General features: G+C 41.7%; 4 protein-coding genes across 9 annotated transcripts; 2 read left to right on the top strand and 2 right to left on the bottom strand.

The window, feature by feature from the left end:
* The first annotated feature begins 15,530 nt into the window (after nucleotides 1-15,530).
* Nucleotides 15,531-43,880, top strand: OCLN (occludin). Its single transcript, XM_048851407.2, has 9 exons — nucleotides 15,531-15,809; nucleotides 17,700-17,792; nucleotides 18,577-19,261; nucleotides 22,242-22,403; nucleotides 30,407-30,540; nucleotides 36,746-36,946; nucleotides 39,781-39,952; nucleotides 40,707-40,748; nucleotides 42,462-43,880. Exons 2-9 carry the CDS (start codon nucleotides 17,743-17,745, stop codon nucleotides 42,561-42,563), a joined length of 1,548 nt encoding a protein of 515 aa, XP_048707364.1. The 5' UTR covers nucleotides 15,531-15,809; nucleotides 17,700-17,742; the 3' UTR covers nucleotides 42,564-43,880.
* A 7,237-nt stretch (nucleotides 43,881-51,117) lies between these two features.
* On the top strand, nucleotides 51,118-75,751 carry GTF2H2 (general transcription factor IIH subunit 2). Of its 4 annotated transcripts, none has more exons than XR_007356561.2 (16): nucleotides 51,118-51,755; nucleotides 52,378-52,469; nucleotides 52,550-52,627; nucleotides 54,096-54,132; nucleotides 54,884-54,970; nucleotides 57,318-57,368; nucleotides 57,943-57,997; nucleotides 58,928-59,033; nucleotides 60,985-61,075; nucleotides 61,226-61,313; nucleotides 61,988-62,095; nucleotides 63,368-63,431; nucleotides 66,706-66,809; nucleotides 74,298-74,400; nucleotides 74,760-74,863; nucleotides 75,351-75,483. XR_007356561.2 is itself a non-coding variant. In XM_048849261.2 (16 exons), the coding sequence occupies exons 2-16, from the start codon at nucleotides 52,414-52,416 to the stop codon at nucleotides 75,468-75,470; spliced, it is 1,188 nt and encodes a 395-aa protein (XP_048705218.1). In that variant the 5' UTR covers nucleotides 51,120-51,755; nucleotides 52,378-52,413; the 3' UTR covers nucleotides 75,471-75,751. The 4 variants fall into 4 exon arrangements, 3 of the variants coding, with proteins under 3 accessions (XP_048705218.1, XP_048705219.1, XP_048705220.1); XM_048849261.2 differs by lacking the exon at nucleotides 74,760-74,863 and adding an exon at nucleotides 74,656-74,695 and having other exon boundaries at nucleotides 51,120-51,755; nucleotides 75,351-75,751; XM_048849262.2 differs by lacking the exons at nucleotides 51,118-51,755; nucleotides 74,760-74,863 and adding exons at nucleotides 51,780-51,928; nucleotides 74,656-74,695 and having other exon boundaries at nucleotides 75,351-75,751.
* A 2,191-nt stretch (nucleotides 75,752-77,942) lies between these two features.
* Nucleotides 77,943-90,809, bottom strand: LOC125636345 (survival of motor neuron protein). 3 transcript variants are annotated; one of them, XM_048849266.2, is made up of 9 exons: nucleotides 90,621-90,799; nucleotides 90,208-90,279; nucleotides 87,988-88,113; nucleotides 87,400-87,600; nucleotides 83,301-83,441; nucleotides 82,346-82,417; nucleotides 80,468-80,578; nucleotides 79,390-79,475; nucleotides 77,943-78,566 (listed from the first exon to the last, which is right to left on the bottom strand). In XM_048849266.2, exons 1-8 carry the CDS (start codon nucleotides 90,672-90,674, stop codon nucleotides 79,419-79,421), a joined length of 834 nt encoding a protein of 277 aa, XP_048705223.1. In that variant the 5' UTR covers nucleotides 90,675-90,799; the 3' UTR covers nucleotides 77,943-78,566; nucleotides 79,390-79,418. The 3 variants fall into 3 exon arrangements, with proteins under 3 accessions (XP_048705223.1, XP_048705222.1, XP_048705225.1); XM_048849265.2 differs by having other exon boundaries at nucleotides 77,943-78,570; nucleotides 90,621-90,796; XM_048849268.2 differs by lacking the exon at nucleotides 90,208-90,279 and having other exon boundaries at nucleotides 77,943-78,570; nucleotides 90,621-90,809.
* A 3,197-nt stretch (nucleotides 90,810-94,006) lies between these two features.
* SERF1B (small EDRK-rich factor 1B) lies at nucleotides 94,007-100,141 on the bottom strand. The gene is made up of 3 exons (XM_048849270.2): nucleotides 99,995-100,141; nucleotides 97,895-98,003; nucleotides 94,007-94,189 (listed from the first exon to the last, which is right to left on the bottom strand). Exons 1-3 carry the CDS (start codon nucleotides 99,999-100,001, stop codon nucleotides 94,117-94,119), a joined length of 189 nt encoding a protein of 62 aa, XP_048705227.1. The 5' UTR covers nucleotides 100,002-100,141; the 3' UTR covers nucleotides 94,007-94,116.
* Nucleotides 100,142-104,648: the final 4,507 nt, after the last annotated feature.

The following is a 104,648-nucleotide window of genomic DNA, read 5'->3' as shown; positions in this document are numbered from 1 at the left end:
CAAAGCAATACTCTGTAACAACAGAAACAGCACCCAGAGACTCCCCGCCCTTTTGTTGTATTAACAATTGTGATTAAAATAGAGATAGAGGATGTATGTGGATGGATGCTTGGTGTGGATAATAACTGAATGATCAGGGAGGTGCCAGCCTAAGAATCCAATGTCCCTCCGCTGAAGAAGGCGTCAAGTGGAAATAACCAGAGGACCCTCGGAGGGCAGACTGGAATCCACCCAACAGCCTCAAGAATGGGAGAACCAAAGAACAAGATAACATCTAGCAGCACGGAGCCGTCAGGAATGTGCTATCTGCTGATTGATTCAGCAACAGCATGATGAAGCAATTCCCATAGACTGACATAGGAAAAAACTCCTATAAAAATGGACTCTAGAAAGTGAGAACTTTGGGGTCTGATTCTGCAAACCAACTTCCAGGAGCATCAGATGAGCATTTGACAAGCCCCTGCTCCCTCCTCATGTCCAGGCCACCTGGCCAGTGGCTTGGCATGAGCAACTCTAAGGCTGGTAACTATGATAACAACCTTGCAGAACCTGTGTGTGTGTGTCTGTATGAATGAATGTGTGAATAAATATGAGATTGAATGGAATGTTATAGCTATAACTAACTGCTTACTATGATTCTTTCTGTATTCACAATAAATGTGGTATTTTGCCTTTTCCCCTTTAATAAGATCCTGATCCTGCTGGTTTTTATTTTATTGGTATAACACCACTGTGTTAATATCAGGATGAAAAAGCTGCATTTCATAAATGATTCTTACCACTTTCTGGACCATACAGTCCAGTACAATTCTAATTTCAGTATTTACAGAATGTACTTAAGGTTTGTGTCATGGGGCAATTATTCTGATGTTAGTTTTAAATTACAGATAAATCTGCTGCATGAGCAGTTTTGCACACCTGATATGCTGCTTTTCATATAATTACTCTTGGGGAAAAAGATCTAGGAATTACCTGAGTTCTTTATCAAAACATGATATGAGAAAGAAAGAAAGGCCTGAGATATAGGAGAAATTCTTTAGGACAATGGTGCAACTACACTACAGTGATAAACTAGAACTGAGGCCGCACTATATGTAATTGCTCATACTGTTAGACGTATCATGTGTTAGTTCCCATTCATTTTAATAATCTGCTCTTTTACTATGATTCATGGCTTGGGTGAAAGAACTCTGCTCATAACTAATTGTTAAGTAGACACATGTAAAGAAAGCATGCCCTTCCATAATTTAGTGGAAACTTATGTGTTTTACTCCTCTTAGCAGCTATTTATTTAGAAGCCTGTGTTGTTTTACAAAATGGTCTTTATGGTAGATGGTGAAAATAACTGAAGTCTATTCCTTTAACGAATGCTTAAGTATGAACTCTCATGTGAAGTAGTTATGAAAATTTTATTTTTGTTTAATCTGAATGTGGGCCTTATGTCAGCTTTACAGGTTTGAAGTTCTTTACCCATGCATGAGATATAGCTTAGCAGTAGCAATTTGTGCTATCAGTGTGTTTTGGCAGGGTTTACTGCTAGGATGTGAAGGTAGCAGAGTCTCTTTGTTCACTCAGGGCTTGTCTACACTTAAAACAGTGCAGTGGGGCAGCTAGGGTGGCCAGATGTCCTGATTTTATAGGGACAGTCCCAATATTTTGGCCTTTTTCTTATATAGGCTCCTATTATACCCCACTCCCGTCCCGATTTTTCACACTTGCTGTCTGGTCACCGTAGGTGCAGCTCCCCCGACCCCTCTGTTTAAGTATTCCACCCCCATGCAATGTAGTAGCTAGGTCAACAGGAGAATCACTGGGGGGGTGGATTTTTGTACTTATACTGACTTAATTTCCTAGTGTAGACCAGGCCTCAGTCTCTGCTGGATTTGCCAACTATTTACTCTTAGGGCACATCTACACTTGCAAAGTTACAGCGCTGCTCAGCGCGTGCTAAAGGAAAACCGCTGTTGTGTGTTCACATTGACAGCTGTCTGCGCAATAGCGTGTTCACGCTTGTGGCGCTATTTGGAGTGATGTACTCTGGGCAGCTATCCCACAGAGTACCTCTTTCTCTTTTGCTGCTAAGACCTGTGGGAAGGCAGAAGGGGAACGGGGCTTCCTGGGTGCTGTCCCAATGCCCCGTGATGCATTGCTTTGAATCCTAGCAATCCCTGTGCTTCAGTCCGCATTTGGCGCCATCTTTCAATGGTTTGTGTACTGCGTGCCCTGCCCTGCCTCTTTCGGGCTGCAGGAATGGATCCCGAGCTGCTGACCAGTATGCTGCTCGTCATGAATGGCAGTGGAGTTATTCCTTAAATTACGAAGGCAAGAGGAGTGCGACATTGATCTTGCCACGCATACTAGCTAGGACACAAGATTGCTTGTGGCATTCACAGAGGTGCTGAACACTGTGGAACGCCGCTTTTGGGCTCAGGAAACAAGCACTGAGTGGCGGAATCACATTGTGATGCCCATCTGGGATGACAAGCAGTGGCTGCAGAACTTTTGAATGAGGAAAGCCACATTCATGGGACTGTGTGATGAGCTCGCCCCAGCCCTGCGGATACAAGAATGAACTGCCCTGTCGCTGGAGAAGCATGTGGCGATTGCACTGTGGAAGTTGGCCACTCCAGAGTGCTACCAATTGGTCGCTAACCAGTTCAGAGTGGGAAAGTCGACCACTGGAGTCGTGTTGATGGAAGTGTGCAGCGCCATTAATCGCATCCTGCTCCGAAAGACTGTGACTCTCGGCAACATGCGTGACATTGTGGATGGCTTTGCACAAATGGGTTGCCCTAACTGTGGAGGAGTGCTCAATGGCATGTATGTTCCAATTCTGGCACCAGACCACCTAGCCACTGAGTACATTAATTGCAAGGGGTATTTCTCAATGGTTCTCCAGGCGCTTGTGGATCACCGTGGGCATTTCACAGACACTAACATAGACTGATCCAGAAAGGTCTTGAACTGGCCTGTTCAAGAAGCTGCAAGCAGGGACTTTCTTCCCTGACCAGAAGATTAGGGGAGTCCGTAGGGGAAGTCGAAATGCCCATCGTGATCCTGGGAGACCCTGCCTACCCCTTAATGCCGTGGCTCATGAAGCCATACATGGGGCAACTTGACAGCAGCAAGGAGTGGTTCAACAACAGGCTGAGCAGAATGACTGCGGAGTGTGCTTTTGGCCATTTGAAAGCTCACTGGCAATACCTGTATGGGAAGCTGGACATGGACGATGACAGTATTCCTGTGCTTATAGCCGCGTGCTGTATGCTCCATAATATTTGTGAAGGGTCAGGTGAAAGCTTCACTCAGGGCTGGACTGCAGAGGCTGAGCACCTGGAGGCTAAGTTTGAACCACCAGAGACCAGGGCTATTAGAGGGGCACAGCGCAGGGCCATAAGGATCAGGATGCTTGCAGCAGCAATTTGAAGCGAAAAGCCACTAATATCTGCTGTTATGCTCGGGATTGCAGTGCTTGTAATGCTAAGAGGTGATAGATGCACGTGATGCAAGAAGGGGCCTTAACATAATTGTATGTTGCTTTGCAGTGCTCTTTTTGCGTTCACTTAATAAAATATTGCTTTCAAACAAACATAATTCTTTTATTGAAAGACAATCACTAGAGGAGAGAGTAAATTAAAAAAAACATCAGCAGGGAGGGGCATGGGGGATGGGAAGGTCTCAAGAGGAGGAGGGGTCCCGGGACGGCTACAGCTTTGTGTATGTTGACGGATCATAGCCAACCCTCTCCACTGGAGTACAATGCAGTGGGTGCTGTACTTCAACATTGCCAAACTGCAGAGGGATGGGTGTTGAGTTCAGTGGGTAGTGGGAGTCCACAGTGCTGGACTGTGAGGAGGGAGGAGTGGAATGCTGCGGGTACAGACTGGAGCCAGGAGGTTGATAACAGTGTGTTGGCGCTATGGGGGAGGGGGGTCACATGGGGAAGAGTTTTGCAACAGCGGCTGCAGGGGAGGGTAGGCGCGGGGCTGCTCAGTTTGAAGAGCTAGTCTCGCCTGGCGTGTGTCTGCTTGGTGCTCCGTAACTGTTAAGAGCCGCTCTGTGGCTTCTTTCTGGTGTGCTGCTTTCTCCTTTCGGTCCCTCTTCTCGCTGTCCCGCCACTCCTTCAGTTCTTTTTTCTCGGCGGCTGAGTGCATCATAACCTCACGCATGAAGTCCTCTTTAGTTCTTCTTGGACACTTTCTAATTCTGCACAGCCATTCTACCATCGATAATAAAGAGGGAGGCTGGGCTCCCAAGGTCATCTCTGTGAAGTTTAAATGCAACATTTTATAGAAGCAGTATTGTTTGCAACACAGACAACACTGTTTCAGTGCTTTAAAACACAGCCAGTACTCACACACCTGTCACTAACTGGCTGGCCCCAGGCAAGCACACATGAGCCACAAGACCCCCAAAATGGTGAGTAGCCACAGGGTAAATCTCTGCTCCTGGACCCTGCTGTACACTGGGCATGTGGCACTTGGGGAGAGCCAGCACTGTAGGGTGGGCCTGATAATCATTCCTGTCCCCACACTTTCCACAGGAGGTGATCATTATGGAAGATATCTCGCTGCTGAGGGTGAGCAGGGAATCAAAGGAGGGTCTTCTCCAAGCCTGTGGCTTCCACCCTGGCCCCTATGCGGCTCGCCTGTGTGCAGCAATGGTCCCCCGGCGCCTGTGACCACAAAGTGGTGTAGGAAAGTTATCATTAATGGGGCAAGAAACAAAGTAGCTCTGCCAAGGAACCTGCAGCAGCAGATTGCTCAGTATCTCCACAAAAGTTTCCTGGAGATCTAAGGGAGGGAGATTCCTGTGAAGTGAGGGAGTCTATCAACAGCCTGTTCCCGCCGCTCCGACTAGGCATGCAGTCGGAAACAAGCCTGCTTTCTGCAACCCTCCTGCCCCCAACAACTCGCTAGCACAATTCTCAAAATCAGATCCGCTTACCAGGAGCCTCCTCTCCTGTTTGCACTTTGCCAAGATCCGACTGCTGTGACTGACTAGGCTCCTCTGGGGTAGAAAAGAGCTCCTGACTGCATGCATCTTTGGCCTCCGAGTCATCTTCTGCCTCTGAGTCCCACCCCCCTCTTCGTCCAAGACTGATGCCTCCTAGCTCGGTCCACTCTCAACTGGCACGCAAGCCAACAAAGTATCCACAGGGGCCTTTGCCTTGGAGTTGGGGTTGCCACTGAGTATCGCATCCAGCTCTTTGTAGAACCGGCAGCTCATGGGCACAGCACCAGAGCAGCAGTTCGCCTCACATGCCTTGTTGTAGGCATTCTGCAGCTCCTTCACTTTGACCCTGCACTGCAGTGTGTCCCGGTCTTAGCCCCTTTCTATCGTGCATCTAGAAATCTGTCCATAGGTATCATAATTCTGAGGGCTGGAGTGCAGCTGTGACTGCACAGCCTCCTCTCCCCAAATGCTGGTGAGGTCCAGCAGCTCGGCATTGCTCCAAGTCGGGGATCGCCTGGTGTGTGGAGCAGGCATGGCATGGAAAGATGCGCTGAGACCACTGCATGTTAGGATATAGATATTCAGGCCTGTCTGTAAAGGCCTATACTCGAAGAATTTAGGTGTATTCTTACCACTTAGCTAGTTATAGAGGTATAAAAGAAAGAATCAAAATCACTGTCTGCCAGCGTAAAGGCCTTCTCTTACTGTGACAGTCTGAGGCCCTGTTCTTATGCGAAGATGTTTGGCTAAGTAGCAGAGGCAGCCATAAGCTGGGAAGCGAGCAGTCACACCCTTACATTCCAAACAAGTCACATTGAAATAAGGTGCTCTTGGGCTGTTAGGAATACAGTTCTGTCCTGATAATACCTATCACCTCCAGAGAAAGGGAAGTGCCTAGAAAATGTAAAGGGAAACTTAGTTTGATAGCATCCTGTCTGGCAATGCTGGGCATGTGGCACTTGGGAATCTTATAACTTATCAATAGCTGGGATGTGAAATCCTCATTTCTGTGTTGTTCTACCATTGTAGTCCCCATTTCCCTATTGTTTGTCGTATAATCTCTGTCTGGTTCTGTGATCGTTTCTGTCTGGTGTATAATTAATTTTGCTGGGTGTAAACTAATTAAGGTGGTGGGATATAATTGGTTACATAATCATGTTACAATATGTTAGGATTGGTTAGTTAAATTTCAGGAAAATGATAGGTTAAGGTATAGCGAAGCAGAACTCAAGTTTTACTATATAGTCTACAGTCAATCAGGAAGTAAGGGGGGAAATGGGAACAGGGAATGGGGGTGGGGAAATTGGAATCATATTTTGTTAAGGGGGGGAATGGGAACAGGGACACAGGTAAGGCTCTGTGGTGTCAGAGCTGGGAAGGGGGACACTAAGGAAGGAAACTAGAATCATGCTTGCTGGAAGTTCACCCCAATAAACATCAAATTGTTTGCACCTTTGGACGTCAGGTATTGTTGCTCTCTGTTCATGCAAGGACGACCAGGGAAATAAGCGGGTGAAGGAATAAGCCCCCTACCACTGCACACATCACTGAGCAAACAGGAAGGAGACTTTCAAATTTGCAAAGGAATGTATCTGGTGGGGCTGACGATTGGTCACCTAAGATCAGGGCAGTAGAGTTCAAACTGATGACCAGAGAGGTGAGAACAGGCATTGTGGGACACCTCCTGGAGGCCAATCATAATGCTATAATCAGCAAGGTGTCTACACTGGCACTGCAGTGCTGTAGCCCCAGCGCAGAAAGCTGTACGCCTCTCAGCGGGGTGGTATTTTTAGAGCGCTGTATCCGCGCACTACGTGGCTTCGCAGTGTGAACACCTTGGGAGTTACTGCACTCAAAGCTGCTTTATTGCGCAGAAACTTGCCAGGGTAAATGGGCCTTATTTATTATTTTGGTTGCTGGGAGGTGGCAAGTATGACTGCTATTGCTGTAGGACAACATACATAACTTAGTACAAAATCTGTTCTAATTGTGATGAGGCAGATACCTAATCACCTGGAACTATTTGATGATTAAGTGTAAAACAAGATAGTAACATCTTTTCATTATTACTGTGACCTGGATCTGAAACAATGATCAAGAAGATAAAAGCTCCATCTCCTCTTCATCAGTTAATTTAAACTACAAATGCCATTTAGATAGATCAGACTGTAATTACTGGAGTAGGAACTTACTTAGGACAGTGTGACTAACACTCCCACTCTTGTTTTAAAAGATTAATTAAATAGTCTCTTGGGCTATTCAGTAATAGGTGTGTCAGTGCATTGGTTTTGACTCTCTTCTATGAAACACCTCTAACACCACAGTGGTTCAGTTCTGACTGAGGAGTATGTCATTGACTGTTAACACCATTTTCTCTAACACCATTTATTACATTGCTATTGATATAATTGGGGATATCTTTGATTGCTGATGGCCCAAGTTTGGCTGACGGAGGTCAAACTTTGAGTTATCTACGGGCATGTCTTCACTAGCAACGTTAAATCATTGCCGTGGCCGTGATTTAACATGGCTGTGTGGTCGCTGCACCAGTGCTGGGAGAGAGCTCTCCCACCACTGTAAAAAACCACCCCCATGAGGGGAATAGCTCCCAGCACTGGTGCACTGTCTACACTGGCACTTTACAATGCTGAAACTTACAGTGCTCAGGGATGTGTTTTTTCACACCCCTGAGCAAGGAAGTTGCAGTGCTGTCAAGTGCCAGTGTAGACAAGCCCTACTTCTCTAGTTCCCCTGCCAGAAAATGGTAGAATATGGTAGAAATTTTTTTCTCTCTCTCCCCTACTTGCTGCCAGGGTGGGAAATTAGCCTAGCTCTGATTTGCCAAGTCTGTACAGAATCCCAAAGAATTTGCTTGCTCTTTAGCCCAGCCCTGTTTTATGGAGGTAACCTTTTGTAAAACTGGGATGGATTGTTTGCCCACCTTGAGCTACCTCTGATGAATGACCCCTTTGAAATATTGTGTACAGTACTATAGTTTGCTTACTAGGTTCATTTTCCACTGTGCTCCTAAATGCACTATTAAGGACCTGATCTGGAAAAGACTCAAACTTAACTTTCCATATGGAAATAATCCCACTGAAATCAATGCAGACTATTCATGCAGAAAGTTAAGCATGTACGTGAGTCTTTGCAGCGTTATAATCCAAGTTTACTATTCAGAGTAGACCTGAAAGAAGTATTAAAATATACCACCAAGCAATTAAAATTTGTAAAGCTGCCAGAGCTATCTGAACTACCTTAGCTGTGTAACTGAACAATTACTCAATGTGTGAACATCTACATTAGTTTAAAGAATGATTTTATTTTACAGTACTTATATTGTAGGTCCATGGTCCAGCAGATTTTGTACTTTTAACTAGTGCCTAAGTACTGGTATAGGCTGATACTTGAAAAATTCCATAACAGAAGTGGGAGGCTATTCTTATGTTGTGTGCAGTACTGTATTATCTGCTCTGCAAAGCTCTATTTTGAATCATATGAGTAAGTTCTGAATTTTAAACAGGAAATATCTGCTGGGAGTTTTAGACAAAAGAACCTTCATTCTGAGGAAACTAGATTAGAAGTTAGGACCTGACAGTTATAGTCACAGAAAAATATTAACCTATCTCTATATCAATGAAGAATATTAGACTTGACTACTTAGTTTTTGACTGAACTACTCCAAGGTAATCTACTCCCATGAGAAGTGAGAAATCAAGTTACATCAGGGAAATAAAACAGGTGCTGCTCTTGCAACTTTCTATAAAAAATATATATACTTAAGCCTTGATCCTGCAAGTAAAAGCATATGGATGTATCCCTGTCCCGCTCAAAGCCCAATGCAGAAAATGGGGCTCTGTCCATGCATTGTAATTTGTAGGATCAGCCCTGTGATTATGTCCTAGGGCCAAGATTTTCAAAAACAGGAGCCTAAAATTAGGGTCCTAAACCCATATTTTGGCACCTACATTAGTGACCTGATTTTCAAAAGTGTGGCGTGCCCAACAACTCCCATTTGAGGGTTTACTTGCAGTGAAATTAGAAGCCACTTTAAGTCCCCCCCCCTTTTTTTTCTGTTAATTTACTTTGAAGGGGGGTCTTTGTTAAACAACACTTAGTTTTATAGGTCCTAGAAATATGGTAGGTGCTTAACAGGAATAAATGCTGTTCTCAGAGTGGGTTTTTTTAGGCATTTTAGAGTATTTGGTACTGGGGTGATTCACTACTGAACCAATACCCCATTTGTGGGGTTAGCTGTGTTAGGGGCACTGTGCCATTGCAGATACTGTTTTTCAGCCAAAGCATAAAATCATTTTGATCATTGATAAATCTGTGGTAACTTTCTAAGAAGCCAACTGTCCTGGCTAAATTCCCATTTGGATAATTACATTCTATCTGCTTAGGTTCTTAAGACACCCATCACTATGCTATCTAAATACCTGTTCTGCTTAGCTACGTTCCCCTTGCAGTTTCAATGGCACAGGGTATATTATATTGAAATCCTAGAGAATGAAAGGCACTGTCTACTTCTAGATACTGTTTATTTGTAACCCATTGCTAGTGTTAATATGCACACTTACCCTGTGATAAGACATTTTAGACCCTTAAAAAAGTGTTGTCTCCATACAAACAAAAGTTCCATTCAGATATGTCCACCCTCTAATAATCAAGTGTACCATTTTTGTTCTCTGTTTTGTCTACTTTGAATATAAGGTCATAGAAGACACTTCTCTAATCTTCCTTCTCTATAATGCTGATTACATTGTTGACACTCAGTACATAATATTAATTACCAGGATATGCCTTGCTCAAGTTGCTATATCAATATGCAAATGTGTGTAATAAATAATAATAAAGATGGGTGATGTTTTTCCATCTTGGTATGTTAGAGCAACGGAATCAACTCCTGCTGACTAATTCAAACAATTAGATTGTCTAATCGCCAAACATTCTATTCACTTCATAATACTAGGCCTCAAAGTTAACAGCATTACTTATGTGCATTGAGTGGACATAGAAACTGATTATTTTCTTCCTCTAAGAGGCCATTACTCTAGGTATGTGTACACAAATGAGGCACATTGCCAAGGTCCTGTGTGGAAGTCTATTCTTCTACTGGTTATGTTGTACCTGTTATGAAAGAAAAAGGAGTTTTTAGCATTCATGAGTGTCAGTCTGGTTCTTCTCACCTTTGCTGTGTTTAATTTTAGAAAGATTAGAAGTTGTTAGTGAAAAGTTGTAAGAAAAGCACCACCAAGAAGTTAATATCTAGTAGGCTCCTGCTCTAGGACAGTGGTTTCAAACTGTAGGTCATGACCCAGTACTGGGTCACGGAATATAAGGCACTGAGTCGCAACAGCTCTGGTCAGCACTGCTGACCAGGCAATTAGAAGTCCTGTCAGCGGTGCTGCCCGGCTAAGGCAGGCTAGTCCCTACCTGTTCTGACACCGTGCTGCGCCCCAGAAGCAAGTCTGGCTACCTAGGCGCGGGGGCCATGGGGCTCTGTGCACTGCCCCCACCCCGAGAACCAGCTCCGCACTCCCATTGGGAACCAGCCAATGGGAGCTGGGGGGTTGTGTCTGCGGGTGAGAGCTGTGTGGAGCCGCTTGCACGCCTCTGCCTAGGAGCTGGAACTGCTGCTGGCCGCTTCTAGGGTGCAGCACAGTCCGCGGTGCCAGGACATGCAGGAAACCTGCTTTAGTACCCCCGTTGCGCCACTGACTGAGAGCTGCCCAAGGTAAGCCTGTGCCCCAATCCCCTGCCCCAGCCTGGAGCCCCTTCCTGCACCCCAAGCCCCTCATCCCCGGCACCTCAACCCCAACCCTGAACCCCTCCCACACCCCAAATCCCTCATCCCCAGCTCTGTTGGGTTGCGGGCATCAACAATTTTCTTCAACTGGATTGCCAGAAAAAAGTTTGAAAACCACTGCTCTAGGACAATAGCAGGTAACCTTGACTAGTATCTTTGGATGATCCATCCCTAGTGATCTGGCTTTTTTGTCTACTGATGTGACAAAAGAAGGAGAAGGGACAAGGTAAATCTGTAAGCATATCTAATAAATACTGAGTACCTAAGTCCTGATTAAGGTAAACAGCAGTTTAGATGCATCCAACACACATCTGTACCCCACTGTTCACTCTACCACCATGTTAAAAGTACATTAAGGGCCCAGTCCAAAGCCTACTAAAATAAATGGGAAACTCCCACTGACTTCAGTGGGCTTTGCATCATGCCCCAAAAAGGCCGTTGCACTTTTCAACAAAGGCCATCCAGCCAAACAAATCCAGTTGGCTTGTTAATGGATGGAAGTGTTACTGATGGTGGTGGTGTCCTTGATAAATCCTATGAGGTCTGGAGGATTGTGGCAATGGCCAATAAAGGATACTCCATAGACAACAAGTGTAGTTTTAGTTCACTTTGAGTATGGCTACACTGGAAACTTCAAAGTGCTGTTGCAGGAACGCTTCCGCGGCACTGCTTTGAAGTGCGAGTGTGGTCACATGTGAGCGCTGGGAGACAGCTCTCCTAACGCTCCTGGTAATCCACCTCCATGAGAGGATTAGCTCCCAGCGCTTGGAGCCTGTCTACACTAGCACTTTAAAGCGCTCAGACTTGCTGCGCTCAGCGGGGTGATTTTTCACACCCCTGAGCCAGCAAGTTAGAGCACTATAAAATGTAAGTGTAGACAAGCCCTTTGTGTTCCCCGGATATAGTTCTGAATTCCCACCCAGATGACATCAGAGCCAAGCTCCTTCCCAGTTGCTGTCTCCAAAAGAGGCAAAAACTGGGAATTCCAAATATGATTTTTAAAGAGGCTTTTTAAAAAAAGACTTAAAACAATTGGGTTTTACAGTAAAAGAGCTAACAAAGTCTGAAAAATTGTGGCGGAGAACCACCCTTTAAAAGAGCCTAATAGACACAGTAAAGATTCCATATTCAAGATTGTAAATAGAAAGCTATTTAAAATGTAACTTTGACCCCCGCCCCCTGGCAATTCCTCAGTATTGAAATAGTCCTTGTTAGACTTTGGAATTAATTTTTTTCTGTTTTGTTTTTGTTAAGAGTGAAAAGAGGTGGAGGAGGAAGAATTCAGACTTTTTATGTGACTACTGTTTGAGGAAAGTTTCCGGTAACAAGCTTTTAACAAGGGAACAGTGTGTCAGTGTGCATTGTATATTGTAAAAGACAAAACTATGTTTTTTAATGAAAATTTTAAATGAAGTCTGAATAAACAAAACATAGAATTACCCAAAACAACAGACTATAATTTACGTGCATTTTTTTATTTTACCAGAGTCCTTGTTTAGAACCTTCTCTGGATGTATGTGCAGTTGATCTATCATTTTGTAATACAACAGAACATTAAACCATATGTAATTACTGAGGTCATGTCTACACTATGGGTGCTATGCTCTTGTAGTATAGACACTCTGCTCCCTGCATCCATAGAAGGGGTTTTTGGTCAGTCAGTCTGTAATCCACTTCCCCAGCAACTGCAGCTAAGACCTAGCCGTGTCTACGCATGGTGGTTTAGGTTGGCTTAACTATGGTGCTCACACTCCTGACCAACGCTGATAGGTTGACCAGGATCTACACAGTGCAACTTCATAGAAATAAAAGAAGACAAGGTCCCTGTCCTGATGAGCTTAATTTACATACAGATAATACAAGGTTAACGTTATCCAAATGAAATGGGACTACACAAGCCCTCTCCACTACTTGTCTTAATGCATGCAATAAGGGACAAACCCTGGAACTACAAAGAGACCAGGATTTCACCCTCAGCTTTTCAGTGGGGTTAAGGTAACAGGCAAGAATTTCACCCACAATACTGAAGATAATATCAACATTATGGGTGGAGAGGAAGTTTAGTGGGCTAACAAAACAATGGACAGTACTTAGGGGAGTATTAGGGTTAAGTTATGGGTACTTTTGGTTGTCACAATTGTTTCATGTATCCTCTCTCAATGCATCAATATTTATAATGCACCTATCATTATTAGCTGGAGGCTGATGGTTTTACAGGGCTGGAGATTGGCATAACTATTCTGTGCTTGTGTACTTAGTAACTTTTTTAATGTTTCCTCTCAAATAATGATAGTAAATTTATCAATTATTTTGTCAGTTAATCTTTTCAGGCTCAGGATACCAACCAATTTTCTGTATGTATAATCTAATAAACCTTAGGTTGAGGATGCATAAATCCTAGACCAGATATGTAATGTCTTTCCACAACCCCTGCAATATTTAAGCTGCCCAGGAGGGAGGAGGGGAAAGAGAGAAACAACCCTCCTGTTTAGACCCATGAGTACAGTTAGAATGTTTAAAATAAAGAAAACAAATAATCAGGCCAGTGATTAAATTAATTATTTTTCAACAGATTTAGTATTACTCTGTCAAGACTATTGGAATTTGCAAATAACTTCCCCACTGGTACTAATAATGCAATCACAAGTTTAACCCACCGCTTTATGGCATTAGTAAGAAGATATCCTTAGGCTATTAGTACCAGCTGGAGGTCAGCTGTATCATGTCCAGGGAGTTAGATTAACTTGCTCCTTATTGACAGGTTTCAGAGTAACAGCCGTGTTAGTCTGTATTCACAAAAAGAAAAGGAGTACTTGTGGCACCTCAGAGACTAACCAATTTATTTGAGCATAAGCTTTCGTGAGCTACAGCTCACTTCATCGGATGCATACTGTGGAAAGTGTAGAAGATCTTATCTGATCAGATAAGCTATTACCAGCAGGAGAGTGGGGTGGGGGGAGGTATTTTTTCATGCTTTGTGTGTGTAAAAAGATCTTCTACACTTTCCACAGTATCCTTTTCTTTTTGCTCCTTATTGTTATTATCTCTGATAAATGAAACTAGCGCTTACTTTTTAAATTTAGATTAGACAAAGTAGAAGGGAAAGGGTAAAGACGCTAGTGCCTATCCACTGAAAAGTGTCTTAATTGCTACCAAAGAGGTGGAATCACACTAGTTAATGTGTAAAAATAATTCCAGCTCTCATACTAGTGCTTCCAATATAATTACATCAAGGATAAATAGTCCAATCTCCAATACCAGATGTTTCTACTGTTGTTAAAACTAATCCCATTCACGCTTTACAAAAGCTTTTGTTATAGTAGCAAGGGGCCTTTCTTATGTAGCTGCCTCTGGGATCAGCTAGCCTTAGGATATCAATGTGAGAGTTAAATGTCCATCTCCACAGGTGATGGACACACCAATACAGCTCTTGGGACTGAGATCATCTAATTTATCAGGGCTTCAGGAGGTAGGTACAGCACCCAAGGAAGCTGAAGCACTGTCTCCATTCAATTTTATTTTGCTCCTGACTAAAATGCATTCTATTTTGAGCTTTGCTTATAGGGGAAAGTTATGTATATGGACACTCTCAAGTTATGTTTACACTATGGGTGCTAAGGTGCCATAATTATGCTGTTTAAGCACCATAGTGTAGACTCAGAAACCCAGCAGACTGGGTTTTTCTGTTGCTCTAGGAACTTCACCTTCCCAAACAACAGGAACTGGGTCAAGAACAGCATTCTTCCCTCAACCTACCTGCCTCTATACTGGGGGTGAGATGGGCATAGTTATGATATAGTGCTCAGGAGAGTGGACCTTTTACGCCTCTGACTACTATAGATAGCTATGTCAACCTAAGTTTTAAGAGTAGACCAGGCCGTATGCAGATATTTTTTGGGTTTAGTTTATGGTACTTAGGAAGGGGTTTAAGTTAAGCTGAAAAAGGTACTCCTACACTAGTGTGTCCAGACAGAGGATTGTACCAGTCCAACAATTTTAGTTGAAATTCAAACCTTAGTTTATACCACCAAAAAGCCCCCCAAAAGCGCATGTTAATATATTGTAAGGGCTCTGTTCTTATTTCCTTCTAGTGCATGCAGTTGAGGAAGGGGAAAGGTGCACAGAAACAGCGCCACCCCACTCCTAGTACTGCTGATTTAAAGGGTGGCACTGGCAGCGGGAGAACGGTAGGGATTATCACCTTTGCCCTAATGCTTTCCCCTCAGTTGGAACCAGTTTATTTCTACCCAACATTGTAAAAGGTCTTTCTTTTTTCCTGGGGCTAACACTCACAGGCCGGGGAGCGTGCCCATTCCTGTTTTATTGCTACAGCACAACAGGCATTTTACAAACAACGTCAAGACGGGTGCCTGGGCTGAGCAGCTGCAATCTCAGGGCTTCGTCACTGAGCCCCCCAATCGCCCACTGATCTCAGGGGGGCAGTTCTGGACAGCAGGGAAGGGGCGACACAGTAATCCCAGCTGAAGGGTTAAAGTGTCTGTGAAGTGGCGTCAGGGAAGGGCTGAGAGTGAGAGGCTCCCCCGCTGCCCCTCATCCCCCCACCCGCACTTCGGAGTTTCTCGGGCACGGCTCCAGCCCGCCCGCTCTTTATTTACACTCGAAGCTCAGGGCTTGGCCATCCTCACTCGAAACTGGTTCCCGGCTCCTTCCACGCGCTCGCCAGCGGCGCTGCCGGAACAACCTGTTCGCCGCCTGGTCCCGGGCCTGAGTTTCAGGTGACGGGGTCACGCGCCGCGAGCGCCCCGCCCGCTGCCGGAGGGGAAGAGAGCAGCCAATGGGCGGCTCCCACCCCGCATTCCAGGCGGGGCAGCGGGAGCGCGGGGCGGGAGGAATGGGGGATGATCGCTCCCGTCCTTTAGCCCCAGGTGTGCAGACAGGGCGCATGCACCGCGGCTGGGTGTGGCTGCTTGGCAGGGAGGGGGAGAGGCAGGCTGGCTGGCTGGCAGCGCCTCGTTGTACAGCACAGAGGTTAAAGAGCGGCGTTCTGGCGAGTCCAGCTGGTGCGTGGGCTGCTGGCATTAAGGTAAATGGTCTTCTGGAGCGGAGTGCCTGAGTGGGTTACAAACCTCCGAAGGGGAAATCGAAGTGGGATGGGGGTGAGAGTAGAGTGTGTGTGTGTAGTTAATAGTGTTGTTTGCTTTGTGTAGTGGTCGCGGGGAGGAGTCTCCCCCTCGCCCCGCGCTCATCGACGCGGAAATGTAGGGGACTTTAGTTTCTCATTAAAAGTTTTCGTATATATTTATACTTATGGCTTGTAATTTGAAATATCGAAATAAGACAGAAGGCTGATACTTCCAGTCTCTAGAGTACTAGTATGCGTTGTTCATTACTATAGTGAGATCATGCGGAGATCTCATTTATTAAATGCTCAGTTGCATATTTAAACTCCGCTCTGTGTTAATTGGGCGTTTTTTTCCCTGACACCATGATGGCTCTTTAGTTACATCTTTTGCAAGTTATGGTTCTGGGGCTCTTTTGGCACCTTAGAGACTAACAAATTTATTTGAGCATAAGCTTTCGTGAGCTACAGCTCACTTCATCTGGGGCTGTGCACTGTAATAAGGTTTTAGTCTCAATTGCTCTCTGATGTGAGTGTTCTCTAAAAAAGAGTAATACAGGGAGGGAAGAATCAATCATATGATTTTAATATGTATTTTCCACAGAAGTTGTAAACACCACATCCTTTGGGAGCAGTCAATAAGTATTTCCTGGGTGTCCTGTTCAAAGTTGAGTCTTTTCTAACAAGTTGCTTCCTTAAGATTTTCTTCCTCAGGAGTGACCATTCCACCAGGGCATTCAGTCTGTTATGAATGCTTTCTTTTCTGTAAAGAGATTTTTCAGTATGCACCAGAAAACATGCATTAAATTCTTCTTTGCCTCTCAAAGAAACTCTGTATTATTCAGCAACTAATGTCTTCTATTCTTTCCTTTATCTTCACCTCAAGTAGTATCACCTCAAGGCTGCACTGAAACAAATTACATTTTGGTTGAAATAGCTGTACTCCGCATAACTAAGTTTGTGAAATGTTTTGGTAATGTTTATTGAACTGATTTTCCTACCCCAGCAATTAATGAGGACAACCACTTCGGGGACTGAAATCATTGTTTGAAACCATAATTTTAAAAGGCTAATTTTAAAGAGAGTTCTTGGTACTCCACTCTACACATAATGACTCTAAAACCAAGAACCTCCACCATCAAAAACCGATTAGCTATATACACTACTTGCTGTCACTGTGGGTGTGGTGGAGATAAAATTTTCACTCTCTTAAATGCGTGAATAACAAAAGTTTCCCAGCCAGTATTGCCAAGTCCTTTCTTTTGCTGTAGTTCATGGGGCAATCTGATTGACCAAGGTCTTTTCTCACTCTTGTTTAGAAAAACATCCAATTTATCCCCAAATGTTGAATTAATTTACTAGATGCACTCTACCAATGGTCATCTGAAATGATGTACTGCTTTGTATCAGTACGTAAACAAACTGGGTAAAGGCAAAACTAAAGCACCCCTCCAAAAAGGAAAATTGTAGATGGTCATGAAGAATTATCCATGGTGTCACTACTTGAGAGATCTAGCAAGCTGTTAAATAATTAAAGATATTTTGGGGAGAAATCGTAGTGTTAAGATCAACCACTGTATACTTTTTTTTAAAAAAAGTGTAGGATGAAGGGGAAGTCTCTGGATATTTTGGGGGAATAGAAGGGATTGTTTGTTTGCAGTTGGTGAATGGAAAGCTCTAATTGTTGAAAGCCTTGAGAGAAAAACTAACTGATTTGTCTACTTGTCTTTTCATTATTATTAGAGATTGAATAGCTAGCTGTACTGCTTAATAGCAAGGTGATCAGATTAGCTATTATGTCATTAAGATGTTTAGATGGCTTTGTTACTAAGCCTGTCACTTTTTTTTTTCTAGTTGCCAAAAATAAGTCTGAATTTAGCGGACCAGCACTTCAGCTATGTCATCCAGACCTTTTGAGAGTCCTCCACCTTATCGACCAGATGAATTGTAAATATTCTCTTTTCTGCTTTGGTTACCAATTTAATTTACCCCAGATAAGCAGTGTACATAGTTGGAGTTCGTATCTTTAACAGCTCATTTTATACAACTGTTAACAGTAGCTGTGTCAACTATCATCAGGTTGCTGCTGTTGGACTGTACCTTGCTGCTTATTTAATGAAAAAGCAAACATCTGTCTAATAGCTTGTTTACCACTTTACAAGATGCTTTTACAGATCTAAGTGACAAAACTAATCAAACATAAAATTTAAACTGTCAATTAGGCTTTGCTAGGCTCAGTGTTGCAACTGACTATCAATGGGGTTTAGGCTCCTATGTGCCTAAATTCCTTTTGAAAATGAGATTTAGGCTTCTAAATCAATTAGGCATTGTTGAGTGCTATTCAATCTAAATACCTTTGCAAACGTGGGCCCTACTGTTGTGTATAATAAATACTGCACATTATCACTGTTAAACATTCTCTCCAAGTTTTCCAGAGCACCTGTTATAGTAATCTCTAAATGCCAATGGTCAGAGTTGATTGATTTCAACCTTCTAATATTTATAGCCAATCATTGTAAAAGCTATCTTTTTGGAGGAATATATGCATTCCGTTTAAATTTAGGGGGTCTTCTTTAAGAACTGGTTAATTCTGATCACTTCCTGAATTAGTCTGTTCCTGATAACTTCATAATCTCATTGCATACGTGTCATGCACTATGATTTTTTTGTACAATAGTTTTTCAGAGATGGCTTAAAAACTTCAGTTGATAATGTTTTCATCTTATTGCAGCAAACCTTCTCACTATGCACCAAGCAACATTACATATGCTGAGGAGATGCACTCTCAGCCCATGTATTCTCAACCAGCCTATTCCTACTACCCAGAGGATGAAGTGCAACACTTCTACAGATGGACTTCCCCTCCAGGAATAATAAAGATCATGTCAATTCTCATTGTAGTGATGTGTGTAGGCATCTTTGCTTGTGTTGCTTCCACGTTGCCTTGGGATCTAGAATTTTATGGAAGTTCCTCTTTGGGATCTGGTATAGGATATCCTGGATATGGTGGTTTTGGAGGCAGTTACAGTTATGGCTCTGGATATGGATATGGTGGAGCCTATGGCATTGGAGGAAATTACATTGAGCCCCGAGCTGCTAAAGGCTTCATACTTGCAATGTCAGCTTTTTGCTTTATTGCTGGAATGGCGATTTTTATAACAAGTGTTACCAACTCAAACATGTCTAGAACAAGAAGATATTATCTAATTCTGATAATAGTAAGTGCTGTCCTTGGCTTCTTGGTATTCATCGCATCTATAGTGTATGTAATGGCAGTAAACCCAACTGCACAAGCTTCAGGATCTGTGTTCTACAGTCAACTTATTGCTCTGTGCAGCCAATATTCTGCATCTACAAATACAGGAATCTTTGTGAATCAATACTTGTATCACTACTGTGTGGTAGAGCCTCAAGAGGTATGTATGCACTAATGGTTTGTTTGTTTGTTTGTTTCCCTTTAGCTGACTAAATCATACATCTAACAATTCTGAGTACAAAAAGTCATGTACAAAATCCATAGCTAATCTAGCTAAACTTTCTCTGCTCATTAAACCAACTCCTTTTAAATTCTACCTTACCCACTGCATGGAGTGTTTCTAAACCAAATGAAGAGCCTGAAGAACTTTTAAATTCTTCCAGGAATATAGTAAACTCCAGGAGTAGGGCCCTACTAAATTCATGGTCCATTTTGGTCAATTGCACAGTCATATGATTTAAAAAATCATAAATTAATGATTTCAAAAATCATAAATTAATGATTTCATCTATCTAAATCTGAAATTTCATGGTGTTGTAATTGTAGGGGGTCCTGACCCAGAAAGGAGTTGTGGGGCATTTGCAAGGTTACTCTGTGTGTGTGTGGGTGTGGGGGGGAGGGGGGGTTTGCAGTACTGCTACCCTTACGTCTGTGCTGCTGGTGCATTCAGAGCTGGGCAGCGGGAGGGCGGCAGCGGCTGGCTGGGAGCCCAGATCTGAAGGCAGAGCCACCGCCAGCAGCAGTACAGAAGGAAGGATGGCCTGGTGTGGTATTGCCACCCTTACTTCTGCGCTGCTACTGGCGAGATGTTGCCTTTAGAGCTGGGCGCCCAGCTAACAACCGCCGCTCTCTGGCCGCCCACAGAAGTAAGGGTGGCAATATCGCACTCCCCCTACAATAACCTTGCAAACACCCAACACCGTAACCCACCCCACCTCCCCCGGCAACTCCCTTTTGGGTCAGAGCTCCCAATTTAAGAAACACTGGTCTCCCTGTGTGAAATCTGGTCTTGTGTGTGCTTTTAACCTAATCTATACAGATTTCACAGGGGAACAACACCAGATTTCATGTCCATAATGCATTTTTCATGGCTGTGAATTTTGTAGGGCCACATCCATGCTCATGGATAGAATTAAAATAAATACAAATAAGAGGTCAAAATAAAGTCCTTTCCTTTTCAACTGGTGGTGATCTGTTTAGTGTGTCAACCCTTTTTTCTCATTTCCCATTGCCCCACTACATCCCTACCCTGTCACAGTAAAAGGAGCTAATTACTCTGGATGTTTTTACATGTGGATTTTCAGAATAGCAGCCGTGTTAGTCTGTATCCGCAAAAAGAAAAGGAGTACTTGTGGCCACTTAGCGACTAACACAAATTTATTTGAGCATAACCTTTCGTGAGCTAACAGTAGCTCACGAAAGGTTATGCTCAAATAAATTTGTGTTAGTCGCTAAGTGGCCACAAGTACTCCTTTCTTTATATATGAATGTGAGTCTTGTTTCTTTGTCGGTGTTTTTAACCTAGTTTCTTGTATCACATTTATGTGCACTAATTGCAGCCACGCAAGAAAAAAGTCACTATGATAAGCCATAACCACTTCTTGGTGTCCAATATGACCTCGTGGTGATACATTTAATACCTTTTTAAATAAATCTTCAGCTATTGCAGTCACTAATACGTCGGGGTAATGGAATTTTATAAAATACTAAATTTCAAAACCTATATTTGATGATTAAAAGAGCCTGAGATAAATACAACCGTGGCACTTGTGGGTAGGCCTTTTTTTAGAATGCTGCAGTTACCATATTATTGACTAATCTCCACATTTCTAAAAAGTAGATTTAATTTTAATTGAATTCATGTACAGAAAAGATCTGAGCTGGTGAAGTTTAATGGCAGAATACCGTAGACTTCTGGACTCCTGTCCTAATTAGTGAACACAGTTTTCCCTGGTCTCTTGTCTTCTCGTGTGTGTGTGTGGTGTTTTTTTTTTTTTTTTTCCCTAGATATAGGTAGAGAATGTTTTGAAACACATGTGGGCACTCTGTTTAAGGTCCCAGAAAAGGAAGGGGTATTTTTAACTTGAGGTAAAATCTTAGTGAAGAGGTGATTTGTAGTTTTTGTATAGGTTATCAAGTCTAAGATTAGGCTCCTCAGTAGGCTTTGACTCAACCTGCTTCAGGGGAAATCTAATCTGACCTGATACCTTCTGTGAAAACTACAAACTGCCTTGCCTTCACTAGGGTTTTTTCCTCAAATTAGTTAACTCCAGTTAAGAACACACTTTTTTTTTTTTTCTTTTCCCTCCCTCTGCTCAGTGAAGACAAGACCTCAGGGTGATGTCAGATGAGCTATGTGAGTGAAAATTTACCTCTCAAGTCACTTTTAGTTACCATTCACTTTTTTCTTTATAAATCTATATTAAGTGAAATTCATATTTGGGATCAAGGGGGCCTTTGCTAACGATATAACATCCTTGACTCCTATTCAATAAAGGTATTAAAGCTCTTAGTAAACATGCTTGAAACCTCCTGAAAGGTCCTTTCTCGTTTTTACTGGGAGAAAAAACTTGTTTCCTAATGTTTCTGGTTTAAAACTTATAAAAAAAAAAAAAAAAAAAAAGAAAGAAAAGTCTAAAGTTTCAAAAAATAAAAAAGCAAAAAAGGAGAAGGTCAATTTAAAAAAAATCCTTTTCATGTCACCTTTGAGGAGTTACTTGAAAAGAAAAGAAAAAGAAAGTTGACTAGGTGGTGGTCCTGCAGCAGTTCTCTTCATGTTTCATACAGGCACCGTTGAAATCAGTGCAGGTGCCCAAGATCCATCCTCCTTGGTAAAAAGCGTGGGGGGAGGGGGGTTTCCAGCAGGATATACTCCTCTGCTAGTCTTAAATAGCTTCAATTTGGACTGCTCAGTATGCTCTAAAGCCCATATTATTGGTCTGGAAATTGGGGATGTTCATCTGATGGGAAGATGTCAGAATTTTAATTTGGATTAGGATGCTGATTTATGTGGAGAGGGAGGAAAGGGCAGCTGTTTGTGGGTGTTCTGGAGGGGAGCACTGAACTGATTTTTGGCACCTTGAATGGATGGTTTTGTCTTTAACTAATAAATATCTGCTACAATTTTTTTTCTTTTTTAGGCTATTGCCATTGTGTTGGGATTCTTGGTTATTGTGGCTCTTGCCATAATCATATACTTTTCTGTAAAGACCCGAAATCAGATGAATTATTATGGTAAAATGAACATTCTCTGGGATAAAGCAAAGGTTTATGAAGAAGATCCCCCCAATGTAGAAGAATGGGTAAGTTTTTCATATTGGATGCTTATTCTAAACAGGTATAAACCCTCCAATTTCTTTTCAAATTCAAGGTTTCTATGCCCCAAATTTGACTCGCCTCTATTATAAGTGCCATGATTATGTAAAATTCTCATTTTAAAAAAACTCAACCCCATATCTTTAAAAATCTGGGGGGAGAAAATATTACCAAGAGCATAGTACTAAGAGCAACTCCACAATAACAAGTCAGTTTGCACATGGAATAGAGCAAAAGCACTGTTAAACTAAGTGTCGGTTTTCAGCTTCTACGATGGGTTGTCTCCAACAGTAAAATTATTGTAAAATTTACTATCATATTTTAATAAAAATATTTAGGGCTTGTGTGTATTGTTATACGAAATACTCTGTAAACAGATGGTCTGAGGTGATTAAATCAATCTATACAGTGATACTAAGAACATAATCGGAAGAGGAAGCACATAAAACTGTAACGGTACTTTGATGTAGTCTCCCAGTTAAACGCTCTGGAAACCTAGCAACTGGGCTGTGAGATCTGTTATCCAACTTTGAGAAACATCCTTATTAGCTTTTACTTGTAGCTGCTTTTCAAAAAGCCCAGATAGGTATCACGCAATCTAAAGTAAATCAAACACAGAATTTCAGGGGTACTTGATTTCTTAATGCTTGTAACTGCGTTCACAGTATTCATTGTGTACCTCTGTAAGTGTGTTTATGACTCATGTGATTCTGCCTGTGCTCATTGGGTAAAGGTCATGAGCCAGGACTGTACTGGGAACTGCTATAAAGATTCATTTGAAGTAAATGTTTCGGTGAGACAGTTTCTGGGTGTGTCTTTTCATTACTTGCTTACTTGTGTTTCAAGATGGCAGAAAACGGAATATACAGGAAACTATCAGTAAAACTTAAAACCCTGATGATTGATTATCTGATGTCTTGGGGTTTTTTGTTTGTGTTTTTATTTTTGTCAGTATAAAGAGGTGGTAGCCTCTCCACAGTTAAGGTTTCGGCGAGTTTCTGTTGCAAAGGTCTCTTTGAGTCTCTTAGAATTTATGGTTTGGAAGATTGTTTTGGCCAGAAAACTGCCAGATATATTCTGAAAGTGAAGGATAATAAACTTATAAACAACTTGTTTGAATTACAGTTACGATTACATTTTAGAGACTTCTGCTCTTCTGTTTCTTTTGTCTTCTCCTCATAGGTCTGTAATAGCTTGTTTTTACACCTTCACATTTTCTAGGTAGTTGAGTCTCCTTCAATTCATGTCCTAGCTTTATCTGAAAAAATGAGTTTAACTTATTGTTCTGAGACCCAGTCCTGCTCTAAGTGATGATGGTTGTAGTTCTTTGCCCCTGCAGTGGAAGAATTGGGTACTATACATGTGAACATGTAGTTCTCTAATGGCTGGCAGTGTCTTAGAAATAATTAGGGTGGTGGTTTGGTTTATTTTATTTTTTTCTGTATATGTTGGTCTCCTTTTAGTTTAAGGAGTAGATGTTTGGTTTTGGATACCAGGCTAAGGTTCCAGTACTGACTGTGTTGGGGAATGTGGTGGTAGCCTCTTAACAGTTGTCACAATAGTCCATGATTATTTTGAAAATGGTGGGTTGTTTTTGTTTTTATCAATCTTACCACTCCATACAAACCACCCCCCACCCCCCGGAGCTCTTAAGAAACTTCTAGGGTTAGGTCTTCTTGAGAACTAGAACACTCTCTGAACATTTATATGAAACTAAGGTTTCAGAGTAGCAGCCGTGTTAGTCTGTATTCGCAAAAAGAAAAGGAGTGCTTGTGGCACCTTAGAGATTTAAATTGGTTAGTCTCTAAGGTGCCACAAGTCCTCCTTTTCTTTATATGAAACTAAGTGAGTACTACTTGAGGTGAAAAGATTTTGTTTTCTGTGTGAAGTTTTTGCTAAGTGTCTTACCTTTCAGAGACCCTCTCTGTCTGCCCAGAAAAATCACATTATAGCATGAAATGAAACATAGGGAGCTCTGGAAATTGCTTTGTTAAAAGATTGTTCTGTTCCTGATTTTGAAGAAATGGTCATTGATTGAAAAGTTAATCATGCTTCACAGTCAATGAGACTGAGGAAGGAGAGAATATAGTGACAAAGACTATTTTTGCCTCTGACTTCCAAACTGAACAGGACTAACTTTCAAAAGTGAAGAAAGATTGACAACTACCCCTTTTATTCAGGTTCTGATAGTGCACCCATCACTGTGGTACCTGGGTTCATGCCTCACCAAAATTATCCCTTAATTTAGGATATGCACAGATGGAGGTGACTGAGGAGCTGAGAGTTCAGCTTACTAAAAGTTACACAACTTGTGGCACAACTGGGCACAGAACTCTCTTAAATTGTGACACATTTTGGCTGCAAAGGAAGGCAAAGTCTAGTTCAAGACCCTAAAATGAATTTAAACTTAAGCGCTGCCCAGTCATTTCTCCGGCGTAACAGCTGGGCTTGAAGGGAAGTGCGGTGCTTTCCCTTTGAAGTTTCACTGCCTGTCGTCTCATCTGGTGTTAAGACATCAAGGGGAAGCACACTTCCTTCGCAACACACCTGGGACTTGCCTATTGTATCCTGACATTTTGAAATGACCCAAATCTTGTATCTGTTCTTAGGACAGCACTACTAGTGCAGCACTTTTCTCAAACTTCATTGCATCGTGACCCCCTTCTGACAACAAACATTACAACATGACCTCAGGAGGGGAGACTGAAGACTGAGCTGGCCCGAATCCCATCGCCTGAGTCCCATCACCCTGGGCAATGGGGGGGTCAAAGCTGAAGCCCAAGGGCTTTTGCCCAGGGGGGGCGCCATGTAACTAGCCCTGGGCAGTGGGGTTTGGGTTTCGGCTTCAGACTTGCTGGGGCCCAACACCAGCCTTGGCAACTCCATTAAAATGGTGTCACAACCTAGGTTCCCTGTAAGCTGTTCAGCTGCCATGCAGGTCGCCCGGCCCAGGCCCGCCGGAGTTGCCATGGCCGGTGAGTGTCCTCTCTCTCTCTCGCCCCAGCCCTGAGCCCCCTCCCACACTCCGAACCCCTCGGGCCCCACCCCACCACATGAAGTTTTATGTGCACCAATATGGAGGTGATGTGTCACACAGCACCTCCATATTAGTGCACTTAAAAAATTAAGTCCACACACGCTGGGAAAAATTAGAGGGAACACTGGTCATGACCCACAGTTTGAGAACCCGTGAACTAGTATGATATTAAGTGACTGTAAAGGGGGGAGATTTTGTTTTTAAAGTTCAGGGTTTCTTGGGGGTGGGGTTTGTGGTTTTGTTTTTTTTGGCTGCTTTATAAAGATGATGTAAAGTTTTTTTTTAAAAAAAAAAAAGTAGAAATATCAGACAAGTACAAGTAAAGTCTATTTTCCTGGTCCACTGAAAGACTTGTTGTGGGAATGGGGTCCGGTGATAGAGCTGGTTCTGAACTTTCTGATGAAAGTGGTTTTAGTCGGAAAATGCCACTTGGTTGAAAACAAACATGGAACATAGTAGTTTTTTATGAACTTCTGGCAAAAGTCAGGCAGGGTTCCAATGGAGAGCTTCTGGGGTCTGCAGCTCTGAGAGAGCCTGGCCGTGCTTCACAGCAGGGAGCCTGTATACCAGGGGTGGGCAAACTTTTTGGCCCGAGGGCCACATCGGGTGCAAAACTGTATGGAGAGCCAGATAGGGAAGGCTGTGCAGCCCCAATGGCCTGGCCCCGCCCCCTTTCCAACCCATCCCACTTCCTGCCCCCTGACTGCCCCCCTCAGAATCCTTCCACCCATCCAACAACTTCCTGCCCCTTATCCAACCCCCCAGCCCCCTTACCATGCAGCTCAGAGTAGCATGTCTGGCCGCCCGGCTGGAGCCAGACACACTGCCCTGCATGAGCGCGCGGGTGTGCTGCCCACGTGGAGGCGTGGCTGCAGGGATGGGGGAACAGCGGGCTAGCCTCCTGGGCCAGGAGCTCAGGGGCCGAGCAGGACTGTCCCCATGTGGCCCGCAGGCCATAGATTGCCCACCTCTGCTATATACACTGAGAGCATGGGTAAGACATCTGGTCTAAGGAACCTCCTCCGTTCTTTCCTGTTGCTCTACCAGCCAAGTTCTGCCAAAATATCTCTGTTCTGATTGCCATTTCTAGATCTCTACTTCTCCATCCTAAGTAGATAACTTCCATTGTTCCAATTATGTGCTGTTTTTCCATGTGTCAAAAGTCAACACACTTTTTCTGACGTCTTCGTTCCAACCTCTAAACTTTCGTGTGTGACCTGATCAGGATTTGAACTCTTCCTAGCTGTTAACGATTCATGCATTCGTGAAAACACTGTCAAAACAGACTTTTAACGTGGGAATAACTAAACAGTAATGTGGATTTAAAATGCATGAATTTTTTCCTAAATTGGACAACTAAATGTTTCCTCTGCTGATAAACCTTGTTGAATGTACATCCTAACTTTATGCTCTAATTTGCAATTGTTCATATGTGTTTGAAGAGGAAAACACATTGATGCTTTATCTACATGCAAGCTGTGTTTGTGTCCTGTCCTTTAAAGCTCATGTTGTCCAGAATAAGTTACATTCCTCTCTTAGGCTGTGTCTACACTACAGACCTTACAGCAGTACTGCAACAGCTGTACCACAGCAGCTGCCCCGCTGTAAGGTCTCCTGTGTAGCCACTGTATGCCAACATAGTGCTGTCACAACGGTGCGTCTGTCGGTGAAACTTATGTCAGTCAGGGGTGTGTGTTACTGACAAAAAGTTTTACCAACCAACAAAAGTTTCACCAACAAAGGTGCTAGTGTAGACATAACCTGAGACTGAAGGACAGTTGCTAAAGGGTGGATATCTAAATGTGTTTGTTTCCTTGTCATATTTTCCTCCAGCCTAAATTCTGGTCTAATTAGAGTTGCACTAATGTTGCATAATGTAAGGGGTGTGACTTTTAAACCAATTTGGTTACATTGATGTGACTTTGTGGACACTCCCACATTGATTTAAACCTGGCTTATGTTGGTTTGAATTTACAGGAGCAAACTACGTTGCCAGGCTTAAACAGATGGGAATGTGCCCACATAGGTTTTCACTAGTTCAGCTAAATGTAATTAAATTGGCGCAAGTTTGTGAAGCCATACCCTTATTCTTCAAAGATTTTATGTTGAAAAAGAATTGAGCACTTATGAACAACCTTATTTGGACTTTGATTTAAGGAAATATGTCTATTTACTAGCTTGGGTGGTTTTTTAAATTGTGCCTCCCTCTCCTCAGGTTGTTTTTCCTCCCGCATCTCCCCCCCCCCCTTTTTTTTTTCTCCCTGTAAGCAGTGTAGTGTAATCTCCAAGTATATTTTTCTACGGCAAAAAGTGAAGGGTTTTGTGTGCACTTGAACATTCTATCGGCTAACAGAGCTGACTCCCACAGCTAGGAAGGGGGAGGGAGATAAAAATAGGTTTCAGAGTAACAGCCGTGTTAGTCTGTACTCGCAAAAAGAAAAGGAGTACTTGTGGCACCTTAGAGACTAACCAATTTATTTGAGCATGAGCTTTCATGAGCTACAGCTCACTTCATCGGATGCATACTGTGGAAACTGGTCCTGTCATCCAGAGTGCACAAACTTTGTACATGGTTCATAAGTAACACTCATTCTTTACGGCAATATAGGTTTTTAGAAGTTGATGCTGCTTTTTCCCTTGTCTGTAGTGTGTGGGGGAAAGTAAGAGTTGAGATCCTACCAGTGCAGCATTCTGAGAGCTTTTGTTTGTCTCTTGCCCGCTGCCATTCTAAATTAAGTAGCTTCTTTCTCTTTTTGATCTACCTTTCCGGAGCCTTGTCCATGCCAGCAAACTTTGTAGCAGCAATTGACTACTGATGAGAGTAAGGGTGAAAACTGCAGTGAAGCCATGGCTTGGGCATCTTTACCATAGTATCACATGGTAAAGATGACATGATGGGTACAGCATGAACCTTGGCTATGCTACAACTTCTATCGGTGGTGAATTATATGTATACCTTTTACTAGTGGAGATGCACTTAGGTCTCCTATTTGTTCCTGTGTGTGTGAGCTGTAGCTCACGAAAGCTTATGCTCAAATAAATTGGTTAGTCTCTAAGGTGCCACAAGTACTCCTTTTCTCTTTACTATTGAGTGTCTGTGTGGTATGTCTCCTTGCTCCAGGCCATGCTGGTGCTGCCTCTTCTTCATCAGCAGAAGCACAATTAGACTGAAGCTGATCTGGTATGATAAGCACTTTTCTCCTGGCTTAGCAGTTACAGAATGGCACTGACTAGGCCTTCATGTCTGCTTTTAGGGTGGCTCCATCTGCTACAATTAGTGGGAACAAGAACATTGGCGTAATAGTCCCACAATAGAATTTGAAAAACTGGTATTGATGAGGAGATGCAGGATATTGACCTCTTGTGCCAACCCTAAACCCTTCTCTATTCATAGAGATCTCTAGTTATTAAAAAAGCAGGGAAAAATCAGTTAAGTGATATTTTGGAGTTAAAAAATACTTCTGATGCCATATCAAATAAAATCTGGAAGAATATTGAATGTTTTGAGACTCTTCCTTGGAAAACACTTCGGATGTAAAACACCTGTAGAACTGGAAAAACTAGTTGAGCCAACCTTTTGTCCAAAGAAACCCTAAAGGGATTTCATGCCTGCATATTTTCACAACATTAAAATCTCTAGATTAGACACAGCTTTGAGAGTAAAGCCCTCTTCTGTCTGAATTGTGAAGAGTAGGCAGTCTTGCAAACAATCAATAGTGTCATGTACACAATACCCAAATATAAATTTAAGACTCTAAAATGCTTAATGCTGGAGGACACTACAGAGAGGTAAATTACAAACATACCTGTTGTATTTAGATCCATTGAGCACAATCTAGTTAATTCGGGGCCCAGTTAAGAAAGGTTCTTAAACTCGTGCCAGACTTCAAGCACGTGAATAGTTCCCTTGACTTTAGTGGGTCTACTTGTGTTTAAATAACTTGTTGAACTGGGGCTACAAATAAAGCTGATCACCCAGTTGCTCTGAAAGTCCTATTGTTTCTCAGCCAACTACATTAATCTACTCCTTCTACTCTAATCTTCACACTTTGAAAGCCTGCCCCTTTCAATTTTCAGGTTACTCTTAATGGCATCTTTTTAAGAAATATAAATAAAAGTTACGCTTCAAATAAAACAATCTTCTCCTTCTCTCTTCTCCCCCCCCCCATACTATTTCTACTTCCAATTCCAAAATTGCTCCACTTCCTTCAAACTGACCCCCCCCAAAAGACAGTAGTAATGGGCTGGGGAAGACTAATGTAGTCAACCCTCATTCATTAATCTGGTGCTGATATGAAGCAGCTGCTGAGGCTTACCTGAATGTGATTAAAACTATTCCATGGGACTGCAAGTGTGAGACCCTTTTTTCATATACTTGTAAGCTATCTTGTTTCAGAAATACCCATAGCACAAATACCTCATGTAACAATGGGCAGCAGAATCAAATTTCTTTATAAATACAAACACAGGACTCTCACGCTTTGGGCCTAGAGCTTCCTGTGCCAAAAAGGGTGAAATTGCTGTGGTGCTAAAGGATTTATTTATTTATGGTCCTCTGTGGTCCTCAGTGATGTCTAGCATGTGAGGGATCTTCAGACAACAATCCCCCATGCGCACACGAGCTCAGCCCTCAGAAGCATTCAGTCACGCTTCTTTCAATCCGAGTCTCCACGTCTCTGTGGTCAGTGCTACCCTAGTATTAAAATAGAGCCTCATGACTTCATCATAGGGGTGCTAATGTCTCAGTCAGCTGCTGTACATATAGGAACATTTTTGAATAATTTGTGTAATTCTAGTTCTGAAAACGCTTAATTTATTTTAAAAATCAAGCAAAACTGAGAGTGAACTGCTACAGGTCTTTGCTTTAAAAAAAAGAAAAAAGCTTTCAGCCACAAAACTGAGATGTTATGTATTTTAATGTTTCTCTTTTTTGGATGGGGATTATTTTACTAGGTAAAAAATGTAAATGCAGAACCAGCAGAAGTAGCGGACTACCCAGATCAAGTTGCCAGTTCCATGGTTTACTCTGTTTCTGAGAAAGTTAATGAAAATCAAGTTTATACAGACACAGCCTACAGAGCTATGCCGTAAGTAAACTGTTCCTGCCTTGTTAATGGATACAGAACACTAGAAGGGTCATAGAAATGCATTTAGACTCTTGCTCTAAAGAGAGGATCAAATCTTTATTCTTACTCAGGATTTCCTATGGAAGAACTTGGTGGGATTCTTACCTGAACAGTTATTGCAGATGTTATCCTGTCTGTAGGGTGTTGATTAACTTGTGAATGTTGACTTGTTGTTGTGTGTCAATTTAATATTATAGTTTTATAAGGTTATGGAAGATTAATGTGAAACTTTTACCTTTTAGTTTGTAAAAATCAAGCAAACTTTTACACACAAGCCTCAGCTCAAAGTGTAGTTGAAAGGGGTGGTCTCCAGGTTATGTTGTTCTTACTTATTCATAACATGTTTTTGATATGAAATAGTTGCTAGTCAATTTGTTTTAAGACAATCTAGGAATTGACTGTATTTTGTAGTATTTATCCATATTCGTCCCTTTCTGGTGCAGAGATATTTAGTTGCTGTCTGTTGCTTGCATTATGCACTTTTATCCTTGTTTTGACTTGCAGGCTGGTCTGCAGAGATTACTTACATTGAAACTAGTACTGTGCAGAGTACGAAGAGCCTAGGATAGATTCTTCTAAGGCATTTATCATTTTGGTGTCCAAGCACCAGAGTGTGTAAATATTTAAAGGAGAAAAGGGAAATACTCCTTACCATAAACCATAGTGGAGGTAGGGGGAATTAAACAGAGTATGCTGATGAAGGAAAAATTGCACCTGTGTTTGAAGAATAGAAGGGAACTGTCAGAGCTGTGGAGGTGGGGTGTGTGTGTGGGGGGGGGGGGGGGAGAGTAAATTTAAATGCATGAAATTCAAAGATGGGGTGCTGAAGAGAAACACTGACTGGGTGGATAAATACATTCACTTCCAAACAAGCAATCAATAATGGTAGTCTAACCAGGTTCCTTCTAAAAAGAAAGTACTAAAATCAACTCATTCTAACCCACCCCTATATCTCTTTATCCTTGGAAAAATTAATTATCAGTCTCTCATATGAGTGAGAAATATCAAGTCTCCTTAAGGTCATATTGATCTTTGAACTCCTCTCCCCCACCCTGGGGGAGTTAGGGCATGCTACAGAGTTTGTTGGCTTTGTGTCCGGACTAGAAGGTGTGTTCTTCAACTTTTAATTGCCCATCCGTATCTCTCTTGGGCTCATCTGTGGCACATGATGGCTGCTCTCCAGACTGGAAATCATGTAGCAAATCCACAATACTGGACTGCTGCTAAAACACATATGCTGTTCCTTTTTCTATGTTATAGAGCAGGCAGAGGACTTGGACTGTGCAGAAATTCCGCTTCTAAGCAGGACTCCTGTTCTCTGCTTGCTCATGATAATGGAAGAGACCCACTGCCAAAAGTGAGGGGGGGTGGCTGGGTGTATGTGTGTACACCTGAAAAACAAACCCATGGCTGGGTCTAATTTGAGGTCTACAACCTGTCTGTTTAAATATAATTGTGGTTCTTTCCTGAATGCTTTAAATCAGAACATGTCTCTAAAGACTTTGGATATTCTTCATTGATTGTTACTCTCACATTTTGTGAAAAGAAAATTCGTTACAATTTGAAGATCTCCAGCAACTGCTTATAACTTTAGTTATTGACACAAATTCAAATACTACAGACATTTCCTTCTCTTTCCTGCAGATCACTTGTCATACAGGCATTGATCTTTCAAGAAACTGTTAAATAGTGAACACACTGAAGTGTGAATCAGGCTCTGTACTTATGAAACACATTAAAATTTTGAAAACTAATTCAGAGCAACTGAACCCTGATTCTGGAATTAAATGCCAAATGTGCAGTATCTTAACTTTGCCACTCACAACAATTAGGAGGGGAGTTACGCCTCTCCTCCCAGTAGATGCATCTTCTGTTCCAGGAAGTGCCAGAGATGATTTTCTAGATTAGTGGTCCCTGAACTTTTCAGGGTTGTGCACCCCCCCCCGTTACTTCTGTCTGTGCCCCCTCCTGGCACGCCAGGGCTTCTGGGGTGGGAGGGACATGGATGGGGTAAGGGGCTGAGGCCACAGTTGGGGCAGGGCCAGAGCTGAGGCTGGGAGTGGAGCCAGTGGGGCTGCAGCTAGGGGTGGGGTCAGAGCAGAGCTGGGGACGGAGTGGGGCTGGATGGTGCTCCCTTCCCGTCCCCTGTGGGGGCTGGCCCAGGCCTGTCACACCCCTAAAGCGGTGTGCCCCACAATTTGGGAACCCCTGCTCCTAGATACCCTTTAGCTGCATAGGGAAAGGAAAACACTTCAAATTCAGTAGGAATTTTGAAATTAAATTTATAATAGGATGAAGTCTTATGGCAAGTCTGAATGGAGTCCACTATATCTGTTTCTCTCAATGACAGGTGCATGGGCCAGCGCCAGTCCCTGAGATCTCCCTGACACAGTTTAGGAAGGCAGCAAGCCTGTCCCTGATATCAAAAAGGTTGAGAAATACTGTACTAATCACTCTGTGGTACCTCTTAACCCTCTTTCTGACAGCTTTGGACTGGGGTGATCTTTCCTCCGTCTGAGGCATGCTGGATATAGTTTCCTTCAGAAGAATGCCTTGAAGTCAAGGCACAGAGAATATATTGCTAGTTCTAGGTGACGGTACTGTTTCATCCCACCCGGCACTGGACCCTGGTTCTGGTACTGACCCTGGTACTGGGGTCCCAGAAGTGGTGCCAACCAAAGTGGTGCAGGTGGAGGAAGAAGAGGCAGCCTATCCTCCAGGGCTGGCCTCTTCCTCCTCATCCCTGAATGAGGCGGTTGCAGGCCCCAGTAACCTGCTCCCTCTGGATGACTTCAGAGCCCATCAAGAGCTCCTGAAATGGGTCACCATAAACTTGGGGCTGGAAGCTGAGGAGCTGAAGGAGCCTGTGCACAATTTAATTGATATCCTGGCTGCAGTGACTCCCCCCAGAGTGGCCCTGCCAGTTAATGAGGTAGTATTGGGGCCTGTCAGGGTGCTATGGCAGACCCATTCGTGTCTGCCCCCATCTCAAAAAGGGCAGAGAAGTAGTACTATGTACCTGCCAGTGGGTTTGAGTACCTGTACTCACATCTCTTCTCCCCCGCCCTGGTCCCTGGTGGTGTCGGCTGCAAACAAGTAGGACAGACAGGACAGTTGAACTCTACTCCCGAAAATAAGGAGGCTAAGAGACTGGACCTGTTTGGACATACCACTTATTTGACGGGGGGAGGGATAGCTCAGTGGTTTGAGCATTGGCCTGCTAAACCCAAGGTTGTGAGTTCAATCCTTGAGGGGGTCATTTAGGTATCTGGGGCAAAAATTGGGGATTGGCCCTGCTTTGAGCAGGGGGTTGGACTAGATGACCTCCTGAGGTCCCTTCCAACCCTGATATTCTATGACAGGCAGCCTCAAGTTACATATCTCTAACCAGCCGGCTCTAAGTCAGTATGATTTGAATCTGTGTGACTCAGTGGTCCAATTTAAGGACTCTCTGTCGCAGGAGTCGAGGCAGGAATTCATGGCCATCCTGGAGTAAGGCAAGATGCGGGGCCAGGGACCTCCCTCCTGGCCGCTCTGGATGCGGCCGACTCAGCAGCCAGAACGATGGCATCCGTCACCATGAGGCGCTGTTCGTGGCTCCAGTCATCAGGTGCCTCTCACAAAGTGCTGCAGTCCATCCAGGACCTCCCCTTCAAGGGTACCTCCCTGTTCTTGGAACAGACAAACGTCAAGCTTCACCGCCTCTAAGACTCGAGGCCTATGCTTTGCTCCCTGGGCCTTTACACTCCCCCAGCCTCAAGAAAGCATTTTAGGCCCCAGCAGCCTCCCAGATTTCTGGTGCCTCCCAGGCAAGAGCCCTACAAAAGAAAGGGAGAGGGCTATAAATGTTGTCAGCCCTTACCTTCTGCCTCAGCTTTCCAGTTGGGCTGACACGGATAGCCTGGTGAGGCCAGGCAGGCCTTTTGAAGGTATGCCTAAGGATGGCATACCCATCTCGACGGCAGATCCATCCCCCTATTTGGTTTTGGACCGCCTGTCGCCCTTCCACCTGGCATGGTCTTAATAACATTGGACCATTTGGGTGCTCAGCACTATAACAGTTGGTTACATCCTCCAGTAACCCTTTGTGTCCCGTCTCCGTCCCCGCTACCTCCTTCCCCCATCCCTCTTCAAGGACCCTTCTCACAAGCAGCTTCTCATCCAGGAGGTGCAAGCCCTCCTTTGTGTGGGGGCTGTAGAGGAAGTTCCTCAGACATGAGAGGGAAGGGGTCTTATTCCCAATTTCCTAATCCTGAAGGCCAAAGGGGGTCTAATGGCCCTTCCTGGACCTGTGTCGCCTCAACAAATATCACAAGAAACTGAGGTTCCACATGGTCTCCCTGGCCTCCATCATTCCCTCCCTGGATCCAGAGGACTGGTATGTCAACCTCAATTTGAAGAACTCTTATTTCCATATCTCCACTTTCCATTGACACAGGAGATTCCTCAGGTTTGTGGTGGGCCAATGCCACTAATAATTCACTGTGCTTCTGTTTAGCCTGTCGGCAGCCCTGCAGGTTTTCACTAAGTAGTGGTTCCAGCCTTCCTCAGGCATTGAGGTGTACAAGTCTGCCCATACCTTGCCGACTGACTAATCAAAGGCCACTCACAGGCTCAAATCCAGCAAACACTGGCATAATATGGGCCACCTTTCAGGCGGTGGGCCTCATAATAAACAAGCAAAAGTCAACTTTGATCCCAGCTCACAGAATAGAGTTCATTGGCGTGGTACTTGACTCCAGCTCAGGCCTATTTACTGGAGACCATATTCTGAGCTCTGTCAGACTGGATCTCCCAGCTTGCAACCTACCCTCTTACAACTGCCTGGGTTTGCCTCAAATTGTTGGGTCACATGGCAGCATGTACCTATTTGGTGCAGTAGGCGCAGCTATGCCTCAGACCTCTACAGATGTGGCTGGTGTCAGTCTACTCCCTGAGCAGACACCAAGTCCAAGTGGCGTTTTGGATTTTGCTGCCAAGTCCTAGCTTCACTGGCTTGGTGGAGAGACCTGGGTTCCATACCTTTTGCTGCCATGTATCTGTCGGTAACCTTGGTTTTGGATGCATCAGACCTGGGGTGGGGAGCCCACCATAACAGTCTCATGACTCAGGGCATCTGGTCCCAGGAAGAACTCTTCCTGCAAATAAATGTCAGGGAACTCAGGGTGGTACACTTGGCTTGCCCAGATCTAAGGCAAGGTGGTGCAGGTCTTGACAGACAACACAACTTCCATGTTTTACATTAACAAGCAGGGAGGAGCTCAGTTTTCAGCCCTGTGCTCTAGAAAATCCAGGAAGAGAGCCTATATGTTAACAACGATAGATCATGTAAATAGGAAATTTATATACAAAACATGATTATTTGCAGGTACTATCACCATCCTGTGAAATTACTTGTTGGTGCAAATGCCATATTTTTCCTAACCTTTTGCTCACCATAACTCTCTATTTCTGTCGCCCACTTCTTAATCTTCAGTGTCCATCCTAAAATGTGATACTCAGGATTGCGTCCAGGTAGTCAGTGTGGTCTCTCGATTCTTGCTATAAGCAAAATGTAGTTGAGTTTCTAAAATCTTAGGGGCATTCGTACAGCAGAAATGCTAATCGTGTAAGAAATTTCATACTCCATGGTTAGGTAACGCACAGATTTCTATCCATTTGAAGGACAGCCTTTGACAGACCTACCTTTGACAGCCCTCTGGGCGACTGCCATTCTTTGAGCTATTATTTCTTTTTTAAATGGAGTGCAATTCCGTAACACACACTTTTAAAAATTCACAAGTAGCTTTCCTTGTATAGGGATATCTTCTAATTCTTTAAAAGGTTAGTTGATTACACTGGGCTGAAAGTGTATGTTTCTCAACTCACCAGTTCTAGGTGAAAATGGGAGCATGAAATCAGAGGTGGAGTGTTTTAAAAATCTTGGAAACTTGTTCCATTTGATTTTGGAACAAATGCATTCATATTTTATATTCATTTTGTTAGCCAAAGTTAGTGAATTAAAATGAGTGACTTTTGTTTTCCAAATACATGTTGAATTTTTTATAGAATAAAAATCCAGATTATTTTGTCTTTAATTGATCCTGTTAATACTTACCCTGCATGGTTAATGTTGATAATTCAGCCTGTAAATGGCAACTAATGAGATCTTTACTGCTTTTGGTAGGGAGTCTGAAGTTATTGTTCCATTAATGAAGGATCTCACGCAGTCAAATTATACTGGTAACAGTAGTTATGATGGATCGGCTAAGGAACCACCACAAAAGAGAAGAGCAGGAAGACGGAAAAGAACCAACTCTGATAACTATGATGCAGATTACACTACTGGAGGGGAGTCTTGTGATGAGCTGGAGGAGGACTGGGACAGGTACTGACAAGAACTTCATCAGGCATTGAAATAATACTAACTCCCCTGCTTGTGATGCTCTAGATGAACTAACCCAGTTAATAAGTGTGGTGTCTGCTGAATGTGGTAGTGGTTGGAAGCTTGTTATTAATATAGCTGCAGTGCCACTTCTGTACTGTGAATAGTGGCAGCGTAAGGACTATTGGAATAGGAAGGAGGGCCTAGAAAGGTGGTGGGGAAAAGAGTTTCCTTTTATACTTGGAAACATTGCCGTTGAAAGGAGTATTTGCAGCAGTAGCATTATTAGCAGCAGTATCTGCTGTTACTTGTCTGAAGTAGCCTCTTCCACTGATGCTACTACCTAGAATGATTTCATAACGTGGTCACTGAACAAGACTTTGGGTGTCTTGGGACATCTGTATTCACCAGGATGCACCAAGTACATTTGAAGTGTCCCATTTATATTTTAATATTGAGACTGAAACAGTTAACCAATATAACAGATGCTTCAAAATTTGTTTTAGTGAGTTCCTAACACTGCTCACCAGAGCAAGTCAAGTTGAATGCATACATGCTGCAAGCTCTTCCACAAGGCGGGTAATAAAACTCTCCCCTCCTCTGCAACACTCCTGTTACTTCAATATTGAAACGCACTGACTTCCTCCCAAGCACACGCAGCAAATCTGTGCTAAACCCGCTTCCATAGTCTTTAATGTTCTCTCACAGTAAGTACTGCCCCTCTTCTCACCCCTCCCCCTCAAAAAAAAGTTTATTCTGCCCTGCATATAGACAAAAACTGACATGCTTTGGGTGATGAAGAAACTGAAATATTTGTTATGGACAGCTAGGATTTCATGCCACTATGAAGCGGATAGTGCTTTTTGAGTGAAATTAGCCGTATTTAATAATAAATACAAGTGGTCTTTAGACAATAATCAAGTTAATCTGTGGAACACTTGCTAAAAACTGATGGCTATTCCAAAATGAGCTGGTGAGAGGGCAGTAGTGGAATAATATAGCTGAATCCTAACCTGCAGAGGTGTAAGATTTATAAACCTACAAGAAAGAAGGATTAAACCATTCAAACCACTATAGAGTTTGGTAAGGTTAGCAATTTGCATTTAGGAAAAGCACTTGGGTATTTTTGCGTTGTATATAATGTGAATTGGGGAAGTTGGTTCCCGGGAAAATCCAGAAGATGGGAAGAGTACTAATGTTGTGCCAGTATTCAAAAAGGAAAAGTAGGATGACTTGGGTAATTATAGGCCAATTAGCCTGACATCAATCCTGGGCAAAATAATTGAAAAGCTATATGGGATTCAATTAATAATGAATGAAAGGATAGGATTATAATAAGGCTTGGAAAGATTAGATTTTTATCAATTAAATGTCAATTTCACTGTTCACATGCAAAGCAACAAAAAAATATTTCCATCAGTAATCATCAAAATTTACAGATGGGTGAAGAAATAAAAATGCTGCTTTGAATATTTGGACACTTGATGACAGTTTTTGTGTTTTAACAGTTGTAAAACTAACTTTTTGAATCTCAATATCTGTAATTAATCACCTCACCCCTGCCTGATTTCCCGCAATTGTGAAAATGTAATCAGTAAAAAAAATTAAAAATGCCTAACAATAAACATTGATATTATCTTGAAATTATTTTAAAAAAATGAAGCCTAAATATAATTAATGCCAGTTAAATGTGATTTTATGGAATACAGGTCTTGTCATACAATGGTAAGATTACAAGTTTGATAATAAAAGTAACTGTGTAGATGTAATATACTTTGATTTTAATACTGCATGCTATTCTGATTTAAAAAATTTGGCTCTATACAATGGCTTAAGAACTAGTTAACTGACAGATCTCAGCAAGTAGATATCAGTAGGGAATCATCCTTGCATGGGCGTGTTTCTAGTGGTGGCCTCAAGGGATTGGTACTAGATCCAATGCTATTCAACCTTTTTTTTATCTATGATCTGGAAGCAATATAAAATCACTGTGGACAAAATTTGCAGATGACACATTGTTGGAATGGTAAGTCATGATGACTGGGAATCATGTGGAACAATCTGGTTTGCTTGATAATCTGGGCCCATTCAAACAGAATGCGTGTTAATAATGTCAAAAGCAAAGTTGCACATCTAGGAACAAGGAATGCAGGCAATGCTTACAGAATGGGGGGATGTATCCAGGAAAGCAGTGACTCTGAAAAGGATTTAGGAATCAGTGAACAAGTAACTCGACATGAGCTCCCAGTGTGCTGCTCTGGCAGAAAGGCTAAGACCATTCACAGGGAATATTCAGTAGGAGTAGGAGGTTATTTTACTTCTATATATGGCATTGATGAGACTGACACTTGATTATTCCATACAGTTCTGGGGTCCACATTTTAAGAAAGATATTGAAACATTGGAGAAGGTACAGAAGAGGGTCACAAAAATGCATAAAGGGATGGAGAAAAGGTCTTGCAGTAAGAGATTTGAAGTGATTAGTCTGTTTAATTTATCAAAAAGGAGATTGAGGGGTGACGTGATTACAGAATACCTTCACAGGGAGAAAATCGCAAGTACTAAAGGGCTCTTTTAACTTAAAGGAGAAAGACATAACAAGAACTGAGTAGTTTGCTATGTGGCCCTACCAGAGCCATTAGTTTCTCTGTCAAGAGCAGTAACTTTCATCCAAAACTTAACATGCTCACTCTCACCCTCCATCAAATGGATAAACAAATGTTTTTTCTGTTTATACAGCTGAAGATAGCCCATACCATATGTAACAAATGGGTTTTTCTCTCTCTCTTTCTCTTTCTCTTTTCCTTCCCCTCCGTCCCCGCCAAATCTTCCCCTAGGGAATACCCACCAGTAACAACAGATCAACAAAGGCAAGCATATAAGCGAGACTTTGACTCTGGATTACAAGAATACAAGAGTTTGCAAGCTGAGCTTGATGAAGTCAGTAAAACACTCTCTCGACTGGATAAAGAGTTGGATGGCTATAGTGAAGACAGTGAGGAATATAAGGTATTTCCATGGATAAGTTGAATGTTTATGCAGGATATCTTGGGGGGGGGGGGGGGCGGAAGTTGTGTTTGTTTAATGTATGCAAAAATAGGTGCCATGTACCAGTGAATGCTAGCTTTGTCATACAAATTACTGTATAGCAAGTAAAAACTTAGACTTAGTGAACTGATCATGCGAAACTTACTGGATTTGAATTTGAAAAAGGAGCTTTTCAGAATTTAGAGGTTTTATTAAAATGTTGATGGGATACTGAAGATCTTAGTAAATGGAAAACTCTCCTACAAATAGGATGAAAAAACTTCCTGATCTTTTGATCGTAAGATGATCATATATTTTTAGACTCTGCTCCAGAGTTCTAGATCTTGGCCTGGGATTAAAAACTATCCACGTACTGGAAGAAATACTGATGGTGGTGATCTCTTCTGTCAATATCAGGATTTTTGTCCAGCCTTAATATCATTCCCCACCTCCTGTAGATTTTTATTAAATGGGCCTTTCTCCTCTGAGAGGATGGCATGCACCATATATCCTAACACAAACAGATTTCTAGCTCTAAATCCGTCACTGTCTACCAGGCTGACTCCAAAGACTATTTTTATATCCTCTGTAGATCAACTGCCTTTCTTTGTAACTTTAGATTTTTTTCCAAATGTAGGTTAACCACTCAAAACCGTGTAACAGAATGTTAAACCTGTGTTGTTCATAGCACTGACATGAACTGTCCTACTTAATTTAATTTTCTCCCTAATTATAGATCGCTGCTGAACAGTACAATAGGATGAAGGCTATAAAAGCAGTAAGTATCATAACGTTCTCTTATTCTTGTTTGCTATTTCTAAGGACTTTTTTGTTTTTGTTTTAAAAAAGGGTGTTTTTTTTCCTTCCTTCTTTTCTCCCTGTCTGACTCGCATGCAGAGTGGCACCTGTTGGAAGCAGGTGCCAAGTACTTTTTCTTTTAGCAGATCTCTAATTGGGGCTTGCGCAGTAAATTCAAGAAGTCAAACTTGGCCCATCTCCAATGTAGTCAGGCAGTCTAGTTGTGACTGCTTATACCAGGACTGAAATTGGCCTAAACTACAGCGAAACCTGTTAAGAGGCTTCTCAGTATGACCAAAATATAATGGGTGTTTATGGTGAGATGACTCCATCTATTGCAGTACTGAATTAATGGCAACTGAGTAAAGACTTCAATGTGCTTAAAGCATTTTCTAGGCAGGCAGAATGCCCATTAAATAGCAGGACTAATAAAGCACTGGCAAAGGTTAAGTATGGGGCAAGATTCCCTTGTCCTTCAATCCTAATATACAACATTCCTGATTTTCAAGCATTGGGCTTCTCTTGATTTAGTCTGTCAAATTATATGGGTTTGTAGGCAAACTTGAGTAAGGGAGTAAGATTGCATTGGCAGGGAGATACTGAATGGATAAACAAGTCCTTTCCTATCTCTGCTGGTTTTATCTTCGTAGAAATTAAACAAGTTACCTTACCTAATCTGAAACTTCTGCATACATGAGAACAGTATCTTCTGACTGCAATTTTTGAAAACTTTGAAACAATAGATGAAATGTTGCCACCTCTCACAATTTCATAGCAAGTCTCACGATACTTAGTGTCAGTCCTAATACTCCAGGTGATTGTCAGCTTTTTAGTAAAATAGTTTTTAGCTCTCATGGCTGCAGAACAAAGCTTTCAAAATGAGCTCTGAATGCTCAAAGAAAGAACACAAGGTCAATAGTTCTCCCCCACCCCAAAAAGAGACTAACTCATGATTTTTGAACTCTTGAGATTGGCAGTACTGGAGTTGAAACGATGTATTTCCTAGGTATTGGCAATATTTTTGCTACTGGTACTGGGAAGCTGCTTTGGACCTTGCATAGGAGGGTTGGTTGCAACTCCTGTCTCTTGATCAGACTGTCTGTGCTTATTTACATATGATTCCCTACTTGCTGGTCACCAATACTCATTTGATTTTTTTTCCAAAGCTTAGAAGTTCCTATTCGAATGGATTCTTCTTACAGCAGGCTAGTGCAGTTGCTTTACCAGTTTAAGTACTTTTTTACAGTATAAAAGTAACTTAAGAGTCTAAGTGTTTTATCATTATACGAATTGCCAGAATTATATGTAACCAGATGAGCTGCTTAGATTCCTGGAAAAAGAAAAGGAGTACTTGTGGCACCTTAGAGACTAACCAATTTATTTGAGCATGAGCTTTCGTGAGCTACAGCTCACTTCATCGGATGCATCAAGTACTCCTTTTCTTTTTGTGAATACAGACTAACACGGCTGTTACTCTGAAACCTGAGATTCCTGGGTACCCTTTTCAGATAGGACTCAAGCTGAAGTTTACTGACTGACTTTTTATAACTCTGAAATTTATAATTTTATTTCAAATGCATTTTTATATTAATGTGCAGCCCTAGAGCACTTTTCATATGAAAAAAATACTTTTAGATACTTCTAGAGAATTCTGGTTGGTCTAACGCCACACTTGGTCTGTTTTTCTTTTTAGTCAGCAGACTACAAGAACAAAAAGGCACAGTGCAAGAAGCTGAAGAGTAAACTGTCCCACATAAAAAGGATGGTCAGCGACTATGACAATCGGAGATCGTAGAGAAGGAAAAGAAGGAAACAAATTAGAATCACTGAATAGGTTATGTCCAGTTTTGTAACAATGGGATATAAAATGGTTTTGGTGGCAGCTGAGAACCAAAACCCCTTTTGTCTTACTGGTAAACAAACAAACAACCCACCACCACCACCAACCTCCGTTTTAGTTACCTCAATGTAACAAATTTTGATACCTTGTTTACTATGGAGTATGGCTAACAAACCAGACAAGGAATCTGTTCTCTTTGAAGCCTGGCATTTTTGCCTGGGAACAATTCAGGTCCAAGGCTTGTTATCTAAAAGTTTGACTTATTTAGAATTAAGTTGTTGAGGACTTTAAATATCATTGCCCTTGTCTGCATATTGACTCATTCCCCAGCTTTGTTCTCTACTCCATATGGTGTGCCCTAATTTTGAAAAGCAGTTTCCAGATAATACTGCATCTCTTGTGGCTCCTAGTTGCAACACATTTGGATCTGTGTTGCTGACATAAACAGTAAGCTCTGTGACCTTCAAAATTTCACTCCTCCAGTGTGCATTATATCCCACTGTAACCACCCCATTCGTAGGGTCATGATTAACCATTTGTTTAGGAATGTGTTAAGTTGCATAAGTAAGTGTATTAATGAGACCAATGTAGTGTGTAACTAATGAAAAAGTGAAACTAAATGTGAATATATTCGCTTTTTTAAAAACAATCTACATTTGTATTTTAGATTTGTTTTATTGTACAGGCGTGTATTTAGAATAACCAGTTAATCTTTTTATGGCTTACGTATGATTTGTAACTGTGTGACTATGTGCAGAATCTGGAAGTTCCTGTGAGCAGTTGTCTTCTGCTAAATATTATCTATTATTTGACAACTAAGTCAATGCATTGTCTGATGCAATTAACTTTGACCATTGTTTTTTTTAAAACAGCCAAAATGTTTTGACCACTGTAATTAAAATAGTTTGGTGGGGGCCTAAATGAACTAAAACCAAAGTGAAGTTCAGTGATTTTAATAAAGTTCTGAATCTTCCTTTTTTAGGCTTAAATTTCCGTGCTAGCTGCTATTTTTTTTTTAAATGGTCTCTTAAGAGGAAAAAGAAGTGACTCTTCGTGGAAATTCCAGAACACTTTATACATAATAAAACAATCTTTTCTGAAAGTTGCACTCTTAAATTTTTAATAAAAAGAAAAGGAGTACTTGTGGCACCTTAGAGACTAACCAATTTATTTGAGCATAAGCTTTCGTGAGCTACAACTCACTTCATCGGATGCATACTGTGGAAACTGCAGAATCTTCTGCAGTTTCCACAGTATGCATCCGATGAAGTGAGCTGTAGCTCACGAAAGCTGATGCTCAAATAAATTGGTTAGTCTCTAAGGTGCCACAAGTACTCCTTTTCTTTTTGCGAATACAGACTAACATGGCTGTTACTCTGAAACCTAAATTTTTAATGTAATACTTAAATTGTCTGCAGTATATAGCTTATTTAAAGTAAATCATTTTTCATATTAACTGCTCTTAAAGAGTAAGCAAGTTTGTGCTTCTAAAAATATTTTAGCCTGCATTACTGAATACCTTCAATAAAACCATTTACAAAAAATCTGATTTTACTTTTTTTTTCCTATGCATTTCATACTGTTTCATTTCACCCATGAAAGCTCATGCTTCAATACGTCTGTTAGTCTATAAGGTGCCACAGGACTCTTTGCCGCTTTTACAGATCCAGACTAACACGGCTACCCCTCTGATGCATAAATAGATTAGTCCTTCTAGTCAATTTGACTCTGATTCTCATGTGCTGGACCAATGCTAAAATATGTGGGTTGCAAATAGCTGTAGGAATCACAATCTAACATGGCAGAAAACCTCGAGCTAGAGAACCCCCTTATCCCCTCCCTTCATATCCCCACAGTTTGATAACTCTTGGACCCACTAGATTGCCAGTAAAGGGGATCCATATGGATTTAAAAAAGAAAGTGGGGAGACATGGACTGGCATATGTAGAGTGATGGTAGAGACCGAGGCACTCAAGAATAATGAAAGTTTAAAAAGCTAGAGTTTTGCAATTAATGTCTATGGCAGTAAGATGGCTTAAACAGCACACCACAAAATTGTCAGGGCAAGTAACAGTAACAAAGAAAGAATTAGAAGAATCAAAAGAAGCTGCACAGCCCTGGAATGCTCCCAGCTCCCCCCGCCCTTGCAGGGTGCCAAGCAGCCCAGAGACAACCAGCACAGGAACAGAATAAAACACTGGAAACAGCTGCAAGGAACCTACAAAAAAGAGATGTGCCGTCCTCTGTTATAAATATTGGTGGTAAACAGCAGACTCCAAGTAGCTCCCTCGTGCTTGAAGAATGGGAACAGAAGTGGAAAAAGATAGCCCTAGTAAAACTAAAAGATGAAACAGGGTCCACTACAGTGCAACCACTAGCTTATGATAAAAGCTAGGTTCTGGTAAAACCTAAACTGGAACCTAGACTGGTGCCTGTCAGAATGGGACAAGTAAACGCACAGATGGAAAAAGTAGCACACAATACTTTCACTGAATTGGTAAATCAAATGAGGGGAAAAAATGGAACAATTCACAGAGCACATTAGGAGACAGGAGCTGCGACTCAATTGCAGGGGAATGAATAAAAAGGAATTTCAAAGTCAAAAACTAAAATTGAGCAGATTAACACCCAGAATTGATGCATTAACACATGGAGTTGCCCAAAAACAGTTAACTGCAGCAAAAAAAAAAAAAGGCACTCCCGCCATCCATTTGGCATGCACACAAAAGCAACAGACACTGGGCAAACAAATTCACGTTTTACAAGAGCAGGTAACGACCCCCACTCTCTTCTCAGAGCCAGGATAAAAACCAAGGGTGCGGTTCCCAACTGTGCTGGTTCCCAACTGCTTTGACCCAGGGAACCACACTCATATCTAAAAATACAACCTTGTTTCTCAAATATTTTTACATACCCGTTAAGTTTTTCCATTATATGCTTTCTCAGTTTGCTGAATTTGCTGCTGCTGCTGCCTGTACTTTCAAATACCTTGATAGAGTTATTCTCTCTTGGCTCAGGTCTTGCTACCTTTCTAGGTTGCTCTTGACCAGCCCTTTCCCCTGCCTCTCCTCACTTTCGCTCACTCTCTTTGTTTTAAAAATTATAGTTTTTTAACAGAAACCTCCAAAAGATAAAGCAATTGAAAACAGAACAAAACAACAAACAAGGAAAACAAGTTAAAAACTTTACCTTAAATAAATCCAGTAAATTACTTATTTTAACCCTTCAGGAATGCAACAGCTGGAATTATTCCTAACTTTCTCGAAGATATGGTTGCCAAGCAACAGAAATGCAGACTCTGCTTCTAATCCTAACCATGCACTAATATTTGAAACATGGGCTTTTCTAATTTCATATAGCAGAGTTTTAAAATAATGTTAAATATAAAGTAATGCAAAATTCCTTGTTACCAAATTAATTCAATAAATTTAGCATATATTAATATATTTTTGTCAATTTATATTAAACATTTTAATTAAAGTAATAACTTGCTTAATCAAATGTTTAACCCTTTTTATTTTTGTTTGCTGTATTTTGTAGTTATGAATAGAATTCTGGCGCCATTCCTTTCTAACTGTAAGTGTGTCCTGTATGTCATGTGTTGTCCTGTATTGTATGTTGTGTGTGTCATGTAACTATTTTTATTTATTTATTTATTGGTTGCAATGAAAGTAAATTTTATACCCTTTTAAAAATATATGTGGTACCACACTATTTTAAGATCATGGTTGGGGTATAATCATAGTATTATGATCATCAATTTTTTTTTGCAAAGTTCAAAAAGGTTTCAGTTACAAATATCTGTACATCTATTTCTGCCTCAACAAATGATGCAATTGCAAACAAGAATTCTTTTATCAGTTTTTGTTGTTCAAAGAAAAAAGGTAAGGGGAAATCTCAACATTAAGGTAAAGATAATATTAACAAAATGTCAATTTCTTGTTTGGGCTTTTATAAACTTGTTTGGATTTTTAAATATAGTTATAGCAAAAATGTTTTAAAAACAACAGTTTATGTATAAAACGAACCAAACAATTTCAACAGGTTTCCACGTTTTCAACAGGTTTCCACCTTTGGCTCCCAAACACCAAAAAAAGCACCATAAAAGTTTAATACCCTTAAAGTATTTGCATGAACCTGTATTTAAAATGTATTTTGGGTTTAATTTTAGAGTTGGTTTAATTAGTTATGCTTTTCCTTTGGTGTTATGTTACATTATGTTAACAGGAAGCAGTGGTTATTAAAGCTTGTGCTTCTAAACAGTTAACAAGAATGAAATTGGTATCTCAAGCAAATTAACTCTGAAAGCTTGGTAAAAATGATGTTAACTCTTTTGCTAACATGGAATGTTTTTTTTTTTAAATCATATGTAACTTTGTAGTTAAGCATTACATTTAGAATAAAATATTAGTAATCCAGTTCAAATGAAAATGAATATCTATACAACAATTGGAAAAAGTATAGCTTGCATTATAAAAGACGTGGTCCCTATTACATTGTCAACAAACTAAGTTAAACTTTGTATTAAGTTTTTGGTTTACTGAAAACAAGAAAGGAAAAACAAACAAAGTTACTATGTTAACTAACAAAAGTTGTTTAAGTTGCTTCCCACAAACCAAAGACTCCAGAAAGTATCACACCCTGAAGACACCAGAAAATATTGGTATACAGTGACAAAACCCCCAAGGATCAAGAAAAGAAAAATGAAGTGCTTCATATAGGAGAGAGACCCATCAAATACACCTATCTACCATATATGAACAATTAAACAAACAGCCAGCTGAAAACCACTAGCTGAACCAGGATGAACTGTCATTTAATTTCAACTTGGTTGCTGTGGAAAAACAATTGTATTATCGCTGTACTGTTGTATTATTGCTGTACAACATTTACAACGTGCGTAACCTTGCTAAACTGTTTAACCAACACACGGGTAACAATCAAAAAACGAATGGCAGCAAACAACATAAAGGCAAGGAAAAAACAAATTGCTATAAACTTAAGTTACACAGTAACTGCAAATTGGATAAACAAATTCCCTGTTAGTACCAGTCATAATTTGGGTTACTGACACTGCATCCTAATCCACATGTTATTCAGAACAATCTTATTCGGTGTCTGGATACCAATACTAAATCCTGACACAGCAATATTTAATAACTTGGTTACTTTCCATTCAGTAGGTTATCTGGAAGACAGCATTCATGGAAAAACAACTGAATCTCCCTCAACTACTGGTGTATCACAGAGAAGTTCAATCAATGGAATAGAGAAGCTAGCCCGTTCAGTTTTCTGCCCAGTGAAGCTTACCAGAGCGTGACAACCAGCATTAAGGATAGTCTATAACATGGAGGGACAGTACTGTGTAGTAATTAATTACAATATATTTATAAATAAAGGCCTCAGGGGTAGTGTCACTACTCCAAATTTCTGTTTTACTTCTCACATACATAACACTATGGGACACATCGTCACAATCCCTATCCTAGTATTTCAAAACCCTGAGCCTGCTGCTAATAATGATACAGATGGTAACTTTAATTGCCCTAATAAAAGTGAGTTGCTATCTGCAGTACCACAAGGGCCAAGCTACACTGTCACATTGAAAAAGAATTGGTATGCTTGTATATAAAGTGCTGACATATGTACACATAAAGATTATATCAATATGCCTGTATACACTACAAATATATATATTATTTGGGAGTGCCTCTAAGACTCAATTATAAAATGACATTTCTCAGGCAAGTTCCCAGGCTTAACATTCCCAAGCCCACCCTAAGGGACTAAAAATAATTGGATAATAAAATCTATCAGTCATATGAGGGAATGTGCAGACTTAAAGACAGATGGGGCATGAGTGTATGGATGGTAAAATAAGGTAACCACATCACAGTGTTTAGCCCACTGGGGTTATCTTTCGTCCATGCATTATGCTTTTCCAGGACAAACGGTAAACATTCTCCCTGTAAAAAGACAAAAAGTGGGGGAATGTAGTAAGATGAGGCCCTGAAACATAAACCCTTGGTATCAGAGGCCCGGTATGAGACCTAAGGCCTGAGCTAAAGCAATGGTCAAGACTTTGCTAACATAAACAAAGTTAAGCTGTGAGCTAGAGGCAGGCCCTGCTCACAGAAGCTGGCAAGGAAAGGGCTGATGTTGTATAAAGATATGCTCTTGCATAAACATGTATCTAAAGTGTATTAGATACCAGAGTCATACATAAATGGTACAAGAACATTCTTATACTGTCCACACAGATAACAAGGACAGGGGCAAAAGGCTAGTATGATGGATAGAGTTGTTTTGTTCGAACCAACATGTACAAGGTGAGAGGTGGCACCTTACTGTGTAGAAGGGTGGTGCATTATTACGTAAAGGGATTGCACCTCAATACATCAGGAGTGTTATGTAACTTGTTTGTACCTGTGTACAAGAATACATCCCTGGGGCACTGTATTTGTCCAGCCTAGGGGGCAGTGGAAAGTCCCGCCACTGACTGAGCTGAGTCCATTGTCAGGGAGCACATAGGGACTAGCAACAAACCGTATATAAGTTATATGAATTGGGGAGCTAGAGATTGTGTTTCTCTTCGACAATAAACCTGGCTGACATGCCTTCATACCTTACTAGAGTTTGTGGTCATTGGGGGTTCTCTTGGGGTCTGCTGTGTTAGCTATCTGCGCAAAGCTGGGGTAGCACACAGAGGGAACACGCACGCAGCCAACTGTTATCATCGAACAAGAGCAGAGCACCACACCGGTAGCTACTGACAACACTTTTCAGAAGTTTGAATCTTTAAATAATTTTTTTAAGGGTTCCCATATAGAGTAGAATAGTTTCATGCAAACTCATTGCATAGACACTTAAAAAATAGAAACTACTAGATACTTAGAAAAAATGCTGTTTCTCTTCCCCATAGCAATTACCACCCCGCCTCATGATAATCATAGATGTTGTTCCATGTAATAAATATTCAGAGATTTAATGTATGAGTCAAGTAACTGTCCATAGGTTTGTACTGATGTTTTGTTAGAAAAAATCCTAAACAAAGTAAAATATCCCAAGGAAACAGGTTCCTAGCCCCAGGGAAAGCATTCTGAGGTCAAAGTTTGAGATTCTATTTGATTTGTAAAAACTATTAACTTTTTTTTGTTCAAATTTTTTCTATTAGTTGATTAGTCATAGAGCCATATAAAATATATTACACTACTGTGTAGAAGTAAAACAATTCCAGACTCTGTGTCTTACAAGAGTGTTACTCCCACATTTGGGGCCATTGGTGTAGACTACAATAGTATTATTAGGGAACATTCAACAAATAGAAAAAATAGATGTACAATAACTTACACATAATACTGCATTTTAATGTATAAATCCTACTTCTCAGATACTTCAGTTAATAGCTAAAATAAAGATGATTTACACAGGTGTTTTTAGAATGTAGTGCTTTAATCTGGTGCAAAATCATACTTCCTTGACAACAGATTCCCCATGAAACAAATTTATTTATGAACATGGCATGATACCTCCACAGTCTGGCACTATGTGAATAACAGCAAATGACCAAGAGAAACAGTATTATTATATGGGAAACAAGATTAATTTATATCTACGTGGAAGGGAATTTTGCCCCAATCCTACAGATTTATGAACCCCCAGAACTCTACACCCTGTGAGTAATCCCACTGACTTTGGGGGTATTCACAGTATGTAAACAGTCTTTGGAGGACTGGGATCTTTGTCAAGTAACTAGAGTAGGGGACTAACAGTTGTGTGATTCATGATTTGACCTAGGGTAAGCCTACTTCTGGATCTGAACTAGATCAGTCTGTCTTAGGTATAGATGCTGTGCTAACCACCACAGTCAATATTGGAGTGCTTTACAAACTATAAATCAAGAGAATATTCAAGATATAAATACCTCCTTGCCCAGCACATGGATTTTTTTATTAAATATTTTTAATGTTGTAAGTTATGGCAGAGAGATGTCTTGTATTTTATTCTGACAGTGGCAAAGTTTGTCCCAATCTTATCTTCTAAGGAAGTTTCATGGCTAACTATCAGGTGGTCTATCAGCTCCCACTAGTCTCACTTTTGTTCTTGCAGAGCACAGCTTAATGGCAATATTGAAGACCACTTGTCCAATCCTTTTGACAGCTTTGACGGTGAAGACCAGGACATTAAATTTAATCTGGTATTTCCCTGGAAGCTAATGTAGTTACCAAAGCACCAAGGTGATGTGCTTATATGTATGGTGCCTAATAAGAGAGTTTCACATGTCCCAGAGGCTTTTTCACTGTCTCTTAATTCCTAGCTATATTGTGTTTTGTACTCATCAAGTCTGCCATGGTGGTGGTGACAAATAATTTGAAACGATTCCCTCTTCTTCACAGCAGCTCTGACTTGTCTGGGTTTAGTTTCACCCAGTTTACCAACCAGGTGCTGAGTTATTTCCGGGGTCGGGGATAACCACTTAACTCCTCGTCTCTTCACAGACAGATTTTGAATTTAATGGGTGAAAGAGCAAAGGTTCAGAGGCCACAAGAGCGGCCAGCTCTGGCTGGGGAGAGTTTCCCCTCGCAGGAACCAAGGAAGTGCGAGGCTGGACGCGCCTTAAGGGCCATTTCATCCCGAGTCCCGTCTCTGACTGACGGCGGCCGCGCAGTGGAGGCTGCAGCGCCTAGCACAATACCCCTGCCAGAGCCAGTGGCAAGCGTCCAGCCCCGTGGGGTCTGGGGCCAGGTTCAGAGCCGCCTCCTCCCGAGCCGGGCCCGCGGAGGTTCGAGGGCGGACGCTCCATGGGCCGCAGCGCAGCCAGGAGCGTGCTGGGGTCCCGGGTAACTCGGGCCCCGAGCCACGGCAGCCTCGCACAGGAGCGCGCGGGGCCAGGCGCGAGGAAGAAGCGTTGGTCCACAGCGCCGCGTGCCTGCCGGGGGTGGGGGACGACGGCACGTCTTACCCCCGTGTAGCTCCCCCCGGGGGCCGGGCACCACTCCCCGCCCCGTTCCAGGCCGGCCCTTCCTGAAGCCGGAACGTTCCTGCTGCGGCCCGGCGCGCCGGTCGGACGAGTTGCAACAGCGCCGAGCGGCTGAGGTTGGGGGTTCCGGGAGTTCGCCGCGGGGAGCTCGAGCCCGGTCCCGGCAGGTCAGCGCCGTGCGCTGGGATCCGCGCGTCCCCCCGACACCCCTCCGCCCCCGGCCGGCCTGGGAGAGCGGGGCGCACGGGCGGCAGGAGCAGGTCGGGGTGGAGGGGAAAGTAGAGCCGCGCACAGGCCCCCGGGCCAGCAGCCTCAGCCCTGCCTCTCCCGGGGGCCCCGGGTAATGGCTCCTCGCCGACTGGCCCCGCCTCAAGTTCTCGGGACTCCCTTTAGCTCTCTAGGAAAGTTAATTTGCTTTAAAAAACAGCCCTGCCCTCCCCTCTGTGGGGCGTGGGAATGAGCGTCATTGGCTTAAAAACGAACCGGTCACAATAAACGCGCGGAACGCGTTCCCCGGCGCGGCGTCATTTTGCCCGTTTACACTCAGCCCCCCCCCCCCCCCCCCCGCTCAGGAGCGCGCCCATGCGCAGGGCAAAGGTCTACCTGCGTGTTAGTATTATTGGGGGGACCTAGTTTTGACAAAAGTAATTCAGCATCTTAAGTCACATTTTTATTGTCAGCCCAGAGACTGGTACGTTGCATTAGTTCCCGATGTGCTATCGCACGTAGTCAGACAGAATTTATCAAAATGCCTTTGCTTACAAGGATGTAATCATTTATCCTTAACAGTATCGTAAGCAAGCAGATTTGGACAGACAGACAGACATGGATGACGAGCCTGAAAGAACTAAACGCTGGGAAGGGGGTTATGAAAGAACATGGTAAGCTTTGTTTTATTAATTATTTTATTTTAAGAGAGAAAATTTAATCTAATTTGTATGTAATAAATTGTTCATTGTAGGGAGGTTCTCAAAGAAGACGAATCTGGGTCACTGAAAGCAACTATAGAGGACATTCTTTTTAAGGCAAAGAGAAAAAGGTAAGTAGTCAGTTCTGAAGTACAGGGAACACATTAGGAAAAGCTCATCTCTGATGTAACTATGTTGAAGTCAGAGGCATTACACTGAGAAAAAATTGTCCCCATCAGGTAGATTAAACATACTGCAATATTTATAAGTAAACATACTTTCTCCTTTTCCCCCTTTTTTCCTCATTCTATGTCTTAGATTCAGCCTCCCGTTCCGTAATTCCATCTATACTTAATTGTGCCAGAAAGAGTAACTTGAGATTTCTCTGCAGCAGGGGTGGACAAACTTTTTGGCCTGAGGGCCACATCAGGGTTGCAAAACTTTTATGGGGGGCTGGGTAGGGAAGGCCGTGCCTCCCCAAACAGCCTGGACCCTGCCCCCAAACAGCCTGGACCCTGCCCCCTATCTGCCCCATCCCACTTTCCGCCCCCTAATTGCCCCCCTCAAAACCCCCGACCCATCCAGCCTGTCCCTGTTCCTTGTCCCCTGACCACCCCCGCCTGGGACGTCACCCCTTATCCACACCCCTGCCCCTAACCGACCCCTGACTGCTCCTCCACCCCATCCAACTGCCCCCTGTCCCCTGACTGCCCCCCGGGACTCCCTGCCCCTAATCCAACCCCTCCCTGCCCCCTTACCACGCCGCTCAGAGCGGCAGGAGCTTGCAGCCACGCTGCTGTCCTGCCTGGCAGGAGCAGCGGGCCAGAGCGCTGGTGTCGCAGCGCGCTGAGGCTGCAAGAGAGGAGGGACAGCAGGGGAGGAGCCAGGGGCGAGCCTCCCTGGCTGGGAGCTCAGGGGCCAGGCAGGATGGTCCCGGGGGCCGGGCCGTAGTTTGCCCACGTCTGCTCTACAGCCTATTTAAGGGCATTGATACTGGGTGGTTCATATCTCTGCTCCCAAAGAAGTTAGGTCCTAAACTTATATATGTGGAGTGCAGTGTGCTGCAACTAGACTACTGAATGTAAATAGCAGAATCCATCTTTGTATGTCCTCTAACAAAATATTGATATACAGATTATTTTAATCTGTTCATTATTGGACTGGCTGGATATTTACCTAGTGCTGTGTGACTTGCACCAAATTATAAATTGATGTTGTTTAAAATTCTGTGTCTAAAAACATTCTAGGCAAAGGCTAGTTTTAATTCACAGATTGATGTTAAGGCATAAAACCCCAAACTTTCAAATATATTATGTTTTTGTAAATAGTTCAGAGTGACAAAGAAGTTCAAAACAAATAACTCCATTAAAATTTGATAAGACTCACTGCACTGTTTTTTTACTGAGCGTCTGCCCTCCACAGTTTTTCATAGCCCTAGTTGTATGGCTATTTAGAACCTAATCTTTCATCCTTTTTAAATGCATTGATGTTAAGGGTAATTTAGCATGTAATGTAACTGTAGGATTGGCCTTAGTTATTGATGCTGTTTTAGAATCCCATGTTATAGTCTTAGCTCAAATTCTTCTGTATTTTTACCAGAATCTTTGAACACCATGGGCAAGTTAGACTTGGAATGGTATGTTTATATAATCCCCTTGACTCTTATATCTAGTTTTGTTGTGTCTGAGATTATTTGTACTGAAGTGGTTTTCCCTCTTCAGAAAACATAGTGGCTTCAAATCTAAGAAATGTTTTTACTGACTTGATGTGCATGAGTTTGAGGTTTCTTTCTGTCCCAACAGACAATTTTTTTTTTTACTTTCGTGAATTGGTGTGTAGTATGCTAAATGTTGAAAGTGTCTGATATTCAAGAGACATGGGTTCTATTTCCCCTGCTTTGTGATACAGTTGAATCACACAGCCTCTTGGAGTCTGTTTCCCAATGTGTAAAATGGGCATAATGGTACTAGCTTAATTCAAAACAGTTGTGAGAACTGATTGATTTGTAAAACACTGACTTCCTCAGTTGAAGTGACGATATAAATACAAAATATTATTATTCCATAATCCTTTTGAGAGAGGATGAGAACAGTGATAATTTATCAGGAGAAGATCTCTGCTCACATTGTAAAAGGAGGATGGAGAGGAACTTAACCTCTTTAATCAGCAGCAATTAAAGAATCCTTAAAGGCCATTATGCTGTTCCATACTCTAAATATTGCCAATGTGACAGAGAAGGCTGTACATATTTTCTATGTAATGTACTTGAAATAAACAGTAATTTTAAATTACTGTCTTATAAATTTGTTTCACGTGAGTTTTAAAAGTTTATCTTAGTTTCAAACCAAGAATTTGTGGAATTAATATCCTTTATGATTATGATTCAGATGCGTCACCTTTATGTGGTGGTAGATGGATCAAGGACTATGGAGGACCAAGATTTAAAACCTAACAGGCTTACTTGTACCTTAAAGGTATTTATTTTATCAAAAGTATGTTAACCTACCTTTGTTGTGATGTCTGCAGATCACATCCATCTGGGCTCGAACAGGATTGCAACTACCTTTGACTAATACTTATGTTAATGCTCCCATCTGCCTCTTTCCTCTTTGTCTGTTGTTTGTCTTACATATTTTGCAAACTGTAGATCAGTGATTCCCCAATTTTGTAGTAAGGCGACTCACCAACAATGTTTGGTTGGTTGGTTGTTGTTGCAACCCACCATTACATATTTGCACCCTCTGTTCTGGCACTGCAACCCTAATCCCGGCCCATTGCGAGGACTAGGAGAGGAAGGGCATGTTTGGAGAGTGAATATACCCTTTACTGATCCTGCAGTGGCAGCTCCTATCCAGGGTGTGTCCCCCTCCAGATGTTGTGACCTGGTGCACAGGAGCGCAGCACCTCTCTCTCAAATTTGGCCTTGCTTCCCCTCCATGGTGACCAAATTTGAGTGGGTGGCACTGCAATACCATATACCAGGTAGCAACACCTGGAATAGGGAGCTGGGCTCAGCCCCACGGGAGAGGAGCTGCCACTGTGGAATGAGTATGGGGTGAGCTTGCTCTCCAACCCCCAACTTTCACCAGGCTGGGAGAAGTGTATGCTTGGCTAGGCTGTGCAGTGATGGGTTAGTCTGGCCCTGGTTGTGGTGATCCGTCTAGAATATTCCTGTAATCCACTGGTGGGTAGGGACCACTGATTTGGGAAACACTGTTGCAAACTCTGTGAGGTAAAGGCTGTCTTTGTGTGTGTTTTGTACAGTAACTAGTACAATGGGACTGTTTGGCATCATTAGACACAACAGAAGTAAGAGTAATAATAATAACGTTAGGAGGGCTTTGGAGACGTTTAAACAACAGAAAGTGCCATACAAAGAATGTGGGAATTAGCAGACGGGGGGTATCACCCATAGCATGAAGTGGAAAGAGAACAAATACACTTTACACTTCTTAAAAATAAATTTTAATACTTTGTACTGAAAATATGCTTCAGGTCCTGATTGAGTCTGTGATAGTGACTTATTCCAATTTAGATAGGTATGACTGACTACAGTGGACTGAACTTGATGGAGATAAAATGTTGCCCTGATAATAACTAAGCATTAAAATTATGTTTTAAAATGTGTATCATTCTGATTTCCTATACAATTCATTTTATTATGTGCCGTATTTATGGCAACAATTTTAGCTAACATAGGCAAAACTTTCGTATTTAGCTGAATCAAATACTCTGTTTTCCTCTTTTCCCTGTAATACAGTGGTGGACCCCCTGCAGCCCATCAGGGTAATCTGATTGCGGGCCACAGGACATTTTGCTGATGTTGACTGTCCGCAGGCACAGCCCCCCCCAGCTCCCAGTGGCCGCAGTTCTCTGTTCCTGGCCAATGGGAGCTGCGGGAAGCGGCAGCCAGCATGTCCCTGCAGCCCGCTGCTTCCTGCAGCTCCCATTGTCTGGGAACAGCGAACCGCAGCCACTGGCAGCTGTGGGGGGCCGTGCCTGCAAACAGTCAACGTCAGCTAAATGTCCTGTGGCATGCAATCAGATTACCCTGATGGGCCGCATGTGGGCTGCAGGTTGCCCACCACTGCTGTAATATCTTCCATGTGTTCAGAAGTATCGATAATGTAGAGTCCTTGGTGTGAATTAGGGGAACACACTTTGTTTAAACTTCAGAGCTTTTTTTAAAAAAATTAAGTAATTATCAGTATTTCTTTTGTGTGAATGGGGAAGACCCTCTGTTCAAAATAACGCTAATCTTCCATGTGTTAACCAAAATACTGCTTAGTTTTGGTTAGTGAATTTGAGTCATATGGAAGGTGGAATAAGTTTGGCTGAATATGACTTAGTCCCGGATCTATTCCTGCAAACAGTTACATGTGTTTAACTTTACGGATGTGAATAATGCCAGTGACTTAATTGGTATACACACATGCTTAAAGTTTGTACAACCGTTTGCAGCATTGGGACCTTAATTTTTGCTAACTAGATTATTGGTCACAGAAAATAACTCAATAATCATTACCACTGATCTGTATTACAGATTAAAATTTCAGCTGTTGTCTTAATTCTAACTAATACTGTTAAATCTATTTTAAATTTGCTGCAGAAATAACACTAGTATAGTTACCATGTACTTAATGTAAACTGAGATTTTTTTCTAAAGTTTCTGAAGGGTACTATGCACCCAAGGAGTGTAGAGGTGGAGGATTAGGGTGTTTAAAAGTTCTAAATGGTTTTATTAGTACTGTACTATCATTTTAACAGATATGAAATGACTGATGTATTGAATTATCTAATACTCAGAACTTTTTCTTATAGTTATTGGAATATTTTGTTGAAGAATACTTTGACCAAAATCCTATTAGTCAGGTAGGTATGTACACCTGTGTTGGAAACGAGATTCATTGTTACTGATTAAGAAGTTGTCTGAAAACAAAGTTGGAAGAACTATTTTGAAGTTTTCATTTAATTTTAATAATTTTCCAACAGATTATTTTAAATTAGTAGTAGTCTTTTCCTCTTTGTCTCCTGATCTTGTGTAAATTTTTTTTCCTATTAAATGGTGAGAATGAGAAATCAATTGGATACTGATTTACAGTTTTTCTGAAGTACAAATGCTAACACAATTAGGATTTGGAATTGCATTCTTAAAGACAGGAAGAAGATGTAAAGAGACATTTTAGTCTTTAAGGGCTTGAGGTACCAATAGGGTGAAGAATTAAGAATATATTTTCATCTTAATACAAAGGGAGTTGTGCTAGTAATTTCCTGTATCTCAAGGTGAGAGCTGGTTTCAAATTACTGTGCTTGGAAAGAAAGCCTGCAGAGAAAGATGTGGGTATTGTAAGCACTGATCCAAAAAGATCTATCTAACAATACACCGGGTATACGAAGAATGTAGATCAAATTGTTTGTAACTCACTAATAGAACTATTTCTTGCAGATTGGTATAATTGTAACTAAGAGTAAAAGAGCTGAAAAGCTGACAGAACTTTCAGGTAGGAAAGAAGTATCCTTTTGTATTAGAGAATCATTGTCATCATAACTGTTGCACTCTACAGCTCTGATCTTGCAACTTATTCCATACAGGCAGACCCTAATAAAGTTAGTAGAGCACCAGAACGATGTAGGGGTCCATGTTAGTGGATCTAATTGCAGGATAGTAGTCTGTTTTGAGATAAGTTTCTTGATTGGTCAGGGAGTCTACTTATGCTTAGAAATATAAATATATGTATGTTTAAGAGCAGCAATCAAATTTCAGTATTGATTTTTCTCTTGATAACTTTGTGCATGTAATTTGTATTGACTGCCAACACATGAATTTCTCTATTGCCTCCCTTTCTGCTCTTTTTTTCCTCTCACCAACTTCCTCTTTTATATACATTTTCATGACTTGGTGCGAGAGCCGTCTTCTCGGAGCACTTCCTGTTTGGAACAGCCTTCCTGTATTTCTCCCTCATCAATATTTCAAATATCCTATGAAAAACATACCTTTTTTCCGATACTGGTTATTTTCTTTCTCTCCTTGTTATCTGTTTTAACTTTGCAATTGTAGTTAATGGAGGCCTTATGATCTAGTGGATTAGAGGTGAGGCTGAGAAACAGGAACACTTGATTTTTGATTTAAGTTCTACCACTAACTGTGTGGCTTCAGGCAAGTCATTTAACTTCTCTTTGTCTACTTAGCCAATCTACTACCTTGTTTAGGTGCTTTGAGGGTGATTTAATGTTTGTACAGTGCTTTGAGGATGTAAAGGACAATGTAAGTACTAAATATTATTGTTACTAAAACAATTTGTGATACAGTTCACACAAGGATATTTTCGGTTTATGTATATCATACTGTATCAGTATAAATTTAAAAAAAACTTAGTTGTACATTCTTCTGTTATCTTACCATTTCAGGTGAGTTTTGTTTTTTGTTATAGGAAACCCAAGAAAGCATACAACTGCTCTGAAGAAAGCTGTAGATCTGACCTGCCATGGAGAACCATCTCTGTATAACTCTTTAAATTTGGCCATGCAGACTTTAAAGTTAGTATATGCAGGTTATTATAGGTTTTATTCTTTTTGGAACAACAGAAACTGATAAAACGCTGATTGGGAGTAATGCCTTGCATAGTGCTGCACTGATCCTTCTGAGATACTTTAAGGTGTTATTGCAATACAAATAACTAACTTCTGCTTTGTACACGCACAATCAACGTAATTGTCATTTAAAAATAAAAAAAAGCATTTAATATTCCCAGACAAAAACCTGTTTATGCTGCTGTTCAGATGGGAGTATGTAATTGTTAGGAAAAATTGGAAGCATTATTTAATATTAGTAAGAAGTGGGAAACTTTGGTTTTCTGTCTCTATAAGAGCACAAAGTATTTATCAAAACATATAAACAAAACATAACTGTTAGATATCTATAACATAAATATCAAATGTCGCCTTGTCTTTTGGTTCACTCTTCAGTTTCAACACCTTGGAGAAACAATTACTGCCAAAATTAACACTTTGAGTATCTGTGTATATGATTTCATTCTCTTCTTTGAAGAGGTAGGCAAGACCACAGCTGTTACATGTAAAGAGCTGAAAAGTGCAGATTTTGAACTTTTAACTGCATGTTCATTAAAGCAAAGTACATATTAATATTTTTCTGCATAGTAAGTGGTTCAGCTCTTCAGATATGAACAGACTTTCCATGGTGCACTCCAAAGCTGTAAAGTCAAATGGAAAAGTGGTGTAAGTAATAGTCTGTAGGAAAGGTTTTAATGAAATTGACTATGAGGCTAGGACAAATGGAACCTGGGTTACTGTAGCAAAAGGAGCAATTGATGAATTATTTTTTTAATTATGATAGTGTGTAAAGGCCCCACTCAGGATCCAAGCCCCTTTGTGCTGGGTATTGTACAAACACAGCTGAAGACAACATAGTCCCTGTCCTAGAAAGATTAAAATCTAATAACAGATGAAAGTTTGGAAATGGGGATATAGCAGACAGGTAAATGAACAGGATGATGAAATACCATCAATTTTGTTAGTTTTCTATTTTTATTTTTAACTATTTCTTTTTAATTTGGCTGTAGAGGTAGGGTCTGGGGGAATGGCAGGAGTGGGGCTAGTTAAAGGTATGAGAAAAGGAAGGAGGGGGAAGAGGAACAGTCATGGCTTACCACTTGCGCCAAGGTCATCTGGCTGAGTTTTGTATGTATCACATGAAAAGTGAGCAGCTTTTTAGATTTTTGCTGGGAGGGAGCTCGCATGGTAAATAAGTGGCATGAGAGAAAGAATGGATGTTTGAGGGAGAGTCTGACTGGTGAGCAAGAAAGGCCAGGAACAATGACAGAGTAAAGGTGGTGGTGGATATTGCAGTAGGTTACTAGGACAGCTAGTTAATGTGGTTCTAAATTAAGAGCCTGAAAAGGAAAGACAAGAAGCTTGTTGTCTGAGTTGATGGTGATTTCTTTTTCCTATAGGGAATTGAAAATGAAATAAAATAGATTATCTTAAAGCATTTGCTGTATTCTGATATGTGCAAGTGAGAGAGAAATAGAAAGACACAATAAACTTTGAGAACCCTGCTCTCTGTGAAAGATGTCATAAATTTGCATCTCTGAATTGACCACAGAATAAAGTTTAAAAAAAGTGCTCGGAGATTTGTTGTGGTGGTTTCAGACTGAATCTAATTTATCCCTGGAGGACTGTGGTGGGATAACTTCAAGAACTATAACAAGCCATCAACTGAAAGGGACATTTCAGTAGGTTAGATTTTGGAAAAGTATGACTTTATTGTGGGAGCAATTCTGTGAGGGATTTACGTTATCCTTTGGTGTTTGTGGGCATTAGCCATGTGTTTTTCTGAATTTTGTACAACTGAGTACTAGGAAATGTTACTCTTGGGGACACACAGCATCAAACTTCAACGTACGTGTATGTAATTGTTATATTCTTAGTTTATAGCTAATTTAAATATACCTCTTTTTACCTTCTATAGGCACATGCCAGGACATACAAGCAGGGAGGTTTTGATTATCTTCAGTAGCCTGACAACCTGTGATCCATCTAATATCTATGATCTAATTAAGGTATAGAAGTGAAGAATTAGTATCACTTAAAAAAAAAATGTTGTTGAAGCATCATTTTTTGTCATTACTTTTTAATTGAAAATGTATGCACTTTTTACAGTTTTCAGTTCTGCTGATGCATTTGGGTGTTTTTTGTTTTTGTATGTGAAGTGCTTAAAGGCAGTTAAGATCAGAGTATCTGTCATCGGCCTATCTGCTGAAGTTCGAGTTTGTACTGTACTTGCCCGAGAAACGGGTGGTAAGTATATAGACTGATTCTGAATATACGTCAGTAATAGTCATTTAAGTCTGAAAGTAAAGTAACTGTTTTGACAATTTTTTAAAAATAAATTTTGATGTTTAAAGAGGATGTATTTTTTTGACCATACTGTTGTGTTAGGAGAATATTTCATAATTGCTCCCTCCGTTTAAAGAAGTCATACAAATTCAGTAGATTTGATACGTAACTGTAGCTACTGATTTGGAAGAGAGATGATTAAAGAAATAAAGATACCTGAAAAAGTCTGTAGGTAAACTGTATCATATTAAAGTTAATAAACATGTATTACCATTAGTGACCACAATGGTTAGTGGGAAAAAAATTGCATTGTGTAAGTTAGTGTGGAGAGGGAAAGGTAGGCTCTCTCTATCTAACATTTTAGAGGTACACAGTCATACTTGTATATTTAAAAAAAATATGTAGTAACTATAGGTAACATCCCATATATTTTGCACTATTAACACTATACATTTTTACTTAAACTGTTTTCAAGTTTTCCCTAAACTTGATATTCCAGGTTTTTTTCTTGTTCATGGTTCTGATCTCAGTAAAACTATCCATACGTTATTTGAACAGGTATTATGATTGTGGTGTTTTCGTATTCTTAATACATGACTCTCCGCCAACTCATTTATTTTCTTCCTCCATGATAGGAACATACCATGTAATTTTAGATGAAAGCCACTATAAGGAGCTGCTGATGCATCATATTAGCCCTCCACCTGCCAGTTCAAGTTCTGAATGCTCCCTTATTCGAATGGGTAGGATTGTATTTTATTAAATTTTAAGTGCAAGATTTAAGAATCTTTGGTGTAACATCCTCTTTTGTGTCTTCTGTATTAAAATAATATGAACAAACAAGCTGTTTGGAATCTGAAAAACATATCGATACATAATTGTTTTCATTTTAAGTTTTCAGTTTTAGCAAACTGAATTCTAATATATTTAACAATATACCTACAAACCATTTAGCTATTTAAATTAAAAATGGAAAATTAAAACAAAAAAGAGACAAAACTCCATTTTAAGTGGGTAGTAGCAAATTTTACACAATATTTCTTTGTGCGGTAGTGGAAAAATGTGATATGTAAAATATTAAGAAGATAAACCTGAAAAGTGTGCCTCTCCATATGTATTTCTGTTTGCCATCTTATCATGATGACTGCCTTCTGTACCTTGGCCAAAACCCATGAGCCTTTTAAATGCATGCCAGTATTGCTATGTGATTAACAAATTGGGCATATATTAACAGAAATCTTGTCAGCATGTTCCTTTCTAACAACTGGAATCAGCTCCTTGGCTTCCTCCTGATGGAAAAAGAAAGAGTGTGAGCCTGAAGTTAAACCAAAGTAGCAGCACAATGTTCTGCTGCTGTGCCACTGTGCAGGCTTGTTCCCCATTTTAAAACAACTTTCCTTTCATTTCTCAAAGTGAATAAATATATAAAAAGTAGACACTTGTGTGTAATCCTTATAATTAAATGATTTAAGTTTTTGTTTTTTCAGTCTAATCAGGGGAACAGAAATAAAAAAACTATTTCCTTGGTTGAGATGAGCTATAAAAATAATAACCAGAGGAGGACTCGAAGCTACCTAGGACCTCCAGAAAATATTGTATTAACCATCACACTGCACTCAGAGGGATCGTGTCTCTGAAGTCTGAACATTAAATTATTTCCCTTAATTTCTGACTTGAACCATAATTCCCTTTAATACATTGTTCTTTCTCCTTCTGTACTATCTCCTCTAATTTTCTGTGTAATTGCCAAAAAATTGGGGTTTGTCAGTTTCACTCTAAGTGGGGGAAAAAAATTGTTTTTGTAAGGAGATGCAATACAAGATTTGGAGGTAGAAGTAGGAAGAGAACAATCATGATGGATTTAATATCTAGGAAAAGGTGCATTGATTTCTGTAATAACATGAAATATTCTAAACAGTAACCCCTAACTTTTTAACTTCTCCACTCAAATAGGAAATTGTTTGTTGTATGTTACCAATTCATATAGTGATGTAATATTTTTCTTGGCTCCTAAGGGTTTCCTCAGCATACCATTGCGTCTCTCTCTGATCAGGATGCTAAACCATCATTTAGCATGGCGTAAGTAAAATATGGTTACTTTTAGGCATTATTAGAACTCTGTGGTATCTAGATAAACTTAGAAAATGCTGTATTTGCACTGAAAGGTACAAAACATCATGAAAATGGGTAGGCAGCAGGTGTGCTGTGACCACTGCTTATGACATTGTTCATGAGAGACAAGGTGGGTGAGGTAATATCTTTTATTGGACCAACTTCTTTTGGTGTGAGAGACAAGCTTTTGTGCTTATACAGAGGTCCTCTTCAGGCCACTGCATACAACTGTTCATAATAGTCTCATTTTATCTTGTACTGCTAACATCTGTTTGTATGCAGCTGTTGTCTCTTATCTTATACTTTTAGATTTTAAGATCTTTAGGTAGCGTCATCTTTTGGTTGGTTGTATAGTGCCTAACACAATGGAACCCTGATCCCTGACTGGAGCCCTTAGGAGCCACTGCAATACATATACACTTTTTACTATACTATAGCAAATAATATAAATCAGCATCCTTAAACATGGTGTTGATAAAGAAAGAATACCTGGAACTGAGTCTTCCATTCATTTCATTGTTAATGTATAGTGAAATTGAAAGCTTGATGAGCAAGAGAATGCCCTTCTTTGTGAGAAAAGACAATAGAGGATTTTTTTTTAAGTTTCAGAAGGAAAAAAATGGTTACTCACCTTCTCATAACTGTTGTTCTTCGAGATGTGTTGCTCATATCCATTCCAATTAGGGGTGTGCGCACTGCGTGCACAGTTGTCGGAAAGTTCCCCCCCCCCCCCCCCCCAGCAGCGCCTGGAGTGGCGCCTCCATGGCGCTCAATATATGACCCTTCTGACCTCAGTTCCTTCTTGCCAGTTACTCTGACAGAGGGAAAGGAGGACTTGTGGCACCTTAGAGACTAACCAATTTATTTGAGCATGAGCTTTCGTGAGCTACAGCTCACTTCATCGGATGCATACCGTGGAAACTGCAGCAGATATTATATACACACAGAGATCATAAAACAATACCTCCTCCCACCCCACTGTCCTGCTGGTAATAGCTTATCTAAAGTGATCGTCAAGTTGGGCCATTTCCAGCACAAATCCAGGTTTTCTCACCCTCCACCCCCCCCCCCACACACAAACTCACTCTCCTGCTGGTAATAGCCCATCCAAAGCGACAGCTCTCTTCACAATGTACATGATAATCAAGGTGGGCCATTTCCTGCACAAATCCAGGTTCTCTCACCCCCTCACCCCCCTCCAAAAACCACACACACAAACTCACTCTCCTGCTGGTAATAGCTCATCCAAAGTGACCACTCTCCCTACAATGTGCATGATAATCAAGGTGGGCCATTTCCAGCACAAATCCAGGTTGGAAATGGCCCACCTTGATTATCATGCACATTGTAGGGAGAGTGGTCACTTTGGATGAGCTATTACCAGCAGGAGAGTGAGTTTGTGTGTGGGGGGGTGGAGGGTGAGAGAACCTGGATTTGTGCTGGAAATGGCCCAACTTGATGATCACTTTAGATAAGCTATTACCAGCAGGACAGTGGGGTGGGAGGAGGTATTGTTTCATGATCTCTGTGCGTATATAATATCTGCTGCAGTTTCCACGGTATGCATCCGATGAAGTGAGCTGTAGCTCACGAAAGCTCATGCTCAAATAAATTGGTTAGTCTCTAAGGTGCCACAAGTACTCCTTTTCTTTTTGCGAATACAGACTAACATGGCTGTTACTCTGAAATCTGACAGAGGGGAAGGTGGCCGGGTTTGGAATGGATGTGAACAACACCTCTCGAAGAAAACAGTTACAAGAAGGTAACTGTTTTTCTTCTTTGAGTGATTGCTCATATTGATTCCAATTAGGTGACTCCCAAGCCTTACCTAGGTGGTGGGGTCAGAGTTATGGAATCACAGACTGGAGTGCTGCCCTGCTGAAGGCTGCATCGTCTCTCATGCTGGGTGATGGCATAGTGAGCCATTTCCGCTACAGCTGCCGGAGCGCTCCACACCAATGAAGTTGGTGCCGGGTCTTGCTCCGCTGGGGTGGGGTGTGGTCTCAGCACCTCCTCCATAAGGAGCTGCTTTAGGCGGCAGTCTCTTGCCTTTTTTTGTTCTGGGGCGAAACCCTTTACAAACCCTGCACATGTCCGCTTGGTGCGCTTCCCCCAGACGCTTTAAGCAAGCGTCGTGGGGGTTGCCTGCTGGGATTGGCTTATTGCAAGGTTTGAACCCTTGGGACTTAGGCATGCCCTGAGTCCCCAAGGGGAGAATGCAGTTGGGGTGGAGGGGAAATCCCCACTCCCAACAGCTATTGATCATAACTGCAGTAAACTAAACTAAACTAGAAATAACTCTAAAACTACACTACACAGAAAGGCTAGGGAAAACGAGGAGAGCTTGCTAAGCAAGTCACCACAGTTCCAACAACTGTCACTGGCGGTAAAAAGAAACTGAGGAGGTGCTGGGTTGGGGGGTCATATATTGAGTGCCATGGAGGCGCCACTCCAGGAGGCTCCACAGCCAAACCGGGTGCTGCTAGGGGAAAAACTTTCCAATGACTGTGCACGTGGCATGCGCACACCCTAATTGGAATCGATATGAGCAATCACTCGAAGAAGAACAGTGTATACTCCATGAGAGAATTAAAATGCATATCTTTTGTTTTTAAGTCCAAATGAGAGTTTCTCTGTGTGTGGAAAAATTATGACTATAATATAGTGGATGCCTTTTATAAAGTCACTTTCTAGAGGTAAAGGAAATTTCAGTTGTGGGGGGAAAATTAATCTTCTGTTATGGAGGGAAAGCAAGGTTCTGGCTTCTGAGGTGGCTAAATCAAGCATAAATTTCCTCTCTTGGAAAAAGATTTCTTTAAACCATTAGATCTTGGATCACATTTCAAAAAGCTTATTGAACTCCTCATGACATTTCCCTATTCTTGGATGTTATTGAGACACAGGGTTAGAAACTCCATTATCAGTGGAAATTGAGCTACTAGGTAACACTTAATAAATTTCTGAATATTTTGCTACTTAAGAAATGGGAAGGTTAATCCCAAGATTTAATTAAAGACCCTGGTAAAGTGTTGGTGTTTTCTTATAACACTTCATTAAGTGGCCATGTCATTTAAGGAAATGTGTATTTAATAGTGAATTTTCTGGTTGATTTGCAACTTTGCATCACACCAAACTCTATGTGACAAACTCTATGCGTGTTCTCCAATTCTGTCCAAAAGTTTCACATTTGTCCAAGAGATTTCAACAATATTGATTTCTTCTCTTCCCGCCCCACCCCCAGGCACTTGGAAAACAACAGTGATCCAGGTCTCACGCTGGGTGGATATTTCTGTCCCCAGTGTAGAGCCAAATACTGTGAACTCCCTGTGGAATGCAAAATCTGTGGTGAGTATGAAAAAACAAGACAAAGTATATAGACTTGGTGAAAAGAAGAGGAGGGAAAACAGAGAGATGATGTAATGGGAGGGGGTCTACTAGACCAGCAAATCCGGAGAAGGAGGTGAATGAAGCATTTCTAGAACAAATTATAGAAATAACGAAAACATCAGACTTGGTAGGAATGGGGGACTTTAATTACCCAGGCATCTCTTGGAAAAGCAATATGGCAAAACACAAAATGTCACAAAAATTCTTGTAATGTATTGGGGACAACATTTTGTTTCAGAAGATGGTGGAAGTAACCAGGGGAACACCATTTTAGACTTGCTTCTAACTATCAGGGAGGAATTGATTGCAAATCTGAAGGTTGATGGCAATGTGGGTGAACTGATCATGAAACAATAGATTTTATGATTCTAAGGAAAGGGAGGAGAGCAGCAGAATAAGGACTTAGACAAACTCAGAGAACTGGAAGGTAAGGTCCCATGGGAGGAAAATGTAAGGGATAAATGAGTTCAGGAGAACTAGCAGCTTCTCCGAGACCATATTAAAAGCATAACAGCAAACTATCCTGATGTGATGGAAAGATAGGAAGGATAATAAGAGGCCACTTTGGCTGCACTTGAAAATCAAAAGGGAATCCTACAAAAAATGGTAACATGGACAAATTGCTAAGGAAAGTACAAAAGAATAGCACACGCACAAAATCAGAAAGACTAAGGCACAAAATGAATTGTACCTAGCAAGGGACAATAAAGGGCAACAAGAAGAGGTTTTATAAAGACATTAGGAGCAAGAGAAAGACGAAGTGTAAATCCTGTACTTAGCAGGGAAGGAGAGCTAATAATGGATCACATTGAGATGGTTGAGGTGTTTAATGCCTATTTTTTCCGTCTTCACTGAAAAGATAAGTTGTGACCAGATACTTAACACAATTAATATTAACAACAAGGAAGAAGGATTGCAGACCAAAATAGGGAAAGAACTGGTTAAAGAATATTTATATGTATTCATATTGGCATTGCCTGATGAAATGCACCCTAGGGTACCTTAAGGAATTACCTGAAACAATATTGCAACCATTAGTAATTATCTTTGAGAACTCATGGAGGATGGAGGAGGAATAGAGAAGGGTGAAGATAGTACCTGTTTTTTAAAAAGGGGGCCCAGGGAATTATAGACCAGTCAGAGGTGAAAGTAAGCCAGTACGGTGTACCAGTAAGAAAGTGGCCGCTGGTATGGGCTGGTACATAGCTGAAATTAAAGTGCTGCCGTGGCAGTGCTTTAAGGACCATATCGGCAGGGCTGCCGTCAGGGGGGGTAAAAGGGGCAGCTGCCCTGGGGCTCGGCTATTTAAAAGAACACAGGGCTCCTGGCCACCACTACTGCAGCAGTGGCTGGAGCCCCAGGCAGTGCTGCAGGAGGCTGGCCCCCAGTCTGGCCCATAGGTGTGGGAAGTAGGAGTGTGGGAGGTGCCACAGCACCCCCAGGCTTTGTGCCCAGAGTGACCCCGTGTTGGGGTCCCAGCCGTCAGCCTCCCAGCCGGGGGCCCCACTGCAGGTCTCAGCCGTCGGCCCCTCATCCAGGGTTCCAGGCGCTGGCCCTGGGGGCTCTGCTGCTACTTGGGGTCCTGGCCATGGGGCTCCGGTCCTGGCTCTGGCCTTCACAGCCGCCCCTAGCTGTGGTCCCAGCCTGGGGCAGTGAGGGGCGTGGACAGGGCAGGGGTGAGGGGGTGCAGCTCAGCACCCCCACCCTAAAAATTGTTCCAGTGTCACTGGCTATGCCCCTTCTGCCCGAGGCCCCGTCCCTTCCAGGGGCCCAGAGCTGCCCCCCACCTTGCTCAGGGACCCAGCAGCCCTGTGTAGCAGTAAGAGATTTAAGCTACTTTCACCCTTGAGACCAGTCAGCCTAACTTTGATACCTGGAAAAATATTGGAACAAATTTTTAAACAATCAATTTTAAAGACCTAGAGTATAATAGGTTTATCAGTAATAGCCAGTGTGGATTTGCTAAGAACAATTCATGCCAAACCAATGTAATTTCCTTCTTTGACAAGGGTACTGGCCTAATGAGTGGGGGCGGGAGGGTGGCAGGGCAGCGAAGAAGTAGGCATGATTTATCTTGATTTTTAGTAAGGTTTTTGACACAGTCCCACATGACATTCTCATAAGCAAACTAGGGAAATGTGGCCTTGATGAAATTACTATAAGGTGCATAACTGGTTGAAAGACTATACTCAAATAATAGTTATCAATGGTTTACTGTCAAGCTGGGAGGACATATCTAGTGGGGTCTTCCAGGGTTGTGTCCTGGGATCAGTTCTGGTCAGTATTTTCATTAATGACTTGGATATGGAGTGAAGGGTATGCTTATAAAATGTGTGGATGACACTTAAGTACGGGAGGTTGCTTGCACTTTGAAAGACAGGATTAGCGTTCAAAACCACCTTGACAAATTGGCCTGAAATCAACATGATGAAATTCAGTAAAGACAAGTGCAAAGTACTGCACTTAGGAATACAAAATCAAATGCCCAACTATAAAATGGGGAATAACTGGCTAAGTGATAATATTGCTGAAAAGGATCAGGGGTTACTGTGGATCACAAATTGAATATGAGTCAACAATATGATACAGTTGCAAAAAAGGGCTAATGTAGTTCTGCGGTGAATGAACAAGTGTAAGACTTGGGGGGTAATTGTCCTGTCTGGTGCTGATGAGGCCTCAGCTGGAGTCCGGTTCTGAGTGCCACACTTTAAGAAAGATATTAACAAATTGCAGAGGCTCTGGTGGAGAGTAACAAAAATGATAAATGGTTAGAAAACCTGACCTATGAGTATTTCGTGTTTTCAGTTTTTATTTGTTTAAAAAAAAAAAACTGGGAATTTTTCAGCGTTTATTTTCCAAACCTTAAAAACGGGATGAAATCAGGTTAAAAAATTTGGGGAAAAATTGGATGGGCGGGAGGAGGAGAAAGGGGGGAGGGGAGGAAATACCCAAAAACTTTTGTAATATACACATTTTACTACCGTATAATTTAAACTTTTTTTTAAATGTACAAAGGTATATTTTGTGTCTCTCAGAGCTTGTAGTTTTTCCCAGAAATCCTGGTTTGCGTACGCTTGTATAATTTTCTTCAAAGTATCTTCACTCATGTTGAGCCTCTTGCAGTCATGGAATTAGTCCAATTTTGAAAATATGCACTCTGCATCAGTAGATCCAGGGGATACACTCATAACTTGCTGTGCCACTTTGCTGAAGTTGGGAAGTGTATTTTGATGTTGTTGTTCTAAAAAGCCAGAACATCCAGTTACGTATTGTCAGGGTTAGGCAAGTTCATGGAATTAGTAAATGCCCCTTTCAGATTTGAAATTTTATCTTTAGTGGCCAGTGGATGAAATACTCTGGCATAACTGTCATATTCTGCTGCAAAATTCACCTTGAGGAAGGGGTGCAATACCGGACGACATTCCAAAAAGAATCTTTTGCACCAAACACTTTGGGGGTTCAGATTATAGGCCACAGTCGTCTCCTATTTCTGGCTGTGTTGTGCTGAAGGTTTTGAGTGCTTGTTTGATTTTTCTTGTGTTCCAGGGTGGGAAGGATTTCCAGAAATAGATGGTTTTCTTGCCATATGTTTCTCCTGCGGCTTTTATGCTCAGTTCAGCTGAGATTTTGGTTCTCAGGATCGGGTCAATATCTTTATTGGCAAACGGCAGTAGTTGGAGAAAATTCGAGTGTTTTCTGTGTGTCACACAGTGACTCTAAGTTTTCAACAATGAATATTACCTTGGTGTGCAGAATCTAGCACTTATTTTGGTTATTTGTCAGTCTCTTCAGAGTTTCTGCTTTAGAACCAACAAACTCAGGATGATCTAGGAGATACATTAGCACAGTCCACGTGTTATTTACATAACAAGCAGCGAAATACGAGCTCATCCACCAATGTGGCACAACACAGGGGTAGTTAATTGGCAATTGGCTCTGCACTCAATTCGCACTGTGTTAAACAAAGCCTTCAGTTTGTTTGCAAGCTTGAAAATGGCCCTGAATCCAGTGATACAAAATTTCACATCTTTCATTTCTTCTGTAGCAGTAGCTGCTGACAGCACAGTATTACTCAGATGAGCTGGACTGGTAATACACAGCAGCTCCGGTTTCTGATTGAGTTTAATCTCCTGTGCAAACGTAGTCATGTAGGAAGCAGAATCTGTATTAGTTGTGGCCACGTTTTCCCTAGTTGGTACATATCAAACATGTCAGTTATTGTTGTGTCAACAAAACCGCTGTCAGCAGAGGGATGAATGTCACATCAGCACAAAACAATGTGGGTTTATTTGCTTTGAAATAAAAAAATGAGAACAAAAAGCCAAGAATTGGATGGTCCAAAGTGTCAGGAGACTCATCACAAATCAGACTAGACTCCACATTTCCGTCAATCTGTTCCATCAGTGTAGGTGCTAAAGCATTGTCGTTTTCTTTCAGATGCTTACGAGTGAGGTTGTCTGCATTAGGAAGGGTTTTTGCAGCTGGACAGTATTGTTGCACAAAGTCATCAATAGGCCCCTCTGCTATTAACAGCAGTTGTCCAGCAAAAGAAAGAGCACGCACAAATTAATTGACACAATCATGCTGTGCCTTCTCTTTCATTAAAGCCCTGGTAAAAGCTCCTGGTATTGACTGTTTATCCCGAAGCTCGCTTTCCTTCTTTAAGCTTCTTGTGTCACTTGCTTTCAACATGTCCCTTTATTCTGTCAGCATGAGCACTGACCTCTATTCTGCAGTACTTGCAGCACAATGCATCCTCCTCAATCCCATCTTTACCTTTCTTGAAAATGTCTAAGCACTGATTTGCTTATTGGTATTCCGCATAGGTTTGCGTTTTCATCCCATGTTTACCTTTTTAGCTTATCTATCTATAACCCCCAAGGAGCTTACCTAAGTTTCTGGGACTCTATGTGCTGGTAGTTCAGGGAGAGGCATACCCTTCCCCTGGGAAGGGAGAGCCAAGGGCAGACTTGAGTCTGCTAGGCAACCAAGTGGGAGAGAGGAGAGATACTGTGTAGAACAACAGGTTTCAGAGTAACAGCCGTGTTAGTCTGTATTCGCAAAAAGAAAAGGAGTACTTGTAGCACCTTAGAGACTAACCAATTTATTTGAGCATAAGCTTTCGTGAGCTACAGCTCACTTCATCGGATGCATACTGTGGAAAGTGTAGAAGATCTTTTATGCACACAAAGCACCTCCCCCCACCCCACTCTCCTGCTGGCAAAAGCTATCTAAACCCACTCTCCTGCTGGTAATAGCTTATCTAAAGTGACCACTCTCCTTACAATGTGTGTGATAATCAAGGTGGGCCATTTCCAGCACAAATCCAGGGTTTAACAAGAACGTTGGGGGGGAGGTAGGAAAAAACAAGGGGAAATAGGTTACCTTGAAGGTAAAAAAAACATTTCCCCTTGTTTTTTCCTACCCCCCCCACCCCCCCAGCCGTTCTTGTTAAATCCTGGATTTGTGCTGGAAATGGCCCACCTTGATTATCATACACGTTGTAAGGAGAGTGATCACTTTAGATAAGCTATTGCCAGCAGGAGAGTGGGGTGGGGGGAGGTATTTTTTCATGCTTTGTGTGTATAAAAGATCTTCTACACTTTCCACAGTATGCATCCGATGAAGTGAGCTGTAGCTCATGAAAGCTTATGCTCAAATAAATTGGTTAGTCTCTAAGGTGCCACAAGTACTCCTTTTCTTTTTGTGTAGAACAACAGGGGCCCCTGTTGGTTTGGGGAAGGATTGCAGGCATGTCTGCTCAGAGGAAGAGGCAGTCAAATGATTGACAAGGGAAAGCCTGGGAAGAAGAGCGAGCTTGATCAGTAGGGAATGAGATGCCCATTCCTGGGAGCCTTGGAGTGGGGAGAATCCATTTTGGGGGTAGTCTGGAACCAGCCACAGAAAGGGTAAGACTGGCTGTGTGGGGATCCTGAAGAACCCAGACCCGTCTATCCAAACCCATAAGGAGATTGGTAGTAACGGAGATAACCAGGTACATAGGGACCATTACATATCTTTATCTGTGGAGGATTGATTGTTTAAATTCAGTGCCACACTAAATGAACACGAAGAAGTGGACAGGTAGTGTTTCCTTGTGAGCCAATCGTAGCACGATATTAATGTTTAATTTTCCAACCTCTACCGTGTGTGCACTGTGTTTTACACTGTGGAACTGCTTCAGTTTCAGAGCTGCAGGACACAACAATCGCATAAAGCGTTGGTGTTTAACAAAAATAAGTACCTGAAAAAATACTGAGTGGATTGATAATACTGAGTGGAGTGTAAATCAGTAAAAACTGAACACCTTCAATAAACCTGGTAATTTATCAGTGAAAATTAGTAAAAACTGAAAACGTGGAACACTATGAGGAAAGGTTAAAAAAAACTGGGCATTTCTAATCCTAAGAAAAGAAGACTTGGGGGGAGGGAACCTGATAGTCTTCAGATACGTTAAGGGTTGTTATAAAGAGGATGATGATCAATTGTTCTCCATATCCACTGAAAATAGGACAAGAAGTAATGGACTTAAACTGCAGCAAGGGAGATTTAAGTTAGATATTAGGAAGAACTATCCTTCTAGTTAGACAGTACTGGAATAGGCTTCCAAGGGAGTTTGTAGAATCCCTGTTGAAGGTTTTTAAGAACAGGTTAAACAAAATAAATGTTAGGTATGGTTTTAGGTATATTTGATCGTGCTTCAATGTAGGGTGTTGGACTAGGTGACCTCTCAAGGTCCTTCCAGCCTTATATTCCTATGATTCTTTACATATAATGGTAAGCAACAACAAAACAAATCCTTAAGCTATTGGGATGTAGAAAAACTCAATTGTGCCTGTTGCAGAACTTGTCCTTAATTCTATAGTCTTGGGTATCAAATAAGTTTGAGGCTCTCCGGGCTACAGTGTGTAGAAAGCAATACCATAACACAGACTGTTGTGTCATAGACTGGATGCTGAATTCCTTGTGTGCTTGAAACTTTCATTGAGGACAGTGGGAATTTGGGATGAATCAGAATTTGATCAGACTCCATTTCTTTTGTATTCCAGTATCTTTTATATTCACTTGATTGGCATACATACATATCCAAAAAGGGATTCCTTTAGCAACCAATATAGTTAGATAGTATAGTGGAAATATCACTTGTGCTGGAGGAAAGGTGTAATTTGCCTTCATTGAAGGGCTTGGGCATAGTTATATTTTTATTATAGAATTAAAATAATAATTCACCAACCCTCAAAAGAAGTCATTAGTATACTTTTGTAAACCTCTGCAATCACTAACCTAGATGGAACAGAATGGAATTGTATAACTTCTAATTCTTAAGAGATTTTTAAATTTTATGTGGACTAAGGCAGAAATTCTCCTGTATTCATGAAATCAAATATTTTGCTTTATCTTGACAGATGATTTTTTTTGGTCTTTTTTTTTATTTTGACATTCAAGGTCTTACATTAGTCTCTGCACCCCATCTGGCTCGGTCTTACCATCACCTGTTTCCTTTGGATGCCTTTCAAGAAATTACATTGGAAGAATATAAAGGAGAACGGTATGTAAATCATGCCTGTTATAAAGAATCAACTTGAGCCCTTACAGATTTCATCTTTTGTTTTGAAAATAAGATAAGTTGGCAATGATTTCTTTAGTAGTGGTAGAACTAGTGCATGTTAAGTTAAATGGCTGTGATTTGTCCTCTAAATTACAGAAATGGATATCAAATAATTGTATAAGAAATGACTGTGTAAAATGGTGTTAACAATTTTTTTCTCTGCTTTCAATAAAAATATTGACTTCTGTTTCATAGCTATTGTCAAGGCTGCCAAGGGGAGATTAAAGATCAACATGTAAGTTATTAAAATGTAATGTAATTTGCACACTGCTTCTTAATGTAATTTAATCTTTGTGAAGGTCATTATGATGACAAAAAACCTGTATGGAGACCATCATGTTGGCTAGATTGAATTCTCAGTCCTGGCTTCTCACTTTTTCGACTGCAAATCAGCACACTTGAGGTAAGGGAATGTCCAGAGACTCAGGTGTGCTGCTGCTCTTGCTCAAAAAGTTGACAGGGCTAAGAATGAGTCCTGTTCCCACCTCTGGGCATAAGGATGGTGGGAGTCTCTAACGAGTAGAGTAAAATTAGAGAAAAATGAGCTTTGTCAGACACAATGCTTATAGTTGTAGAACTCTTTAATGTAACCCGTACTTATTTTTTTAAACATATGTTAGCTGTAGTACTCCCAAGTGATTAGTGATGGGTTTGTTAAGGGTGAGAATTTGGGCAACTCTTAGTTTAATAAGAAACACAATTTATAGTTTATTCGGATTGAATTTAGGCTATATTTAGCCTGAAAGATACTGTCTTTTCATATTGGAAACTTTAATTTGATGTAAATATGCAACATAGTTTTTTGTTTACAGTACTCTATTGCATTACTGTAATAAACAGGAATATTTGTATTTGAAAATTTAACTTAATTTTTTAATCTTTTCACTCAGGTTTACATTTGTAAAGTCTGCCAGAATGTATTTTGTATGGAATGTGACTTATTCGTTCATGATTCTCTGCACTGCTGTCCTGGCTGCATTCACAAGGATCCTGCTCCTCTGGGTGTATGATACCAGGTGTTTGTAGAGATTGTCCTACCTGTTTCATTCTTGCACAGAGTCAAATTAGACTATTCAACCACAGACTTCAGTAAGGCAACTCAAAACCAAGAAGAAATACCTAGATGAATGCGGTAACAAACCCACTTTTTAGTTAATGTATAGAATTGGAATATTTAAATTCTTCTGGTTAATGTTTATAAAAATATCTGCATCATCTGATTCATTTCCCTAACTTGTTTTGAAAGCCTTTGACTTACTTGAGTCATGCTAAATAAAGTGTAAATCTGTAAGTGTGTGGAAAAGTGATAAAAATTGATTTGTATGCTAAAAGTTTTTTTTAAAAGTTATGAAACAAACATGAACCAATCAAATATATTATACTTAAACATGGTTTTTCTACCCTTGGGATAGAATTTTTTAAATTATAATAGAAACAAATCTTTTATTATAAGAACTTATCCAAGTACTTTGTGACAGACTCGCAGGATAAACTTTCTGAATCATAAACATAGAAATGCAGGGCTGGAAGGGACCTCAAATAGTCATCTAGTCCATCCTCCCATGTTGAGGCAGGGTTAAGTATACCTAGGCCATCCCTGACACGTTTGTCTAACCTGTTCTTAAAAACCGCTGAGGATAGGTATTCCACAACCTTCCTAGGTAACCTGTGCCAGAGTTTAACTATTATAGTTAAAGTTTTTCTTAATATCTAACCTAAATCTCCTTTGCTGCAAACTAAGCTGATTACTACTATTACCTGTGGTAGAATAACTGATCTTACATATAAGAAAAACTCTTCAAATATGTAAAAGGTTATCCAGTCTCTATTCAGTTTAGACTAAATGTGCCCAGTTCTTTCAACCTTTTCTCATAAATCATGTTTTCTAAACCTGAACTTCTGTTGTTCTCTGGATTCTCCAATTTGATCACATCTTGTGGTGCCAAAAATTGTGTGTGGTACATTAGCTGAGGTCTTACAGAGAACTCTCTTGTTAACAGATTGCAGAATGACTTTTGCCACAGTGCACGCTGCTGACTCATACTCTTGTGAGCCATTATAACCACCCAGTATTTCTGACTAGCCAGTTATTCCCCATTTAGCAGTTGAGCATTTGATTTTTCATTCGTCAGTTATTTGCACTTAACTTCACTGAATTTCTTATTCTCCAATTTATCAAGGTAATTTGGAATTTTTAATACTCTCCTTCAAAGCTTGCAACCATTCCCAGTTTGGCATCAGCCACAAATTTTATAAGCATACTCTCTACTCCATCAACCCATTCATTAATGAAAATAGTGAGATGGACCAGACTACTCAGGGATCCCCCTTAACATATCCTCCCAGGTTGAAATCTAACCATGAAAAATGAGTAATTTTGAATTAATCCAAGGACAAATCATTTTGATGTTTCAATGTATGTATTATAGCCACTATGGACTGTAAAAGTTTGAGTCTTATAAACAAGTTTTAAAAGTAGTGGGGGAAAGATATGTGATGTGAAAAAAATAATAAGCAGTGCATTTTAATTAAGTGACCCACCCTCATTCTCAGAAATGGGAGCTGCAGGCTTTTTGTCAGGGTGTGAGACATTACATCTAACCTAAAGGAAATGAAAATGGGGGTTAAAAGTCTTATTCTAAATGATTACCCAAAGAGCACTCTTTGCAATGCTAACAAATGAAAAGCACTAAAAACAGAATTGCTATGTTACAATATTTTGAAAGAGGATTTGAATTATCTTCCTTATATCAGCAAGAGAATGATGTAAGTTCCAGTGAATTATAACCTTGGCAAATGTACTTTGATTTGCCCAAGAAGTGGGAGCAGAGTTGGTTCCTGACAGATAATGATATTTCAGACATGTAAGAAAGGAGTGAAAGTAGCGTGTTACAAATAGCTACACCATCCACTCTGAATAACTGCATTGTGGTAAGCCTTTAACAAGATGCAAATGAGGGGGTGTATATGCTACTCTTGTGAGTATTCTGCACTCCTGTGCACATGCAGAATTTGTTTCCCCCAGCAAATATTTTCCCCCTCTGCAGAATATAGATTCTGCTGCAGAGGTGTTGCAATTACCCCTTTCATCCACCAGGGGCTGCTGTGGGACCAGAAGAGAGAGGGGGAGAGGCTGCACTCACAGTAGGGTCAGGTGAGGAGGCACTGGCCAGACAGAGCAGGACACAGGGGTCTCCAATCTTTTTGAATCGTACACCCCCAGGGCCAGCTCTGGGGAAGCAAAGAAGGGGGAAAAAAAGCTGCCACCAGCATGCCACCAAAGACAAAAGCAGGGAGAACCGAGCTGCTGCAGGCTTGCCGTGGAAGAATCAAAGGTCCAGGAGTGCTGCTGCCACCATGCCGGAGGCACTCCTCTTGCCGCGTACCCCACTTTGGAGACCACTGATCTAGATGGTATGTCTTTCCTATATACATATGCCATCCAAACAGTAAAAAAAAACATTTAAGTTTAAAAAAGCAAATTCAGAGAGTTTGAGTAAATTTTATTTACAAACATGCAAAATAAGTACAGCAACAACCCATATATGAGCCTTCCCTAGCTCATCTGCTCTATGTTCAAGGTTCTGATTCTACTCCTAAGATAGGATGTTTAACATGTCAGTAACTCCCACCAGCAGTTACAATTACGTACATCACTGCCTATCTGTATCTTGGTTAAATATTTTGTACTTCTCAGTTCTGATCAAAATTACTTGGATAATTCAAATTACAAATTTAAAAATGTAAGATACAACCATACAGAGAGATCAGCATGTATATAACCTCTTGTTTCAAAAGGGATCTGTAGAGTATTTTTAAAATCCGTAACATTAGCTTTAAACAATTTAAGAGGGGCAGGTGGCATTTTATTGCTGCAGTGCTTTTTAAATATACATCTTGCTGGTTGCCTTTAAGAATGCATGAATGACTATTTTGCTACTTTAAGAAGTCTGATGTTGCACTAATTCAGTCAGGCAGTTCACTATTAAAATGCAAGGGATTTAGATGTTAAACCCGGTTAGTCTTCGTGCTTTTAAAAAAAAATCGATCTTCATTATCAACCAATGCACAAGTGACGTCTCTCCCCCAAAGAGGGATATTTGTACCTGGCTTAAAAGAGAAATAACAATTATATTGTATAGGTACATGCACACACTAATTTTTCTAAACAAGTACCACCTGCAAGTCACTATAAATCATACTTGTCCTTTAAAGACAAGTCTGTCAGAAAAACAAGTGAAAAGGAACAGATGGCAGAATACATTTTGTGCACAGCAGTAAAATTATTAATACTTAAGGGAGATCCTATGCAAAAGTTATTTCAAACCGAAGTGCAGATACTCAGCATTAAGGTGGGGGTGGGGGGACAGAAAAACCTCAATAACTGAGCTAGATGTTAGTCCCATCTTGAAAAAGAAACTCAAGCACAATCTCTCCTACTCTACATGTATAAGCAAGCAATTGTTTCTAAAAATGTGTGTAGGGTTACAAGTCAGATTTGATCACAAACTCTTAACAGGTCTTCTGTTTCCACGACTGATTAAGTTAGCTGTCTTGTTCACATTAAGATAGCAGCCCTTCTAAATCATAGTGGAAGTAGTCAACAATATGGACAAATTAATTTTTAGTAATACCAGCCACACTGATTTCCCAATCACAAATCCATCCTTGGAAAGTACTGTTAAGAGCCTAGTCCAGCTCTCACCCACTATGCCTGGTGGCAAGTCACTTACTACATTTTGACAGCGACAGAGATTTTCTTCACTGATGGCCAAGATGACTTGATGTCTTAGAACCTAAAGTTGCCCTTTTCTTTAAAGGGACATGCTCCAGAGCTAGGATGCAATTCCAAACTGAGTTTCTCAGTTTGGTCACAGGCTGATCACTGATTGCAACATTTAAAACTTTAAACACAAATACAATACTTACAATTGCTCAAGATAGTAAGTGATATTCAATTATTTAGGGTGAGGACCTCTCTCCAAGGCAGCTTCCATACGGCTCTGTTTTAAACCCTATGGGACACAGGATAGCAAAAGTTTGTTATTCAAGTGTGAAGACAAAATAAAAAATGAAACTTTGCTCATCGTGGTAAAATATTTTGGGCCAAATCCTTCTAGTCTCTCATGAAAAGCAGATTTGGTTATTTATAGATAGACTGAGGACAACCAACCAAACATATTATATTGAAATCACGAACTAAAACAACTATTTGCTATTGCCTTGATCTGTGTCCCTACAGAACAACTTGAGAAATTTTTGCTTTTAAACCAAAAGTAAATAATGGAAACCCACAGACATTTAATCTAAAGTGCCAATTCCCAAATTCTGTTTGTTTAGTCTTCAGTCCACATTTGAATGTTAACAAGAATGTTCCATTAAAAAAAAAGGGGGGTCATTTAATTATCAAAGCTTGAAAAGTCAAATCCTTTCCACATTTTTTTCCCCTTCCTTTGCAATTATGCAAAAAGCAGCCCTCCACAACCATTGATTTTTCATCAGTGTGGAGTACCAGCATAAGCTATCCATGTACCACAAATCCATCCCTCCCACTGGTCAGCAATGAAGAATATTGTTAGGGGGGGAGGGTGTTAGAGAATAGATTAGCTCTATTTTACACCCCACCAATATCCAGCAGTTGTTAGAAAATAAAAATCTTTACAGAACAAGTCCAGATTTATTCCAACTACACAATCTGTTCTTCAATTATAACAAACTGTGCATGGTAGGAAACTCCACTGGCCTGGAAAGCTGCAACTGTTGATCTCAAATTATTTTTATATAATATATTTAAATGTGTAAATGTAAAACATAGAAAGTTCTCATTAGTTAAGTGGACTGATCTGCTTTTGCTCAGAGAGAGACAGGAACACTTAAACAGAATGCCTTTAGAGCTAGGTTCTCATAAATTAGAATAAAAGTTCCATAACAAAAAACTACTTCTCTTAAACAGTAGAAGAACCCAAAGCTAGACCACATATGCAACATTTCAACAGGAGTCACTTACCAGATAGTAGCCGGTGTGATAACCACTCATATACCAGGCTATTAACATACTTCCCAAAGCTTCCTCATCTTCAGGAGAATCTGGACCCATGGGTGGTGGAGGAGGAATCAACTAGGAGATTGCAACAAAACCCTGTGAACTGGCTTTATTTAATTGGTGTTTATCTTACAGGCAGGGGAAGTGAATGACAACCACCATCTCTGAAATTACTGACAAATAATTAATTAAGGAATAGAAATGCATTCTTGCACATGCTTCAAAATAAGATAGATAGTATTTGCTTAAACACCTTATTTACAAAGGCACATGTACCACTGCTCTGTATTTAGCTCCTATGATCAGCGTATCCACTGAGAGGTACAGTAAGGGAAAAACTTATTTTCCAAAATTCATAACACACTCAGGGCTTTTCTACAAACAAAAGCTTTGACTATACTGATAGTTAAAGCACTACCCACCCACTAATGCAGATGCAGTTGTATTAGTATCATTATTCCCATAAGGGAAGGGAAAAGATATGTCAGTATAAGGGAACTTAATATCTGTTGAAATTATTAATATTTTAAATTAAGATGGGAAATCAACAAATACCAATTTAATAATAAACTCCTTTATTAAATCCACAGGCCAAATGGTACTATATGTAAAAAGAAAAGGAGTACTTGTGACACCTTAGAGACTAACAAATTTATTTGAGCATATAAAATCTCCCCACTGTATTTTCTACTTCATGCATCCGATGAAGTGAGCTGTAGCTCACAAAAGCTTATGCTCAAATAAATTTGTTAGTCTGAGGTGCCACAAGTACTCCTTTTCTTTTTGCGGATACAGACTAACACGGCTGCTACTCTGAAACCTAGTACTACATGTAGTTGCTCTAAACATGCCTAAATAATAAGCAATTTATTACATCCAAACAGTAACAAAACACTGTAAGCATTTGATCAAGATACTTACAAAATGGGCTATCCCCAGGGTACTCAGACCCATATAGGTCAGTTCCAAAATGGTCAGGCAGGTATTAAAGGTATTTTTATACCCCTTAACAAACTAGTGATGCCATTGCCAATTACTAACTTCAGTTAAAGACCAATTTGAGACAATTCATCCTTATTTTGTCTTAATCCAGATAAGATTTACAACCTTTCCTCCCAAGGGTTTTCCACATCTCCTCCTTGTTGTCCAACAGTTTTCCCATTGCACCTGGGCTTTAACACTGGTGTGGGGGTTGGGGAAGGGCTATGTTGGCTCATTTTAAGACATTCTCTTTGTTTGATTTAAAACCATCTGTACTCACCCCCTCTCTCTGTCAGAGGCTGCTTTTTTAGAAACTTCCCCTAATGTTATTAGTTATTCGTTATGGAATCAGACATCCTCAATACTTTATTCCTTCTGGCCTTACCACTTATTATTTTTAAGGCCTTCTTCCTACTTGCTAGTCAGGCCCTTTCTTTGCAATACATATACATTTCCTTAACCAAACTTAAGATAACTTTAATTCTTTAATTTTATACTTATTCTACAATATCAGGTATAACTATTTCAGTAAAAAAAAGTCTCACGTCTAACTGAAATAGTTACACCAGTACAAAAACCCTGTATAAAACAGATCTTACTCACTCTATCCTTGTGAATTCCATAATAGAAATGTACTCCCTGTGATCCAGAATACAAACTCCAGAAGCTGGGAGGAAATTTATAATTGCAACATTAAGATTGGCTTAACTGGAACACTGCTACTGGGCACGTACGCAGTACTGACTAGGTATTCATTTCAATTTAAAAGCAGGTATGTGCACACCGATGACCAAGAAAGTCAGTTAGAAAAGTGGAGATCAAATATTTGCCTTTAACCACTATTTTTCACATACCACTTACCGGTGGTCCTGTTGGGAATGGTGGGGGGCAGCTTGATAAGAAAGGTGGTGGTCCACTAAATTTTGGTCCAGACTACAGTGAAATAATTGAATATGAAACAAAATTTGGAATTAAAAAGGGAAAGAAACCTGCCTTAAAATATTATGCAACAGATCACAAAACTGCTTAAGCAAAGGTAGCAAGTCCCAATGACTTAATGAATCAAAAGTATAGGAACATGGGCCAGCTATAAAAGCTTCTTGCCGGTATTCTCTGACGTGAGCGTCAGCAAGCCTAGCAAAAAAAGACAGTGACTTTATAAATATCACAAAGACAGGCTTGAAGTGATGTTTTAATAATAATAATTTTTAAAACGCCTTTTAAAGGGAATCTGAAGCTGCATACTCACATTAAAAAACTGTTCCTTACATTTAATATTTCTATATCCAAGATATAACTGATCATATCTGGTCTAGCATAGGAGCTAAGTTCACTCTATTTTTGAATATTAAATTTACTATACCACACATTTTTATTACAAATCACACTGTATGCTCGTATTTAAAGATGAAATGATAGGCTCTTATCTTAATTTATATTGGTTCTTCACATATGAAATGTTCTGGTCATCTTCCACTTATATTGCAACGTTCCAAAAATAAAGCCAATTTTTTTTTCAATTGCATTTCATATAGAATCTATTCTAGATTGTAAATACATAGGGTGACAATTTGACCCCAAAGAAGTCAATGAGAAAACTCCACTGATTACCAGGGTGTCTGGATTTCACTCCTACGATTTACCACAGGGATATTTAAGTTTCAAGAGTTGTCATGAGAGCTTAACACCATGCAAAAGTTGGAATTTAATATCTAGAAGAAGAGTGGTAAACACATTTTCTCAGAGCTGTGAAATAAGTCATGTCTGAAGATCCTGCTCTGCTTCAGGCCACTATCACAGCTAGGGCTATGCTTACCCTTCCCAGGCCTGGTGGTGGAGGAGGTGGAAAATGGGAGTTCCAGTGAGAGGATTTTAATTTTGTAGAGTTGTATTTGTTTCCAGGTGACTGGGAGGACTTTTCACTTTCATCTGTTGAATACTGAGTCTCATTTTCATTCTAGAAAGAAAATTGTATTCTTAATTAAAACTCTCGTACACTTGTTCCCAGGTTACAACTCCCACGTATCTATAGCAAATGTTAAATCAAATTCAATATGAAACCTTTCACTAGGAAAGCCTTGTCCACATCCTCATCTTCCATCTTGATTTCTTAACTCTGCCCCTGCTGATTCAAAAATGCACCTGCTAAGATCATCTTCCTTGTCTTTCATTTTGACCATGTAATCCCTTCTCTCGTTGAATCTCTCCACTGTCTCCTCTCTTTCTACCACATCAAGTTCAATCTTGTTCTCACATCCAAGGTCCTTTACAGTTCTGCTACTCCCCTATTTAGTTGCTCATTCCTTAAGAACGGCCATACTGGATCAGACCAAAGGTCCATCTAGCCCCGTATCCTGTCTTCCGACAGTGGCCAATGCCAAGTGCCCCAAAGGGAATGAACAGAACAGGAAATCAAGAGATCCATCCCGTTGCCCATTCCCAGCTTCTGACAAACAGAGACTAAGAGCACCATCCCTATCCATCTTGGCTAATGACCACTGATTGACCTATCCTCCATGAATTTATCTAGTTATTTTTGAACTCTGTTATAGTCTTGGCCTTCACAACATCCTCTGGCAAGGAGTTCCACAGGGTGACTGTGTGTTGTGTGAAAAAATACTTCCTTTTGTTTGTTTTAAACCTGCTGCCTATTAATTTCATTTGGTGACCCCTAGTTCTTGTGTTATGAGTAAATAACACTTCCTTATCTACTTTCTCCACACCAGCCATAATTATATAGATCTCTATCATATCACCCCTTAGTCATCTCCTTTTCAAGCTGAAAAGTCCCAGTCTTATTAATCTATCCTTAGCAGCCGTTCTATACCCCTAATCATTTTTGTTTCCCTTTTCTGAACCTTTTCCAATTCCAATATATCACTTTTGAGCTGGGGTGATCACATCTGCGCATAGAATTTGAGATGCGGCTGAACTATGGCTTTATATAGCAGCAATATGATATTTTCTGTCTTATCTATCCTTTTCTTAATGATTCCCAACATTCTATTCACTTTTTTGATTGCCACTGCACATTGAGTGGATGTTTTCAGAGAACTATCCACAATGACTCCAAGATCTCTTTCTTGAGTGGTAACAGCTAATTTAGACCCCATCATTTTATATGTATAGTTGAGATGTTTTCTAATATGCATTACTTTGCATTTATCAACATTGAATTTCATTTGCCATTTTGTTGCCCAGTCACCCAGTTTTGAGAGATCCTTTTGTAGCTCTCCGCGGTCTGCCTGGGACTTAACTATCTTGAGCAATTTTGTATCATCAGCAAATTTTGCCACCTCACTGTTTACCCCTTTTTCCAGATCATTTATGAATATACTGAAAAGGACTGGGCCCACTACAGACTCCTGGGGGGCACCACTATTTACCTCTCTCCATTCTGAAAACTGACCATTTATTCCTACCCTTTGTGTCCTATCTTTTAACCAGTTACCAATCCACAAGAGCACCTTCCCTCTTATCCCATAGCAGCTTACTTTGCTTAAGAGCCTTTGGTGAAGGACCTCATCAAAGACCTTCTGAAAAATCTAAGTACACTTTATCTACTGGATCCCCCTTGTCCACATGCTTGTTGACCCCCTCAAAGAATCCTAGTAGACTGGTAAGGTATGATTTCCCTTTACAAAAGCCATGTTGACTCTTCCCCAACAAATTATGCTCATCTACGTGTCTGACAATTTTGTTCTTTACTATAGTTTCGATCAGTTTGCCCGGTACTGAAGTCAGGCTTCCCGGCCTGTAATTGCTGGGATCACCTCTGGAGCCCCTTTTAAAAACTGGCGTCACACTAGCTATCCTCCAGTCATTTGGACAGAAGCTGATTTAATTATAGGTTACAGACTACAGTTAGTAGTTCTGCAATTTCACATCTGAGTTCCTTCAGAACTCTTGGGTGAATACCATCTGGTCCTTGTGACTTCTTTTTTGCATTGCTCCCTTAGCCCCAGCACTGCCACCAGTTGTCAGCCTTAACAACCCAGTTGTCTAGTTCTCCCACTCTTACCACCTTTTTCTAGTCTCATATACATCTTGGGAAGATGGATTTTGATCATCTAAAATTCAGAAAGTGACTTTAAGACATTTTAAGGCCGGGGCTATTTCTTAGCACATTCACACACAAAAAGATCACTCTCTAATCTCATATGAAATCCTCCACATTTAACACTGAGCCCTGCATCAGCAAAAATAGTAGATTGTTTGTGTTTTCTTGTAGAAAGGGCCAAAAGTCTGCAGTGTACAGGGAAAAAGAGACAGCTGTTTTCAGACCTGACATGTCTACTACCCCACTAGTAAAACTTCTTAATGTCCAACACTGCTGATTAGAAATTGAAATAGTAGATTGATATGTGCCTGTCACACTGAGAAAGACAACATCTCCCTTCATTAAATGATTATTAAGTGAAATATCAGGAGAAGCAGGGTTTTGCAGCAATCCGGCAGGTGAGAATTAGTTTTGTGCAAGAATCCTAGGGCCATATACAGTCCTGATGTGGTAATAGTAATAATACCACTTAGCTCTTCTAAAACACTTTCCATCCAAAGCTCTTAGAGTACAGTAACTCCTCATTTAAAGTCATCCCAGTTAACATTTCGTTGCTGATCAATTAGAGAACATGCAAGTTTAAAGTTGTGCAATGCTCCCTTATAACGTCGTTTGCCAGCTGCCTGCTTTGTCCACTGCTTGCAGAAAGAGCAGCCGGTTGGAGCTAGCTGGTGGGTGCTTGGAATCAGATTGTAATGGCACGCCCCCTATCAGCTCCCTGCTCCCCTAAGATCCCTGTACCGCAGCCTCCAAGCAGGCTATCAGTTGCCCCTCTCCGCACTGCCATGTGTTGCTCCTGCCCTCTGCCTTGGAGCTACTCCCGAGAGCCTCCTGCTTGCTGTGCAAGGTGGGGGGGGGGAGGGACAGAGGGGTGCTAATGTCAGGGTGTCCCCCTATCCCCGCTCCTGCCCCCCATCTCCATAGAGCATGGGGGGACATGACAGGGCTCAGGACGGAGGGAGCTTGTAGGCAGTAGCTGCTGTCTCAACTAGCCGATCTACCTAAAAAGGCAGTGTACTTAAGAGTCGGGTCTGTGTACTTAAAGGGGCAACACACGTCTCTCTCTCTTTCACACACACACACGGTGTGTGTGTGTCTCTCTCTCTCTACCATGCTGTCTCCCCTCCCTCCGTTCATGCTGCGTTGGAGAGTGTGAGGCTATGTTAAAAACAATGTATTAACCACTGAGGGCTCAGCCGAATGCTAGTTCATCATTTACCAGTAACGCATTCCCTGGGAAATATCCCACCCTCTTCCATCCTCTGACTCCACCACCTCAACCAAGCTTCACAATGATCATTGCTGTGTACAGTATTGTTGGTTAAAACTTATACTGTGTGTGTGTGTAGATATATAAAATATAGTCTTTTGTCTGGCAATTTTTTCCCTGGAACCTAACCCTCCCCCCTATTTACATTAATTTTATGGGGAAATTGGATTTGCTTAACATCATTTCGCTTAAAGTAGCATTTTTCAGGAACATACCTACAACATTAAGCAAGGAGTTACTGTACTCTACAAAAAAGGTCAGCACCCCCATTTTACAGACAAAAAAACTAAGTCCAGAAAGGAAGCCACTAGCCCAAGGTCACCCAGCAAAGCAGTGGCAGAGCTGGGAACTGAAGTCAGGTCTCCAGAGTCTCAGTCCAGCACCCAATCCATGAGGCCACAGTACTAAATAGGCACCATATACCATTACTTTCAACAGATTCATGATCATTTATAGCAAGGATCACTTTTGAGTCACATACTCTTATCGCCCTTCAGTTCTACAAGGGCAACAGGAATACAACAAAAGTTAAAAGGCTTTGCTTATTTTTAGTAGAATATTAATTGTTTATATTTGCCCTCTCACCTCCCTGGCATTCTGTTCCTTGTTTTCTTTTTCAACGGTGTTTGGAAGAAGCAGATCAGATAGATTGTGCTCTTCCCTATTTCCATACCCAGTGTAAACAGCAACACAGGTCCCTCTCTTCTGATCGATCGAGGCAATAGTTGCTAGGTACACATTGCCATCCTCAGACCAAACTGCACTACAGGCATCACCAACTTTCCACTGCAACGAAAGCAAGAAAGTCAAGTCAACAGCTATACCTGTGACCCTTGGAAAATGTTTTCCCCAGATGTAACTTTTCTCATCCTCAAGTGTTTCAAACATCTAAATGTTAACATATCCATCTACTATGCATACAAACTTTTGAATTAAATTCTGCCCGATGTGCCTCTCCCTCACTACAGATTATTCTTTGTATCCAATTAATCTGTTTCTAAAGTGGCCCCAGCAGAGCAAGAATTTATAAATCTTATTTACAATCTCATTGAGGTCAATAACTAAAATCTTCCCTTGATAAGCAAATAAACCTTATGTTTTAAAATGTACTATGAACATGTGCAGTACAAAAATCATTAACATTTAGTTTTGGTATTCAGCTTTTAAGGTGACCTGCTTCAATGGTGCTGCGTTGCTTTTCTTCCTACTTCTGTTCTTTTTATTATTTTTTCTCTTTGTCCCTGAGCATTGTTCTTGTTTGTCTGAAGGCTCTGAACACTCACCATTCTTTAGAGCATTCTACAAAAGAGAAAAGGATTTAATGGATTATACCCCAACATCTCAACTATGACGTGTACTTCTATCCCCCATCAAAATAGCAACCAGAGCTAAATAGGGGATGCAGATGGCAAATTTCTCCTGATTTCATAAATGACATAATGGTAAGGGTGCATGCATTTACTTTGTCTATATTTCATGTTGTTGTAAAAAGGACCACTAAATTTAGACGTGTGTCTTTAAAACACAGATTTTAGCCAAATGTGACTATTTCCACTTGTATGAGCCATTTTCGATAATTCTACTTTTGAAAGAATAATCTGACCAAAATGAACTTCTCTACACTATGGGTGTTTCAGCAGCACAGCTATGGCTGTATAGCTGTTCTGCTGTAGAGCCGTCGTGTAGACACTTCCTACAGCAGCTGGGAAAGGATTTTTCCATCACTGTGGATAATCAGCCTCCTCAAGTAGTGGTTGCTCTGTCAACAGAAGCATTCTTCTATCAACGAAGCAATGTCTATGCCAGGAATTAGGCTAGTGTAGCTAGAGTGCCAAAATGTGAATTTTTCATACACCTAAGCAATGTAACTATGTTGATCTAAATTTGAAGTGTAGCTCAGGCCTGTAACAAAGGAATGGAAAAGCATCCCCTTAACTGTCACACACTCTTAAAAAAGAAAAAAAAACTATCGGTAGTGACTTATCATACACCTCTACACCGATATAACACGAATTCAGATATAACGCGGTAAAGCAGTGCTCTGAGAGGCGGGGCTGCGCACTCCGGTGGTCAGTGGGTCAGGTTCCGACACGCTGCCCTGAGCAGCGTGTTAAGGGTGCTGAGCCGGGGCTGAGGGGTTGGATAAGGGGCAGAGGGTCTCGGATGGTTCAGAGGTTCTGAGGGCGGGGCGGTCAGGGGTGCTGGATAGGGCATGGGAGTCCTGGGGGGCCTGTCAGGGGTGTGGATAGGGGTTGGTGCAGTCAGGTGACAGAGAGCATGGGGGGGGGCGGGGTTGGTTCTGAGGGGTCAGTCGGGAGGTGGGAAGGGACTATTAATAACAGAAATGCTTGAGCCAAAGCAAGTTGGATATAACACTGTTTCACCTATAACGCAGTAAGATTTTTTGGCTCCCGAGGACTGTGTTATATCAGGGTAGAGGTGTAATTCCCAATTGGAGGAGGATCAGAAGCCACCTCCGAATGCCATCAAGAATAGTTATGCCCCTCTCCGTTTAGAAATTCAAAGCTTTGTGGGAACTAGGGAGGACCCTTTGGCACCGATCCCACACAGAAGAAGCACCTCCCCCCAACATGTAGGGTTGCCAGACATCCAGTTTTCAAGCATAATGCCCGGTCGAAAAGGGACCCTGGCAGCACCACATGGTGGAGCAACAGGGGCCCCCCAGGGCTAAGGCAGGCTCCATGCCTGCCCTGGCTTTGTGCCAGTCCCAGAAGCGGTCACCAGGTCCTGCAGCCCCATGGCATATGGGTGACCAAGGAGGCTCCCTGTGTTGCCCCCACCCCCAGCGCTGGCTCCGCAGCTCCCATTGGCCTGGAACCATGACCAATGGGAGCTGCACCTGCGGGTGCGAGGGCAGCACCCAGAACCCTCCTTGTGCCTAGGGGCCGCAGGGACCTGGCGGCTGCTTCCTGGGAGCCATGGTAAGCACGGCCAGGACCCTGCACCCCAACTCCTCTCCCAAACCCCAACCCCCTGCCCCAGCCCAGAGTTGCCTCCCACACCCAAACTCCCTCCCAGGGCCCGCACCCCAACCCAGTGCCCCCTCCTGCACCCCAAATCCCGCACCCCCAGCCAGGTGAATGAGCGAGGGTGGGGACGTGCGAGGAACAGAGGGAGGGAGCGAGAATGGAGCGAGGGGGGTGGGGTGGGGCCGGAGATGTTTCGTTTTGTTTTTGTTTGTGCCATGAGAAAGTTGGGGCAACCAACCCCACGGACCCGGGAGGGAGGAGGGTCCGAACGCTGCCGCCGCGAGGTTCCCCGCGGGACCTGGGCGGTGCAGCGCAAAGATAAGAAGTTTTTGGAGCTGGGGTGGTTGGGGCTGAACGGCTGCTAGGCCGGTCACGGGCACACGGCGCGGCAGGGCCGCGTTACCTTAAATGACGCCACCGCTCTGTCGTACGCCTTTATCAGGGCGGTGTCATCCCAGATGTCCGAATCGTCGCTCTGTGGGGGGAGCGGGGACAGGAAGTTTTACCACCACGTGCAGCCCGCGCCCGGCGTCGCCCCCCGGCCGGGTCAGGCCGCAGCGGCGGTCACGGGGTGTCGGTTGCGGGGAGGGCGGACAGGGCACGGGGCAAAAACCCGCCCGGCCGGCACGGCCGCTAATGGCCCGGGGGCAGCGCGCGGGGAGCAACCCCCGCCGCCAAGCCCAGCCCGGCCCAGCCACGCGGCCCCGCCGGTCCCACGCGCCTGAGGCGGCCCCGGGCCTCCACCTGGTGATGAAACGCCCTACCCCGAGCCGCGACCCCTGCCCGAGGCGAGACCCGCGCGCCTCCCGCCAGTACCTGCCCGGCGCCGCGTTTAAACAGCACCGTCTCGGCCCCGGCGTGGCCGGCCATAGCAAAAGTTTGACCGGTCGGTGGCCTCTACCACTCAGCCAGCGCGCATGCGCGGCCCTTCACACGCGCCGCCCCCCCCCAGGGAGTCGTGGGGTGGAGCTTGATGGTCTGCGGCAGCTGCCTCTGTCGGCACGTCCAGTTACCACTGATCCACCCCCTTGCTGCGGACAATGCGGGCTGCCTGCTGCCCCCTCCAGGCCGCTCCCGGCGCCGCACGAAGAGCCACAGCCGCTCCTCCCAACTCCAGCCCTTCCCCCACAGCAGGGTTGGACGCGGGGCTGACGTGCTGCCCTCGTTTTAACAAGGGGTCCTCCAAGGATCTTCTCAGCCCTTCCCCCTCCCCCAAATGAGTAGGGGTAATTTATTCATTTCCTATTTACATGAATGTGCTTTTCCAAAAAGAGGCAGGAGCACAGACAAATTCACCCAGGGTCCAAGTGCTCTTCTGCAGGACGTTTTATTTTCTTCTGGAAGAACAGACTAAAGGCATCCTTAGCATAATGCACTGCTCAGAGTGTATGATTTTAAACAGGGATAACAGAGATGGAGAGGAAATTTAGGGGACTGTCAGGTATTTTCCCCAAAACGTCCATGGAGCAAGATGGACATCTTAGTGCAAGAATCAGAGTCAAAAATTCAAGAAATCAAGACAGTTTAGGAAGTTCTGTGAAGAATTTCAGGTTTTGTATTTATGCAGAGGTGAACTGCTTATATAAACCACTTAATGAGTGCTGTAGCTTGACAATGCCTGTTTCACTCCTGCAAATATTTCCAGTTCTGAATTTTGCATCTGGCATGGTGGAAGAGACCTAAAATGGGTACTAACCCTACTTGTTCATAATATGGGTAAATATTAATTTTACAGAGCATGCTTGTGCTATTAGTACTGCTGTCAAAACTGCCAAAACTTCCTTGGAAGCAAATTTCATTACACCATTTCAGGCATTCCCTCCCCACCCTGAACTGTGGGGTACAGATATGGGGACCCACAGGAAAGACCCCCTAAGCTTATTTCTAGCAGCTTAGGTTAAAACTTCCCCAAGGGTCAAATCCCTTCTTGTCCTTGGATGGTATTCGCTGCCACCACCACGTGAGTTAGACAAAGATTCAAGGAAAAGAACCACTTGGAGTTCCTGTTCCCCGAAATATTCCCCCCAAGCACCTTCACCCCCTTTCCTGCGAAGGCTTGAGAATATATCTTCACCAATTGGTAGAGGTGAGCACAGACCAAATCCCTGGGTTTTCTAAGACAGGAAAACCAATCAGATTCTTAAAAAAAACAAAACAGAACTTTATAATAAAGAAAAAAAAGTATAAGAAGCACCTCTGTAAAATCAGGATAGAAGGTAATTTTACAGGGTAATCAGATTCAAAACACAGAGAGTTCCCCTCTAGGCAAAACTGTAAAGTTACAAAAAACAGGGATAAACCTCCCTCTAAGCATAAGGAAAATTCACAAGCTAAAACAAGATACTCTAACACATTTCCTTGCTCTTGCTTACTATTTCTGTAAAGTTAGATGTATCTATCATTCAGTAGGAGCTAGATTACTTGCTTGGTCTCTCTCTGTCTCCGGAGAGAGCACACACAGCACAAAAACAAAGCCCCCCCAAGATTTGAAAGTATTGTCTTTCCCCATTGGTTCTTCTGGTCAGGTGCCAACTGTGTTAATTGAACTGATTAAGGGCATTCTGTACCTCTAAGAGGGATTTTATATTACTGCATGCATAAACGTTGTTAGCCTTCCCTTTATATTTATGACACACCATTCTTGCACTTTGGAATTAACATAGGGAACACTACTTCTCTGTACAAGGATGATGGCATGATTATAGCTTTTTGTTGATACTATTGTACTACTTTGATAACACAAGTTGTTGGCCAATTATTGATCTCTTTTATTGCCTCCTAGAAGAGATGTAAGAACAGTGGTAGAACAGGTGTAGATTACTCTATCAATCAGGTGGAGGCATAGAATTCCCCCCTTTCCCCCCACAAGTTACTGGGGCCTGCAACTTCCTCATGCCATTTCTTTATATTCATGCAGGGAAGAGGGAGTTTCTTCAGATCTAGCACTTTCAGACAAGCTTGTGCTTCATTTAAATTGATAGTTATCCTTAATAGAAGATCTGGCAGATTGTCTAGAGAGCAAGACTTGGAATTAGGCTAACTGGTAGTTCAGACTACTTTCTATTTATTAGTCTACTACATAGGCATCAAAAGGAAACTAGAGTTTGCATAATTTGAGGCATATATAGAAGGAGCAGTGAAAGCTGAATGACAATGAATAATTTTGAACCCCCCCCCGGCATGTATATATGGGTAAAACTAGCTTTAAACTCCTTGAAACCCACCTTTCCTACTCCATAGAAAAGCTAGTTCGCTAGAGTTAACCTTACACTCAGTTCACTGCCCCCCTCAGCCTCTGCCCTACCTATGAAAGGAATCCCTCTAAGGCAATTTACCTCATTGTGCATAGCATTTTGTATGTATATAAAGAGAAATGGAGGATTGACAGTTAAATGCATGTTTAAATATTTTTTTAATTGCCCTCCCATGATTTTTCTAAACTAATCTCATTTTAATGAAAGAGTTAGTGTTCAGATTTTTCTGAGCAGGAGTAGTTCTCCTGGACTTTCAGTTGAGGGTGCTCAGAAAAGTAAAGGAGTTATGGCTATAGATCTGTGGTTATGAGGTTGCCGCCCTTCCCAACCAGACAGTGTTTTAACTTGGTGAGGCTAAACTAAAAGTTTACAAGCCAATATACTATAATCTTTCCCAGAGGACAAGATTGAACAAGTGATGCCAGATTTTAGTCTTCTGAAAGTTACTGTTTTGAAAAGTTCATTTTCTTGGTCTTACAGTGCAGATTTCTTTTAATTCAAGCCCAGTAAAAGGTTATCCACTGTACCCCATTTCAGATTAAACGATACTTCATGTGACATTTTATTGTAAAAATAATTTAAAATGAGATTTACAGTTCAGACCTTTACAAGTTTGAATACATTGTACAAAGGTATTGGGCTTTTAAATTAGTGTTCCACTGTGAATGATTGTTATACTTTAAGGGTCACAAAGAAGGTAAACTGGTCTAACTGTGGCTTTAATAGTGTAGTCACACAAGCCATTCAGTGAAGCCAACATTGTTAATAATGAAAGGTGCAGTTAAGCTATAGCTACCATTACTTAAACTAGGCTTATTTGCATGCCTATAAGAGCGCTTGCAATTTTTTTGAAATAAGTATTCTAGGTAACTTAATGAAGTCTTGGTTTACTCAGCCTATACGAACCAAAAATTCTAAATAAGTGCAAATTGAATAAGTCTACAAGTATAAGATAAACATTTGCCATTTAATGGTAGGCCACTTTTACAAATAAGTGATATTTTAGGCCCTATAACTTGGTGTACTGTAACATTTTAGGCTATTTATGCAGCCACACACTATTTTGCTTCTGCCTGCAGAGTCTTCTTCTCATTAGCTGCTTTCTGCTTTTGCTGCATGATTTCAGAGTCTCTGTAAAAGACAGATATTTAGTTAGAAAAATAGTGAGTTACTGAAAATATTCCTTGACTGTTACTATTAGGCTTCATCTTACTTTCTACAGGTTACTTCCATTCTTGCTTTTCAACCAATGGAACAAAACCACATGCAACAGCATATAATGGATCAATATTTAAGCTTAAAAGTGATCAGGACAATAGATTGATAGCCCTGCAGAGGCCCAGCCCAGATACCAAGTCTACTTGCCTGCATTTTACTACATGAAAGAACTATTGATATTTTATGTACCTGTCAACATTCATCCTGGATGAATAGATATTTCCAAGGTAGCACTGAAGTTCTAGTCTGATACTTCAGCAGACAGTGCATACAGTAGATGAATCCAAGCTCCAATATTTAAACCCATTTGAGGTACCAAATTTTGAGTTTGCCAATACTTGGCAGAAAATGGAAACCAAAGCTATTTGGTATAGATATTCCAAAATCCAATCCACAGATTATACTCAGTCACGTGAATGAGCTATATATAGATCAAGCCCCAACAAAAAGGTTATAAATCCTGTCTCATATGTTCAGTAAAGTCAGGAGTCTGACAGCTTTTTACCTGGTTGTAACACACAGGGAAAGCATCTTTCAACCTGTAACCTTTAGGTCAAGAGGATGTCTCTCTAATTTGACTGGCTCTGAAGACAGCTATTTACTGGACCAATTTCAATTTGAAAGTGTATTTTGAGGCAGTTGCTATTTAAATCAAGGCTGATTGCACACTTTATAGTTAATTCTATAGTACAAGGTAGTATATTAAAGTCTTATAATTCAAGACCACTGTGGTGGCCTTGAGTCATGTTGTGACCAGACTTTACAATTAATTTGTTGCTTGGATCTTCGTTTTTAAGTACAGATTGTGTTTAGTGTGATGCTTCCCCAGGGGTTCTCAGGAGCGTGAGGCACCTCACCACTAGCATGAAATAGTCTGGTCTGTGCCTGCTGTAGATCATCTCCCTGAAGGCAACAGCCCCTGGCAGCACAAGCACTATTTTCCAGGCCTCTGCAGACCTTGCTCTCTGTTCAGATACAGAGAGGCACACCCCAGTCCCTGAATACTTGGGAATGTTCCCTGTAGCGTCCAACCCCTAATCCACTGAACACTTACAGAATTACCGGGACTGCTATTCTCAAAGGAACAGTACACACTAACTTCTAAGATTCAACTCAGGAACATCACTTTGCTTAACACCACAGCACTTAGATATAGCTACAGTAAAACAAGAAAAAGTTTATCAAAGACTATAGTAAAGTGGCAGTAAGAGTATTGGAAACAAAGAACAAAAAATTGGGCTGTTGATTAATTGCAGTTAACTCATGCAATTAAAAAATTAACTGCGATTAATTGCACTGTTACATAGAATACCAATTGAAGTTTATTAAATGTTCTTCTATATTTTCAAATATAGGTTTCTATTACAACACAGAATAGAAAGTGTATTACAAATATTTGCACTGTAAAAATGATAAATTTGTCAATTCACCTCATACAAGTACTATAGTGAAATCTATCGTGAAAGCGTAACTTAAAAATGTAACCAAAAAACTTACATAACTGCACTCAAAAAACAAAACAATGTAAAACTTAAGAGTCTACAAATCCACTCAGTCCTACTTCTTGTTAAGCCAATTGCTAAGACACAAAAGTTTGTTTCCATTTTCAGGAGATACTGCTTCCTATTTACAGTGTCACCTGAAAGTGAGAACTGGCATACACATGGCACTTTTGTAGCCAGCATTGCAAGGTGTTTACATGCCAGATATGCTAAACATTCGTATGCACCTTCATGCTTCAGCCACCATTCCGGAGGACATGATTCCATGATGATGATGCTTGTTAAAATAAAATTGTGCGTTAATTAAATTTGTGACTGTACTCCTTGGAAGAATTTTATGTCCCCTGCTCTATTTTACCCGCATTTGGCTATATATTTCATGTTGTAACAGTCTGGGGTGATGACCCAGCATATGTTGTTCATTTTAAGAACACTTTCACAGCAGATTTGACAAAACGTAAAGAAGGTACCAATGTGAGATTTCTAAAGATAGCTACAGCACTCGACCCAAGATTTAAGAATCTGAAGTGCCTTCCAAAATCTGAGAGGGACAGGGTGTGGAGCATGCTTTCAGAAGTCTTAAAAGAGAAACATTCTGACGCGGAGACTACAGAACCTGAACCACCAAAATAGAAAATCAGCCTTCTGCGATGGCATCTGACTCAGATGATGAAAATGAACATGTGGTGGTCTGCACTGCTTTGGGTCGTTATCGAGCAGACCAAGTCATCAGCATGGACACATCCTCTGGAGTGGTAGTTGAAGTATGAAGGGGCATATGAATTTTTAGCGCATCTGGCGCATAAATATCTTGCAACGCTAGCTACAACAGTGCCATGCGAATGCCTGTTCACTTTCTGGTGACACTAAACAAGAAGCAGACATTATCTCCTGCAAATGTAACCAAACTTGTCTGTCTGAGCAACTGGCTGAACAAGAAGTAGGACTGAGTGGACTTGTAAGCTCTAAAGTTTAACATTGTTTTGTTTTTGAATGCAGTTATTTTTTGTACATAATTCTACATTTGTAAGTTCAACTTTCATGATAAAGAGACTGCACTATAGGACTTGTAGTAAGTATTTTTCAATTCACTCTTTTTTACAGTGCAAATATTTATAATAAAAAATACAAAATGAGCACTACACACTTTGTATTCTATGTTGTAATTGAAATAAATATTTGAAAAGTGTGCAAAACATCCAAAAATATTTATAAATAGTATTCTATTATTGTTTTACAGCATGATTAATTGCAGTTAATTTTTTAATCGCTTGATAGCCATAAAAATAAATTTAGTTTTTAGAAAGCGTAAGTTATTCTTTAGAAACTCTCACCCAAAGTAGTCCAGCATTTTCAGCCAAACCTGGTTAAGACCCTTTTTTCCCCATGAAGCAAAAGCACTCTCCTTTTACTCCCCCAATGAAGGGTCCCTGGGCATCCCTTCGGTCCCCTCAAATATACTCAAGCAAACCTTTGATATGCACTTCACAAAAAGGCCCCCCCGGTGTTTTTCTTCCTGTTAGTTTTATCTTATAATCCTTCATTTGTATTCAGTTCAAATGAATGGTAGGTGGACCCACTGTGAATGAGGCAATACTCAATTTATAGATAGATGAACACATCTCTCCTCTACTAGGTTAAGCTGCTTTTCAGACTGAAATGGCTAATTCCTTGTTTAGATAAGAAAAGTATCCACGGTTTCGACTGAGCTGGTATGCTGATTTACTCTCCATGAACTACACTCTTTAAAAAAAAAAAGCCTCAAAGCATGTAAGAGGGAAGGAAAATATGAAGAACTGCTCAATCTGAAAGTTTTTGTTTTGGCACCTCAAGTGAATGGCTGGGGAGGTACTGCCACTTCCCTCCTAACAAGGGGTCAAAACCAAGGACTACAGTAGAACCCAGAAGGGCATTTGAGGCCCACCCATCCACCCAAGACAGATTCAAGATCAAGAAATACTGAGGGGAAGCCAAGTCTGAGTAACCTAAAATATGCGCAGATGTTCAAAATATAATCACAGTCTACTAGTATCAAGTAGGTACAGCTTATTTGCATGAGCAGAGCTTATAGAATACCACTCACCCTCCTTTCTGAGACCTGTGTACTAGAGCTTACCTTTGTTTTCTCTGAGACGCAGACAAACTATCCTCTTTCCTTTTCCCCTTGAGGACCTCCTGGGTTTTCTTCAGATTTTTCTGGCGGGCAAGTTCACGCTGGTTCCCACCTACATAATATTCAAGTTTATATATGTGCTGTAATTTCCACTTCCTTACCTCCACTCTTGTACACAAACAGTAATTTAGCACCTTAAGACCAAAACCAGTAAAAAGCATTGCTAAAACTACCCATGGAGGTTTTCCTCCCCAAGTTTGGATCCAAGAGAAATTCTGCAAGGCAAAACAGCGAGTCTGGTGTAAAGCAAGGAGGTGCTAGAGCTTCACAAATTTAACAGTGAAGAGAATTTAACATTTTTTCCCTAACCTTGCTCTGAAAAAACAGCTACATGTTTTTTGTTGAAGTGTTCCAAGGAACTTCAGTTTGAGGCAGATGTGGCATGGAAAAGTTCTGCCAAATATAAGCAGTTCAGGCTAAGTTACAAGTAAGCTTGGAAGGATCAGATTTTTATTGGTGTCAGTAAATGTTGATTTCACCACATGTACAAACTGACAAAATTATTTCCAATGAGAATAATCGAAGTTTAGGTATGTAGTCTGATGATCATGTATTTAAAGTTTTACATGTCCCAGGACTCTAAACCTGGAAGTTCACTATATAATGAAAGTTAGGACTGCTCAGTATAGCAGAAAGATCTCCAGGCCTGCTCTGCCGCTTCAATTACTATTTTAGAATAGATAAGGAGGAATGTACCAATGCCCATTGTCACGTATTAGCAAGTACTTTTGATTTGAGGATGACGGGAGTACAGAACACATCATCCATGCCTCTTTTTGACCTCAAGTTATGCATACTATACAGTACCTCTTCATAAGTAGACTGAGACAGCTGTGTCTCTGATTGCATAAGCCTGCAACTTTCCTTTCAGGCTGGAGGGCATTTGCCTGAGGAAGTTTAGTTCTTAATTATGCAATTCTTCCTTGAACTTGGATCACTACAGTGAATTTAAGCTGCATGTTTAGAAACTCTGAGCTCAACTTAGAGCATCTCACAAGTTGAACTACAAAACAGACAACTTCAGTAATGCTGAAGATTAACTTGTTTCCAGGAGAAATGAAGAAGTTGCTCTAGAGTTTAAGAAAACTGTAGTAATGAATGTCTGACTACTACTGTGACGTTTCAAACGCTGTTAATTTTTTGCCATTAATATAGTCAAGTGACATTGTACCCCCCGCCCCCCCACACACACACCCCTGACTTTGAGCAATATGGATTCCTGCAACACCTCATAGTACTGCTACAGTACGTTTGATTTTTTTTAGTTATGTACGTAAAAAAAGAGGGCACAGTCTGGCAGTGGTAAGAAGTATGGCGCGATTACATGCTCAGGGGCCATTTAGGGGGAATTTTATTTGTAGCCTGACAGCCAACAATGGAACGTTGAGCGCCAGACCTGACTGATCAGCAGCTCATCACAAACAGCCCTGCAAAGACTACCCAGGAGACGCTGCTGTGCTCCGAGTTGCCCATGTTTTTAAGGCTGGCTTTAGGGACACCGTTGGGGACCCGGCTGTGAACAGACCCCTTGTTTACAGCCACCGAGGTTTCGCTCCAGAAATACCCAGTTGTACGTGGCGGAAAATGGAGCCATCAAGGCGCGAGGTCGCACTACGAACGCCACAGATCCCCGAGTCCCGGACGCCCCGTTAATCCCCCGCCAGGCCCCTTCCTGGGGGAGCCCCGCACAACCGCCGCTTACCCTAGAGGCCAAAGGAGGCCGCGGGCCCGGCCGCTCCTGCAGTCAGACGCTGGGTGGGGCCACTATGGCGCCAGCTCTGACGAAGCCTGCGGGGCTCACGGGCCCCGGGGCCTTCACAGCTCGGCGGGGAGGCTCCGGAGCGAGAAAGAGGCGCCTGGAGCCTGAATTACCAGGACCAGCCACCCTCATGCACGTACCGGGCCCGACCCAGAGGCGGCGAGTAGGGGGCGCGCTCGCTGGCCGCCGCCGCTCCATCACCTAGGCCCGACAGCGGCCAGCGAACGCGCGGAGCCGGCAGAGCCGTTCCCGACAGGGCAGGGCCACTTCAGGTTGATACTCACGGGCCATGGCGAGACAATATGCCGGGCGGGACGCACAGAACCTGAGCCGCAGCTACTTCTCCCGAGCGCTCCGACAGTTGCCAGAACCTTCTTCAGTCTCCTCCTCAGCGCCCCCCGCCGACGTGGCTTATATAATGACACGCCTCGGTGATGTCACAAATATGCCGACGTCACCAGCCACCCCCACCAAGATTAGAATTAGCCGGAGCCTTTAAGCGGGGGGGGTCGTTAACATTGCGCATGCTCAGTTAGCAGCATGTCCAGGCTGCTGTTGCTCTGATGGACCTCGGTAAATCTGTTTCTCACGAGTTTGGAGATCAGCGTTCTCAGGATACTTAGGCTGTGTCGGAGTCTCAGGATATTTGGTGTGGTTTCCACCCCTTCCGCCAAATTCCAGGAGGCAGTAACGTCACGTGCTAGCTGAAAGCCCCAACTTTTCTGTTTTGGAAGTAGGTTTTTGTCCTGCCTGGTCGCATAAAAAAGCGTGAACATATAATCCCAGTGCACCCGAAGGTCTCAAAAACCAGAAAGCAAATAGAGATGTTTTGAGCCTTTTAGGGAACACTTTGGGTCCTGTTTTCAAATATTTCTCTTCAAACATGAAGGCTTTTAAAAAAATTAGAACCGCGATTCTTCATATCATCACAGAATTCCAGGTACTCGGACTTAAAAAACACACTAAATATTTCAATAGTTAAGATAAAATGGTGAGTGATGGTAAATTTCTAAAATGTCAACTGGAAGTGCCCAATGTTTACTTGTCTTGCAATGTAGAAAATTATGGTGCTCTAACAGTGCCAGGTCCAGTCCTCCCATGCTAAATGAGAACTCATTGCCAGGAATTCAGAGTTAATCGGAGGTGATTTTTGTACAATTTGAGAAAAACAATATTTTAACATCACATTTAATCCTTAAACAGGTAATATAATTTACCTAAAACTAAATACGAAAGCCCAAAAAACTAAACTTCATAAACCAGATGCCCCACATCATTGCAAATTATAATATCTCTTTGGGCTGAAAATATTATCTGCTTGATTCTCAGCTCTTGGATTTAGAATTATTTTAGAAATGTAGTACAAAATTAATTCAGCTGTTTTTGAGTTACTAGAATATGAAAAACTGTGGCCCTGACCTTGTAATCAGATCTGTGCAGGCAGATCCTTACAACTATGCAGCACCCCTTTGATTTCTCTGCACAGGCAGAAGGGTTTGCCACTCCTGCACAGGTTTCATTATAAAGTTGGTACTTTAGGTCCCAAATCTATAAACATTTAGGCACGTGTTTAACTTCACTAATGTGAGTAGTCTCAATCAAAGCAATTGGACTGCTCACATGAGTAAAATTAAATAAGTGCCTAAGCACTTGCAGGATTAACACCTACGCTGTTCAATGAGTTTTGCATGAGCAGATACTTGTAACTAACCAAAATCATGAAGGCAATGGGGCTCTGCATGGACACAAGAAACTGCCTGCATGGATCTTATTGCAAGCTCAAGATGTAAAATTATAAATTTTTTGGTTGCAGGGACTATTTCTTATTATGGCCCTGATGAACTCTGTGTAGTTGCCAGGGTCTGCCCATGCAGAGTTCACAGCAAGAATGAGGCCTATATGTGCAGAATGCCTGGCACAATGGTGCCCTGAACCTGACTGAGGCCTGTGTACATGACTGTAATACAAATAAATAAAAGTAATTCCAAACTACAGAAAATCTTATTTATTGACTGCAGCATTAAGTCTGTCACAACAATTATGGTCCTCAAGCAGCAAAGAGTTCCACATGGATGCAGGAGCTTACTTATATGTAGCTTTTTGCTGGACTAAGCCCTCTATTTGTATCTCCTTTAATAGGTTATTGTGACGAGGCAGAATAAATGCCTTTTTACTGCCTTGAATTTTGGAGGGTTTTTAATAAGGGTCAGGGCATATAAAATTTACATGTTATATAAAACCCATCAGTTGATTTTATAAATAAATAAAAATTAAAAAAAATAATACTTTACAATTCTATAATAACTTTCATCCCAAAGCTGTTCATCAAGCTACTGGTCAAATATTGAAGTCAACTCTAGGGGGCAGGAAGGTAATATTTTGGCCTGAGATATTGGTAAAAACACCTATGAGAAGAGAAGACTTTACGAGAATTTGGATGGATCATCTCTAATATTCACACAGCTAAGATCTGGGTTTTAAGAGCTCATCTGAAAGATACCCCTTTCCTCACTCCCTACTGCATAGAAAACAATGCAGTCTCCCATTTATCTGTCTGAGGGGTTGAATTACGGGGTAAAGGTGGTGCTATCTTTTAAAGCTCCACCAACAAAATAAAGGCTTGTCTACATGACCAATTAGTTTGTGGCTAGCTGGGCTGTGAATCTACACCCAGTAGCAGGCCACTGACCAACTGTCCATATGCACCCGTCTGATGTACGTTAACAGGGTATACTTTGATGCAGTCCTCTTTGAAAGTATCAGCAGAGTGCACTTAGTGTGTCAGCAGCAGGCTAGTATGTTGTAGATTCACACCTCAGCTTGCCGTGAACTAAATGTTCATGTAGACAAGTCCTAAACCCTGCTCATATGAGTTGTCAAAATGAGACATTGCTAACAGTAGATTGTGAAGAATTTCATATGATTGTGCATGTTCTCTGAGCTCTACTGCACTCCTTGAGCTTGGCTCCCCCTGGTGGGGTCTGAATATACCTGTGCACTCTACTGGATTCCTTGGGCTTGGCTTCTTAATTGGGGAAAAAATTAGTATTAAAATTTAAATTATTACTGTGCATGTGCATTAACACCTAACTGAAATGAATGGGGTAGTTAATGCCTAGGAGAGCTATGTTATTCCAGGCTCTCTGCAAACTTATCTCCATTTCAGTTACACCTGCTTGCCATTTTTGAGGTTTTCTTTGCAACAAAAGCTAGAGATATTTTTTTTCTAAATGGAAGCTGAAATTCTAGAGAAAAAGATGGAAGCTTTTGGAAGAGTACTGTTATGGTGTGTTACAGTGTTTCAGCTCCGTCTAAGACCTGAAGTATGGGAAGAATGAAGGAGCCAAGGCCACCTTGATGGCATCTGAGGCCTGGTGTTGCAAAGAGACAAGCTTGAGCTAGTGCTTTGGATGCAAATACCCTCTCAATGAGTGAGTGGGCAAGTGTGAAGCTGAAGCCTGGGCTTGGCTCTGCATTTGGTGACTAGTTCCTCTATGCCACTTTGAGGTGTTCCCAGTATGGATCCAAATTTAAGTCCCTACCCTGCTGGCTGTTCAATGGACGTGGTCCCTGCATCTGTTCGGAGCAACCTGCAGAATATATTCCTGGGGGAATTCTGCACGACTGCGTGCATGCAGAATTCATGTCCTGCAGATTTCTTTGCTTCCCCACAGAAAAATGACTTTCTGATGTGGAAGCAGAGGGGAGCTGCAAGAGTGGTCATGAGCCCCTCCCCAGCAACACAGGCACATTGTTTTGGGTGCCCAGAGTAGCCAGCGGAGGGGTAAATCACAACGGGGAGTGGGGGGCACTGGGGATGGCCCGGCCAGTGACTCCTACCCTGCAATGGGCTCAGTTGCTAGTCCTGGATGGGCTGGGGTTGGGGGCAGACAGGACTTTCTCTTCCCTGCAAAGAGTGGCTGGGAACCTCCCCTGGCTGCAGGAGGCTCTGCACCCTCCCCCTCCCTGCCTCCATCACTCCTCAGCCATGGGAGGAGCTACTCCCCCATCCGCCCAACCCCTGTACATCTGAATCCCCCCCATTCCCTCACCCCCACCTGAACCCCTACCCTGCTGAGCCTCACTCCCTACATCCAGAGCCTCCATGCACCTAGATTCTCCCAACAAACCCCCTGCACCAAACCCCCCCCGCTGAGCTCCCTCTGCACCTGGACCCCACTCTTGGATCCAGACCACCCCTCACTGAGCCGTCTGCACCTGGACCCCCATCCCATTAAGCCCCCCCAGCACCCAGATTCCTCAGCTCAGCCTCCATGCCCCCCCACTGAGCCCCAACCACCTTCACCTGAACTTCCCCTACAGAGTCCCATTGCCCTTGCAAATGGCACCCCCCAACAAGCCCCTATGCATCCAGATTCCCTCTGCACTCAGATGCCTGCACTGAGCAACATGCACCCAGATTGCGCCACCCAAAATCTTCTCACCCCACATCTGGATCCCCCCATGCTAAGCCTCTCCACACTTGCATCCTGGTGGACTGACTACCCATACCTGGTGTGCATGGTGCGGAGGGGTAGAGCCCCCGGTATCTTTCTGGGGCAGGCCCAGCTCTTGTGCTGTGTCAGGTTCGGGTGCAGTCTCACTGCTAAGTCCATGTCGCAGAGAGGTGCGGGGGCTGCAGGGTGATCTCCCACCTCTATGCAGCCAGTGGCCTGTGCTTCCTACTGCCACGCTGGAGCCTCCACATTTATTGACGAATAAAATTTGTAGGATTTTGGAATATTGTGTACAGAATTTTTAATTTTTTTGGCACAGAATTCCCTCAGGAGTAAAGCCAGTTTATGGCTTTGCCCCAGGGATTGTCAATCGCAAAAACTTGAAAACCCTGAATAAGAACCCCCTCTCTCCTCCCAAAATCAGAAGACTGGCTTACAAATGAGATTTTAAAAATATCCATTTTGGAGGTATTATTTATTT

This window comes from Caretta caretta, chromosome 5, assembly GCF_965140235.1.
Source record: "Caretta caretta isolate rCarCar2 chromosome 5, rCarCar1.hap1, whole genome shotgun sequence".
In the NCBI taxonomy this organism is placed as follows: domain Eukaryota; kingdom Metazoa; phylum Chordata; order Testudines; family Cheloniidae; genus Caretta; species Caretta caretta.
Note: the sequence above shows the minus strand (reverse complement) of the source record. Positions and strands in the feature narration are given on the sequence as shown.

Excerpts from the sequence above, each read along its gene's own strand:
- OCLN (XM_048851407.2), top strand. The coding sequence starts at position 17,743 with ATGTCATCCAGACCTTTTGAGAGTCCTCCACCTTATCGACCAGATGAA. Across the intron at positions 19,262-22,241 it reads GTGTGGTAGAGCCTCAAGAG|GCTATTGCCATTGTGTTGGG; the intron begins GTATGTATGCAC and ends TTTCTTTTTTAG. Across the intron at positions 40,749-42,461 it reads GGATGAAGGCTATAAAAGCA|TCAGCAGACTACAAGAACAA; the intron begins GTAAGTATCATA and ends TTTTCTTTTTAG.
- GTF2H2 (XM_048849261.2), top strand. The coding sequence starts at position 52,414 with ATGGATGACGAGCCTGAAAGAACTAAACGCTGGGAAGGGGGTTATGAA. Across the intron at positions 59,034-60,984 it reads TTGGCCATGCAGACTTTAAA|GCACATGCCAGGACATACAA; the intron begins GTTAGTATATGC and ends TACCTTCTATAG. Across the intron at positions 74,401-74,655 it reads GAAGAATATAAAGGAGAACG|CTATTGTCAAGGCTGCCAAG; the intron begins GTATGTAAATCA and ends TCTGTTTCATAG.
- LOC125636345 (XM_048849266.2), bottom strand. The coding sequence starts at position 90,674 with ATGGCCGGCCACGCCGGGGCCGAGACGGTGCTGTTTAAACGCGGCGCC. Across the intron at positions 87,601-87,987 it reads ACGCAGCACCATTGAAGCAG|TGGAAAGTTGGTGATGCCTG; the intron begins GTCACCTTAAAA and ends CTTTCGTTGCAG. Across the intron at positions 79,476-80,467 it reads ATCACACCGGCTACTATCTG|GGTTTAAAACAGAGCCGTAT; the intron begins GTAAGTGACTCC and ends TGTGTCCCATAG.
- SERF1B (XM_048849270.2), bottom strand. Across the intron at positions 94,190-97,894 it reads GCGTCTCAGAGAAAACAAAG|AGACTCTGAAATCATGCAGC; the intron begins GTAAGCTCTAGT and ends TGTCTTTTACAG.